Raw genomic sequence first — 144,179 nt, 5'->3', positions numbered from 1 at the left:
ATAAGTTTAATCAATTAGACCGATCTTATATTTCAAAGCATTGTGGCTTTACCCTGTTTATCTAATGTCATTAGTATTGTCAATAGTTGCGCACATGCGCACTACACCGCATAGTTTTGCCACTAATTACAGTTAAAATATGTGCTGAAGGTGATATATGGCTATCTGGTGTTAGATTTAAAAATTAGCATGTATTCTTAGAAGCTTATTAGTAACACAGAGCACTCAATGAAACTTCTTGGCTGTTGAGATCTCCACGCCCACATGAAAGATAAACAATAATGAACTGCCTTAATTAACCCAACCGTTTGTTTTTAAGCTTTGTGTTTTGTAAAAAACAAAAGGTCCCTGGAAGATGTTGTCTCTTTAGTGGAACTCTTGAAAGTGTATACTGGAACCTTGTTGCAAAGGATGTTGACCCTAAGAACGTACATTTCAGTAAGAATGCGTAAAGTTTTCTAGTGCAACCTTCATTTTTTTAGGGTGTGGGTTTGCCCTGTTTGTTTGGTGTCATGTGATGTGGGGGTTTTACGCAATTTATCCAATTTATTCCCTGATACTATGAATAATAATATCGCTGTTAAGCGTCCTGTGTCTTTTAGATAGGTTGGATATTTTTGTCCTGTTTGAAAGTGTGGCACGTGTTTATTCTGTTATTTCTCTACCGAAAGTCTAGAAACTTGTATAACGGATTTTTTGAAAATACTTGCTCAGCCTCTCCTACTCCTCCAACTTACGTCGCACGCACTCTTAGCCAATCACGGGCCTCCCCATAAAGTTTGCGCCTTCCAGGCTATAAGAGCGCTCCAAGCTTTCTCCTGAGTTTGAGCGACACCTCGGTGGCGCGCGAGGCCAGCGCGAGTGCGCGACACTTTTGAAGGCGAATTCCAGAAAGGAAGTACGAATAGAAGCGAACCGAAGGTGATGTTCGAGGAAGAGGCGATGCACGACGAGTCAAGTTCCCCGGAATCCCCGGTGGACAGCCTCGGTAACAGTGAAGAAGAGCTCGACAGGCAACAGAAGCGCGGCACAAAGAAAAGGAGAGCGAGCCGAAGAAGCGGAGAGGACTCGGACAGCCCGACGCCAGGCTCCGGGAAAAGAGGCAAAAAGTGCGCCGGAAGCCCGCAGTCGTTCGAGGACCTGCAGACGCAGCGCGTCATGGCGAACGTGCGGGAGCGACAACGCACGCAGTCCCTGAACGAGGCGTTCGCCTCCCTGCGCAAGATCATCCCCACCCTGCCCTCGGACAAACTGAGCAAAATACAGACTCTCAAGCTCGCCGCGCGCTACATCGACTTCCTCTGCCAGGTGCTGCAGAGCGACGAGCTGGACTCCAAAATGGCGAGTTGCAGTTATGTGGCGCACGAACGGCTGAGCTATGCGTTTTCCGTGTGGAGGATGGAGGGCGCATGGTCCATGTCAACATCTCACTAACGCGCACAGACCTGCGGCTTCTTTGGAGAGCGATGGTATGCACTCCAAACCGAATGCACAGAATTATGCATTATGCATAAACTTTAAGTGCATAACATGTCCAGATTCATATCATGATATGTATTTTAACCAGGCAAGCCTGCTGTAGAATCAATAGCCCTAATACACATCCTAAAAATATCATATCATATTATATCATGTACATCATAAACACTAACCTATTTAATATTTTCTAATTTTTTTTATTATTTTTTTTTACTTAGTGCATAGTAATAAATGTCATCTTTCTTGGTGCAGATTTCGAACTGTGAGCAGCAGAAGGACTGCAGGAGAAAACACAGCAAGAGGACCAAAGGAAACAGCCTGTAGAGTCAGCAGGCCCGGATTATAGCCAAACACGGAAGGTTTTGGAGACAATCTTACCGGGGTGAACCGGGGGCGTCGTCGCGAGCACTTAACGACAGTGTACAAGGAATTGCCTTGAAGATTCGTGCTTGTAAATGCGGTTTTGAGGATGAATTGTGGAACTTTGTACTTCTGTAGGCTATATGCATGCATTCCGACAAGCCTTGCCATCTCATACCAAGCTACACAGACTGCAGAAGCAGGAAGCAGGCGCTTCATTTCGGGCTGACAGCGTGGAGCCACGAATACGAATGTCGTCATTGCCTATTTATTTCGTCAAAGAACGAAACTTGGCTCATATCTGTATTTTTTTTTTTTCATCTGGTCCATGAATGAAAGGTTATTTATTTATTGATACTTGTCATGATGCAGAATGGACCCGATGTTTACATGCGTTTGTATGTTTCATGTTTTGTAAATATGCGTTTATTTTTCTGCAATAAAAGTGGTTTGAATATAAATCATTCCGGTCTGATTTTACCATTATGAACAAAACAGAGGTTTTGTTTTTCTGCTACAGTTTTTCAAAACCAAGTGCTCGTATCTGTATCAGTAGTGGGCAATAAGAAGAGGGCAAGAAAAAAGACTGAACTTTAATGTCGGCATGATGGCAAATCCATAATCGTGACAAGAAGATTGATCTCAATGTATTCAAATACAAATATTTATTTATTTTACAGATTTATTTAATTTTTTTTTTTAGAAATCACATGCTGTTTGAGGGCTACTGTATACATACTTTAGTTGTATGGCACGTGATCTGCTGTCAAGATCCACTCTTAATCCCAACAGTGCTAATGGTTTTATTTTTCACTCAGTATTTTACTCTGGTATTTTGTGCACGTTAATTCCCCTGCTGCGGAAATGCTATGGATTTATTCAACCTTGCAAATCTTAAACTTTGAACTTTGGGCTACAGCTAAACACTCATGCTGAGATTTTTTTCTCTTACAAAAAAGTTCTTTCGTCTGAAAAAAAAAAAAAAAAGTGCTTACAAAATATCACACTCTTAATGCACACTTAGTGCTCTCAAAATGATGAATTATTTTCATTGATTGATATTATATCCTTACTGATGAAGATCGTGTTTGTAAAAAAAAATAAATAAATAAATTAAAAAAAACCCAAAACAAAACAAAAAAACAAAGAAGAAGATAAACAGAGAGGCATACAGGGGCATAATATGATGAGAAAGTGTGAAAGTATCCATGAATAAACGTGTAATGCTGCTTTGTAATGTGATACAGTTTGGTAGTACCGAAACGCACAAGTGTCTGATGTGTCAGGTGAAAAACAGGTCTGGGAAAGTATTTGAGGATGGTGTGAAGAAATCGTTTGAAGACACAGTGTGTGTAATTGAGTTTGTGTGTAATTCCCAGATGCGAATGAAACGCATGTCGGGTCACGGGGTCACGCCGAGGTGCGGTGCGGAGGGACGTATATTTACACTGCCATCCACTGTCCTCTTATTGATATGAGAATGTCGCATAGTGTTGATGTAAAGTAAAGAAGATCATTATCAAGTATTTCATGCATTCAGATATTTTGATTGAAGAACGAGGAAGAGAACAGGTTATAACGCACATACTATAACCTTAGTTTAGTAGACACTGTGGCTGGGTGTTTTCTAAATTTAGTAGCCACACACACTCGCAGAAAAAAAAGCAAAACAAAAACAAAACAAAACAAAAAAAAACTATAGCCTACTTTTCCTTATCGCTGGTATGGTGCAGCTTTTGTACCTGTAGTATGTGTCTTTTTTTACCTGGCGAGGTGCATACAGTATGCTGTAACTTTACATTGAAGCTTTATGGTATATTAGTCGTCTTTAAGGTCCAGTTATGTACCTTAAATTAGTTTTAAATTCCTTCAGGCTATTTGTTAGAGTGCAATTTGCAGTTTCACTGTCCAAGAAAAATAATGCTACACTGAATTATATAATCATCATTTTATTTTATTTTATTTTGATGAACAGCACAAATCTGTAATCCCCAGTTCGCAGGTAGGCAGGTGTTAATCTCTTAAATGTTAATAATCCTGAATTTAAAAAAAAAAAAAAAAAAAAAAACAATAATAATTATTATTATTATTAGTAGTAGTAGTAGTAGTAGTATTAATATTTCGTTACAAGGCTATTGTCCCAGCTAGGCCCGCTTAGAAGGTTTTAGCCTCCTCCGTCACTCAGCTCTTCCTAGTTATATGAAACAAGTGAAAATCAGGGCTTCGTGCATTCCTTGGAGTTGTACAGAAAGAAAAAAGAAGAACCGAGGCACCTGAATCAAACTTATTTTTACCAGATGTGCTTCGGTATTTTTCTTTTAAAGTCACGTGAAGCAGCGAGCAGATGTTTTAGCTGCAGCTGGGGGTCCGCCTTCGCGAGAGCACAGCCGCAGAACAGCAGCTCTGACACAAAGCGCTTGGATTTTTTCCTTAATCAAGAAAGAGAAGAAGTTTAGACGCTGTTTTTTTTAAATGGAGAGTTTGGAGTTGTTTTGTTGGTGTTGTTATCGAAGCTAGGAAGAAGACGAGCGCTCTCCTCCCCTTCTCTTCCCCCTCCTGCTCTGCTCTTCTGCTCGGGGATTTCTCTTTCTGATAGACGACTGTGCAGGATTTGCTTTTCCTTTCTCGAGGAGAAGAGAGACAGAGACAATGGTAAATACTTGTGTAGCTCTTTCCCCCTCACAAACTAGCATTTAAAACATGATATTTACACACACACACACACACGCACACACACACACACACACACACACACACACACACACACATACTCTTTTTCTTTTTTTTTCTTTCATCTTTTTATTTTATTTTAATGAACACTTTAGTAGATATTAGTAATGCTGCTTTTTTCTCTCTCTCAAAAATACAGATGTTTTCCAGAAACAGATGTGGTTCTTGTAAGAGTAGGCCCGCGATTCAGTTCTGAAAAGCTAAAATTGTAACAAATTTTAATTACTAATCTGTGATAAATAATGACCTAAACTAACCACGCCTTTATTTGTCAGAAGTTGGAGCACCTTGACTGATGTTTTTGCAAAGATTTAATTTGAAAATGAAACACAATTCAATAAATAAATAAATAACTAAATAAATAAATAAATAAAACACAAGTAAGAAGATTTGACTGTGGCATGGCTGTGTTTTTCTTTCCTGCATGAAGAATGCAGGATATCAGATCAGCTGAAATTCCTCCGTCTTCAGTGGCTAGGCTACAGAAACCCACATGAGCAGTCCACTTGAACGATTTGACTTGTGTGTGTGTGTGTGTGTGTGTGTGTGTGTGTGTGTGTGTGTGTGTGCGTGCGTGTAAATGTAAATATTAAACCATCCGGTTTGACCCGAGGGGCAACAGTGATTCACCAAGAGAGAGGGAATCGATTCCCCGGCTTCAGATGACCGTGTCCGTGTTGTCTTAAACTTGAGGCAGTGTTCTGGGGGAAGAGGAAGGTACTAACTTTAACGACATTAACACTTCATACTGTTTGGGGTATTAGGGCCAAATTCCTGCGCCTCGACCTTTCGAAATTATAAAGCAGGCACTGCAGAAGAAGGAGATAAAACACACACACACACACACACACACACACACACACACACACACACACACACACACAGAGGTCAACACTTTTGAAGTTAACGGCGATGACTTGCTGGATCAGGTTGCTTGGGTTACAAAAGATGCTCTGCATTTATCTAATAAATAAATAAATGATAGAAAGTGGGAAGGAAGGAATGAAGGAAGGAACTGATACATACCCTAAAGGACTAAATTAATAAATAATAAATAAATGAAAAAAGGCAGGAGGGACGAAATTAATGACTTGATAAATACATGAATAAACGAATAAATAAGAAATAAATGAAGCACGGAAGAAATGAATTGATAAATAAACGAATAAATGAAAAAAAAAACGAATTCACTTAATCAATCAGTAGATAAATGAATAAATGAAGGAAGGAAGAAACCAATCAATAAACGACTAGGCTAAATGAATAAATATTAAATAAAGGAAGGACGGAAGGAACTGATAACTATATGAATGCATTAATAAATGAATAGATAAACATAAATAAATAAATACACTTCGAGTCTGTCATTAAGTCCAATTTATTTAGCCTATTTATCACATTTAAGAGCATGTTTTGCTCAGTTCTGGACTGAGGTCATTTAAAAGCCTATTAAATAAAATAAAACAATATAAACTCACAGTAAACACCGAGTCTGTCATCATGCATCACTATGCACAAAACAATGACGATTTGTCCTTAACTTTTTTTAATATTTCTTTCATCTGTGTGCTGTCTGTGATGCAGAGAGAGAGAGAGAGAGAGAGAGAGAGAGAGAGAGAGAGAGAGAGAGATGCATGATGACGCTGACAGACAGGTGTCTGTCCTACCAGCCTGCTCCTACCCTACACACTGAGTCACTCTGACATCATATTCTCATTCAATCTAACTTACGGCTACATATTAGCTACATTCATGCATTTTCATAATATGATGCATTTCATATGGAAAGTTTAACCTTGCACGTCATTTTTCCGTGACACTGATCTACCACGTGACCTGAAGTTCATCGGAAGGTGACAGTTCATTATTTCATGCTTTCAAATCAACTGCTGCTGTGAAATAACAAACGAGTAAAATAAGTTTTGTAAAATTAATTAGACTGATCACATTTCTCAGGGAAAGCTCGTAGCATGTCAATGTCAGTTGCGATTTATGTGTATTTTTTTTTTGAATAAATAAATAAATTAAAAATAAATAAATAAATAAATAAATAAATAAACAAGCCAAATTTATTCTGTTGAACGGATTAGCAATAGTATGTGATTTTTAAAATATGTTTATCTTAATACAAAATTTCTTCGTGAATTAAATGGGCTTTGTTCAACTATTTTAAAATTATAAAATCACTGTTTTATTTGACTTTATTTAAGGCTTTTGTCATTTTTCGGTAATTTAATATTAATCACTGACTGTTGCTGCTCCGTTCAACAGAATTGATTTGGCATTTTTACAAAAAATAAATCGCACCTGACATTGACATGCTACGAGCTTTCCCTGAGAAATGTGATCAGTCTAATCAATTTATAACAAAACTTGTTCCTCGTTATAATCAGACCTTCAGAAAACATCGGTTGTTTGATACTTTGCACATGCGCACTATGATATTTAATAAACCATATTTAAAGGTTTTCTTTCTTAGTGATCTGTATGTGAAATGCTTCAGATAAATGAATAATTAGAATTTACATTCCTTTCATACATTTGATTCATAAATTTGCGTTTGGTTGAGTATTTATGGACAGAAACAAAAACATCATACAACTGATGTGTAGGGTGTTTGGGGCCAAAATAAAAAAAAGAAAAAGAAAAAAGAAAAAAAAAAGAAATCACAGTAATAGGTTTAAATTGATACTTAATTTTTTTGCACAAGTAGTCTGCATTGTTTTGAATAAAGTCAATTCTGAGAGTCTGGAGTTTTCAGAGTTTTATCAGAGTAATATTTCATTATTTCTGCTTTTATATCTCTCCATGTCCAGTTAACAGGTGTTCAGGAAACTCCTGTATCCAGTCATTATTGCTTTCTGCTAATCCTCATAGCGACAGATTATTAGATGACGAACCCGAACTAAACCAACTAAGCACACACTAAGGACATTTTCTCACTCTAAAAAAAACTAATAATGGGAAAATAACTGATTTGTTATCCATGCACCTAATAAGTTATGTGTATCTGCTGCTGTAGAAGAGGCTGTAACCCAATTCACCTTTCTGAACATTTCCCTCCAGGTAAATTATTCAAGTGTCCATTTTATACATGTGTCTATTATGAATCTCAGTGATTTCTGCACTTTTATAAGAGAAAGTTCCACTGCTTCAAAGACACTGAGAAACATGTGCCGTTCTACCCCAAACCCTGGGTGAGCTGTAACAGCACTTAGGGTAAACTGTGACCTGTAAGGGAAATGAATGCTCATGAAATCAGGTGAATCCAAACTGTTTCGTTTCAACCACACTGATTTATTCGTTATAATTTTATGTTAGCTGTGAACTGATTCAGAGAGAGAGAGAGAGTGAGAGAGAGAGAGAGAGAGAGAGAGAGAGAGAGAGAGAGAGAGAGAGAGAGAGAGAGAGTGTTCATGTGTGTGTGGACATTCTTGTCCCATGAGCAACTTTTCGCCAGTGTACCACCAGGGTTTATTGTTAGAAAAGATGGTGTTAACTAAACATATATTTAACCAATAATATAGACTATATATATATATATATATATATATATATATATATATATATATATATATATATATATATATATATATATATATAGACAGTAAGAATGATTGTGCTATGTAAAAAAAAAAATTCATACTTATACTTACTGATACTTACTTCAAAAACAGAAGTATCATTATGGGGTTATTTTTTTCAACATGGTCCTCTAACGTAATATCTAATCACATGATTTCTGCCTTGTTCGTTATTGGAGGAGATGTTTTACACCTGGTGCTATACATACAGAGAGAGAGGGGTACAGAGAGAACCAGTGACTAAACGAGTTAAGTAAAATATCACAACACTATATCTTATCACTAACTAACTAACCACAGGATATGTCTCCTTCTAGTACTCATTAAATCTAGCTCTTATATTGTGTGTGTGTGTGTGTGTGTGTGTGTGTGTGTGTGTGTGTGTGTGTGTGTGTGTGAATGTGTGTGTGTGTGTGTGTGTTTCAAACATAGTGAACGGTCTATAGTTTAGAATATACCAACAACAATTAACAATTTTAAATGTTTTCTCCACATTATGGCTTTACGACTGTATATAATGTTTTATGTCATATTTATAAATGTTATTTCCATTAGAAATGCCATAGTTTAGGACCCCCTTGAAATCAAGATGGTTCGTTTCAAGGGGTTTATCCTAAAGAATATCCTAAAGAATATCCTAAAGTATCATCATCATCATGTTGCCATTATTTTTGCCATAAGAAGATTAACACCAACATTTTTTAGGATGTTAGCTTTTGTCCAGGAACACTGAGTTAGTGACGTCTATAAATTTTGTACAGCAAGCCATCATTAACCCATATTTTGTTTTCAAAATGAACTTAGATCCTGTACAATACAAATTGCATCCTTAATGAAAAATTAGAAAAGCGAAAGAGTTAGAAAGTTCAACAAGGTGGTGTCTGGTGGCTAATCTGTGGTTGGCTAATTGTGTTATATCATGCCTAGCAATGACATGAATGTTCTACTTTGCAATCGTGCCAATTAAGGATAACTGTCTTATGATCAAAGAGCTTTTAGTGCATGAAGATAAATTATGTAATATTTAGATGTAGAGGCTAAACACAGCTGTGTCTCAACAGCGTCTACTTATTGAATATACCATTCTTGATGCTTCCTGATGCTTCCGAATGTAACATAGTTAAGGACTAATCACAGTCTGACATTAATCTTTACCCCACATGCATTATTAATGCCATTTCACGTTAATACAAAATTCAAATTAAAAGCATGATCTATTTATTGATCTTATACACTAATACATCATGAATGCTTTCAAGTATTAGGTCATTGTATTTTGATATGAGACACATCTTATATTTTGCTCCTATGGGATTATTACCTTTCTGTTTTTTCTCCAACTTTTCAATATACTAAAATATTTGGCTGGCTTGGTTGCTATAGTGAGGTGGTCTGCAACATGTTAGGCTATCTGGATTCGGGTCCTTTGAAGTGTTTCTGTTAGGAAAAACATGTAGCACTGAGATGGTGTGATGCATCGGGCGTTTGTGCCTGAAACAGTACGGAAACCTGGATTCATGTGTGATTTCATTTGAGCGGAGGCCTTTTCATCTCTGATTTACTGGGTTCCGTCCTTTGGGCCGTAAATGGAACCACATGGGTCCTTCACATCAGCCATGACTTTCTGCTTGGAAAAAAGCGGAAAAATGGTTTTGTTCTTATGAAATGGATTCCACTCGTGTCTAAACTATCTGGATAGCCAAGAGTCTAGATCAGTCTTCACTGTTTTAATCTCGATGTGTGTGTGTGTGTGTGTGTGTGTGTGTGTGTGTGTGTGTGTGTGTGTGTGTGTGTGTGTGTGTGTGTGTGTGTGTGTGTGTGTGTGTGTGCGCACGTGTGTGTGTGTGTGTGTGTGTGTGTGTGTGTGTGTGTGTGTGTGTTTTCAGCTTCATGATGTATGGGTCTTTACAGTGCACAATAATATTCACTGAACAGAGTCTGTTTGTGGATTGGATGAACCAAAAAGACAGTCTGATTGATAGTTATGTTGTAAATAGTATTAAACGCTGACATAAAACCCATGAAGAGGTAATCTTCACTCAAAAAGAAGCAGCTGTTAATTTCACACTAGTTAACCTGTGTTTTAATGCCATTAGTTGTTCGACTGTCTTTTTATTTTAATAAAGTTTGTTTTAATTGGTGCGTCTGATTGTTTGTGAAACACTGGAGTTTGACTTTATCAAAGAAAGCCTGAGAAACTAATGCCTGGACCATGCAAGATTTATACAATCCTATTCCATGTTGAAAATGTGAGCGATGCTGGATATAATGGCCAATTTTATTTTGGCTTGGGTCATCCTTCATTCATCAAACCGCCCATGCTAGAAGACTTATCAGACTACAGATGAATTGTGATAGTTCAGTTCTGATGTCATTGGATAGCTACCGTATCTTTCTAGAAATATTAAAATGATTTGAAATCAATGCGACCTGATGGTGAGTAAATAGGTTAAGAGAGGGGTTGAGATTGGATTAAACACATGCCATACATATACCACAAGATAGTAAAATGGCAAGGTAACATTTAAGTCCAGATTACAGTCAGCCTTTAATACTGCCACCCCAATGAGCACCAACTGACCAGAAATACAGGAGAGCCATTACCATTTTTTAAATGTAGATTTATATCCCAAATAAGCAGTCCCTGAAGAAACTTTGAGTACAACCAGACTCAAAAAGGAACCCATCCTCCTCTGGGTGCCAGGTGTAATGGTGTATGTTGCTGAAGGTGTATTTCATATGCACTCCAAATTGTCTAGCAGGTCGTGTTGCTGTAGAAGGTCTCTGTGTGCCTGCATCGAATGTCACATATTCTTGCTATGTTCATGTGGGTTTCCTCCAGGTTCTCCAGTTTCCCCCTACTGTCCAGAAACCATCAAGTAGGTGGATTATCTACTCTAAATTTCCCACAGGTGTGAATGTGAGCACGCATGATGCCCTGTGATTTACTGGCATCCCATCCTACATTTATTCTGCCTCATGCACAGTGTTCCTGAGATCCACAGAGACCCTGACCAGGAAAAAAAACAATATGAAGATGAATGAATGAAGGAATAGGTTCTAAATAAACTCCATTAGTTAATAAGTAACTTCCTTTTGCTATTTCCAACTATAAAAGAGTATGCTGTAGTCAAAGGAATAGTCATTCTTTTTATGCAGAAAGAAATAACGAACTATCAACCACATCTTCAACATCTGTATCAAATGAATTGTTTCCATATGTCACAACAGTTACTATGCACTTGCCTCATACAAGTCTTTTTTTTTTAAAGACATTTTTGTCCAACATTTTGTCAGCCTTATTGTAGTTTTATAATAAACATGATCATGATTGCATTTCCCATTGGCCAATCAGGAACAGAGAATGCAAGTGACGCTTCTTCCAACATGTGTGTTTATCATGGTTGGTCAAAATATCTCTGACCTTCCTGGCACTCTTGTCCACCCAGTCAGATTGCCGTACACAAATGATTTCACCAGCAGGGAAAAAGTGCACCAGGCAGTCCCCCGAAGCCCCGGCTGTATGATTGGCTGGATCGCAGCTTTCTTGAAAATAAACAGGCAATCATAATGCTGTGCTTAGTGTACACAATGGCATTGCACGCATTTGTGCGTGATCAAAGGCACAAATTGTGTTCCTTTTTGTTCGTTTCTGTGCTGTGTTTATTTGCATTCGCCGGTTCTCCTCTAAATAACGACTGGATCCCTGGAGGCATAAACAGAAAGTCAAGTGGAAAAGTTGTCTGAGCCAGGAGTACAAACTCCAGCCAGCCATGCAAAAGCACGTCTGTGTGGCGGCGTAGTTAACTCACTATTGAGAGAGAAAGAGAGAGAGCAAGAATGAAAGAGTGAAAGAATGTGTGTCTGAGAGGGAAACAGACACTGAGCCACAGAGAGAGAATGAGAAAAAGAAAGAGACTGAGAGAGAGGATGAGAGAGAGTGAGAGAGAATGAGAGAGAAAGTGTGACAGAGACATAATGTGAATGAGAGGATGTGGGAAAAGGAAGACAGAGAGAGGGGAGAAAGAAAGAAAGAAAGAAAGAATGAAAGAAAGAAAGAAAGCTGATGAGAAAGAGAAAATTAAAGAGAACAATTAAGAGAGTGAATCAGAGAGAATGATAAAGAGAGTATGAGAGGACAAGAGAATGAGAGAGAATAAGAGACTAAAAGAAAAGGGAGAGAGAGAGAATGCAAGAATGAAAGAGTGAAAGAATGCGTGTGAGAGAGGGAAACAGACACCGAGGCACAGAGAGAGAATGAGAAAGAGAGAGAGACAGAGAGAGGATGAGAGAGAGTGAGAGAGAATGAAAGAGAAAGTGTGACAGACATCATGTGAATGAGAGGATGCTGGAAAAGGGAAACAAAGAAAGAGAGGGGAGAGAGAAGGAAAGAAAGAAAAGAAAGAAAGAAAGGAAGAGCTGATGAGAGAGAGAATTAAAGAGAATTAGAGAACAAACAAGAGAGTGAATCAAAGTGAAAGAGAATAGGAGAGGACAAGAGAATGAGAAAGAATAAGAGACTAAAAGAAAAGGGGGAGAGAGAGAGAGAGAGAGAGAGAGAGAGAGAGAGAGAGAGAGAGAGAGAGAGGTGGTTTTTTGTCTAACAGCTGTGAGACAGGGAGTTGCCACAGTAAGATGTATGATTGTGTTTCCTGTCTCTGCATCTCTTGGATGTGAGTGCAGGATGGAGCAGTGAGTTGTCTCTGTGCCCCTAATTCATTTCTCTGAGTGACTGGAATGCGGCGGAGGTCAGGAATAACCTTCGGAAAGTTGGAGAAATGTAATAATTTAATCAGCGATGGCCTTTAAATTATTCGGCAGTTATATGTGCGGGATCTCAAGGTCGCTTATGTTGCATTACTTGACAAAAACACATTACTTCCAGTGTTGTAAAATGCATACAGTTGTATGTTTTAAACAGACAACACAAGCTACATTTTTCACACTTTTAACCTCTGAGCATGAAGATGGTCCATGATCTACAACATACGTGCATCACTCTCACAAAGCTCTTCTCTGACCTTTAGAATAGAAACTTCTTCTGGCCAAAAGTTTGTCAGCATCTGACCATCATACCTGTATGTGTTTTTGGAAAATCCCATTCCAGATTTTATCCCGGTTTGCTGGTATAATAACCTCCACTCTTCTGGGAAGACTTTCCACTATATTTTGGAGCATGGCTGTGGGGGATTTGTGCTCATTCAGCCACAAGAGCATTAGTGAGATCAGGCACAGATGTCGGATGAGGAGGTCTGGGGTTCAGTCGGTGTTCCAGTTCATCCCAAAGGTGTTTAGTGGGGATGAGGTCAGGGCTCTGTGCAGGACACTTGAGTTCTTCTACTCCAAACTTGGCAAGCCATGTCTTCATGGAGCTTGTTTTGTGCACAGGGGCATTGTCATGCTGGAACAGTTTTGGGTCTGTTAGTTCAAGTAAAGGAGAAATCTTAATGTTAAAGCATACAAAGACATTCTAGACAATTCTGTGCTTCCAACTTTGTGCCAGTAGTTTGGCGAAGACTCACATGGGTGTGATGGTCAGGTGTCCACATACTTTAGTTCATATAGTGTGTTTAGTATCTAATAAATGATACTAATTTTATTCTTTATATTGTTATTTCAATTACATATATAACTACCTGCTTTAGTTAAAGATATGATCCACCATTTATAGAAAAATGAATGGGAAATTGTGTTTATTTGAAAGGCACTTATAATGGAAGCTTTCATGAAAAGTATTTGTAAATTTGTCAACTTCACCAAACAGTAATCAACCCGGAATACTAGTCTAGCTTCACTATTGAAAATCTGGATAAAACTCAACAAGAGCAGTTTTGGTAAGACTTTCTCATGTGTTTCATCTCTCATGTCCTCTATTGTTAGACTGAAATTGTTTTAGTTCTGGAAATGAGTTATACGGTCATGTATTTGAATGATGCTTATTCTAATTTCAAGAAAACAAGTTTTCTGGGGGGTTTTTCTCATTACAAACATGTTGAACTTCTTGTCCGGGGTAATTGCAGAAATGTGACAGATGCGGTGGATAGAGATCATGTTGTACAATGCTGGAATGCTATTAAAAAAATTTTGTTGTTGTTTCATCAACATGATCTTTTTTCACTTTGGCTAACAGTTTCCTACATTACCCATAATGCTGTTCAACGTGTCACTGATTGTGCAAACTCAACAGTGGGAATTCATCTGTACCTAAAGAGATGACACCTTGTCATCTGTAGATCGCTAACTAGCCGGGCCGATCCTCTGCCCTAACTCAGCGCGGCTGTGTTGTACAGATACGTTGCATTCTGGAGCTTTGAGTCCAGCATTTGCTCCAACGTCTCCATTACTTCTACGTTCTCATTACCATGATATCTCTGAACGGTGCTGAAAAATGGTGATTGACAAGAGAAGCTCTTGTTCTTTGGTTTTCGGAGCTAACAGTGGAGCTAACACGTGTCTTTTTTATTGTAGATTTACAGCTCATTGCTTCTGCACTTTTGTGTGAACCCTAGCGATGTCCAAGAAAGCAATGTCCAGTGCCGTCCAAACCCTTTATCCAGAAGTCCATCTCTACCACTGCTCCTCTGCGATGTGTCACATTACCCAACAGGCAACACCTCTGTTCAGCTCCACTTCAGGTTCTGTGAGGGGGGTTTGTTAATGCAGAGTGCTGCTTAATGCATCTTTGTCAGGACCTCCTGGAGGGGATCTGCGGGGGGTAAATCCAGGCCTCCATACCCCAGGGGGTAATTAGCCTTCAGTGACACCTCCAAACAATCTTTTAGGCCCTTACCTCCTGGGCAGACCTTGAGCCTTAATTAAGTTTCCTTAACTGGTGGCTCACTTGACAGTTATCCTGCACAGTACATACATACCCATGTGCAGGGCTTTTATAAATACACATGATGCTGAGACTCACCTCATGGCTCTGGGTCTCGTGAGTATGGTTGACTGGGTGTGTGTGTATGATGGAAAGCTTTGTACAATCCATATGGGAATGTGTGTGCATGAATGTTGGCAGCTGTGTATGCACACAAAGGAAGTGTACATGTGTGACTCAGGGGAGAAAGACAAAAAGGAAGAAATAGGTGGAAATGAACAACGTTTCTGGAATATTCTCTGATATGGCGGATGTGGAGCAGGATAAATAATGCTTTATTACCAACGTAAACTCCACATCCCACTCATATTCTATTGGGAATAGCACGGAAACAGCACTCAGCTCTAATACAATGAGAAATGCTAAATCAACTAAGTCATATTTTCCTAAAAAAAAAAAATAAAAAAAAAAGAGTTAAGTTTACAAGCACAGTATGCTGTCTTATTGATACAGTGTCCAAAAAAGCATGATGCACTTGAACATTTTCCCATAGATGATTGCATGTCTCAAAACAGAGCTTGACTTTTCGCGGGTGTACAAATTGTCTTTCAGATTAGTCATAAAATTTAATATTTCCTGCTCACTTATGCAACTTTTGTTCACTGCATCCCCTCCTCACTCGTTTCAGAATTAAAGTGTCGTCTGCACCAGTGATTTTTTGGCAAGCTTGATTTCTCATTTTTCATTCTGTAGGCCAGTGGAGGACTGGAAACCACCATGAGCTATGAGCCGATCTTCTTGTGGCTTTGACCGTCCCTATCTTCAGTCCCAAGGAAAAAAATTCTCAGGATGATGGTTAATGGAGCACATTTTGTCTTGGTGTTAAAGGAATACTCCAGCGGTTTTCAACCAAATCCTAATCTACTGCATCTGTAGCCTTTGAATGATGCCACAAGGAATAGTTTCTACAGGGGCAGTTGCTGAATTGTTGAATAAATATTAAAAAAATATTATTATATAGCCTAAATAAATTCAAGAAACATGTTGGATTCCAACAATAAAGGTTTTAAGATGAAAAAGACAGACGTCTTTCCAAAGATATTCTTACAGATTTCTTTCCCACTTTCCAATACAATAAAAAGACATTTCAGTTCCTTAGGGTTTTTTCCCCCAAAGGTTTTATTTATGTTGGTCATGTTGGATCCATATCATCATCAATGAATTCTCAATACAGAAGCCGTTGATTAATATTCAACAGACGTTGATTAATATTCAATATTAAAAACCATAAAAATGGCTTTGGGCCTCAATTTATATAAACAGTTTTGCTATGCTGGCTTAGGACTACAAATGCCACAAAGGGTTTTGCACTCAAGTCTCCATTAGTGGACAGTGAATGAGTTCAACAAAACAGGAATGATGTAAAAATTGTAATGAATTTCCTGGTTAGACAATTGCACAATTTAACCATGTAGTACACAGTTATAGAAGAGAATTATTTATAATCGCACTATCCGGTCTCACCCGGATGCGGATGGGTTCCCGTTTGAGTCCGGTTCCTCTCGAGGATTCTTCCGCATATCGTCTCAGGGAGTTTTTCCTTGCCACCGTCACCTCTGGATTGCTCATTAGGGATAAATTCATACATTTAAAATCTAAATCCTGAATTGATATATTTCTGTAAAGCTGCTTTGGGACAATGTCCACTGTTAATAGTGCTATACAAATAAAATAAAAAAACATAAGGAGTAAGGAGAAAAAAACACATAAGGAGTAAGGAGATGGCTATTCAGCACGTGTGGATGGAGTCTCCAGTGTCAGCACTTTGTAAGAATTCAGTAAGTTTTAAGTATTAAATGTAACCATAACCAGCTAAAAAGTGCAGTGTTCATTGATAAATTGGGGGGGGGGGGGGGGGGGGGGGGGGGTTCATATAACTCAAGTTGTATTCAACTTAATTATTTTTCCTAGAACAACATGCCTCATCATGTTTTATTCCTAATTAAAGATTAATTTTCAAATTCTGATGGCAGGATTCATTAAATTTGAATGTTCTACAGAAATACAGATAAACATTTCCAGACAGAATTCAACAACTGCCCTTGGACTTCCATTAAAAGTGAGATTTGAATAAACATGCTTTATGTTCTTCTTCTTCTTCTTCTACATATTATTATTATTATTATTATTATTATTATTATTATTATTATTATTATTGTCTCACACATATAATATAATAATACAGTAAATAGTGATTAATTAGAAAACCAGCAAAGTTCTTCTTTATTTAAAAATAAATAAATAAATAAATAAATAAATAAAAAATGCATTGAGCTTGGTTCCCGACAGGAGTTCATTTTCAGGAGATCAGGGCTTGTCTTTCAGTAATCCTGCTTCAGTTCTCTTAATGGATTTATTTTCTCTTTCACTCAGCTAAATAGGTCACATTCTTATCAACACAGAAACACAGATAAGGGAACTCATACATTTTTTTAAAGTCAGTATGGGTTGATGAATAGCATATTTGATGTTAGATTCAGTGATCTATAACTCATACTCTGTTTGGCCTTAGACATCTGAAGGAGTGCAGTGATGTAAGAATAATGTAGCCTATGAATTACGCATGGCCGTCACTGAAGGAGTCAGAAATCTTGGCTTGTGAACATTTTATAGCTTTAAAGCTTATGGTTCACTTGATCACAGGTAGATTTCGAGAAACTGAAACAAAATTGGGAAGACAGCAAACTTAGAAACAGATGGTCCAACACAACACCACTCCTAACATCCTACAGCTCACACACTCCCTACTCAGTCCCCATGAGGCCTACAGGAGCCCATAACCACCTGGCAGCCTCTCATCATCCCTCTCACCCTCTCACCGGGGTGCCTGACTACAGCACATGGAAGTGTGAAGCTCAAGTTTTAGGAGGTCGGTTTAGAGATAAGGAGCACTAAAGGCTGCCACTCTGTTTTATGTCTCTGTGGGGTATTGTAAATCCTCTCTCATTTACTTTTTCCCTTGCTCAGTTCCCAGGCATTTGTCTCTAGTCATTTAAGTTCATGTTTAATGCTAATGTTGTTTGGTTATGCTTCGCTGGCATTGTGATGTAAACCATCTTGGCTCAAAAAATATTTTTTCTGATTCCAAGCAGGCCTTCTGTTGCATGAGTCTTAACACAAACATCGGGAAAATTCTTCCACCACTCGGAGACAAATGTTGCTTTTACAAATGCATAAGATAGTCAAAGACGGGGTGATGTAGATTCGGTGATGGGAATTGTTAAATTGTTTACTTTATGTATTTCCCGCTTAAAAGCTTGCATCATTAGATATGTGATGTCCTCTTTAAAAGCTTGAATCTTCCATATATACCGTGTAAGCCAAATGCTAGGCTATATTTATCAAAAACTTTCCTAAATAATTATCCACTTTATTGCTGATGCATATAGCCAAAGAAGAGAAAAAGTATCTCCTAGATCCTTTAAAAGTTCTTTATTTGTCTCTCTGATGGAATATTTATAGTTTCCATACATGAACTCATACAGATGAGTGTTTGTTTATCAGGAAGGATTTCCAAGAAAGCTCTGAACTTTTGAAGAACCATTGATGGGTCCTTTTTTCTAAGAGTTCAGGGCTCGATTTGAGTGTAAAACAAACAAACAAACAAATAGTTCATCAACTTTAACCAGTGAAAAACATCAAAAACATTATATTTACATTCATATTATTGGTTAGTAATTCATTATGCTTAATTAATCATATATTAATTTTGTATTAATCAGGCTATTGCACACGACTAGACTCGTTACCTTGCTAACCAGTTGGCTCATTCACGTGTTTAGGATTAGATCTATTTTAGCTTTCTTCTCCTTGTGACGTGGGTTTCCATAGCAGTTCTCTAAAAAATGTGAAATGATTTTACCTTTTTTCAACAGTCTCGACATTTTTAAATACACCCCCAACCCCTCCATCATAGACCCCACAACCCCATTGATTTTGTTTTTGTTTTTCACCAGTGTATATAACCTCAATGTACCCTTTATGACCAAAAAATAACCCACCCCACATTCTACCCCTGCATCCTATATGGCAGCTGGCTGTGACCTCATGGTGATGTTGTCCCCAGAGTTCCTGCTTTGAATTTTTGAGTTTCTACTCGCATCCATTTCAAGCAGCGGGGACGGCAGTCTTGAGTGTCTCAAAGTCTTTTTTTTTGGCTCCACCCCGGGTGACCTTCCACCTAAAGCACCTTTTTTAAAAACCGAGGAACACGGACAGAACCCATAATGGCTCTCTTCCTGCACCGTAAAGCCACAGCACCGAAGGCAATTAGAGTTACCATGGCAACGGGCCCAGCAGGCCAGCGGCGCTGTGAGCGCGCTCAGTTTGCAACTTCAAACAGAAATACGGGAGCCTCAGCACCAAGGGCCTGGTTTGAATTAGAGACCTCACTTCTATCTGAGTGAAAGAGAGAGAGCGAGAGAGAAGGAGGTGGTTTTGGACCATATGGTCTGGGTTTCATTAGAGCCAATTATCTTATCTGTTTCATCTCAGGATAGACCCGGGAGGGCTGAGGTCCAAACTCACGCTAACACACTTCAATACACACACACACAGACACACGGAGAGGAGGAACACACACTCAGGCATGAACATACACATAGATATGTGCATATACAGTACACACACACACTCACAATGAACATAAAGATACACTTACACATACATATACAGGAGAGTGCCTGTATACTGTATATATGCATAGTGTGGATTTCTGTACATAACTAGGCTGTCACTGGTTACCATTCAAGCCCTCAGGGACAGCGTAGGTCACCATTCTGATCACAGCAAGACATGCAAGATGAGCTTTATCATATATACAGTATATTATATGCATTAGCCTGTTTGCTCAAACCCACAGGGTGCTTCATTGAGAGTATGTGAATGTAGTTTTGGGTCTGTTTGATATATTTGAAAGTTTCTTGACACTTACAAACATTATATTATGTTTGTAGGGATAGTGGTGGGGAAGCTTGTAGGGCCAGTGATGGCTTGGTGGTTAAGGCTCTGGATTATTGATTGGAAGGTCAGGGGTTCAAGCCCCAACAATGCCAAGCTGCCACTATTGGGCCCTTGAGCAAGGCCCTCAACCCTCTCTGCTCCAGGGGAGCTGTCTCATTGCTGACCCTGCACTCTAAACCCAGCTTCCTGACATGCTGGGGTATGTGAAGAAAATAATTTCGCTGTAATGTATATGTGATCAATAAAGACTCATTATATGTTTTTATTCCACAGCTCTGTTGAATGCTCGATTCTGATTGGTCAGGTTTTAACAGGTTTATATTAATGCAGTCACTCTTATACATTAGCGTTCTCATAGTAAGAACTCAGCAATTCAGTGGGACTCGTACGGTGGACGCGCCACATAATCTAAGCTTGACGATAAATGATTAAAAAGCGTGTCGTTATTGAACAAGCAAAAACGTGCATATGGAGAACATGCGTACATGGAGAAACGTTCAGTTAGGATATGTTTATTTTACATCCATTAGAAGGAGTCTCCAGTGTCAGTCAATATCTTCAGGATGGAAGACTTTTTGTGCTTTCTGGTTTCTTTGTGACATGACAAGCTACCAAGCTACCAAGGTTGGTGAGTTTATAGCTGCTTTAACCGAAGTGATAACAGTAGCCTAACTTTTTCAAGTTAGTTCAACAACATTAAATGTGACTATAAATGGATAAAAAGTACAAGTGTCATTCATTAATATATTTTTAAAAAATGTAATCATTGGCAAATGGCAATGGTATAACAGTAATTAAAGCATGAGTAAAGACTTGAGGGAGCGTTGTAATTGGAAAATAATCAACTCTGCTGCATGTTAAGCTGTATCACATCACCCTGTCGTTGATTAATTTACTATTACAACATCTAACACACACAAATGAGCCATTACACAAGAACCCCATTCTCTGCCACTTTCTCTTCCCCTCTTCCCCTCTTACACTCCATCTCTCCTGTTCTCTCATCACACCCTCTCACTCATTCATCTCATTCCCTCTGGTCTTCTCATTTTTCCCCAAACTTCCCTGCCCTTTAAGACCTCTCTCTCTCTCTCTCTCTCTCTCTCTCTCTCTCTCTCTCTCTCTCTCTCCCTTCTCCCTCTCTTCATCTCTCTGTCATTCCTCCTCCTGTCTTATTTCACTGGGGAGTTCTCTGCTTTATTGACTGCCAACAGTTCATAACCAGTGCAGCTAAATCAACTGTGCCCCATCACCCCCCCCCCCCCATCAATACCCCCCCCCCCTCCCCACACCCCCCACCCCACCCCCTATTCAGATCTGTATCCTGCCTTTGGACCGCGCCACCTAAACAGCCAAAGACGAATGAAGGAACGGAGGGGACAGAAGAAAACAAACAAAAGTCACGTTAGTTAAACTAAGCAGACATGCAGTCATGCAGTGGGCTAATTCTACATAATGAAGTGTGTCACAATCAGACTGCACTTAACGAGGGAAAAGTTACATTTAATTTACTCCAAAGTCATGCAGAAGCGAGGAAACTCCTAAGATAAACACCGTGTAAGCATAAGCGGCCTCCATGACACAGAGCCACACCAAAGTACAGCGAGGCGGCTAGTTTCTCTTTTATTAACCTCCGGAAGAATTCGGTTTCTTTTGTGAGAACACAGCGGCCACACATAGACCTGAAACCCACAGCTACAGAGCAGAGATTTCAGTGCAGAGATTTCAGGACAGGTTTTTGAAGTTGATTAATGCTCACTCCCCCCATACTCTCACACTCCATCTATATAACACACGGACACATTTTCAATGAATGATGAAGCAAAATTCTTTTTTGAACAATTCTTTGGTTTAAAACGCTCTGATTGATGTTAAATCCATAAAACTAGTTCTTCAGTGCTTGGATTTGTGTCTTTTCCTCAGTGTGAGGCCACAAACCCAAAGCATCAAACCCCCACTTCTCCACACTGTACCTCTCACATCTATCCCACAATGCATCTTTTTTATGGACTACTTCCTGCTTTAGTTTAGCAGATTTTGGGGGGTTGGGGCACACACCATGGTTTTAAACCTTCACTACCATCTGATGAACAGAGCTGATTGGCTCCAGGTGTGGAGGTTCCAGCTTGCTGTCTGACCTCATTTCCTGTCACTGCTTCTTCACACAATGCCGCTCCAGCACCTCGCTCTCTCCAAGGGGAGTCTGGGTAATGTGAAGAATAAACCCTGCACGTGCACATCTCTCTCTCCCTCTCTCTCTCTCTCTCTCTCTCTCTCTCTCTCTCTCACACACACACACACACACACACACACACACACACACACACACACACACTCTTGCTCTGGCTCTCCTTCTCTCTCACACACACACACACACACACTCTCTCACTCGCTCTCCTTCTCTCTCTCACACACACACACGCACTCTCTCTCTCTCTCTCTCCTTCTCTCTCTCTCTCTCACTCTCTCTCTCGCTCTCTTTCTCCTTGTCTCTCTCTCATACTCTTGCTCTCCTTCTCTCTCTCACACACAATCTCTCTCTCGCTCTCCTCTCTCTCTCACACACTCTCTCTCTCGCTCTCTTTCTCCTTGTCTCTCTCTCTCACACTCACTCTCTCTCTCCCACACTCTCACTCTCACTCTCTCTCTCCTTCTCTCTCTCTCTCCCACACTCTCACTCTCTCTCCTTCTCTCTCTCACACACACACTCTCGCTCTGGCTCTCTCTCTCTCTGTCCTTCTCTCTCTCACACACACTTGCTCTCACTCTCTCTCTCCTTCTCTCTCTCTCCTTCTCTCTTTCTCACTCTCTCTCTCTCTCTCTCTCTCTCTCTCTCTCTTTCTCTCTAACCACTCTAAACGGTGATTAGAGTGGTTCAAGTGAAACTAAATATTTTTAAAAGCTATGGCTGTAATAAAAAATGTAGCTAGGAATAAAACTTGAAATGACGAGGTTAAAATTAATTGCTGCCATTAGAGCTTACAAATAAAATCAATGGATTTGGTTTGTGTTACGTCTAAAAGCTACGGTGTTTCCAGATCTGAAGAAAGGTGCATTAAAACGTTATTAAATAGTATTTCCTGTGTTCTGGCCATGACTGAATATTAAAAAAATAATAAGAAGAATAATTTTTTAAAAAGAGTGAAGTAATAAATGTTGAAAATAAATGTCACTACAATAAAAATCACTAAAAAAATATATTAAATGTGGATTTGTAGGCATCTATTTTTCTCTTTACGGAGCCCAAATATGCATCTGACATTTACTTGCGCTCCAACAGAGTTCCTTTTGGGTACTGTAGTTAGTGTTTATTTATTCATTCATCTTCACACTCTATCACACCTGGGGGAAAACTAGAGTCACTAATTCAGCATATTTTTGGGAGGTGGGAGGAAACCAGAGAACCTGAAGGAAACCCATGTGGGCAGGGGAAGAACATGTGAACGTCTATAGAAACAGTAACCTGAGCTCAAGATCAGAGAAAGAAAAAAAGAAAGAAAGACAGACAGACAGACACACAGACCGTAAAGGCTGTACACTTTTTTTTTTTTAATGGTTTGTTAGAGCTTCTTTGGATGCTCAAGTTCTAGCTACCTAAGGAGGTTCTATGTGTAACCACAATCCAATATCACTCAATCGCTTGTTAAGTACAGTTGTTGTTGTTGTTGTTGTTGTTGTTGTTGTTCTTGTTTAATAACAGGTAAATTAGTCATTTTGTGATTCGGTACAACAGGCTTCACCCCACTACTTCCTGGACCACAGAAGCAGAAACTAAAGTGATTCCTGGAACTTTGGCCACAGATCTCAAATTAGATTTGGTTCATTAGATGTTCAATGGGTGGTGTTGAGTTCTAGCTTTAAAAAGAGGTTCTATGTGGAACCCCAATCCATACTGGGAGAAAAATGGTCCAGGCATACATAAAATTTACATTAAAAAACAGGAAGGTAAGACAAACAGCAATCCAAAAATGTAGAAAGAATGAAAGAAACTGCATGAAAATAAGTCATTTGACTGAATTAATAAAATGATATGCAGATAGAGACTTGGACAGACACAGCAAGAGAGAGAGAGAGAGAGAGAGAGAGAGAGAGAGAGAGAGAGAGAGAGAGAGAGAGAGAGAGAGAGAGAGATGGTTTAGGTTTGATACAGATAGAGCACTGACAGGTAGGGGGAGTGAAGCACCTGTTTTAGCACTGAGTGAAGGATATTGGGAGTTTGACACATCAACACCCCTCTACAATTATTCTCTCTCTCTCTCTCTCTCTCTCTCTCTCTCTCTCTCTCTCTCTCTCTCTCTCTCTGTTTCAAAATGTTTGCATTTGTCCTCACCCCCTCATTGTCAGGAACAGGCTCATGCTACCGCACACTGAATATAGACTGAATGCGAAGCCAGTGTGAGAGAACTCTAACCTTCATTACTGTTACTTCTTTATTTCACTTCCAACACTAACACAGTCATACTCCAGCCTGTAGTGATATTACATATCCCTGCTCTGATCGGAGAGATCAGATTCGGTTCCTGCGCCGTGTGTTCCAACGCACCAAGGGATTCAGTCATGTCTATTGTCTACTCCAGATGAATAAATCTCTGTTTTGTAAATGAACAGACATCAAGCAAACTGGGCAACAGCTCAGACCTTCAGGCATGGAGCTCGAGAGTCATGAGGTTCTTCATTGTTCTCGCTTTGTTACACAAATATGATGTTGATATTAATGCTGATTTTTAAAGCAGACACACACACACACACACACACACACACACACACACACACACACACACACACACACACACACACTGCGATTTCAGTCCTTTTTACTCTTTCCATGAGTGCTAGCACTAGCAGCATGTACAAAACACACTCTGCCAATGTTTCTGTCGTACTACTGAAAAACATTGTCATGGAGAAGTTTCACATTGCCATTTGTGCCATGGGACTATAAAATAAGCTTTCTTAATCATGTGTAAGCTAAATAGTTTTGTTTTTATATAAGGTAAGACGTTTGACATTCTGTGATTGTTCAGTACAACAGGCTTCATTTCATGGACCATAAAAGTAGAAAGTAAAATGGCTCATGAAACTGAACGTAGATTTGGTTCTTCTGAAAATGCACCTAAAGTTCATGAGTTCCTGAAAAGCTTTCTCCTGTGGACGCACACCTCAAGTTCTTGAGTTTCTGGGGGGAATGAGACTAAAGTCCCTAAGTTTCCCCAAAGGTTCTTGCCAAGGAAACACGCTGAAAGTCCCTAAATTTTTTTTTTTTTTTTTTTTTTTTCAAAGTCTCTGTGTTGGAAACCGATCTAAAGTTCCTGAAAATGTTCCTGCAGTGGAAACCTGCCTAGAGTACACGAGAGATTCTGGAAGGGGAAAATCACCTTAATGGAAATGTACCTATACTTCTTGAGTTCCTGAAAAAGTCCCCATGCTGGGTTCTTTTAAAGGTTCCTGCAATGGAAACATGTTAACTAGGTAAAAAGCTCCTTAGTTCCGCTACCTAATACAGGTCCATATTTGAACGAAATGAAATGAAATAAATTATATGAAAATGAACATCATCCAAATGGACAGCAAAAAGTAAGTTTTAACTGTTTAATTATTTCAAATATTTGGATGAAAGTACAGAACCTTATGCTTTAATGCTTTGCACTGCACTGGTTTTGGTGTCAGGTTAACACTCTGTCAACAATCAGTGTTTGAAAAATACCTTAGTTATGTAATATTTTGAGAAGTATCTATTTATTTCTTTTTCCATACTTACTAACGTAATTCTGTTAGGCTGAAGTACTAACAGCCTGCATGGTTTGGTCTTTCATTTCATGTCATTCAGTGGAGTGGTCCAGTTCATTCATGTTGACCATTCTTTGTAAAGAGTAAAAGGTAATGACCTTGTCGTTGCATTTCATATGATGTCACTCTTTATGATATTGAGTCAATGCTTCATTAAGTAGATACATATTCAACTTCACTAATACACTAGACTACATACACTACATCTTCAACAAGCAGCAGTGCAGCAGATCCCTGTCATGCTAATGTTCATAGCTATGTTAGCTAGCTAGTCACATTACAGGACAACTGGGACGTTTATCACGGTATCAAGCATTGCTAACATTAGCTGATGTCAATAATGACAGAGTTTTATTTTTCTCCTAATGAAACACCCTGGGATTGTTTGTTTGTTTGTTTTCTGCTAGTTTATGTGAAATTGACTTATTTATTTATTTGTTTGCTTATTCATTGATTCATTGATTCTCTTCCAATGTCTCACAAATCATTTTAGCCACCTTTCACCTCTATTTATGCTTGAATAGTGCAGCAAATTTGGTAATTTGGAAATTTGCTCGAATATGACAACCGCAACAGAAAAATCACATGACTAAAAAGCTAGGCTTCATCATCCAGAAGTATAACATTTAAAAAAAAAACACTGCTCACTAGTAACACAGAGAAACAGTGTTTATAGTAAAATTATAGAATGAGGATTCTTCACAATTGTTTCCATGTGTCTTTTCAGGATGTTTTCTAAGTGTATTTGGAATAAGTTACAGACTATTCTGTCCAGTGCCGGGCAATCTAAGATGCCTCCAATCCTGACACATAGCTTCCTGAAGAGATTGTGTATTTTTAAGAGCTCCCAGCTTTCAGAAATGAAGCACATTCCCAAGGGCCATGCACACACAAAAAATGGTTATATCCAGAATTGATATATTTCTATAAAGCTCCTTTATGACAATTTCCGTTGTTAAAAGCGTTTTTTTTTTTTTTTTTTTTTTTGAATATTTATGAGTCCTAGCTTCCTAAAGAACCTGTAAGGGTTCCCCATGAGAGACAAACTAAAGACTCATTTAGGGTGCTAGCCTTTACAGTGACTTCACATGAACTTCATATACGAACAATCACATGATTCCTATCTGAAATGTAGCCTATACGTTTAAGATATTTCCACATGTGATTTGATTGATTTTATTTTGCCACGTGATGTTATGCATTATTCGTTCATTTTCAGAAGCGTGCGTTTTTTCACATTTTTCAAATTCTCGCACGGCGAATTAAATTTCCGCGTGTCGGGTCATTTTCTCACGTGATTATGTGTTATTCAAATGATGGCTAATGATGTGTTGACTTGAGTTTGCATTTTCAGGCTTCACATGTTGTTTTTATTTCTTACATTATCACATAATATTCGTACAATCTCATTAAAAAAAAAAACGCCTGAAAACATTTGAAATGTATCCGATTTTTTTCCCCTTAGATCTGTAGATGGGGTGTAGATTTACTCGTTGAAGTGTAAAAGCTGGAGGTCAAGGACACAGACTCTGAAAATGAACGCAAAACATGTTGCGTAAAGTGAAAGAAGCAGGCGAGCAGACAAGCTGTTGGCAATTTCTGCCGATCCCGTTATAAGCAGAGCAAAACCAAGCAATTTGACTTGCCTCCCAGAACTGACGTACAACACACTCTGTGGGAGCTTTTTGAAGGTTGTGAGTTGATGACAGTGCTGTTAAGAGATGGTCTCTTCTTTCAAGGCTTTCCTGGGCCCAGTAGAGCGAGGCGTTGTAATGAGTCCAGCTCAAAGCTCCAAACTCATTCTTCAGCCTCTGATACGAATCAGATTCATGAGCTATATTTAGAACAAGGAATCACGCTGATACATGAGAAAAACAGAGATTAAAGCAAGGCCTTTTTCATTTCTTTTTTTTAAAAAAAGTCCCTTACGGAGTTAGTAATGAGTAATACGTGATCAAATGTGGAAAATATGTGAAATATATGCATTTCAACATGTCATGTACATTTCAACCCTGAAATTGCACGTCACAATATATGTGACCCTATAAGAATTAAAAAGTGTAAAAACTCAATGTGAAAATGAATGATTGAACATATAAATAAATACGTGAAAATAAATGTTAAAAAAAAAAAATCACGTCACATAAGGAATCATGTGAAAACAAATAAATCCAGAAAAATCATATGGAAAATAAAAACCATTGCTCTATATGTGAAAAGAAATATGTGAGCAACCACATGAATAAATATTACAGGTAAATCATGTGATTATTCACGTGATGTTCACGTGACTCTACTTTAAGCAGTATGTAAGCAAAAACAAGTACTATAGTTCATAGTTTTGTGATTTTATGTGTTTTATATCCTGTAATATGTTTTCTAAGTCGAAATTTATGCTGGTTTCCGATGTGAATCAGGTGGCTAGGCGGGGGTTTCCAGCAGCCGTGGTGAATAATCAGGAGCAGGCCCTCTGTAGCATATAAACACCACTCAGCGCTCAATTCCAGAAATACTGCTTTAGTAAACACTATGGGTTTATGTATGATGTTTTTTTTTCAGCAGGGAAGAGTTGATAATGTTGCTCTTTTCTTTCCCCTGTTGCTTTAGCATGGAGAGTTTTTCCATTTCTGCTCTGGTCCCCCGGTCTCTCGTATCCACATGAAACAAACCAAAATCCTGCAGGATTACACTGAAAATGCCAATAGAAATAACCAGGACAAAAAACACACACAGCGTCCCACAGTCCTGCCACCTCTTTGCTCAACCCCCACTCAACTAAAAAAAAAAAAAAAAAAAAAAAACCCTCTGCCCAAGTGTGACTCACCCACCGAGCAGCTTCTGGAAAACAATATTTATTCTTCATCTTTCTGTTCTGTCCTTTTGCTTTGTTCTTTTGGAAGATGTGTGAAGATCTAAAAATATCCTGTAAAGTCCCCGTAATTCTCCATTTCACTCATGAACGACGTGAACAATTGACTTGACATTCAGTTGTTTACGTATTGTACTTAGTAGGTATTCTGGTAGTAAATGTTCATAGCACAATGCTGTTGAAGTCTTATATCTGATTTTGAGACTTCACATGTTGATTAATTGTCTATAACAGAAGCTTTGACAATAATTACCTTCACATGTAATCACATGTTTATACACTTTATACACTTGTGTAATAGTTTCCATAGTAACAGATCGTTCACATGTAATGCTAATGCTCTACATAAATTAAGCTTAATAACAAACAGATTAAAAGAATATGTACTGTTACTTAAAGGAAAATGGGTATCACTTTACAGTAACCGTACATGAATATTCATGCACTAATACTTGAATTAATACTTACTTAAATATAAACTAATAATAAGTTAAGGCTTGCACACAGAGCACGTACTAGTACTACAGTGGGGTTTGAAGAGAAATGGTTGGAAAATGATACAAAATGGGTTGAGGTGTAATGATTAGTGTTTATTATTAGTACGTCTTTCTACATTCGACTATATATACATTAACTACATTATACATTAACTAACAATGAACTAATGATGAGTTAAGGCATGTACTAATCACAAACTTAAGGTGGTCGTTATTCACGCATGGATTTTATAAGACTCACGTCGTAGTTAAGGTTAGCTCTTAGTTAGATTGTGAGTTTGTTAGTACATGCGTTAAATCATCGCTAGTTCGTATTCATATTGAAGTCAGTATTAATTATTAATGATTGTTCCTGTAGGCTACTGTTATTGTAAAGTCTTACCGAAAAACATTTAAGCATTAATATCTTGAAGTTTTCTGTTAGGAGAGGTTTATTCATCATTTATGGATGGAGTCTCCAGCGTCAGCGCTTTGTTATACAGTATTTAAGAACTTTTCCACCATGGAAGAGTCTTCCGGTTTCTCTGTAACGTGGCAAGCTGTGGTTTTCTTTTTTTTTTTTGGTCTCATATATTACCTTTTTTGTCTTATTTTGTCCAAGCTTTAACATAAAATGTAACTATAAATGGTTAAAAAGCATGCTGTTCAATAATAAATTATACATTCTCATTGTTGGCAAATTGCTATGGTATTGAAGGACTAAAACACTTTAGATGTTGTTATAAATGGTGGAAAATAATAAACATTGAGGTAGCAACGCATCAGATCATGCCAGCGTTGATTATTTTCCTATAACAGCACATCCTTAAGTGAGTTTTTTTTCCCCATTACTTAACAATACTGTCTAGTAAGACAAACCTGACTCTATACATACAGCTTGCCATGATTTTCTGTGCTGATTAGCTCATAGCTGCACTTTCTCGCTCTCTTTTTCATACCAGAGCTAAAAAAAATAAAAATAAAAATAAAAAAAAAAACATTTTTTCTTCTTCCAGGCTCATACCTCTTGTAGGAATTTCAGCCCCTAATTTAATTCCTTGCTCAGCTGGAGTCGGCCAGGTTTAAATTTCTGTTTTGGCACACAAGCTTTAATTAACCAGTTCATCATGCAGGGTTAAGCTGTCCTGAAATCTTTCTCCTCTACCTCACTCCTTTTCCTTCCTGGTTTAGAACATCCATCTCTTTCTGTTGTTTCGGAACAAAACTAATTTCTGAGCTGCTTCGGTTACAGAGATAAGACCAGCAAATGATTTCAGTTTGTAGACGAGCGACTCATATGTCGAAACATAAAGGCATCCTGATAGATTTAAACAGGTTATTTGTGAAGTATGTGGTGGTAAAATGGGTTGAAACATGATGAGACCAACGTAGGCAATAACAATCGCAATATGATATATTCCTCAATTGATTCCAAGCTGAGAAGTCAGACACAAAAAACATTTCCCTGGTGACGATTTTAATCAGTCATGGATATTAGATACAGTACTAAATCCCGTTTACACAACCGTCCCAGAAACATTCTAGGATGGATTTTTTTTTTTTTTGGGGGGGGGGGGGGGGGGGGGATTTGGTGTCCTTGGATATGTTTTCCTCATGATGGCATCTCTAAAGAAATCTCACAAAGCTCCCATAATTCATTGCTAATTAGGCATTGATGAATATGGCATAAGGTTGGGCCTCTGTGTATGTACGCAGAGCCAGACTCTTCACTATAAGCATCAGTGATTTCTAGACACAGGCTTCACAAAACCACAAAATTGTCCTGTCTACCTCAGCCACGACTAAAGGACTGAAGCTTAATCTAGCACATGTTGGGGGGGGGGAGGAAAGAGCTTTCCGCTAATCAAACGCTAGACTGCAAAAGCAAGCGAAGCCGTCCTGTCCTGCTCAACGCCTTGATGAGAAGACTTTTGGAGTGCTCGAGGAAGAGCTGCATTTTAATACCTCCTTCTCCGCTCCAACACACAGAAGGGATTTGTTCTGCAGGGTTCGATTTGCGGCTGCGTGTGTAAGCAGATCTGGAGCGTTTGACCTGTGTTCGTAGGAGGGAAATCAATGCTCTGATTAGAAGAGCGTATTGGATTTCTGATTAAATCCGCAGAACGTACAAACACAGAAAACTTCAGGAGAATTCCAGAAATTCCATCAAGTAACACAGCAGTGATATCACTGAGATCACTAATATAAACACTATAAACAATGTCAACCATTTTAATGCAAACAAAGCTTCTGTTTAGTGGTTTGAAATGTATATCAGGATCTTCCCCTCATAGAAAACACAACACTCAGACAGATGTAGATCTTCACTGCTGTGAATGAATGAATACATACACACTGCTTTGCAGAACTGACATTTAAACACTCTAAACAACATAATCAAGATTTTTGACTCACACTGTGTAGAATAATTGGGTCTAAAAACAAGCCATGCCAATCCCAAGCTAGACCAAGCCTAAAACTTGTGCACACATTCAGCGGTACACCTAATTTTAGGTTTTTACGCTGTAAAGGTTTCATTTGCATTTGCATCGCATTTGCATTTACAAGCCAGATGTAACTCATATAACTCAAATGATTACACACACTTGATCACAGATGTATCACCTGAGCTGAGTTACTCCTGCAGGACCTGAATGTGTTGATATCCTTGCTAAGAAAAAACCCCAATAGGAACCATCACAGATATTCTAATGGTTTTATTTACATTTACAGTTATTCGTTTAGCAGACGCTTTTATCCAAAGCGACTTACAGATGAGGAAATACAAGCAAAGCGATATATCAAGTGGAGAACAATACAAGTAGTGCTACTATAGAAGATTTATAATGGAGTTCTAGAGAAGCACAACAGCACAAGAATATTTATTTATTTATTTATTTATTCCAAATTCTAAAACCAATTACAACTAAAAAAAATTATAACTAAAACGGATGATTTTTAAAAGAAAAAAAAAAGGGAAACAAAAGTTTATTATTCTTATACAACAGCTTTTTGCCAATGAATTATTTCCAAAAAAATAAAATTTGGGGATTTTCTTCGAAAAAGAAAATCCCAGATTTCCAATGTAGTCTCAGACATTTGGACTCTACTGTAGCTAATGGTGACATCATTGCTTTTTTCTAGCATCTATTTGCTTGACAAAAGTACATCAGCATCACATGACAGCTCAAACATAACCCTAATTAATTATACTTTTTGCTCAGCTGATCATTCTTATTAATCCAATTGCACATGCCATCATCTTCATTGCTACAGTGTGTTATTTCAGAGCCCTTAAATAACTCCTCTGACCCAAGAGGAAGTAAGGGTTAACCTCCTCCTGTCCAAAAACACCCCTCAACTCCCTGAAGCCATGTCCCCTATGTCCAACAGCTCAGGCCAACCTGACCCACAGTTCACAGCAGCTGCCCCCTCGCTGACCAACTGCACAACCTCTAGGTGTGTGTGTAGGGGTGGAAAAGAGGGGGGGGGGGGGCAGTTTGCATAATGCCTTACAGATGTGCAAGGCTGGAAGTCTATCCACACAGATAAAGCTGAAAAGAAAGACTTTCATGGCAAGAGGTAGTTCTGGACATTAGGCATCATTTCAGTGGGTCACCAGGGTGCATGAAGATTAGCAATATCAGCATATCAGAGAGGAAGAGAGAAAAATGGAGATAATTCTCTTTCAAAACTTGCTCAGGGATATTTATGTTAACTATTGGGTTAAGCATAACCTATTAAGTCTCACTGTTCTGCAAAATACTTTTTCTTTACTCTTGTTTTTAAGTCATCCCCTCAGTGAGGCAAAAACATGAAAGGATTGTAAAGGAAAAGCAGTGTAGATTCTCCAAGATATTCCCATAATTAGATTCACTTCAGTTTTTAGGACTTATTATTAAATTATAGAATGTTTACTTTTTTGCATTCAAGTCCTCTTCTCTAACAAAATGGGTATATATCTGATTAAAGAGAACTTTGTATCTTTCCACATAGACAACAAATACAAATGTTTCCCTTTTTTTCCCTTTTTTTCTTTTTTTTTTTTTAAACACAATACGGTTCTGTTTGCAGAAATCTCATCTCATCAGAAAACTCATCTAACTCAGCTCCCCTGGAAAACTGGCTCAAAATAGAGAGGATCTTGACCTAGATGATCTCACCGTTGCAGTAGTATTGAAAAAGACACACACCCTGAAGTCAGCTTCAATTAATAATGAGAAAGATTCTCCACCAAACATTGGCAATCATCACAAAGTGGTATATTCTACCAGAGCCAGAAGTTTCATCAGTTTAACTCTGAGAGACGTCTTTATTTTCGGTTGCACTCAGATTGCACGCCATCTTATTATATGTGCTTTACCTGAGGACATTATTAGGACTGCTAACTTTTAAAGCCCCAGACCGTGACTGAATTTTAAACCGTATGATAAAGATGAAGACCAGAACTCCTGGAGTTCAAGACATGTAGTAAGACATTTTTATGGTGTTGACCTTTTTTTAATATATATATATATATATATATATATATATATATATATATATATATATATATATATATATATATATATATACATGTATGTATGTATGTATATATATATATATATTGATCAATACTATGAGATTAAGACTCCCGCTCTAAAACTGTGTAACCCCCTGTCTATCGACTCAACATGATTTTTCCCTGTTCAAGTCTTAGACTAAACTTGGCTCAGGCATCATATTTGACGATTATTGCTAATGAGACATATTGCTAAAGTGGCATAAAAAGCGCAGAAGTTTGTGTTTCAGTTCACCAGAACCAGATGAAAAAAACTGGACCACCTGGAGTTCGGGGGTTTTTATGAGCTTGACACTTTTTATGATCTTGAACAGTCTCAGACTCAAAGCTAAAAAAAAAAAAATAATAATAAAAAAGGTTCCTCAAGGGTTCTTTGGGTAGTTCAGGATTTTTACCTCCATACTGGAGTTCTACTTGGAACCCTGGCTTGGACAACAGAGTGTTGTAGGGTTTCTATGTGGAATCTTTAAGGTTTCTTCTAGAGCAATAAGCCAAAGATTCTTCAAGACCTTAGGGTTCTATGAAATCTTTTTTTTTTTTCTAAAAATATATTAGATCATGACTATAGTTGGAATATTATATGGAATAATATGGAATATTCATAAACTTAAATACTTATTAGATCAGCACATTAACCCTGTGAAGTTTGCCATGTCAAGACCTGAAACTGCACAGCTGAAGATTGGATAAAGACCAGGTGACTGTCCTGTTTTGGTGAGCATCTAACCACTATAGCCTCAGATTCATGTTCTTGGCTGAAAGGAGTGAAACATGATGTAGTCTTCTGCTGCTGTAGCACATCTGCCTCAAGGTTCAAAGTGTTATGTGTTTTGAGATGTTTTTTGCGCGTGCCATGGTCATAAAGAGTAGAAATTTGAGTTACTATAGCCTTCCTGTCAGCTTGAACCAGTATGACCTTTCACCTCTGACCTCTATCATCAACAAAACATATATATATATGCTTGCTTTGGGCCTTTAGGGTCAAAATTGTATCAAGCATATATCTATATATCTAAAAATCACAGAGCTGTTAGAGCATGCCTTATAAATTAGAGGTCTTGATTGACATACTGAAATTCAGCGGCTGAATTTCCAGCACTGTAGTTGGTTCAAACAGTGGCTGAGGATTAGGGGTAGATTGCAATATTTTTATACGCAAAATCTTGCGCTCATAGATATCATTTTGTTTACATATGTTACCCACAGTTTTAAATGATTAATACTAAAATAAGGAGGTTTTAAACTATAGGTAGATTGGAAACCATCAATCTAATCTGGCAACCTAGCTGTTTATTTGACAGTACAGTAACTACCTAGCATTTAATAGGTAATGATATAGTAATTACAAAAACCTTTTGACTACTGAATATATAAAACACAGCTTAAATACTGTGCATGTACAACAGTATCTGGTGCAATTATTATTACTCAGATCTTAATGGGCAACAAGTAACAAGTTACATGTAACCTATAAACATATATACTATATGTTTAACTATATAAACATATATATATATATATATATATATATATATATATATATATATATATATATATATATATATATATATATATATATAATATAGTTATTAATAGTATGTCAAGCGTCAAGTATTGTATATTTTGTGTGTGTATATATATATATATATATATATATATATATATATATATATATATATATATATATATATATATATATATATATATATACAAACACATACAAAATATACAATACTTGACGCTTGACATACTATTAATAACAATTTACCTTCAAGTGAATTTTATTATTATAAAACACTTATATTTAATGAGTGGGGGTGTGATGAGGCCTGAAGCAAAGTAGAGTTACTGTTACCATGCTGACACTGATTATTTTCCTATAACATCACGTTTTTTTTTTATTCCTCTTATATCATAGCAATTTGTCTCTGTTCAGACATTTTTATTATTTAATGAATTACATGATGTACATTCGAGCAGTTTATAGTTACGTTCAGTGTTGTAGAATATCCACAAAACAAGTAGTTCAGCTATAAATAGTTCCCTGCCCGCCTCTCTTATTTCTCTTATTCCTCAAAAGACAGAAATATATACAGCTTGTCATGTTACTGAAAAACTGCAAAGCCCTCTGTCGTAGGAAAATTTAAAGTTACAGCTTTACCTCTGACTGTTTCAAAGCACTGACACTGGAGGCTTCTTCCAAGAATGCTAAATAAGTGTCTCCTCACAGAAAACTTCAGTACATCACACATGTAAAATAAGATGTTTGTAGAGCATCCCCCATACAAGTCCCTGTGTATGATGTTACAGTAGAAATGATGGTGTATTAGAATGAGTGCATTCATATAAACCTGTGATTTGAATTACAGCAGCCACTACTGCCGGAGCTGCTGGTATAGAAAATTAATCAACACCTGACCAATCAGAATCGAGCATTCAACAACGGTTTGTTATAACTCGTACAATCTGATTTCTAGTTTGTAACACATGAAGTATTTCTTCATATTATTTACGATCTTAAAAAAATTCAAGGTCCGACGTATGCATCAATTTGTATTTGTGAGTACATTATTATTTAGTAAAGTTTGCATTGTTGGAGTGCAGTTTCAAGTGTAGTTCAAGTGTACAAACCTGGCATTTTTTAGACATTGATTACTATGTATCCTACAAAAATCCAATATTCTAATAAAGTTATGTACCAGAAAATTACTAGTAATTTTGACACACTTACAAACTGCACCTATAATTCAAAGGGCAACCTAAACCCTTCTTCTGCAAGTGTGCGCATGCTTAACAACAATGCTAACACTTTTTTTTACCGGAGGCTTGTTGATTTGTTTTTCGGGAACATGGTGTGCAAATCTCAACTATGTATAGAATTTAAAGATCGATCACACTGTCTATCAATATTAATTATATTCATGTTTTTCTTTTTTTTTAAAATTTTGTTGGCCATGCTGGCTCAGTGCTTAGGGCTGAGTATGTTCACTTCATAGTGAACTTAATTTGGCTCCAGCATCTCTTTTGATGCTTATCGCTAAGCAGCTATACACCCACTTCGGCCCAGTGAGCTCAGACGGACCCAGTAAAGCTGTCACAGGAGAAGCAGTGGTAAATGTTTTCAAGTTTTGGATAAGGGGTTATGCGCAGATGGCTCAGTGCTCTGTCGCAATGGGACGCAGGTCTTTAAGGTTCTCACCTCCAGCCCTGCCAATACTCATCATGGTGGAGATAAAGCAGCTCTCTTTGAACTCCTACAGATATGAGAGTTGCACTCCCACTTCCCCGACTGCCCCTCCTTGAACCTCAGGCCTTATCTGCTTTCACTGGAGAGGGAGGCTTGAACCCCTTAAGAAGATATTGAGATAACAGTATGGACAATGTGAGCCATCATGCTGACAGGTTCATAAACCTGGCCTGGTCTGGGCCCATTCATCTCACTATAAATGAGTGTGTGTGTGTGTGTGTGTGTGTGTGTGTGTGTGTGTGTGTGTGTGTGTGTGTGTGTGTGTGTAGGATCTCTTTGTAAAATTCCTCTTGAGTAGGCTAAGCTGCTCACACATTTTGGACAATTTTTCCTTTTGTTCATGTTGAATAAAAATTTGGACCATGTTGGATATTTCTATCGCACATGGCGTGTCTGTGTCACGGCCTTTAAAATTTACTGCAAGTTTTATAATAAAGTTTCATAGGGACTTTTAAAATCAAATGTTCAACACCGTGCGTGTTCTATTCGGTAGAATGCGGTTCACGCGGACGTATTTCGATCACTTCATCTAGAGTTTGAAAGTCAGAAGCAGTCGCTCACAGGTTCTTACGTCATCCTCGGTCTAACTCAATTTTCCCCGTCGCCGTTGAAAGCAATATAACAGAACAAAGCCACGTTTTATAGTCTCTCGCCTGCCTTGAGCCATTTTGGCTGCATGAACAATCGGACGGCACCATGCGAGCGTGCCGTTTGGCCAGGTCTCAGGATAACATCAGCGCGTGGCCTCCGGGAACAGGGCAGGAGACGGCGCGCAGAAATAAATAGTTCGGTTGAAGTCATCAGCAGGCCAGCTCCTCTGTTTGCAAGTCAGAGGTGGTCCTTTTCTTACGTTCACGCTCCGAGTCTTTCCCCTGCCTGGCCTGCCAGCGCTGTCCCACACCGCCCGTGCGGTAACCATGCACGGAAAGAATAACAACCACGAGCCATTACCGCTTCATACTCGAACGCCTGCGCACACTAGAGGTTTTTTTTTTTTTTAATTCTCAGCAGTGGGACGTTGAAAAGAAGGATAATAAACCAGATTCCTCATACTGTCCCACGTGTAAGTCATATCATAGCGTGTTTAAACATCTGAAGGCTGCTAATAGCCGCTGGAGCATAACAGGCGTGATGACAGGTGGGTGTAAAGTGTACCAGTGTTTGACACAACTCTGAGTTTCCTTCATTCAGATATCTCAAAGACCTCAGACAGTCCTAATTGTGGTTTTATTCTAACAAAGACCCTTAATCGGGGTCAATAAAGGTCAATGAAGACCACTACATGAGAGAATCCCTAATCCTAAACTTCGACTTGAGTTACGTCAAGGCTTTTATTAACATCAATTGCTACAAAGACTTAATCTTTGATAGTCCTTGCACAAAATCACCCTCTGTGGACATATATTCTTTTATATCCTGCATGATGTCATCTGAACAACGTCTTCCAATGTGCCTCATTTCAAATGATGTTTTACACCTTTAGCTAGTTTTATGACTGTCATTCGTGTCGAGGCGGCTGAATATGGCCCTCACACACACACACACACACACACACGATGAGTCTGTTTTTCTCTGTTCAGCCGCACAGTCCAGATTTCACACGTTACTCAACACAAATATATTATCTTTTACACTGAGGTCTCACTGCAGCTGAGCTCACACTGAAAGAATGCATTTTGGGGGTTTTTTTTTGCTGCTGCTGCTGCTGCTGCGCTTTCCCCCTTTTCCTCATTTGTGTCAATAAAAAAAGGAGAATAATAAACTCAGCCTTAATTGGAGCAGACCTCGGTGTCACCTCAGTGTCGGAGCATTAATAGGGATAGATGTTTTATTTGTTTAACATCCTGGCATCACAGTATTTTAAGACTGATCAGGGGTTACTGCTATGTGCACATGAATTGGACACAGTCAGTCTGTCATGATTATATGCCCTATAGGGGAGACAATCTGGCCGCAAAGGCTGAATGTTTGTAGACCGTATCTCTCTGTACTTGCTAAGACCATAACTCTCCATCCACACCCTGACTCCCATTGACTACATGTGGAAGCGTATTATTAAAGGGAAACTCTGACAGGGTGAAGTAATGCAGGAATTCAGCAAAGTATGCGTCTAATTATCGAGCTTGCAGCAGGTGCTTTACCAGACCGTTTCTGTGGAGCGTCAACCATACAGCCCATGTGTACGCTTTGCTGGAAATGAGAACGTCTGAAACCTGTGACTCGTCCTGTAGCCAACACTATTGTCACAGAGCTGCTGTTAGAGAAAATAACCAGCAGCTTCTGACTGATCCGAATACGGAATGCTACGTCAGTGTGGTATAAATTTCGTTGGTCATCTTCGTTTTGTCCTAATGGTATGCAATCTTTGGCACTCGGCTGTATTTTCCAGTATATTTTCCCTAACTGTAGTGGCAAAACAGCCCACATGACACAGTAAGTTTTCAGTGTTACCACAATTCACATTTTCCAAAGCCAACAATGCTAAATTTCTAGAAAGTACATTTGAATACGATATGTATATTTCATCGTGCTCACTGTCAGAGCTGGTTCTGTAGAGCCCCTTTCACGGTTTGAGCTTTGAGCAGTGGTTTGTGCAGCAATGCTTTTGCTTTCACAGCTGCTAAAGTGTGGTCCAGGTGGACCCCCGCCTTGGCTATCATCTGAGCAAACGAGAAACCCCTCGGAGGCTGAAGGTGAATACCATAATCCAAAGGGAGAAGGGAAAAACTCGCTAATTGAGGTGGGGATCATTCCCGTTCCCACTGTCTAATTGAGGCGAGGATAATCCCTCGGTTCTGAAGTGCTTCCTAAGCTCTTTACCACCGGCGTTCACCTTCGTTTGCGGAGAGCCCATGGGTTTCTTGGCTAAAAGTGGAAGTGCACTGTTAAAGGGAGGGCTGACCACATTGTTTTTCAAGGCGTAAAAGAGCAATATGGCAGCAAATGGATCATATCAGACCACCAACTTTACAGAAAAGCAAAGAGTAGTCATGTGTAATCCAGGAGAAGTAGTTTAATGGGTTTAAACCAGAAACCTGTTTGAGAGAAATGTGATTTCTTGAAGTATTACATAGCATATGTAAGAGGATAAAAAAAAAAAAATCATGACCAAGGTTCTGTTTGGCATTTTGGTTGAAAATGGGTCAACCATATAAATTTCATTACACCTGGAATACTTTTCTTTTGTGGTGTTTTTATTTTGAAACAAACAAAAAACAAAAAAAAAGCACTCACAGATAAACTTGGTTTTACACGGTTCTATCTGCCAATCAATCATCATCATCCAGGAAGAACATAGGATGAATGAAACCTAGATGGCCTTGACCAATCAATCTACAAGTCGTATGTTCTATTTACACGCTCATACAAGGAAACGATGAACTTTTAGCTGGAGATGTTCTACACACGCTCCACAAGAGTAATAATAAAAAAGTAAATGTACAAAACAGGTAGAGTACAGGTCGACTGGTACACTAGTCTAGTGGTATAAACATTCTGGCACATTAGGAATTCTTCAGCGTAGCAGAAACGATAATATTGTCTCTAGAACAGCTAACATTAGCTTTTTATATATAACAGACATTAGGTAGCTGTGGGTAACTGTAACCAGGGACTGTTAGAATCTCCTAGCAGACTTGTAAGATGTGTTTATGTGGTTGCACAGAAGTGTGTATTGTCCGTTGTCATGTATTTTAATATTGTTAAATGTTTAACAGTGAAATTTAAAGGTAAATGTTTAAAAAGAACTTTAAAAAGCTTGATTAAACGTTTCAAATCTTTAAAAAAGTGAATTTGAATGTATTTTAGGTCTCAGAAAATATATTTTGAAAAATAAACCCTACTGAAAAGCATATATGACCATAATGTGGTCTTAAAGTATCTTTCTCTGCTGAGTTTATTGCACGGTATTTATTTATTTAATGGGTTTTTTTTTTTTTTAGATTTCAATGAAATATTTTATTTACTTGATGTGTGTTTGAACAATATCATTTCAATTAGAATTTCTATATTTTTACAGAATTTTGTAAATTTCATGTAAGTCTTGTTGATCTGTTAATGTTAAATTCCAGTAGTTTTTCTAGAGGTAATCTCAAAGCGTTGCTTGCCCTTATCTCAAGACGGCTCAGGTACCCAGAGAGAACCATATAATACTAAAAATAAATAAATAAATAAAATAAATAAAAAAAGATGACAATATCCATTTGAGGTTACAGAACAAAGCAGTGTTTTCGTTTTTAAACCTGGAATACACAAAGGGCTCACAATCACATATCAGATGGCTTCTGTGTTCTGTGATCTAGTAATCGTATATCTGCGTCAGGGACATTCTGCCGTTCACAGCCGGGGAGATGCCAGAGCTGAGCTAATCCTCACTTCAAAGAGTTAACCTGATCCCTGAGCCCTGGCAAAGCACAGGGGGTTAACGTAACGTTCGCCAACGAGACACAGGGATGTGAGGGGTTGTGGGAAATGTGTCAGAAACGGCACAGGGGAAAAGAAATGAGGTCAAGACTAAAGCCAGACCCAGGCCGGACCTGACAGGCTCGCTCCCGGCCATTTATTTTAACAAAATAACGCAAAAATGAGAGCTGAGCAAGGATCAGGGATCACGCATATCAACAAAACCGTTAACACTGCTCTGAGAATAAAATAAACTGATCTGGAATCAGCACTATACACTATACTAGGCCTTGTGTTTATGTGACCTGGTGTTTACAGGGATAAACCCCCCTCACCAGCAATAATGTCATAATCTGGGTTTGAGTAGATTAAGAGTCGAGCTGTAGAAACAGCTTTAATTTATAAACTTGATATTAGAATAAACATAGTTTAAGACCTGAGGCTCTGCTTCTTGTTATTGTTCAAATTCAAGATAAAATAATATGGTTAAGCAGGTAGCATATAGCTTATTCATGGACTGCAATGCGTGGATGTAATTACTTTTTATTGTTGGGAAATTATTATGATCATCATTATTCTTTTATTTGATGACAGAAATGGAGTAAAAGCCATTAGATCAACTTTCTTGGTAGTGGAACCAACTTTCTTGGAACTTGAAGTGAGCCAAACTAATTACGATAAAGCTCTGTAATCCATTTTACATTATATTTACATTTACAGCATTTGGCAGATGCTCTTATCCAGAGCGACTTACATTTATTTCATTTATGCATCTGAGCAGTTGAGGGTTAAGGGCCTTGCTCAAGAGCCCTAAAGTGGCAGTTTGGCGGTGCTGGGGTTTGAACTCACGAGCTTGTGAGCAGTAGACCAACACCTTAACCAATACCCGTAGTGGCGTAATCCATCATTTCTTTGCTTACCTGAAACTTTCAAAAATGTATTTCCAGCCTTCGGATATAAATCATTAAACTGGAAAAAGTGGACATATTTAGGACCGTTTCAACTTTGTTCTTTTTTGGATTTTCTCCCTAATTTGATCCTGGTGAGTTCCCACCCATCAGTCAGCTCTCCCCTGCCAAACTTTTGAACTCCTGCGTATGCGTACATGTCAAATGGAGTATACTTTGAAAGGCTATACGACTATATGACTGTGCTTGTCCACATACGCCAGCGTACGCGCAAAAAAACAAAGTATACTAGAGTCTTTGCAATACTGAGGCACCTTAGCAAACTTTAGCTAGCAACTGAACCCTGGGCCACAACACAAAACTCGGGATTATGCTAATAGTTCACACTGTACCACAGTCGTTTGCGGAAGTAATATCTGGACTTCGAACGACACGTTTTGGGCTGGTCTGGAGCAGTGTTCTCTGTCAGATAAAATAAAGCCCTTTGGGGGAGACTATGAGCTTTGAGACTTTGCAGATCTTTTACATGCACAAACAGATACATTACAATCCCCCAAACAAAAGGAAAACATTAAAAAGTCATGATATGGCTCCTTTAAGTCTGATGTGGACTTGTGAGGACGTTTGCAGTTGTCACATCTTGTTCGTTTCATTTCCAGTCACTGAACAAGAATAAAATAATATTTGAAATCAACATTTGGTTTAAAACCACCAAAGTCTTCTTTTTATTCCAAGATCTTGAGCCAGATTGTCATTCCTCATACGCTTCACACATGTACACACCAATCAACGGATGAATAAGATCAGTTTAATTAAACTACACAGAATATTAATAATAATAATAATAATAATAATAATAATAATAATAATAAATGTAAAATGTACAATTTTGAACAAATAGTCCCAGTGTTCAGATGAATAGACTGCACAATTTTTAAAATGTAAGAAAGAACACTCAAATGAACTTGCAGGTTTGGCGGCTCACTTTAAAGGCAAACGTGGCAGAATGCACTCGACGTGTTTAACAGCACAGGGGACTAAATTAAGATCAGCAAAATGGGAACAAAAAAACCTCATCCCAGTTGTTATATGTAAATATGTACATTTACAAACAGAAAAGCTCACTATCAGGGTTTGTTTTTTTTTTGTTGTTTTTTTTTTTTACACAGACGCTGGGAATCCTGGCTGGTAAAAAGGAAATGTTGGAGGTCATGGCTTTTCTATATTATGCACAACGATATACATATGAAAGAGAGAGCACAACAGCACAAATCAGTGGCAGACTGTCATGTGTGTGTGTATCAGTGTCATTTCTCAGAGAGAGAGAGAGAGAGAGAGAGAGAGAGAGAGAGAGAGAGAGAGAGAGAGATCACAGTAAAATGGCATAGCCAGCATCCCAGCAAAAATTGTCAGGTTGGCAGAACATTTTCTGTAGGTTCCGATTTTAGAAAAAAAAACTCCAAGATCCACCAGAGTCAAACATTTTTGATGGTTTGATCTCAGTTTTTTTTTCCACATGCGTCAGCAAATAGAAGAAATCTTTCATCGTTCACATGGATATTAGGGAGGATGGGGAAGAAATTAAGAAATTAAGGCTGCCAGCTCACATCCAAAAGTCTATAACAACATCCTGGCACACTCTTCCTATGCACAAACTTCATACAGTTCACCTAAACATCAATCTCCATCCTCTGTCTCTGGTATGCTGTGGGGGAATTTATTTCTTTTCAATGCCATGGTTTGGCTCCACTTAGAGAAAAGCGTCACTACAAATCAATAAAGTTTTTCTTTCTAGCTTTTTAAAAAAAAAAAAAAAAAAAAATCCTGAAAATTTTTTTATCCTGATGGGTGTGGGATCTTCCAGGATGACTCTGCTCCTTTCCACAAGGCATGAGGGCTCACTGAATAGTCTGATGAGGGTGTATATGATGTAAATCATATGTTATGACCTTCACACTCACCTTCAGGATATTTTGGAGAGACGTGTTAGAGAGCTCTTCACCATCATCATCATCACAACACTAACTGAGAGAAAATCTGTTAGAAGAAACACTTTTCCTTTCATTTCTTGCCCATTTGTGTATCAGTGTGTTTCTGACAGATACTGAAAAGTCCTTGCGATCGTAGCTGTATGAGTGATATTACATTCCTAATATTATTCCCAAATAACATGCTTATTACAGTTAAATAGATGATATGCATGACATATACAGTATGGACATACAGTTCCCTCCACTAATATTGGCACCCTTGGTAAATATGTGCAAAGAAGGCTGTAAATAATGGTCTTTATTGTTTAACCTTTTGATTTTTTGTTCAAAACATTCACAAAAATACTCTGCGCTCATGGATATCAAACAAAACATAGGTTTATCCAAAAAAAAAAAATGTTGTTAAATATAGGTGTGCAACAATTATTGGCTCCCTTTTAGTCAGTACTTTGTGCTACCTCCCTTTGCCAAGATAACAGCTCTGAGTCTTCTCCTATAATGCCTGATGAGCTTGGAGAATACATGGCAAGGGATCTGAGACCGTTCCTCTATACAGAGTTTCTCCAGATCCTTAAAATTTCAAAATCCACGCTGGTGGACTCTCCTCTTCAGTTCACCCCACAGGTTTTCTATGGGTTTCAGGTCAGGGGACTGGGATGGCCATGGCAGGACCTTGATTTTGTGGTAGTAAAGCATTTTTGTGTTGATGTCTGTTTTGGATCATTGTCCTGCTGGAAGATCCAACCATGGCCCATTTTAAGCTTTCTGGCAGAGGCAGTCAGGTTTTCATTTAATATCTGTTGATATTTGATAGAGTCCATGATGCCATGTATCCTAACAAAATGTCCAGGTCCTCTGGCAGAAAAACAGCCCCGAAATATTAAAGAGGCTCCACCATATTTAACCGTGGCCATGAGGTTCTTTTCCATAAGACTACCTCTCTGTGTGCGCCAAAACCACCTCTGGTGTTTATTACCAAAAAGCTCTATTCTGGTTTCATCTGACCATAGAACCCGATCCCATTTGAAGTTCCAGTAGTGTCTGGAAAACTGAAGACGCTTGAGTTTGTTTTTGGATAAGAGTAGAGGCTTTTTTCTTGAAATCCTTCCAAAAAACTTGTGGTGATGTAGATGACTTCGGATTGTAGTTTTGGAGACTTTCTGACCCCAAGATGCAACTAACTTCTGCAATTCTCCTGCTGTGATCCTTGGAGATTTTTTGGCCACTCAAACCTTCCTCTTCACAGTGCACTGAGACGATATAGACACACGTCCAATTCCAGGTTGATTCATAACATGTCCAGTTAACTGGAACTTCTTAATTATTGCCCTGATGGTGGAAATGGGCATTTTCAGTGCTTGTGCTATTTTCTTATAGCCACTTCCCATTTTGTGAAGCTCAACAACCTTTTGCCGCACATCACAGCTATATTCTTTGGTCTTACCCATTGTTATGAATGACTAAGGGAATTTAGCCTATGTGGTACCTCATATTTATACCCCTGTGAAACAAGAGAAGTCATGGTTGAACAATTTCCTGTTCCTAGTCACCAAGGTGTACTAATATAATGTAAAATATCAATGGGAATATACTTCAAATATATTTTTCCCATAGGGTGCAAATAATTGTTGCACACCTATATTTAACAAAAACATTTTTTTGGATAAACCTTTGTTTTGTTTGCATTGTTTGATATGCATGAGAGCAGAGTATTTTTGTGAATTTCTTTTTAACAAAAGATCAAAAGGTTAAACAATAAAGACAATTTTTCACAACCTTTTTTTGCTCATATTTACCAAGGGTGCCAATATTAATGGAGGGCACTGTATTTGTTTTAGGTTTTGTCCAGAAGTGATGTATTCCTAACTGCAAATCTCAGATTTGTATTTCTGGAACAGCAAGCTAGTTTTCATCTTAATACATTTCAGGGCTGAAATGTTTACGTCTATAATCAACATAGCAGAACATTTAGAAACTTCTAGACTGTGCGACTGTCTTTTCTAAGCTCGGTAATTAAATTAAGAACACTAATGTTGCCACTGCGCTTGGCTGAATGACCTTGAAGTACGTTTTAACGCAAAATATTTTCCCAACATGTTTTCCGTATATGTTATGGAAATGTTATTTTCGCAACGCGAGAGCCTATCCTTCTTCAAATCTGTCACATTGCCGATCATACCTTTAATATTACACTTAGAACCATTTGTATAGCCTGGGATAATGCTGTCAGTGGTAATGATCTTAATCTGATGAGAAATGTGAGGAAAAGAGTCAAGGGAGAGCTCTGTATTGAGACCAAAAGGTGCTTTTTTTTACTCTTCTCTTTTTCTTCATTCTTCCTTTCTCTGGAACTTTTTATTGCGTTCCTTCTCTCTTTCTATCATTCTCTCTGACTCTCTGTCATTCTTTTTTCTTTCCGTCATCTCTTTCTCAGACGTCTGTCTCGGTCATACTCTCTACATTCTGTTCAGACTTGACCTCCTTCATCGGCTCCTCTCCTCTTTCTTTTCTCTCATCCCTTCTTCCAGCTACACCTCTGTCCCTTCCTTCTTCCTCCATTCTGCTCTCGGTATCCAGCGGCTCTTCTTTCACCCTGATCACGCTGGCCGGGGCGCTGGGGGTCTCGCTCTGGCCACTGCTCTCTAACTGAATGCTGCTGCTGCTGCTGTGGCTCCGGATGACTCCAGCAGGGGGCAGCGTGAGCTCCGGGCTTCTTGCGTCCTCGTCCTCCTCCAGGTGAGCGGTGGGGTTCCTCAGCTGCTCGATGGACTGCGACAGCATCTACACACAGTACAGATTAAGATTAAGTATAGGTTTCTTATTTTACCACACAGTGTTAGTGTTCATTATCTGGTCCTGTATGAATAAGACTGGGATTCCAGCTAGAAAAGTAAAGACCTCTCTTAACGTCTATAAATACACAAATTTATCATTTATCCATCATTTCAACCATTACTTTATCATTTTCCATCTTGTCACTTTGTATTAAAAGATGTAAACTCATGACATAAAGTTTTATGGTGATTTAGAAACCAAATATTAATATTAATGAGCCTATAATTTTACACAACCAGAGAAATAAAAACTAACATTAGCAGTAGTGCTACAATATGTAAGGAATAAAACACTTGGGGTGTGCTGTTATAGGAAAATAATCAATGCTGCGGCCCAACACAATTTTCCTACAGTAGCATGTTCCAAAGTTTTATTTTATTTTATTTTTTATTTTTATTTTATTGTTTAGTTATTGAACAATAAAGACAATTTTTCACAGCCTTCCTTGCTCATATTTACCAAGGGTGCCAATAATAGTGGTGGGCACTGTCTGTCAAAAAAGCCAACAATTTTCATGGGGTGAACTTATTTTTTCACGACTATATGTCCAGGAAAGCAGCATCTGAAAAATCCACAGAAAATGTGTGACTCTGATAGTATCTACTGCAATTTGTCTATTTACGTGTAATATTTCTTAATTTTGTGCAAAAAACATCAGTTTGAAAATGTTTAAATCAAGTATCTCTGAAATGTCTTGCATTCATACCCATTTTTGTTCTGGACAAGGGTCTTTTAGACAAAAAATATACATAAACATTTATATTTTGAAAGATTTACAGTAAATGACTAAAGGAACTCTGGTATTGTACACATTTGTACGTGGTGTTTTTTTAACCTTTGCATATGTAAATATCACACAAATTCAAACAGAATAACAAAAATTCATAATTTATGAATAGGTTCATTAACTTTAACATACACTTCAACACCACGCTTCACCACAGTTCAACATAAATGTAATTCACTTGAACATTTTACAAACCACATTTCATTTCAGACAAATATATATATATATATATATATATATATATATATATATATATATATATATATATATATATATATATTAATGACTTTCAGTGGGTTTTTTGGTGGTTTTCATCATTTAGGACGGTCGTATGTCTAAAAGACTGAACGCTTTTAACATGATCCTGAGGCAATTGAGACGGGAGAATTCAGCTGCTTGTGCTTTTTTACAAGAAAAGATAAATTAAACATGTATAGTATAAGAGTGTTGCCAGCTTTTCTCTCAGGCCTTCAGGAAATGAAACTGAGGTACCAGGCTCAGGAGAGGGGGAGGGAGTGAGAATGAGAGTGAGGGAGGAAAATGAGAATAGAACCAATGAGCTGTGGTATAGATGGCGAGAAAAAGACCGAGAAATGTATGAGACAATCAACACATGACAAGAGGAGATGTCTAAAGTTGAGAAAGAAGCAGAGAGACAAGAGAAGAAATGAGAGCGAGGAGACAACAAGAGAGGAGGAGAATGGAAAAGCAAGAAAGTGAAAGGGGGGGGGGGTTAAAGACAAAAAGAAAGAGAAGAAAGAGAGGAGGAGGGGAAGAAAGGTGAGGCACTGTTAGTGTGGCCCCAGTGTAAACATCCTGCCAGGATTTATCCACTTCCTGTCTCGTTTGGCCAGCAGCAAGGGGCCTTTAATTCGCCGTCCCTTTAAGAGCCCTGAGCTCTTATAAAAAGGAGCCATCAACCTGAGGGCTCGTTAACTCACCTTCTGCGCGCGCACGCACACACACACACACACACACACACACACACACACACACACACACACACACACACACACACACAGAGCACTGCATTAACGCTTTGACCATTATATTAAATGCGCGCTTTACTGTTTACATGCAACTATATGTCAACATGTAGCTTTTTAAACCAGCTACATCCAAACAAAGCAGATTTGTCTTTTTTCACTTGCTGCGAGTGACATGCCACTAGAAGCATGTGTGGAAAAACTCTCCTCTGACTCACACAAAAACAAAATGCTTGCAAAAATGGTCCACTTTACCTTTCAGGACAAACCACCGCTATAAAAAGATCCATGTAAGCTGAAAAGCAGATAGTGCTCCTAATGCCATCCTTCCAAAAAGACCCGTAAAATCCCATACAAATTATGGTGTTGAGCTAAGCTAACTAGCAATTCAGAATAGGTTATCTACAACAGTAGCTTATTTAATAACGATATTAGCTAACTATCCAGCTAAATTAGATTGACTTAGTACCTTATTTTAGAGCGCTATTAGCTAGATTTATTTATTTATTTTTTGCTATGATACATCACAGACAAACCCTCACTGGAATGCTGGCTAGCTTATTAAATAGCAAGCGAAATCATCCAAGTTTAGCAAACAGGTTCTTTTTTTGATTACGGAAAGACTTTTTTGCTTCAATTTATTTGAAACTTTCACATAACTAAGAGATTTATTTATTTATTATCAGTACAACACGCCCGTGCATTTGACCAATCTTACCATATTAATAATGTTTATTAAAACATTGGACATTTTATCCATCTGTCCATTTTCTGTACTGCTTATCCTGCACAGGGTCGCAGGGGAGCCTGGACGGGGTGTCAACCCATCGCACAATCACACAGACAATTTAGAGACGCCAATCTGCCTACAACGCGTGTCTTTAGACTGGGGAAGGAAACCGGAGTACCCAGAGGAAATCCCTGAAGCACGGGGAGAACATGCAACTCCACGCACACGGGGCGGAGATGGATATCGAACCCCCAACCCTGAAGTAGCAAGGCAAACGTACTAACCACTAACCAGTCACTCCCTCACCAGCCTCTCTTTATTTTCTCGTTCTTTAGGTTAATAAGACAAAAGAAAAGCATCATGTCATGTTACCTGCAAACATGCTAGTAATATGCCGTAAACTGCCTTCTAAAACTAGATCTATTGGGGAAAATGCATGATTCTGATTGGTTAATCCTGTTTCTCACTATAGTGGTTTTAAACATTTAAAAGTAAGGGAGGAATCATCATTATAGTGCAATTATTGCTCAATTGTACATTATCAGCTGCATATGTGTGTTATGTTTAGTACCCACGAATGAGGATTTGGAACCGTCATAAAATAATTCACGGGGGGTCCAAACCTAAAATACCCCCATCCCACACCCCCACACCCACCAGCTATGCCTGAAGAAAAAAGGTCTGTGTTTTAAGAAATTCCTGCACTGGCAAAGCACCTACAGGCGAGCACTCGGGTCTGGCCTACCGCTTGAACATAAAATCTGCCTTTAAACCCTACAATCATGATGTATAATCTTTTCCTCACAATTCAGATCACGTATATATGTGTCTACCAGGCTCTCGCTTTGTTTTCCTTTCGAAATTCACTGTGGTAACCCACAGGCATGCAGCATTATAAAATGTCCCAGGCTGACTCATGGTGTCACTTCAGACTGTCACACTCCAGTCATGATGAGCTACAGTACCGCAGCGTTAGTGCTTTTCCAGACCTCACACACTCAAACGGCTCGATCCGAAGCCCTCTATGAAAAGACTGTGGCCTGAGTGAAATACCAGCGTTAGTGCTGACTGAGGTACCTGGTTGATGTGGACCTGCTGGTGGTATTGCTTCTGTTTCTCCACAAAGTTTTGGTGCTGCTGCTGGAGGACGAGTTGAGCCAGCGTGCTCTGGGGAAGCGGCGCCGACTGGGTCCGGTTCAGAGGCCGGTGCCGAGGCAGCCTGGGACGAGAGCCTCCTCCTGAACGCTCCTTCATCACAAGAGGAGACTGAGGGAGAACCGAGACACTGCCTAGGAGCAGACAAAGAGAGACGGAGGAAGAGGGAATGAGAATGAGTCTATTCTTCTCCAAAGCAGTAGTTTACTGTGGTTGCACTATGGTACCTTATGTGTAACCATGCTTATCAAACTTTAAATCATGAACCTACATTGCAAAAAAAAGAAAGTAATACTAAGAAAGTAAAAAAAAGCCTTGTTTCTGGGAAATGAGTCTTATTTTTTTGTGGAAAAAGAAAAAGAATCTTGTAAAGCACGATTCGTATTAGAAAAGTAATCTCATTTTAAGAAAACATATCTAACTTTGTCTTAATAAGATCTTCCAGCTAATATTGAGCAAGATTTAACCAGTAACATGCTACAACAATGGTTTGCATACTATCTCAGCAGAGGAACAAGATGGTTTTCCTTATTTTAAGAGTAAGACCACTTGCACAATTTCAATTTTTCAGTGAAGCAGCTATGTGTCATGGTTATGCTGAAATCCACACTGAACCACATTACCCATCAGCCCCAGCACATCACATGATCATGTCACATGTCCCACTGATCATTCACACCTGTGGTACCCCCAGTAAGTGCTCATGGGAAGTTCGGATCATTTTACTGTCTCGGATATTTGAATCTTGTTCAGCAAAATGAACGAATCTGTTTTCGAGTCATTTCGTTCATTCCAGCGGAATATAACTATAGGCGAATGCAACCAAGGCCAAATTATGAGGAGCAGAAATGATTAATTAGTTGCTTAGCTGGTCTCCAGGCTATGCAGTCTGTTAGGTCATCTCACCTCCTGATCCAAGTCATCACGTTTGTCACGTGTGTTCCCCGGAAACAGAAATGATTAGTTCACGTCTCGAGTCTTTGGGTTGGAGTCATCCGTCCATCGCGTGACTGCCCCATAGGCTGAATGCAGTGGGGTTGTGATGTAATGAACGAAGAACTCGAACCCGAAGACTAGAGACGTGAACTAATCATTTCTGTTTCCTGTACAGAACCTATGGGGATGTTACAGCGCATGCGCGGTCAACACAAAACGAACGAATCACTCTCCGAGACAACTCGTCATTCCCGAGTCGTATTAAAGATTTGTTCAAAATGAATGAATCATTCATGAACGACACATCACTTCTAGTAAACACCCATACTGTATATACAGCTAGTTCTAGTTTTCCAGCAACTAATTGTCAAGCTTTCATTGTCGTTGTGTTCATGTGTGCGACAGCCGCTCTCATAATCCGCATGTTTTTGCCTTGTGTCCACTGTTACGTTAATGGTTCCTGTTTTCAAAGTTTTGGTTGTTTCTTTTGCACTTTATTCAACAGAAATCTGAAATTGCATCCGTCGTCTTCCCCAATCCCTGACAATGTGTTGCAGAGTTTTTTCCCTGTTTTAATAAAAATGCTTAAAATAACTGGTGCCTTAATAAGTCACTTATTTATTATGCTGTTGGAAGAAATTGTGTCTTATTGTAAGCATTTTTTTGTTGTTGTTGTTGTTTTTTTGCTAATTATTAACCTTAAATTAAGGGATCAGTTTCTAAAGTCAGCTCAATCAAGAGACCAAAATGCTTATTTTAAATAAGTCTATCTAAATAACTGAGTTTCCATTGCTTGTAATAAGCACAACTTGCTTAAAGGTTGTGGCATTTTTGTCTAGTTTTAAGGCCCATTACGGTCTTTCAGTGGTTACACTTTTATGTTCGTTGTAAGAATTCTAGCCAAGGAAAACTGGCTTACTCCATTGGCAGATTTCTTTACTTGATACAAGACAATTTGATTATACTTAAGAATATTTGGCTTCTTTCTAGTAGGGCTGCTTTTGCAGTGTACCATGATTTTCACTGTGATACGACAATACTAAATGTTTTAACCGTAATACCACAATGATTTTACTATTGTGCTTTAGGGTAACTATGTTTCTACCACAGTGCTGTTATATTCTCAAATCTGATTGGTCAGAAGGTGCAAGGAAAGACAAATCCAATTTTCATATAAATGTACTTTATATTAATACATTATCATTTCTATAGTAACGACTCATTCGGAGGGACTTGATTGTACGCTGCTCACTTATGAAAGATTTAAAACTGTTCCTTTAAGGTTTCACAGGGAAAGTCTTCAAGAGAGAGGAGGTTGAGCATTGCAGTTTCTTAAGGAGTAGTGCTAGCGTTAGCTTAGTGAGTGTTAGGTTTACACTTTGTGATGAAGACTCACCAGATGAGAGAATCTTCTGTTGCCTGGTCTGCTCTTTCAGCAACAGGTGTTGCAGCAGAGCCTGATGGCTGGTGTTCACCTTCGGCTCCCGTGAGGTGGCTGACACCGAGCTCGCCTCACCTGCCCGCTCCTTTAAAGAGAGAGGGGGGGGTCAGACAGGGGAAATTGGACACATGCTTAACCTCTGGAATATCATGAAGGTAGTATAAATTCTGGTGCAGTATTAATCGGAATTTCATATATGTATAGGTCTAAGACGAAGCGGGGTTTCAAAAGGGCAAAAGTCAGAGCCCAAACATGCTCGATCGGATTGAGATCTGGGGAATTTGGAGGTCAAGTCGACACCTTGAACTCTTTATCATGTTCCTCAAACCGTTCCTGAACAATATTTGCAGTGTGTCAGGGAGCATTATCCTGCTGAAAGAGGCCACTGCCGTTAGGGAATACCGCTGCCATGAAGGGGTGTAGTTGGTCTGCAGAAATGTTTAGGTAGGTGGTACGTGTCAAAGTAACATCAACATGAATACCAGGACCAAAAGTTTCCCCGCAGAACATGGTCGAGCATCACACTTCCTCCGCCAACTCGCCTTCTTCGATAGTGCATCCTGGTGCTATCTCGTCCCCAGGTAAGCGACACACACGCACCCGGCCGTCCACATGATGTAAAAGAAAACGTGATTCGTCAGACCAGGCGACATGCTTCCATTGCTCCATGGTCCAGTTCTGATGCTTTTGGTGGTGTAACGGAGTCAGCATGGGCACTCTGACCGGTCTGCAGCTACACAGCTCCATACGCAGCAAGCTGTGATTCACTGTGTGTTCTGACTTCTTTCTGTCAGAGCCAGCAATAACTTTTTCAGCAGTTTGTGCTCTTCTGTGGGATCGGACCAGACGGGCCAGCCTTCACTCCCCACGCACACTGAGCCACAGTGAGCCTTGGGCGCTCATGACCCTGTCATCGATTCACCGGTCAACCATCCTTGGCACATCCTTTTGGTAGGTACTAACCACTGCACACGGGAACACTCCACAAGACCTGCTGTTTTGGAGATGCACTAACCCCATCGTCTAGCCATCACAATTTGTCAAAGGCGCTCAAATCCTTACGCTTGCCCATTTTTCCTGCTTTCAACACATCAACGTCGAGAACTGACTGTTCACTTGCTGCCTAATACATCCCTCCCCTTGACATGTACCACAGTAACGAGATAAACAATGTTATTCATGTCACCTGCCAGTGGTTTTAATGTTATGGCTGATTGGTGTGTATATCATTGCTGTCAGTTTGTCGTGAGATGTGCTCTGAGTGGAGTATGCAACTTATCGGCTCATGTTCAGTCATTGCACAATACAAATATTCTGCTGCTAAAGTGCATTACGTTTCATAGCAAAAAAAAATGGAGCTAAAACAAGTTCAAAGCATTCATGCATGCACACGAGTTGCATAACAAGTAGCTAACCTGAAATCTAAAACCTGGCAGTGCATATTTATGAGGGGCAGTTACAGGGCCCGGTTTCCGTACAGTTTTATCAGGCTGTGATGAATGAGGCGATAAAGAGCGCACCCTGAAACCCAAAACTAACTCTCCTTATTTACGCACAAAGCTCGAAAGCCTCCAGGTCAGAGGGCAACCCCCCCCCCGCTTTAGCTGTGCTAGCATGAAGGCTAAAGCAAAGGCAGGGGAAAAAAGATGAACACTAACATGTCTCTTTTTCTCTGTAATTCTCTCTTTCATTCTGTATCTCTATTTGTGTATCTCACTGGGTCATTCCTTAACTCTCTCTCTCTCTCTAAAATAAAACTTACTGTATCTTTATCCCAACAGTCCTGTTCACCTTGCATGTTCCAAAAACAGGCACATGACTGCATGTTTCTCTCTGAGGAGAATAATTCTGGTCATATTCATATCTGTCCCAGAAGGAGAATTCCTCATAGGGCATTTCTTGCTTTCTCCAGAAATAGAAGGGGCCCGATGGCTCACTTACTCCTAAAAATACTGCTTCAGATACCTTGTACTTTTTCTAAGAGGACCTATTCATATCTGTTCCTGTGCAGAATGAGTCCAGGGTCCTGTTTCTGGACACGTTCTGAATTGTACTGCATTAAGACAGTTATGGACATAGAAGGAAAAAGACACAGAATGGCGTCTGTTTCATTCTAGAGAAAACTGACCCTGATCGTCATACATCGTCAGCCTGGTTAATGATCTAGTTTATTATACAGTCCATACATTTTGTGGAAAATTACTTGAATTGGTGAAATTGCAGTTGCAAGAAACTGTTTTGCGTGATGGCATCATCACGTCACGTCTTGGCCCAAATCTGCTGTCATTTCGAAAAACTACCAGCTCCTGCGATTTCGTGTTCATTTCTGCAATCGCAAAATCGTGAAATACTGTAAAGACTGAATATATATTTTTATTTATATAAAGCCTTTAACAGTGGGCATTGACACAAAGCAGCTACAGCGAAATTCAGACGTAGATCTAGATCCCTAATTAGCAAGCCAGAGGCGACAGTGGCAAAAGAAAAACATCCTGCTTCCTCTCAAGAAACCTTGATTCAAAACGGTCCTCTTTTGGGTGACACTAATTAGTGGGATTATAAACCACCGTTTTCAACTTTTCATCAAATCAGCTTCTCAAACACATAGTTGTATAGGAGTTCTAGGATGAGCAAGGAACCGTCTTTATGATTACAGCAGCAGGTCTTAAGTACAAATGTACAGAAATATTCAAGGTCGGCACTCGAGGTTGAAAAAGCTAGTGTACCTGCCCCACTAAATCTGCAGCCAACAGGCAACAATCCCCCAGTACACACAAGTTTACGAATGCACTTCTCGTGCTTTCATCATTTGCTAGTAAGTATAGTAAGTAAGCTATAAAACTAGTAAGTAAGCTATAAAACATGCAGCACATTCGAGCCCTCATAATAACCTTCCTGGGTCCAAGCACTTTTACCAACCCCTAACTGTACAGATGTGTTAACCAAATATTTTAACTCCACAGGCCAAATTACATTCTCTATCCTTTTCAAATCGACACAACAAAACTATTGTGCATAACCATATGGTCAGCACCATAAGCACCTTTAAGCTTGTTTTCAGAGTTGCCATCAATATTTATACAGAGTAAGTTCCTTGTATTCAGAGTCAGGTTACACACATACATAAGATGATTTTATGGGCACTCGATTTAGATGACTAAAATTACGTGTGTAGTTCACGCCTCCGAGGTTGTAAGATTTTCTTGAGTAGAATTTGAGATGGGGTTAGCTGTCTAGACCACCGCCTTTAAACACATGCCTTTAAATGGGCTTGTTTTTGGCAAACACCACCCCACAACCCCCAGGCTACTTAGATCCTGTTCATAGTTACATCTTGTGCATTTTGGCAACGTGAGGTTTTCAATTTTGGTATTAACTACATGTGCATAACTTAACTCTTATAGTATTAACTTCTCACTACAATGTGCAAAAAACAGATGCAGAGCATAAAGGGCTGTGTCCCAATATCGCTACTACCCTACTATACAGTAGGTGAAAAGCAGTACGCCAAAGGAGTAGTACAGTATGTCCGAATTCTCAGTATTTATAAAAGAGTAGGCGAGACACGTGGAGACACGTCAGAATAAAAAATGGCAGAAGGCAGCACGTCGGCTCTTTTTTGTGAGACACATGACAAGATGGGAGTCACATAACAATGCCGTGTCGTTTTTGTGAGTCACATAAGTTGTGAGTCACATAACAATGCCGTGTCATTTTTGTGAGTCACATGACAAGTCGGCTCTTTTTTGTGAGTCACATAAGTCGTGAGTCACATAACAATGCCGTGTCATTTTTTTGAGTCACGTGACAAGTCGGCTCTTTTTTGTGAGCCACATGACAAGTTGTGAGTCACATGACAATGCCACCTCTTTTTTGTGAGTCACATGACAATGCCGCGTCGTTTTTGAGTCACATGACAAGACGGCTCTTTTTTGTGAGTCACATGACAAGTTGTGAGTCACATGACAATGCTGCTTCCTTTTTGTGAGTCACGACAAGGCGGCTCTTTTTTGTGAGTCACATAAGTTGAGAGTCAAATGACAATGCCGCGTCGTTTTTGTGAGTCACAGGACAACGCCGCATCGTTTTTGTGAGTCACATGACAATCGGCTCTTTTGTGTGAGTCACATGACAATGCTGCCTCTTTTTTGTGAGTCACGACAAGTCGGCCCTTTTTTGTGAGTCACATATGTTGTGAGTCAAATGACAATGCCGCCTCTTTTCTGTGAGTCACGACAATTCGACTCTTTTTTGTGAGTCACATGACAAGTTGGGAGTCACATGACAATGCCACCTCTTTTTTGTGAGTCACATGACAAGTTGTGAGTCACAACAAGTCTGCTCTTTTTTTGTGAGTCACATGAGAGGTCAGCTCTTTTTTTGTGAGTCACATGACAAGTTGGCTCTTTTTTGTGAGTCACATGTCAAGTCTGCTCTTTTTTGTGGGTCACATGATAAGTTGCGAGTCACATGACAAGGCCAAGATGGTGGATGTAATGTGTCCGGATTGTATTCATGCTATACACTAATACCAAACAGTACATACTGTATCAACAGCCGAGCAGTAGGTACTGAATCGAATGCAGTAAGTACTGTTACAGTACGCGATTCAAATGTAGCCAATGTAAAAATCCTCTTGGCCAGCATCTGAAGGATTGGGGAATGATCAAGGTGGCTTGAGCACCCACTGACACATTCGTCACATTTGGTGAGCTTACAACATGCACTGACATAGAGCATGGTACAATTACATATTCTGAGATAAAACTATAAATAGATGGCAAAGTAGTGCTCCAGTAGTGTCCCGGCCACTGCTAAGTTTATCTACATAGACACACAATCTCTGTTCATACTAACAGGTAATGCTTAGCATATTGCATATTCTATGCTAACATGACTCTTACATTATCTGAATGTGGTGAATGCTGACAATATTTTTAAGAGCTCCACAGTAATTGGAACCGTACTGTATGTGGTCATTTTTTTCCCTCCGGTTGATAACTATCATCGACAAGACAATGCCTCAAGATGATACGTCCTATTGAACTATGGTCAAAATCTCTGAGCGCCGCTCTATGATGCGTTTCTTATTATCTAATATCATCTCATTCTCTTTACTGAAGAGGTCTGAAGATAACTCACACTGATTGGCGAAGGCCCGGAGTGGAGGCCTAAGGTGAGGTTAGGAAGGGAAGGTGACGTGTAGAGGTTCAACAGAGCGAGAGAGCCGTCTGCCTTCAGAATTCCCCCCTGTGGCAAATACTTCTGCAACAGAGAAAGAGAAAGATATGGTTAAACAAGCAAGCAGTAATATTCAGGACTGGCTGCTATAAACAAGCAGCTTTCTGAGAAAGCCTTCTCTTACGCTCGATTTTTGGCATTTTACACAACTATTGTTTCACAGCCATGTGTAAAAATACACAGAATGATATGAAGTCGAGTACTGGGGCTGGTTTCTTTCTAGCACAGGCTGCAGATTATCATTCACAGTCATGCTCTGGTTTATAATAGCATCACATTTATGAATGCAGTTTTCCTACAGTAGACCATTTAAACAGCTTTATCAGTATATAATTGTCTGTGGAACTTTCATATATATTATTCACGCACTAGTGTGTATGTTCAGGATGGTGCTAGTGTTTCACATCTTTCCATAAAGGAACTTTTCCTATCATGGCCTCGGATAATGAAACGCTATATGTGTGATAGATTTAGACAGTGTAGTCAGACGGCCTGCTCAAAATTAGCCGGTTCATCCAGACTGTGTCTCCTTCTCTTGAAGGAGTGTGTGTGTGTGTGTGTATGGGTAGCTATTTTAAAACTTTATATATATTATGAAGAGGGTCACTGGGATCCACTTTACGAGTCCAGTATAGGTACACCCTGGGGTTGATGAAATACTGGTCGAATTTCCAAAACATTTTGAATAAATTATCCTTCTGTCACTTATTTGCATGTTATTTATGGCCTTTTTTTCAATAGATGGCATACAGAGCCCTCCATTAATATTGGCACTCTTGGTAAATATGCTGTGAAAAATTGTTTATCCTTTTGATCTTTTGTTCAAAAAAATGCACAAAAATACGCTGCGCTCATGGATATCAAACAATTGCACAGGTTTATAAAAAAAAAAAAAAAAACATATCGTTGTTAAATATAGGTGTGCAACAATTATTGGCACCCTTTTTCATCAGTACTCTGTGCTACCTCACTTTGCCAAGATAACAGCTCTGAGTCTTCTCCTATAATGCCTGATGAGGTTGGAGAATACAGGGCAAGGGATCTGAAACCATTCCTTCATACAGAATCTCTCCAGATCCTTCAAAATTTCAAGGTCCACGCTGGTGGACTTTCTACAATGTGTGCACTCCAACTAGTTCAATGATGTACTGGAATTAATAAAGTATTTGAATGGAACATGAACTGATTAAGTCTGAGTCTTAATATGTAGTGATTACCGATATGCAAATATGTACACGGAAACAAAAAAACTAAAAATAATGCGTTTTTTCCCCCCCAGTTATGATGAATAAATATCACGTTCAACTGAACACTGAAGTCATTGTCAGCTTTTGTAAGGTTTTGGTGAGTAATTCCTTCTGAAGGATTTGGTAACACTATTGGTCATTATTAGGGAGTTATCATGATCTTCACTTTAGACTACGGTTCCAAATAATTAGTCATTTCTTTGGAAGGCTGTAGTAACACTTCAGTCATTATTAGTGGGCTACCATGATAATAGTTATAAATCAAAACCTAATCCTAAAGTAGAGACCACGAGGTAGAAGACTTACATAGAACCATATATTTCTGTGAGGTACGTTAAATAAATAAATCACTGTATAGGTCTGGCGTTTGGGGTACGGCTGATGACTTGAAGTGTTCCAGTAGGCTCTCTAGTTCCATGACTCTCTAGTGATTCAGTGAGAAGTGTGGACTTAAGCGGTCTTCCCTTTATTTAAGTATTAATAATAATGTGGAAAAAATTAGTACAAAATAAGAGTGAAGTTCAAAGTTATGACCACGGGAAAATTGGCCATGGGAGTAAGGTCCCGAGATGTGCTTTTAAAAAGCCATTTCTTTATAATGATCCATAGTTAGTAAATAGTTCTCTAGGAGGAATGATTAAATGTACTAATTATTAACAGCTTACCCAAATCATAAGTCTGCTATTACCAATTGATTATGTAAACAATCTTGTCTATTCGTTAACAGTAGTGGTTTCTTCCTAATTAGGAAACTGTACATAGTTTCTTAGTACTTCTCTGGTAGGCATGAAAGAAATAATAGTTATTAATATCGTTTCTGAGTACATTTACATTTATGGGATTTGGCAGACGCCCTTATTCGGAGTGACTTACAGAAGTGCTTATTGATAGAGATATCAATAAATATATCCAGATACTGGCTCACTAGGTCACGGACTAAAAATACCATCACTCTTAAAACTCTGTTGGGGGGTGATGTAGTACGACAACACACAGACAATTTTTTTTTAATGAAAAGTGATAATTTAAGTACTTTTGGAAGAGGTAGGTCTTTAGAAATCGTTTGAAGACCACCAGTAACTCAGATGTTCAGACATCTAGAGAAAGTTCATTCCACCACCTAGGTGCCAGAACAGTGGAGAGTCTTGATGCATGCCTTCCTTGTTCCCTGAGAGATGCTAAAGGTTCGGAGGGAGCGTGGTGCAGTGCGGGATGTGATAAGTGATTTGAGGTAAGTAGGTGCTGGTCCATTTTTGGCGTTGTAGGCAAGCATCAGAGTTTTAAATCTGATGTGGGCAGCTACAGGAAGCCAGTGGAGGGAGCTTAGCAATGGAGTGGTGTGGGAGATGTTCGGAAGGTTGAAAACAAATCATGCAGCTGTATTCTGGATCAGTTGCAGAGGTCGAATGGCGCTCAGAGGAAGACCTGTCAGGAGTGAGTTGCAGTAATCCAGTCTCGAAATGACAAGAGACTGAACCAGCACCCGAGTGGCCTGTATGGATAAACATGGAAACATCCTTCTGATGTTGTAACGGAGAAATCGACATGAGCGTGTCAGATTAGCAGTGTGAGAGGAAAAGGACAGTCGATTGTCCATGGTTACCACAAGGTTGCGTGTAGTAACCGGGAGGCATGAAAGACAGAAGATAGTAGTTATCGATTAGCTAATAGTGAACTAACGCATTCATCTGTGTGCTATTACTTACTATTCATTTCTTATTCATTTCTTCCTATGTAGTTAATCGTTAATGATGGATCTGTATTCTAAAGTGTTACCAATTAAATGAATCATTTTAGATTTTCTTATCATTATACGAAATAATATTAGTAATAGTAGATGATTTACACTACATTTATGATCTTTTTACTTTATTTCACGTGTACATATAATGTGCATATATGTAGGTTCTGTGACGGCATTATGTTTTACTGTATCTAGTGAGCATGTATAGTGAATTGGATTTTGGGATTTGGCCAAACTATGTGTTGGAGGGGTTTAAATCATAATATTTCTTTATGGAGATGATACAAGTTGAAAATGGCAGATTTTTGCATACATTCCAGGCTGCGTAAGAAATTGTGCTGAATATCAGTGACAAGGGAATGTTGCTGAAAATACTCCACTATAAAGTTAAAACTATGATCTTACCTCCTTTACTTAAGAAAGCATCAGAAATTTCCCCCTCTGTGGGTTATGTGATATGAACACACGGTGTAAAGCTACTGCTAATGTTTGCTATTCTACTGCACTTTTAAAATGAAAACTATACATCAAGTTTGAAATGAATTGGACAACCACACATACACACCCTCTCTCCTGGGTTTCACCTTCTTATTAAACCCCCAGGGACTGAAAAGGAAAGTTTAATGTAACAAAACTCATGCCAGGGCTCCATTAGACAAACAGGAAGCTCTGCGAAACGACTGTGTGGTTGTGTCAATATCATACCAAAAGTCTGTTTATAAGTGCGTATGTGTGTGTGTTTATGTGCACAAGTGTGTGAGCAGCAGCCTGGGAGGTCTACAGATCCCAGCGCCTGGGATAGCAATTAAGCCCTAAACACATACACACACCCACTTTCACACACCCTGTCACAGGGCCGCCCCTGCTTGCGTTTCACTGCAGAATTATGGCAGACAAACACAAACAGGCCGTCTCTGGGGGGCCGCGTGTGAAGATGAGCCGCAGAAAGAACTCCATTGTGTCCGGGGGTCCTTCTCTGCCCCGTATGCTGGCCCGCAGCCCAATGAGGAAATGCTTGGGCAGAACTTCACAGAACTGCCGCCCCCCAGAAGGCCCCCGTTCATTCCCCTCAGCCCCCAACCAGCTATTAGACCAGAAACCGCAGCACAGAGCGGAAAGGACCTGTCACTCACAACATTCTGAGCTGAACATAATCACGCCCACATTCCCTCATACATACACACACGCAAACACACACACGGTACTCAGGCATTAGCATGTGCATGGATCCAGTCTCACAAATACACACACACACACACACACACACACACACAAAGTGTTCTACACACATCAAACAGAGAGAGCGAGCGAGAGAGAGAGAGGGAGGGAGGGAGGGAGGGAGGGAGCTTAGAAGGAAAAAGGAAGACTGGAGGTAGAGGGAGAGATGAGAAAAAGAGACAGAGTGAGAAAGAGGAAAAAGAGAGGGAGAGATGGTGTGAGAGAAAAGAAAAAACAGGGAGAGATAGAGTAAGAAGGACAATGGAACAGAGAGAGGTAGAGTGAGAAAGAGAATGAGGGAGAGATCGGGTGAGAAAAAGAAAACAAAAAGAGAGGCAGCGGTGGCAGTGTAACAGAGTGAGAAAGCAACAGAAAGAGTGAGAGACGGAGTGAGAATAAGAAAGAGAGAGATGGCATGGCGTGAGAAAAAGGCAGACGGTGTGAGAGAGAGAGAAGAAAGAGAGGGAGAGGTGGAGTGAGAAACAGAAAGAGTAGGGGTTATGGAGAGCGAATGAGAAACAGAAAGAGGGATGGATAGATAAGTAGAGAGACAGACGGAGAGGGAAAGAGAGAGGGAGAGGGAAAGAGAGATGGGTGAAAGAGAGAAACGGAAAAGAGAGAGGTGTTGAGAGAAAGGAAAAGGGAAGAGAGAAAGGGCGAGAAAAGGAGAGAGAATGACAGAGAGAGAGGGAAAGGGAAAGACAGAGAGAGAGAGATGGGGAAAGAGAAAAGGACAAGAATAGAGAGTGAGTGTGTGTGTGTGTGTGTGTGTGTGTGTGTTAGAGGAAAAGCAGATGTCTGAGCACTGGGCTCTGATGTAATCACACTGAGAAGCACAATGCGTGTTTAATAGTGTTGTTTATGATGCTGTGTGTTTAACAGTACACAGGACACACACTCACTCTTTCACCACACTTACACAGTCCCTCCAAAACAATGGATCATTAGCTGAGCGCTCAGCCTCCAGCCAACACGCATAAACAACACATTGCGTGCTAAAGCATCATGGAGCTGAACCTATGGTGTTGAGCTCAGAGTTTACGGTAGCAAAGCACGCAAGCTGGTGTTGCAAGAAAACACAAACAGTATAGCTCTGACATCTTTTACTCTACGGTCAGTACCTCGATTTGGGCTGGGCTGGCCTGGTAGTTTGTGCCGTTCTCACTGTTGCATAAGCCAATGGGAGAGCTGGGCCCAGAGCTGGGTGAGCTGTCATTGGCTGAGGAGTCTATGTGAAGAGAAACAGGACAGGATTACGTTAACGTTTTAGTTCTACAATACTGTAATCCTAGCTCTGAGAGGAAACTTCATTTTACGAGTTAATCATTTTATTTTGAAGTCGGAGTTGTATATAAAACATCTCAGACTGCACACATACCTTGTGTTAATCTAAACAACATCGCACGCAGTTCATTTGCTAATGGGAAAGATGCTAACTAGCTCCTTGCATCCAATATCACACTAATTTCCTCTGGGAATTAATGCCGATATTTTTTAGGGCATCATTTAGCCGGTAACACACGAATCCTCACAGAATCCTCACAAACTAGATAAATACGCCAAAGGTTCCAGAAATAAACTGTTTAAAAAACAAGCCTTTTAGCAATTAGCAGCAAAGCTGTAGGATATTTTTGAGGTGAAATTTACCTAATTAGCTAGTTGTCTGTGTGCTATCTGGGACCTGATCCTTCATTAAAAGATCCCACTTGAAAACAGACTAGACGTGATCTCTTTGCAAGTCAGACTTAAGAAGGAATTCTGTAAGACTAGATGCTAAGGTGATGCTACATCAACGCTAGCTTTCTCTGATATGTAAAGCTAATTAAAGGAAAGGTTAAGGAAATTTGGTTTATACACGACTCAGGGTTTCTTGAGTCCTTTCATATCAGCTCTTTCTTAAAATATAATACCACTTCATTTTGTAATAACTATCGTAAGCATGATATCAAACGTGATTTCCAATTTAGCCTTCTCAGAGTCACATTTCCTGTGACACTGCTTAAGGAGACTGGGAGATATGTGTGAGTTACGCACGCATCATGAGGATTTAATACTGAAACAGTAGTGAATTGGTTTTCATGCTAGCCCTAATGTCATGCGTTTGTACGCTCTCCCCGTGTGGTGTATCAGAGGGATGTTATCTGATGCTCCTCACCACTGAGATCCAGCGGGCGTTTCTTAGGTGGCGTGACGAGCACGCTGCCGTCTCTGCGGCGCTGGATAGGGCCACTCCGCCTCTCAGAAACCTTCTGCTTCAGCCGAGAGCGCACCTTCAGGTTAGGCTCAGATGCTGAGACGAAAAGAGAGAGGGATGAGACAGAATGAGACAGACGTGCTATGCTGAATGTGCCCTTTTTGTAGAACACAGTTTTGAGATTTCACCAGCAGAAAAATGTTGGTGTTTACATTTTAAAATATGAGGTTCATGATTACGATGAAAAATGTTAACATCAGAACTCCTATTTACTCCAACAGTATTGATGTTTTCAACACATTTAGTACTGGTTGGCTTTTCTTTACATGACTGTATACTGTGATGATTTATAAAGCCACTATCAGTTGCCAGGACGGGTTCCCTTTTGAGTCTGGTTCCTCTTAAGGTTTATTCTCATGTTGTCTAAAGCAATAGTTCTCAAAGTTGGGTCTGTGATGTACAGCCAGAGGGGCGGCAGAACTTGTGGTGTCCCAAAAGACTGCATATGTAGAGGACTATGTCCAACCATGTCGGTTGTGCCTTCGTCAGTGGATGTTCGTGGGCGTCCACTTCTCTGTTGGTCCTCAACACTTCCAGTCTTTTTGAATCTGTTAATAAGTTTGGCCGCAGTGTGGTGTGTGATGTGCCACGTTTCCTGATAAAGTCCATCCAGACATGAGAAATATTTCAATACGCTCTTCTATTGCCAAAGGCATTCTTAAATGCTATCTGGAATTGTATATATATATATATATATATATATATATATATATATATATAAACTAAGTATGAAAGTGTTCATTTCTCCTATGCATGGAGACTTTTGGGACACCCTGTACTATTGTTATTGTTGTTATAGTTATGAATTATGAATTATTATTAGCCCAACTGACTGGAATTAATTGAATTAAATGTGTGTACAATTACACACTATGGACAGCGATGGCTCAGCAGCTGTTGGACGCTTAAGCAATACCCTTAATGCTTGTCTCCTCGACTCAATAGTAAGTCGCTTCAGGTGAAAAAAGAGTCAAATGTGTTTTTATAAGGAGTTGTTTATTTTCATATCTAATATAATTATTTAAAACAAGCACAAATTTCAACCTGAATCTAGATGTAATTTTACTAAAACTAGGACATATAATGTTTCTATTAACACCATGTAGTTGGATTGGTGTCTGTGGCTGACGTTCAGGAATAAAAAAAAACTCTCTACATATGATGATGTGTATTTGCCTAATATTACCTAATATTTGATCTAGAATGCAGCTGCATGGCTTGTTTCCAACCTCCCACACCACCCCACTGCTATGCTCTCTCCACTGGCTTCCTGTAGCTGCCCACATCAGATTTAAAACACTGATGCTTGCCTACAAAGCTAAAAACCAGCACTTATAACACCCTGCTCTGCACCTCGCTTCCTCCGAGCCTTTAGCACAACTCGACTGGACCCAACATTTCACCAAGGTACAAGGAAGACATGCATCAAGACTATTCTCTCTCCTGGCACCCTGGTGGTGGAATGTACTCCCCCTGGCTGTCCGAACAGCCGAGTCACTCGGCTGTCTACAAAAAAATACAAATACAAACCCTCCCAACTGATGGTACTCTTAGGCCCGTTTGAGAAGCCCAGGTTTTTCCATGATACTGTTGTCTCTGGCTCCTTTGTGACCATTTATATTGTTAAAAGACCTAAACTGAAAAATGTAAACAACTGGGCTAAGTGTACATCTTATTTTTTCACGTAATTGCCAGTTGCACGTGTCCCTGATATTCATTCCACTCACGGACTGCAAATTCAGTCCGAATTTTCTATCTTTCTTTATTTCCGCATCTAAGCAAAATAGTCATCCATATAAATGCCCCATGCAACAAATCAAATACAGGTACATAACCTCAGCTGAGTGTGAGAGTTACACGAGAGCTCACAGGCCTCACTGGGACACGTCCCAGCTGTAATGAAGTCGAAATAGAAGGGATCGTTTCGCTGCCTCATCTGGAGTCGATTAGTCCAGAGCAACAGAGCTCTAAGTGAAAAAGTCCGCTACCTGCCGGCCAGGCAACCACAGTCCCTCTACAGTAGCAGCGGTTAAACTAACACACAGATGCCGTGTGTGCGTCCAGTGTGTGTTTGTATGTGTTGGCTGCCTAGAAGAAGGGAATCCCCCACCTTCACTTTTCGTCACACAGCACCGTGCCCCCGGTTCCACTCCATGACCTCCTACTAAGTTAAGTTTACTCTACTGAATCAGCACGAGGCACGCAAAATGGGAGTCTCTGAGACGCCACCTTCATACACGCCAACCAGCGGGTGGGCATCAAAGAAGCAGGAAGTAAACACACATCAGGAAACGCCATGATTATAATGTGTTCGACTCGCCCACTGTGGGATGTGAGCATTCATTAGATATGTCAATGATAGAGGATACGAAATATACTGTATACACACTGACTCACAGTTATACACACAAACACACACACACACTCACCCTTTCACAGCATTCTGCATCACTCCTACAGTATGATTTTCATTTCATGAAAAACCGCTACATTTTCATCTACATCGACGTCTCTGCTTCATTCACAAAAACTCAAAAACAAAGCGAAAAAATGGGCGAGACCTTAAGGCATGTCCATGTGAATGAGCGCTGGAGTGTCTGTAACGTTCATTCACATACATTTCACGCCGACATCATCAAACCCGAATCAAAGCCATGCCAGCCGGCAGATTTACTGCCACTGTAAAATCCGGTCTCTGTGGAGCTGACGCTCATTAAGAGAAACGACCATTAGCCGGCCTTATTACCTCAGAGAAAATGTTTCAATTGATTAAAAACACTTGATTTAAAAAGTTGGATGCAGTTAGCTCGAGGACGAGCCTTTGCTATGGCAAAATATTGTTATACGGCTTTTCAATGACACATGATGAATAAGGGCTATTAGAAAAATACTACAAAAAATATTTGCGCAACAATTAGCGGGAAGGATTTACATGTTTTTAATTCGGTGGAAAAATACGACGTACTGGCCGAGGTATTTACATTAGCATGCGTCATTACAGGGCATTTCGAATGTAACCCGACTCAAACTTCCTTAAACAAACACAAGAGAACTGGGGGCTCCCGGGCATGCACGGACCAAACGGGAAGCCGTATTATAAACCCACATGCACCTGTGTAGCTTTTTTTAGCTTCTCCTGAGCAGTTGCACATAAAAATTAAAGCCAAGAATACAAAGTGCTTGAGTGCAAAGACCTTGAGTGTGGTTAATCCATCATGTGTTATAATGTGTGCTTCAAACTGTTTCAAACGTTCGTTCTCTTTCACTATCTCTCTCTATTTTTTCCAGTGGTCTTTTCTTCCTATCTTCAAATACATATTCTGTCAGGTTAGCTTAGAGTTAGCAGTAGCAGTAAAAACGATCATTATGAATATCCTCTTTATTAAAATCCTCTTCTGTCACCTCAGCTCATGTTAGCCATCGAGCTAGCATTAGCTGTGAAGACTTTAAACACTTATGAATACGTCTTAGGAAATCTCTCAGACATTCTGTCCGAGTAGCCCGTGTTAACTAGCTAGCTAGTGTTAGTAGTAAACAATATGAAAATTAATATGATGACTTACAGTCCTCTCAGAAAGATTGAAAGAATGTTTTGCTCATGTCAGCCATCAAGATTAAACACATTCATCATTATGTCTTAGGAATCCTCTCAGAAATCCTGTCAGACTAGCCCAAGTTAGCTAGCTAGCTAATGTTAGTAGTAAAAATGAAACTTTACTAGATATTATTTATGGGGGCACGGTGGCTTAGTGGTTAACAGAGTTGCCTCACACCTCCAGGGCTGGGGATTCGATTCCCGCTGCGGCCCTGTGTTTACTGAGTTTGTGTGTTCTCCTCTGGGTTTCTTCCGGGTACTCCGGTTTCCTCCCCCAGTCCAAAGACATGCACTGTAAGCTGATTGACATGTCCAAAAGTGTCCATAGTGTATGAATTCGTATGTGATTGAGCCCTGCGATGGATTGGCACCCCGTCCAGGGTGTCCCCCCACCTTGTGCCCTGTAGGCTCCAGGTTCCCTGTGACCCAGTAAGGATAAGCGGTACAGAAAATGGATGGATGGATGGAAATATTATTTATAGAGCTGTCAATTCAACATGTTAATTTAGTGATTAATTATGCAAAAAAAGAAGATTATAGCACCCCACCCCATCCCAGCCCCGCCCCAGATCTGTATAGCATGATGCAAGGCGACAACCAAACTCTGCTTGGTCCTCTGGAGGGAAATTTTTAATTCAAAATGCATCCAGATGGAAGCACTGAGAAGACCAAAGGCGGGTGCGAATTTGGGGCCTAAATAAGGCTTGATCGCCCCTGAAGGAATTCAAAACAAGAGGTGTGTGGGGGAGCTTGAAGTTTTCATATACTACCAAGTTGTATGTAGTTCGCATTGCTCAGTCTATCTGAAAAGAAAATGTCGATATAAATTTGACCACCCCTAAAACGTCATACGTCAACGTCAATGTATAAGCGCGCCCAGTAGATCAAATGCAACTAATACCACGCAATCATGCACTCGATCAGCCGAATGCAATGGAGATAGCACGGGAGATACCGTATGTGTCTGAAAGACACTTGTTCTTGGTTATATATTCGTAATATAGTTGCATCTCAAGCATAAATTCATTCAGTTCATCAAAATGATGACCCTGGGAACAAGGAGGGAATACACCCTCGTGTATACACACTCGTGCACACACTCGTGCACACACTCGTGCACACTTTGGGGCAATTAAGTTGAGCTAATCCACCTACTAGCATATATTGGAAGATGGGAGGAAACCCACACGGACATGGAGAGAAACATCACCAACCTAAACTCATGAACGAACCAGGTACCTTGGAGCTACCTGCTACACCACTGTGAATCCATCCATTCATTTTCTGTACCACTTATCCCACAGAGGGTCGCGGGGAGCCTGTAGTCTGTCCCAGGGAACTTGGGGCACAAGGTGGGGGACACCCTGGACGGTGTACCCATTCATACATTACGGACAATTTAGAGATGCCGATCAGCCTACAATGTATGTCTTTGGACTGCGGAGGAAACCGGAGAACCCGGAGGAAACCTCTGAAGCGTGGGGAGAACATGCAAACTCCGCACACACAGGGTGGTGGCGGGAATCGAACCCTCAACCCTGGAAGTGTGAGGCAAACATGCTAACCTCTAAGCTTTTTACTGGAGAAAAGAACATCCTTTTAGAATAATTTTTAACTAGTAATGCAGCCTTCATTTAAGAGTGTATACATACAGGGCTCGGGCAGAGCAGTTTACCTTCTCCTCCTGCTGTCTACTTAAACAAACATACCCGTCCCACTAACCCCGCATCTCCCAGCGTTCCGCCTACCCCTCCGACCTGTCAATCACTCATCCATGCAGGGTCCCGAGCAGGGCAGAGAACAAACGCTACCTTTATGATCCTCCCTCCACCCTCGGTTTCCCCCTCTTCAGCCACCTCACCCCCTGCCAGCCAGAATCAGAGCAGGACAGACAGGAAGTGGGGGAGGAGTTCCTCATGAAAACACGCACACATTCCAAGTCATAGATACGGACCCGCTTCCACACATTCGACATCTTTTCGGCTTTGCATACATCACACAGAGCGTGTTTTGATTGCGTTACACACGGCAAGCTCACGATCGAGCCTCCTACGGGAATTTGATTGCCGTCGTAAAAACCGGGCACTTAGCGCCCCAAGGAAGTGTTTCGTGTTTTAATTGGCCGTGCTGTCTCTATCTTTTCTATTTCTGATCTATTGCCTGAAACCGGAGCTGCAGGAAGTGGTCCTGCAGACCGTCTTGTCAGCGCAGACAAATTATTCCACAAGCCTAAAAAAAAAAAAAAAAAAGGACTGTTTTTCTTTTCTTCTCTTTTTTTCCTCTCTGTTTCGTTCCTGTTGTTTTTGTATCTCCTAATGTGAGCAGCCGGCCCCTTTAAAAAGCTGTTACCTGAGTTATTGAGGGAGGATGAAAGGCGAGGGGGCCAGAGCTGCACGCAGGTCTCAGATGCAGTGCAGGAAACGCCCCCCTGGAGGGTTGCACTGTTCCTGCCTGTGAGCCACACGACCCTCTGCATATTTTTTATTATTTTTTTTGTGGAACCTGAAATTCAGTGTGTGCATGAAAACCAGGCCTATTTTTGAAGCTGTACTGTAAAAGATCTTGGTATGATCACACCCAAGGCCTGAGTGTCACCTTTCTTTGCAAACAAGGCTTTGAAATGTGATTGGACCAAAGCTCAGGGTTGACATTATGTCCGTCAGCTCCAAAGTATTCGGCCAGAGCGAGTCATTCTTCCGATAAATTAGCTTAGTCAGATAAGAGTTCCCAGCAACTCTTGAATCAGACTCCGCCTTTCTGCTATTAATAGGGCTGTGTGATATAACATGATTAGCGATATTGAAAAATGTTATTGAATTGATGCTACAATAAACTTTTCGAGGATATCATAAAGCTTTTATACTCCAATGTTTCTGACTGGAACATATATTTGAGTGCAAAAGTTTGCACCCCCCATGGTTGGGAAATAAGGAAACTAGACCACTGTTTACAATATATTGTTAGGACGTTTAAATTGAATGTTGCTATAACAACATTTACTTTATACAGTACTATATTTTATGTTATAATACACTAGAACAAAAAAAATTATTATAATAGTTATTAGAGAATTTTTACACCACATGCAGAATGGGAGATAAGGGTACAGGTTTAACGTTCAGGTTCAGGATTAATGTTTAAACCTAACAAACTAAAAGTGGTTTTTATTCACTCAATTTTTTTTATTTGTCTTCTTTATTTTGTCCTAAGCATATGCAGACTTTTTCATTTGACTGTAACTTATTGGATGTTACATTCTAGTATTCCTTTTTTTTTCTTCTTTTTTTTTTTACTAATGCAGTATCATATATTAAATCAAAATACATAATATAACTTCACTGTTTTGTTTTCCTTGCTAAGCAAAATGTCACTGAAACTGTATATAACAAGATATAATGTGCTTTATAAAGATTAATACATTGTTAATAATATAAAATATGAAAAATAATAATAATAACAAAAATCTTCTTTTATTCGAGACAGCCCGCTCTTAATTCAAAATTAATCGGAGATAAAAAAAAATAATAATGTCATGGCATGATGCCGTAGTAGGGACACTTCAGCACAAGAGGAAGACATTAGGAAAAAGGTGAAAGGTTAAATACCTATATTAAACATCCTCGGCATAAATAACTAAGACTAGGTGGTATAGCAGTCGTTATCAGAGAGAGACCTGGTACAAGCGCACGGCCTAAAGCTAGCTCCCCTCTGCCCTCTGCCTAGGAGGTTTAGCCCCTATCTAGTGCACTTACCCCCTTTTCGCCCTGATTAGGGGCCAAACTAGCGGCCTGGCTCGAACCCGGTGCCTTTAACCTCTCCTGTGGGTAATTGTTTGCAAAAGTTTGCGCTGGGTGCCCTGGAGCAGTGTTCGGGGACACAGTATCACCAGGCTGACCCTGAAGGTAAACAGGGCCACTAGCAAGCTTCATTAGCTCCGGCCGCAGGGCTACGGGCTCCGTGACACGCGCTGCTGCCCTCTGACCTCTGTGATTAAATATCGCTCAGGCTCATCTGCTAACATTTAGGCAGCGTCGCCAGTACCGAGCCCCAGTGACACGCGTTCATAATGAGGCTGAGTGGCTCTCGACTCTGCTCTCACACTCATCCCCTAACACCTGTTTGACATGCAGGAAAAATCACATCACTAGACGATAAAGATTCCAGAAAATGAAATCTCCTCAGTGCTTTCAGTAGGCAAAAGATTAGAGATAGATGTTGTACCCAGAATCTTTTAGCCACAGAACCTGTGTGCTAATTTAGTTATTTGTTATTTTATATATATATATAATGTTAATGTTACCAACATGCTCATATTCTTTTATGGTATATTTCACCAGAGCTTGGGATCGTGCTGTTGGAAAATAAGTGAAGAGGCCCAACACAAAGTGCTTTGTTCCTCCTATACCACAGCAATACAATTACAAACATGAATTTATTCATGAACGATGTCATCATTTTTATCTACTTATAGTTACATTTAAAATTGTGAAACATCCCAAACACGTCAGTTCCTCTTATTACTTAATTTTTAACAGCTATAAACAGTTCCTTCCCCTGCCGCCAATCTTTTTCCTCTCTCGAGCTTAATGACAAAATCCTCTGTCCTGAAGACTGCAACAAAAAAAAAACGTCAACACTGGAGGCTCCTTCCAAAAACGTTAAATAAGCATCTCCTGACCAAAATCATCCCCATACCAGAAGTTTCTTCTTCTTTTTTTTTTCTTCTTCAAAATAACAATTTGTTAATCTGTTTATTATTAGGCTTAGATTACGTGGAGCATCCACTATACAAGTCCAAGTGAATTAGCTGTTAATACAGAAAGACAGCATATCAGAATGAACGCATTAATATAAACGTGTCATCTGTGTTAGAGCAAGCATTACTGTCAGAGCTGCTGCTATAGACAATGGATGTTAAATGAATAACTGAGAATATAAGGATGCAAATCCAGTTACTGAAATCTCACTTGGGAGCAACGTTCAATCAAGGTTATGTGTTGACAAGTTCAACACAATCTTAAGAATATTTTATTCTTAACTAGCCAGCTAGCTATGTGAGGCGATAGGAGGACGTGTTGGTGTTGGATAAACACGCAGAGATAAACACATATCTAGGTCTTCTTCGTATTCTTAGACATTATATCAGGCAACATCTCCCATCTTTGATGCAAAATAGTCAATTGTATGCAAACACCACACATCACACATCTCCCAGCCTGGAGAAATCTCTCTCGCAGGTTTTCGTTGTTAACCGGTTATTCACTGCAGCATTATTTCTGCTGACGACCTCTGCACTGTGACCTACCCGTCTTCCTGAGGGGGAAGTCCTCCTCCCTGGTGTCCAGGCCAGAGGGCAGAGGGGATTTGAACATAGGAGGCGTCTCTCCTAAAGGAGGAGAATTCTGCTCCATGGACATGTGCTGGCTGGTGCTAAATTTAAAAAAAAAGATAGTTGACTGGATTAATACTTCATCTCCAGTCATAAACACAGGTCTTAGATATATCATCGGAAAATAACTATCACAAAGTCAAAAAAACAAAATAGCTTTGAGATGAGTAAAATGACTAATCGCTGAATAATTGCGTCTTCCTACACCGCATCATCGCTGTGGTAAAGGAGTTCAATGTAGTCACGTAGACGTTTGCTTCTTCACTTCTTTAGCCATGGGAAGCTGGAATGGACGTTTTTCTCACCCAAAAGCTCTTTCATAAATACCTGCCAGAATTTTCATTTCCTTACTTCGGGTAAATTTATATTCAAAGTGGAATTACATCATCATCATCATCATCATCATCATCATCATCATCACTTCCTTTTTTCCAGTAAAAGTGTTCAGCTACAGAGTGAGGTTTTCTCCCCCTCATTTTTATAGATTACAGTAAATCACACCAACTCAGCGTGACATCACTGAAGAACTGGTTCTGGTTTGAGGTGGATATTTACAGTGTGAGCACATTTACAGAAAAAAAGATTTTGGGGTCAAATATACCTCAATTGCATGATAGTTACAGTGTAAACCTAAACAAATAATAATAATAAAAAACATCAGACACCAACTGATCAACTTTTGATAGAAGTGAAAAATTGAACACACATTAGACACGTAGATCTTAGTTCTGCATTAGACACGTAGATCTTAGTTCTGCATTAGACACGTAGATCTTAGTTCTGCATTAGACACATAGATCTTAGTTCTGCATTAGACACATAGATCTTAGTTCTGCATTAGACACATAGATCTTAGTTCTGCATTAGACATGTAGATCTTAGTTCTGCTTGATTTTCCTTACATCCATTTCAGATTAAAATTATAATCCAAACATGACACCAAAAATCCAGAAACTATGGCCTTATGATGATATTAAGAACAACGCTTGTCTCAAGATATAACTTGGGGCAAGCTATAACTCAATAACTTGAACGAAGCATCACTTACATGTACCAGAGTTTGGCGCGCTGGTTGAGCGGGTGACCAGGCGGAGGCGTGTCTTTGGCCGATTTATTCAGCAGGAAGTTGTGCAGTTTTTGTCGCACCTCTGTGCTGGCCATAGCACCTGAAGGAAAAAGATCCAGGCCTGCATTAAAAAACATGCAATGCATTAATAAGAGCAAAAACTCCACTCCACTACTCCAGGGAGACAACATGAATGACTAAATAAGACCAATGTACAAACAGTGCCACCTTCTGGTTGTAAAAGTATTCTACAGGACAGATCACAGAGTGAAGAAGGTGCTAGAGGTTAAACTATGAAGTGCGCTGATATGATCCTGATGTTTTTGCAATCTATCAGATGACCTTTCATCGTCAGGATGTGCTCGTCTGATACTTGACCATGCTTTAATGTCCATAGTTAAATCAGCTCAAGATCTATAGTCTTCTGCCATTTTAGACTCATGCTTCTTAAAACCATGGTCTTGGGGTCCATGAGATTTAGCCAGTAGGGCCACAGTTGAAGACATGATGATAGCGAAGATTCATTTGAACTAATTGTCTTATAGTTGTTTTAGATATGAATTATGAGTTATTATACAGGGTTTCCCAAAAGTCTCCATAAGTGGAGGAAATTAACACTGTTTAGCAAAATGTCTTTCAATATTATTCATTCTTAGTTGATATTTTATATTTTATATATATATATATATATATATATATATATATATATATATATATATATATATATATATATATATATTTCCAGATATTCTTTAAGAACGCCTTTGAGAAAGGAAGAACGTATTGAAATCATTCTCGTGCCTGGATCTGGAAGCTATCAGAAGGTTGCGATGGGCTTTAAGAGGAAACGTGGCAAGCACGTCACACACACACAACTCTGCTGCCAACTTTATTAACAAATTCAAAAAGACTGGAAGTGTTGAGGACCGACCGAGAAGTGGACGTCCATGAACATCCACTGATGAAAGCACAACCGACGTGGTCCAAGCACAACCAAACATAGTCCTCTACGTATAGAAACTTTTGGGACACCATGTAATTATTAGCCTAAACTTGAATACCTTTTTTTTTTTTAATTTAAAGAATGACAAATTGTGCTTTTTATCCATTTTCGGTCACATCTAATGGTGTGTAACTGAGAAACCGCACAGCACAAAACCCTCCATCCTGAAGACACTCTCATGTTGGCGGACTTACGGGTAAAGCTTCACCGCTGAGTGTTACAAAGCACTGACACTGGAGACTCCTTCCTTTAATCAAATTGTTGAATAAACATCTGCACACACTCAACTTCACCAACAATTTTTTTTTTACACTTTTAAAAATCTGTTCATTGATATTTTTAGGTTATGTAGTGCATCCGCCATATAAATCCATGTTTAAGTCGTTGCTATAGAAATGATAACATATTAAAAGAGCGATACAGTATATAAACTTGTGATTTGCTTTGCAGCCAGCACAACTGTCAGAGCTGCTGTTACACAAACAATCAACACCTTGACCAGTTCCTGATAGGAACTGGGAATTCTTCATTTCTGTTATATTCAGTGTTGACTGATTGTTTGTTTCAGGGTTTTTTTTTACTCTATATAGACATTTTGGCTCTTTGTAATGCATCAGTCTTTGTCATGTCTTTTCCCACCATGGCAAAATGTGAAACAGGAAGCAATGTGACAAGTTCAACCAATCAGGTTATCCGACACCCAGCCTCACATTCGGGTCACTTTCACATATGGTGAGGTCACAGTTGAACCTGAGATTGATTCCTGAACTACACCTGGTTTGGGAAAGCGCTTTCACGCCATCCTCTCAGTACAAACAGGCTCAAATCTGAAAAATGTGCCTTCGTAGACATTAAAATGACTCGGATGACTGAACATGTACAGTACATACTCTCTTTGCTGCGCTCCTTCTTCCTGTGGTTGAGGTGCTGGTGTTGAGGTTGCTCCCTCCTGTGGCGCTCCAGCTCCTCCCCCTGCACCTCGTCTCTCTCCTCATCTATCTCTATCTCAGGCGTGCGCTCCTCAGCGAGAGCCTCCTGCTGCTGCCGGAGGCTCAACAGAGCCTGCTGGAGCTGGAGGAACGAGCATGCGAGTGTGCTAGTGTTAGTATTTTGCATGACTTAAACAGTTTATAGCAGGTTATACTGTAACAGTCAGCAGTTTGGTACTTGCACTACACATGCATTGATTCAAACACCGAGATCCATTCTGACAGCATGTAAATCTGTAAATGTCTGATTTTAACAGCTACTCAAGCAAATCGTACGTGGAAAAAAGAACGAATGGAAAAAAAACAGCACATTATTTAAGGGTACCAATACTCCATAAATATACATAAGCATTAAAACATTTCCAGAGGAGATGTAATAATGATATAATTTCAAAGATCCTTTTTTTCCCCCTTTCTCTTAGGCTTCAGGTTACACTTTCCAGGCCATGAGATTAGCTCCGCCCCCAGCTTTGCTCAGTTTAAAACGAATGGAGCCGTTTTGGAACAGAAGAAGGCTTGTCAGTGACTACGTTTACATGCTCATCAATATTCCGATATTAACTGGGAATTCGTCAATACTCTGATTCATACCGAGTCACGTAAATGCCCCAATCTGATTTCCTGATTCAGATTAAAACAATATTCTGATTGCGCAAAATCTGATTCCCACCCCTGGATTATACCTGTTTTAATCAGAAAATTGTTGCATGTAAACACCCTAATCAGAAAATCCACTGAAAGGAGATATATGCGCAAGGAATTGTGGGTGCTAACAGATGCTTAGCGGTAGGCTAGGTACTTAGGAATGGCAACTCAGGCATACTTACAACAAGCACGTATACAGGAATATTCCCATGCCTGTACACATATAAACATGGTATTCGGAATACGGCTCCAACCCGAATATAGACCTTAAATGGAATTTGATGTGCATGTAAACGTAGTCAATGTTTTAATTGCAATTATGAGTCCACTTGCATGCATCAGAGGGCAAAATGAACAATATTTAAGTTTTTTTTTTTATTGTTAGCAGCATGCAAATGAACGCCTGAAAAAAATCCCAAAACGTGCTCATTTTCTTAGCACTGCAACCTGACTGTTGTACAAACTAATCATCAGTGATGCACATACATGATGACGATGAGCGATTGTTAAAGCTGATAAACTTCAGATTCAGATTAATGTAATGGTATTTTAATTATTTGGTCTCAAAATGCATACTTAGTGTATGTACTATGTGATTTTTGATTATATTGTTTACACCACATGCATTTTTAAAAATGAATTCCACCTAAAACTACATTCTACTAGAAAGATGTAATAAATAAATAAATAAATAAATACATACATACATACATACATACATACATAAATAATCCAGTAAGTAAGTGCTTTTAGATAGTTAAAACTGGTTTATTGGTATCTTGATTTGAGACACAAAATCCATGAAGTGTGTAAGAGAATTTTTGAAGAGTCCACATTTGTATGACATCTGCATACTGCTCTACGGTGACAAATTTACGTTTGTGCAAAAAAAAAAAAAAAAAAAAAGCAGGCATAAAACCTTGAACATTTTTAAGATTGAACATGGGGATGTTTTGCCGCAGTCCTGCCCTCTAGTGGTAAGATGCACTAAGGTTACTCGGGCGAGTATGTGAACAATTTGGTTTAACTTTACAGCCATGTAAGCATATGTACAAGTAGTTCTCTGAAGAGTAATTCTCAGGAAACGGATCAGACCTTGATGTGCTCCTGTAGCTGGGCCTGGTGCTGTCGCAGTAAGGCCTGATGCTGTTTCTGAAACTCGGTTATGAGCAGCTGTTTCTGGATCTGCTGCTGCCTCTGGATCAGCAGGAGTTCCCTCTGTAACTGCCTTTCCCATTCATCTGAGTCACGCTCCCACTCTGGCATACTGACCTCAGACCTGCCCACGGGGGACAACAACTCTGATCCTGTCACAGACAGAGAGAGAGAGAGAGAGAGAGAGAGAGAGAGAGAGAGAGAGAGAGAGAGAGATGCAAAATAATTTTATAGCTGAAAGTAATTTAGTCATGTGAGACTCAGCTGCACATTTCAAGTCATAAATTAACAAGACGTTTGGTATTTTTTTGGTAATTCATCTTAAAAACACCATTTTGGAAGGAAAAGTCCATGTTACAGAGACACACCTGGACAAAGTCTCGCACTCAGGACAAGCTTGGAGTTAATCTTAAAGGAATAGTTTCGAAAAAACCTCTATAGAATTGCACCGCAGCCATGAGACTAATATAGCTACAGCGTAATGGAAATCTTATTTTATCTTATCAAAAATCATTTCCATGAACATAAACATATATATACACACACACACACATACATATATATATATATCCAGATCATCAAATACATACTTCAAATAATGTTGATAAGCTACTGTATGCACAGATTCCTCCACACCCCAGCACCCCGTCTCACCCCATATCTAGTATTAAACTTCAGGAGACAGAAGCACAATAATGCTCAATTTTGCTACGGAAAAAGGTGATTACAGTTATCCAAGATGGCCGCCCCCATACTGTTACAGTGTTAGTGGTGAAGTTTTGTTCATTTTCATACATATTGTGTCCTAAACAACATCTGCCATTCTAAATGATATCACTGAAGAACTGAATGCATGCATGAGGCAAATATTTATGGAAAAGACTTAAGGTAAGGCAGACCTCCATTACATTTTAGCTTCGTTAGCTTTGTAGCTCCGGTATACCCGAAGAAGCAAATATCAGGCACTATGCACAGCTGTAGAGTACCCGAGCCTCACAACAACCGTTTCAATGTACAACTGTCATTGTCTTGTACAATGTCCCTGACATTTTGTGCATGTGACAAATAAACTTTAAATAATAATAATAAATCGAGGATATAATGCGGAAATATACTGAGCGTTCGCTTTTCTCAGCCCTAGAATGCAACCCAGGTAGCAAACTGATGTCGGGCCAACATGAAAATTGCTCCTTTGCCAGCGTTGGCCTAACAATAGGTCAAGTTTGGCAGGGTTGTTATTATGTGTCTTCTTTTGCCAGCACTGGCTCAAAGTTGCCCCACCGTTGAATACAGAGGGCAAACATAGCCATTCGAAGTAGACAGTGAGCCAACATCGCTCTGCTAACTTGGAATGTACAGTATTTCTCACCCAAAGCACTTCACATGGCACTTCAAACTATTTGGAAGCTTTCCTGTGTGCTCCGTTCTTTTGGGTTTTTTTTTTTGTATGACCCCGAAGTCCTACCAAGTCAACAGCACGGCCGTAGTGCAGATACGTTTCTTGGCGCTGTTTCTGTCAGGTGCTTCACGGCTTTGACCTGCACTCCAGCCAAGAGGTCTCGTCCGCACAGACTCTAACGTCTGAGAGACAACAGCAACCTGGTGGTTTTCATTAGCAAACAGACTGTTGACCCAGAGCAGAGACAAAGGTCTCCAAAACCCGGCACCCCCCACCCAACCAACCCCCCGCCCCCGCCTTTTCCCCACTGCCCTGTGCTTCCTGGTTCCATGATATCATGAAAAAAGCACTTATACAGTCCCATCTGAAACTATTGGAACGGCAAGGCCAGTTAATTTGTTTGTGCTACTCACCAACAGATGGATATGAGACAAGAGTTTAGGATTTCAGCTTTTGTTTCCTGGTATTTACATCTAGATGTGTTAAACAACATAAAACCTACAACCTTTTGTATCAGACCACGAAATTTTTACCTGAGCAAAGTACAGGAACAGATAAGTCTTGAAGTAAATTAAAGTAAATAACACTTAATATTTGGTTGCATATGCCTTGATTGCAATAACTGCATCAAGCCTGCGACTCACCAAATTGTCGATTTCTCCTTTTGTGTTGTTTTCCCAGGCTTTTACCGCAGAAATCTTTTAGTTATTGCCTCTGATTGATTTTCCCTCTTTTCTGAGCTTCAAAATGGCTTGCTTTTCTCCCATGGACAGCTCTCTGATCTTCATGTTGGTTTAACCGTTTTTAACAACAAATGCAGTCTTCACAGGTGAAACTGTAGGCTAAAACCAAGTGTAGACATTCAGAGCTCTTTACTGTTTAAATAATCAATCTAACAGGACACACCTGAGTAACAAGAAACACCTGTCAGTCACATGTTCCAATATTTTTGCACGCCTACCAGTTGGGTGGTCTGATACAAAATGCGCTATGTTCTCGTTATGTCGTTTAACACTCCTACATATAAATACCAGGAAGAGCACTGACATCTGAACATCCTGTCAATAACATAATGACAATATTAAGTGTTACGTTATTATATCACAATATCTATATCACATCATCATAATCCTTAGTATAAGTCCTAGTAGAACACTGCTAAACCATCTCGAACACTTCTCTCCTTTAAGCAGGCAGACTAACTGACAATTTTATGAATATTTATTAGAATTTAAATCAGTTTTCTTATGATGCCTCATAGTAGCTATGGTTTTTAACCTCTAACCCAAGATATAACCCCATTTTTACCATTGTTCGTTATCTTTAACTATGATACGGCCGCATCTTACCAATGATTGCAGTTTTTTACTTTATTAAAGAATGTGTAAATTTGAGCCTTTTACAGTTACACGTAATGTTGTGGAATTCCCATGAAACAAGTTATCCCGTATGTTATAGCAACTTAGAGCAACAGTTGTTCCCTCACCAACCCCTCTTTTTTCTCTCACTTAAAAAGTTAAATAGATTTTTTTTTTAAATGCAGCTTGTCATGTTACAGAAAAACCGAAAAGTGCAAAGATGTCCAAAGACCCTCCCGAAATTATCAGAAATTATAGCCGACACTTCCATAAGTGTTAAATAAATGTCACATAAAAAAAAATAAAAAATCACCCTATCAATAATCACACATTTTTCAAATCTCTTTATGTGAATTTCTGCCATACTAGTCCCTGTGTAGGCCGGAATTATAGAAAATGAATCAACACCTTCTGACCAATCAGAGCCAAGAATTCCAAAAAAAGAGCTGTACACATTCCCATAGTTGTGGTCTGAGAGAGATTGCAATTAGTGGCACCGAAAAACAGACTGAGGATTTATCTGCTTAATATTATGCTGTATAAAGACAAATCTACTGCCCATATAATACCATATACATTTAATGTCCCCTTGAAGTGCCTTGAAACGTGCAGTGTTATGAGATGTGTTGACGTTATTTCCACTGAAACAGGAAGTCAGGGTGGAGCATACCCTTTAAAAAAAAAAACATTTAGCTTACCTCATAGCCCAGGCTAAGCCGTACTTGGCAGTCAGTACCATGGATTTTTCTAATGTCGGGGCCGGGACACTTCAAATTCTAGAGAACATTTGATTGGCCAGAAATCAAAGCTAAAGTGCAGAATGATGTCATCAAACATTTTTATCCGTATTGGTGATAGAGAGACTGTACATTTTGAATGCATATATCTTCTAAATGCAAATTTTGCCATTGTTTTGGAGGACACGAGCTTATGGATAACCTTAAGTTTAACATATTCATATTAAAAGCTACAAAACTTTCATAGGGACTTTAAGACAATGCGAAGAACCCGCACACACCCGGCTAATGAGATACAGCAGCAAGAAGCAGTAAAAAAAAAAATCTGTAACACTCATCCATCTGCTGTCTCATCCATTAGAGAGAGAGAGACTCACAGAGAGGAAAATATCAAGACATATTGTGAGATAAACATTGAGATTTAAGGATAGTTATTATTTTTGTGCGTGTTTTACAAACGCACTCTGTTTGAGTACCCTGTGCTCATGTTTAATCTTGAGCAAAAAGATCATCTGTAGCTGGCGGAGCTGCAGAAGAGCAGCCTTGAGCAAACCCAAACTATTTTGCACGTGTCTGCAAAATAATCGGAAAACTAAAAAGTCCCACTGCGTCAGTTGTTCCATCATCAACCTGGAATTTCAGACGTGAAACCACAAAAATGCTAATAAATCATACTGTTCCTCTATTTAAATTGTACTCTTCCGGTATCTTTTCCTTTATAATGTTCGTGTAAAACTTTAAAAGCTCCAATTGTGTACCTTCTATTTAAAGATACACTATATCCACTTTTCCATACACATTAAAGATACAAAACATAAGTGAACCACCTCAGTGACAAGGAAAGGCGCAGTTTTTTGTTTTCAGTGACAAAGAAAGGCAACCCTTTTTCCCCCAGGAGAGCGTGTGATAACTCTACAGGTTCGAGATTATGTCGTTCTGAAAGACGCTGCTTTCGAAGTATCACATGCTCCAGGGGTGTAAATACTTTTAAGGCCATCGGGACTAATCTGCAAAAAATATCCCGCTCTTACCGGTGCTATGTGAACCTCTCAGGGGCGAAAAACACATAAAGACATTCTGACCAGCGACAGAAATCTTTTTTAAGCTCAATCTAAAGACAGACGGCATGTGACTGTCATGTTCGAGACGCGGTTCGACTATTTTTACACGCGTGAACAAAACGGTAGAAAAAGGAAAGGCTGGTTGGCATGTGTGGGAATGTAGGCCTCGGTGTCTGTGTGTGAGAGTGATCTGGACTTGGGCCCTAATATATAAAGACATGTTGTACACATGGCCTTAATCTGTCGTGTGAGACAGCTTTTAGCACTCAACGCCTCCGTACACACTACGCTACAGCGAATAGATTTCTTTCTTCACACTTGTTTTTTTTGTTTTTTTTTAAAGAAATTAACACACAAGCCTACATAAACACATGTGCATGCACTGAAATATACAGACTTGCTATCATGCAGGAGGGGAAAAAAAATCTAGCGCAAAGCTATACATACACACACACACCTTTGTGAATTCACTATGTAGTTCTGGACACGTTGTCGGTAACTGACTCACAGCCAAGTGTATTTGACTCCGAACACAACCATGGCCGAAGTACAAGTGTGTGTGAAGTGGACGCCAGTCACACTGACTCCTGGGGCCCCTCACTCTGAAAATACACACTCCACAAAAAGCAGCAGGCATCAAAAACAGAAGCACGGCACTGACCTCCGTGTTAATTACTACTAATAGACCCCAGCATCTGCTCCAACCACAATAACAGCTATAGACACAGCTATATTGAATGCCTGCAATGAGGAGACATAATCCATTCCTTCTATATTATGATAAGGAAATTCTACAACCATGAACACTACAACTGTCAGATGTTCCCACACAGGTGGATGAAGGTTGAGGGAAAAGAAAGCAAAAAAAAAAGTGCTGTGTGCAACAGCAGAAAGAGTGAGGTTTATAAATAAAGCCTTTCCGGTGGGCGGTTTTATTAGGAGTTAACTCAGACAGAATGATAACCGAGGCTAATCTTAGTGCCCTAATGCCTTAAGCCCAAAATAACGAGGCCAGGAATAGCTGTGCCCGAGAGCCAAGGAGCCAGAACATTGAGCTGGCCTCGTGCTCCGCCGGTCCTGTGAGGCTGAGGGAGGTAAACAGCATGCCCATCACGCTAGTCTTTAACTCGCGCCAGGGGCCAAAGTCAGGCCTTCAATGCTTCAAAAGCTCTGTGAGAGAAGGATAATCAGATACAAACTGGCACAGGACTACAGAAATGAAGTAGTAGTTTCATCTTGGCACATTCTGAACTCATCTTGGCAGCTTGTAAATAGATCCCTGAGGATTTCATGGGGTTTTTTTTCTTCTTCTTCTTCTTCTTTTCTTCTGATTTAAAATTTTTAACATTCACATTTTAATACCGTTTAAAATTTAAACTGAAAAAAAAGGAAATATCATAATTTCATCATCATTGTAGTAAGTTTAAATGAGGGTGTCCTTAAAAATACGGTTAACTAGAGCATTACTTAACAGTATCCAAGTAGTTAGTGCTTGTGTTCGTTTAACTGTAAGAATGCACCATATAAGTCGAATAATGAACATATGCATTAATGTTTATTGAATCAATGAGGAGAAATGTTTACTCGTAGTTATTCATAGTGTGCAAGGGCGGACCTAGGACAAGGCAAAGGCAGGGAACCATGTTGGGTCCTCAGAAGCCAAGAGCCCCCTAAAAAAAGGCTAATTCTAGATATTTTTAATTATTAAGGCGAAATAACGTATGCTGATTTAAATGAATTTAAATAATCGATGTTGAAATGAGGGCCCCGTTCCTAGATTTTGCCAAAATCCACCCCTGATATTGTGTGTGTGTGTGTGTGTGTGTGTGTGTGTGTGTGTGTGTGTGTGTGTGTGTGTATTTTTAAACATTAAATCCAATTTACTTGTCACCAGTATTTACTGTTGGTTTGGATTTTAGATTTAATTAGTCATTAATTAGATTAATCCATCATAATTTTTTTAAATGTGATGAATTTATGAGGCCTCCTGCCTGACATTTTGCAGATTACTATGTTGGCAGACTTTTGCATCATATGAGTAAAATTAGAATATTGGATCTTAAACGTTCAAACATGAATTTTTGCCTTCAAGTCAAATGACAAGAATTCAACTAAAATAAAGAATCGTACTTTAAACGGTGAAATTCGTTCTGACAGGCTTACTGACAGTACATCGCTGAGGAATGTACATGTTTCAGCCAGAAAAAAACGACTGAATCTTTTCTGAAGACTTTTCAAATCCCTGGCTCGGATCCTTGGATCCCCTTAGCCTTGATCTGCGTCAGTTGTAAGTCACTTCAGATAAAAATATAATAAACGTAGCCGTCATACGAATAAATGCAGAAACACAGACATGTAGGTGGCTGTTTTGCTGAGCGAGGCTGACGTGTGTCAGAAAAACACTCGACCTCTATCTTTTATTCATCAGCACCAAGCGGCATTATTTCCACTACAGCCCGCTTTCCTCACGCCATCTGTAGCGAGCGGCGTGCAGCTCAGCACCTATAGACTTCTGCACGGCTATAAGCACTGACTCATGCTGCTCAACTCTGAAATGTCCCTTAGTGGCCAGAATGAGTCAGAGCGGACGAGAAACAGAGATAGAGCTCAAATAAACACAATCCCAGAGTTATAAAACAGACGAGGCTAAAAATGGAAGCGCTGGCTGACATTTTTGAGTTGACATGCTCATACTGGAAGTCACATGAGAGCTCTTAAACAAAACTCCATGTTGGAGTGTTTATAATGTCATACACCTGAGACTTGCAGAACTGGTGTGTGTGTGTGTGTGTGTGTGTGTGTGTGTGTGTGTGTGTGTATATATATATATATATATATATATATATATAAATGCCCATGGAAACTCGGGGTAGGACTGCATTTCAGGATACAGAAATATATCCTTGCCTGCACCTTTTGAGATCTTCAAGATAGAAACTGATCCTAATGGGAAAGCAGCAGGAGTTTAGTATTGAGCATGATCAGGATTCTGGCCCCATACCAGTGTTTCCTAAGACCAGTTCTCCAAGGATTATTTCTAAATTGGTCCTGAGCAGCTTAATGAAGTGTGCACTCTGCATCCAGCTGCAAGGGACTATCGTTATTTTTAAGAAAAGGAGAAGGTCTTTTTTATTAAATGTGAGGATTCTGTGAAGTGTGCAGTGAAATATATACATCTAGGAGATATGGTAAAAAATATTTCCCTATAAGAAAGGGCTTGCTAAGTAAACAGTAATGAAAAATCCTGGGTTCTATTATCTTTTTTTTTTTTTTTTTACTTCAGTATCTACAAAAAATAAATATTCATATTCATATGTAGAACCATTGAGGTCCAAAATCTAGGTTAAATGTAGAACTATTAAGAACCTAAACCTAGGTTAAATCTAGAAGTTAATATTTTAACTGATGTTTACAAAATAAATGAACAAAAATCTAGGTTAAATCTAGAACCATTAAGAACCAAAATCTAGGTTCAATCTAGAGCTATTAAGAACCTAAACCTAGATTAAATCTAGAAACATTAAGAACCAAAATCTAGATTAAATCTAGAAACATTAAGAACCAAAATCTAGATTAAATCTAGAAACATTAAGAACCAAAATCTAGGTTCAATCTAGAACCATTGAGATCCAAAATCTAGATTAAATCTAGAACCATTGAGATCCAAAATCTAGAGTAAATCTAGAACCATTGGGATCCAAAATCTATGTTCAATCTAGAACCATTAAGGCTTTGTTGGCCTCTGAGGAAAGCTTTCAAGGTTCTATGTAGAACCCTGAACTGAGCGGTTCCCTATTAGAAAGGGCCCCATTCAGAACATTTCAGAAGAACCCTGAAAACCCGTGAAGAAGTGTATCTAAGAGTGTATACCTGTTATCCAATCAACTAGCTGTTTTTAGATCCAGATTAAAAGCATATTTAACCTGACCTATTTATAGTTATTTGCTCGTTTATTTTAAATGTAGCTACTTTTCATTATTTGGAGTAATTCTCCTAAATGTACGGTTAATAAAGTAATGACTTTTATTATGAATACTTACTCTTTATACTGTTTAACCTTTTATAGGTCTATGTAAAGCGTTGTGAGATTTGGGAGTATAAATAAAGGTTATTATTATTATTATGACGTTGAGTAACAGTGGACTCGTGTTAAATGTAGACGTAATAGAAGCACAGTGTCACTATGTACTAGTGCTACCCACAATGCACTCGGAAAAGTGTTCTGACATAATTCATCACAATGTCAATATTGTACGCATTGTCGTTTCAGGCACTTCTGCTACACCACACACACACACACACACTCTACACTACACTGCATGAAAGGGTCAGTAACAATGCTCAGAGATGAGCATACTAAAAACAGCTCTAAAACTTACACAAACATGCACTTAAATACAAATGCACGGAGACAATTCTGCACAAACAAATACACACCTCCACTTACAGCATCCCTCTTTAGATGAGCACAAACACTATAACCTGTGCACACTAAAAGCCATGGTGTTATAGAGATCTGATCCCGAGAACTGAGAAACAAACAGATGCAAAGAGAATGAACTGGACATGTTTGTAAATATGGGGTGGCAAAGAGGGTCGCAAGAGCGCACTAAGGGGTGGCATGACTGAATTATGTATAGGAGCAGACTGCATCTGCAGAATATCTGAATATATGTTCTTTACATTGTGCAGTTTTAATCTGCATGAAGTTACAGAAGTTATAAACCGCTCGGAAATTGGATTAGACTTAAGCTGGGGTGGCTGTTGGGGTGGCAGAGCACCCCGTCCCACCTATGCAGACACACCCATGAGTGAGGAAAAAAATAAGAGCACATGAAGGGAGAGATGGAGGAGCTGAGAGGAAGTGAGAGACAGAAACAGTCATATAGAGAGAAAAAGATAAATATAGAGCAGCGAAGATATAGACCTACAGTGAGTGTGTGTGTGTGTGTGTGTGTGTGTGTGTGTGTGTAAGAGAGAAAGAGAGAGAGAGTGAGAGAGAGAGAGAGGTACCTGAGCCAATCACACTGCTGGAGATGCTGTGTGTATCCAGGAGGTTCCTGAGCCACTCGGCAGGGATGCGGGACTCGCTCTCATAAATAGTCTGCAGCATACTGAATGCCGAGATGAGCCCTGTACCCCAGCAACCAATCCTCACCAAATCCCACCAGTCTCACAGCGGGGACACTCGTATCCCTTTTCCTCCTCCTGTCCTTTTTCAGTCTTTTTAGTCGCTGCAAAAAAAGGCCAGCCTGTTCTGAGTCTTTCAGCTGACCGACTGACTGGCGAGGAAGAAAACGACTGCACTGTTTGCGCTCTTTTTTCCCCTCGGCTTCAGAGATTCACCCCGAAGCGCCGCCTGTCACACTCTGACTATCTCTCGATCTCTACAAAACTATCTTTCTTCCACCTCCTCTGTCTCTCGCTCTTCCTATTATCACCATGTGAATGCACAGCAGTTCCCCCCCCTTCTCTCTCTCTCTCTCTCTCTCTCTCTCTCTCTCTCTCGCTCCCAGGTGGCAGGAATAGCAGCAGGGCCGGCCCAGGACAGAAATAGGCTGGGCCAAACCAGGGGAGTGGAGCAGCGGCTAGACGCTTAAAATAGCAACACAAAAACACAGCTGTCTGCCTTCATCCTTCTCCCCCAGCTCCCTGGTTTCTCTTTATCTCCTCCTCTCAGTCTTCCCTTATCGTTCTCCTTTATTTGCACTTAAACCCCCCCCCCCCCCCCCGCTTTCATGTCTTCAAACACCGGGAGATCTGTTATTTTGTCAGCCTTTCTCTACATTATTTATTATGAGGACTAATAAACATGCTGCTCTTGTCTTTATTACCAGTCAGTCCTCTTTCTGTTTCGATTATCCATCCTGCTGAAGACGCAGTGTGTGATCTTTAGGTGCTTCTTTGACGCCTGTAATAATGTGATCGTTACAAAGCCTGCACAGAATAACTGCAAATTACAATATTGCAATGCAATGGAGCTGGCTTGTTACTAAGTGTACTACATACATTTTTTTTATATTCATTGGAAATAAGCTCCACCCCATCCATCCATCCGAGCTGCTCAGCTCCACCCATTTTCTCAAAAAGGGAGCAAATTCATGCAGGGTATCTAGGTTTAACAAAGGAAGTGGGTAATGGAAGTCGTAATGGAAGTCGTTGTCAGTGTTTTTAGTGGAGTTGCATTTCACCTCACAGCCAGCAGAGGGCTCTATATATTACATACCACTCCTTTAGTGGCACAAACAAAACCTGAAGCACTACTTCCAGGAACAAGACATCGCATCTTTCAAACTGAAGCCCAGAATGCATACAGTTTAGTGCAGCAGTGTCTGGAGTATCTGATTTTTTTAAACCTAGTTTGTTTCCAATCACAAAAACATGCATACATTACAATGCAAGTCATTGCAAACACTACCGCCTCTTTTAACTGGATCAGTAGCTGTCACATCCATCTGCAAGACTTATAAAATCACAATGACTTGAGGAATGAAATGAAGGTACAATAAAGATTTAGACCAGGGTTAATGCATGAAAGCTATTTTTTACAACCTTGACATGTTGCTTAAAGGAGCAGTCTATAATTTTAGCCCCCTCTGCTACGTGCAAAATTAGCTGCAATAGCAATTAAAAAAAAAAACCTGACAAGCCTTCCCCTTCCCCCAGTCATTCTGCTGAAACTTCACATGACCCTGTGACTTGTCTTATAAGAAAATGGGGGCAAAGATGAATTGCTCTGTTCCAGCCAGTGGCTGAGCTCATTTCCAGGCCATAAAAATGTAAACAGAGGCCTAAAATAAACCAACAAGAACCACTTCAGGGCAGTAATGTGTATCGCAGTATGTCCGGAGCTATGCACTGTATAGGATTATTGCATGTCTAGAAACACTGCATCTTTAAAGGCGTACTGTAACATGGAACGTCTATGTTTAAAAAGGTTTCACCACGAGACACGAGCTTGCTTCTAAACCTGCCGTTCCATTTTCAAATGACTCGACCTGGTCCATCTCCTGTAATGAATAAAACGGGACAAAAATAGCCTGCTAAAAATGAACAGGCGGTTTGTGGTTGGAGCAAAACCTTTGCCGCACCTTGGGAACGCGTGTGTTTCCTCCACGTTCGGCAAATAGCACGTTTCCGTCGAGTTATGCCCAGACTTTATTTACGACAGACCCGGCTAAACAGACAGACTAAACAAAACGCACACACCACCATGGCACACGACACTCAAACACACATGGATCACTGTCCCTTGGTCATTTTGCAAAGCTCCAGCAGTAACAGGATGTCCTTTTGCGTGTGATCAGGTGATAGACGTGTTCGCCACGTCACGACAGCAGGGCGATTCTCCTAAAAACTATGATTGCTAGACAGAGCTGTAAGACGGGTAGAAAGATTTCCAGAAGACCGTTTTGGAAAACGCTCAAATTACGCAGACGTCAGAAGTCCCCTGGATGAATTAAAGAAAGGAAAAGCTGTGTGTGTGCAGCAGAAACGGACCATATCCCCAGGAGAAACTCCTGCAAGCAACAGGTTTACACTGCTGCTATTGTTGGCCAAAGTGGCATCACGACTTAGTTTTTTTTTTGTGAGGAGTTCCCCAGATACAGCCTCATCCAGTTGACAATACCACCAGTGAAACCTAGGTTTCTTTCTCTCGCTCTCTCTCTCTCTCTCTCTCTCTCTCACACACACACACACACACAAACCTCCTGCTACCAAGGTTTTCCTCTCCAGACAAAACAGGCACTGCTGCAAAAATAGGTCATGTGCATGGCCCTGTTCCTGACAAAAACTTTTCCCCAAGGTGAAAGAAGACTAGTTTAAAAATGGACACAACAATAAGGCTGAAAAAAAAGCACACATCAGACTCTTGACAAAGTTCAGTACAGACAGGGATTAACCACGTAAAGATACCGGTGTAATTCAGGCCATGTCAGAAGGCATGAAAAGATGATATATATATATGTGACATAAAACTGCCACATATATATATATATATATATATATATATATATATATATATATATATATATATATATATATATATATATATATAAATGCACATTTGTATTAAGTCCGTTAAATTCTCAAAGCTTAGACGAAGGATGTGTTTCGGTTGTCAGTTGTGGCTTGGCGAGACGGCTGTACAATTACTTTGTTACTATATTCAAACCTGCTTTTGAAGTGTGTGTACTTTAGCTGAGTTTTTCTTTCTCCCAATGCTTTTCAAAAGAAAAATCTCTACTTTCTTCTAACTACATGCCTACACTTCTCATTCATTCGTTCATTCATTCATTTTCCAGCTCATGGTGGCAGAAAGGTGAGAAGGTCATTTCACATTTCTCTATGCCCAGCCAAACATTCCAGCTTCTTTTGGGAGATCCCAAGACATCCCTAAGCCAAGTGTGAGATATAATCTCTCCAACCCAATCGCTGGGTCTGCCTGTCATTTTCTCCATCCTGTAGGCTTGATCCAGCTTTACTGGAAGACGACCAGGATGCATCAATTTAAGGTGCCCAAACCACCTCCCTTAGCTGTTCTCGGTTTGGAGGATCGGTGGCTCTACTCCGAGCCTCTCCCAGATTGTCCAGGTTTTCACCCTGCAGAGGAACCTCATTTCCAGCACCTGGACACACGACTTTATTCTTCAGTCACTACCCACATCTCATAAGTAAGAACAGCAACGTAGATGCTTTATCTGCAAAGTGCGCTCCTGCTTCACCACTACAGATTGATACAGTGACTGTAACACTGTCGTCGTTGATCCGATCCATTTGTCAGTCTTGCATTCTCTTTTTCCATCCTTCCATCTGAAGGGAGCATCCCAGTCTTTTTTCACAGAGAAAAGCATGACCTTGGGTTTGGAGGTGCTGATTTTCATCGCAGCCACTTCAGACTCAAGAGCAGAACATTCAAGTGCATGTCTGAATGCACACCAAAAGAACATCTCTTGCGAATAACAAGGATGTTACCTCTGGACCAGCTATACTTAACATCTCTCCAACCTTAGCTGCTTCTTAATATCCTGTACAGGAAAACCCTGTGTGTCAAGAAGACCCACTTTTGCCTTTTGAGTCCGACTCCCACCTTACAACGATTTGGACTTAAGCGAACGCAGTCACAACTCTCACAGAGAACGGCTCACACGCAGAAGCGATGCAGATACCCATCCTCTAGCAGTTCCTCCCACAACAAACGTCACGGAACGTGATCATATACCTTCTCCAAATCCGCGACGCATATGTAGACAGGATTAGCATACTCTTCGCAAAGCTGTGCAAGATAAGACTTGGGTCACTGTTCCACAACCTGGACAGAACCCAGATAGTTCATATCTTCAAAGAGTTGATCTGAAGTCTTAACAAATCTCAAGTTTCTCAATTAAATAAAGTCACACACATTTCACTGATACTTATTTCTTACTTGGATTGTCAAGTTCTAGAGTGTTTAGCTTGAACCCATTTAAAAACTTATGACTAAGCTATCTTATAATCTTGATCACAATCCAGATACGAGCTTGGAGAAACAACCATGTGTAACCAATGCCTCACCCACTGGTATGAATACGCACACGTGCACATACACTTGTGTTCAAAAACAGCCGACATTTCAGAAGAGCGTTAGCCATCTGCACAATCTTCAACATAGCGAGTCGGTCATGGCTTAATGCTCAAAGAACAGCAGGCCAACCAGTGCAACCTTCAGCAATCAATCACGGCTGATGAGCACAACACTGACACACAGTCTCTCTCTCTCTCTCTCAAATCAACAGCGCCCCCTTTGGACCAATGGACAATAGTGCATGAGGAATATCTTACTCTATTGTGCAAATTTGCTTTAAGCCAGTCTTAGTCTGTCTTTTACTATTATTACGTGTCATACTGTAAAAGATGGTCTTAATACATTCCTGACAAAATCATACAAACTATACAATGATGAATCTCTAATGACAGACAGACAGAGTGAGTTCTTCAAGGTAAGTCTGAGGTAATAAGTATTTCTTCTTTCCATTAGCAGGTTTTGTTTACGTTTTCGCCATCCGTTTTCGCCACTACCATATTTGTAGTTTCCTGTGAGTTTAGTATAATTCTATGCCGTCCTCCTATTTGTGGCTTTTAGACAAGCGCCGTGGCAGCGGTCACAGTCTGAGATTTTAATAAAACAATATCTGACACTACCAGAACTTTGTCAGAGGCTGTGCTTGATTGCAGCGGCACTGAATCGGCCGCAGGTAAACACATCGTATGTGTTCTAAGACTGCTGAACTCGACTCACGACCAATGAATTCTTTTACCGTGTGTCATTTTTTTTTCGTCTGTAAGAGCAAAATCAGGCTGAAACTCCTACAGTGCAAAACAAGGCAAAGGAGCGCAAGCAATGTGCTATTACTATATGTCAAAACCCAAGTATCTTGTAAGCAGGAAGCTTTTGGGTGGAGGTCTGTTGGGATTTGTTCCTTCCCAGTTTTACAGATTAGTGTGTGCGTGTCTGTATCTGTATGTGCTGTCTATGAAGTCAGGAATGTAACAAGCTTCCACCCTTCTAGCCCCTTAGACGAGAACTCTTCCATCTTAAATGGTAAAAAGTTTTTAATGCTGACATCATTCAAACACGCAGAATGATGTTCCGCCTTAAAACGGTCAACTCACTGATTTTTCCGTTTGGCACGTCTAGTATGAAATTCAAATATCTCATAAACCAAGCGAGAACACTGGAACATCTGGGTTTTGTGTTTCATGTGGGGTTAACATAGTTCAAGGCCCACATCATGTCGACACCACAATATGATGATGAGACCTGGAGTGCTTTTTAAGTAATTCTCAGTATTATAGCTATAATGTTAAGTATTGGGTATTACACTGACACAACCAGTAATTTGATGCTCTTTGCTGCATCTGCTCTCATCCTTTCATCTTTTTCTTTTTTTAACACGTAATCCTACAGGAAGCTTTTAACACGTGATTATGCCTACAGTGTTTTCTCAGTGGAGCATTTCAATAATTAAAAAAAAACAACAACTTTCAACTCCTCTTGTAATAGGTAAAAACTGGTAACAGGTGTTATACCTATATTCATGTCATTCGTCTACGGTGGCCCGTAAGCGCAAAACACATTAACGATCCCAAGACACATCAACGGTTTCAACGTGACAACAAAACCAAAATAGCAACAATAAATTTAGAAACACATCGGCATTAACACAAAACCGATAAGTAGGGTTGCCAGGGTCATGGTTTCTATGCCAAATTGGGCTCGATTTGGATCAAGGTTGTGGGTGGAAAAAGCCAGTCTGCAGGTGGCGGTTTTTTAGGACTAGTTTAAAAATAGTCTGCAGATGCGGAGATCTTGTTTCAAAACAAACAGTCAGAATTAAATGTGATCGGTTTCCACACGCACTTTGGCTATGGCAAACAAAGGGGAAAATGTGAGTGCAGACAATGTGCCTATAATGTACAGAACAGAACCATTTCTGTTTAAAGATATATTGTAAAGGGGGCGCACGGTGGCTTAGTGGTTAGCACGTTCGCCTTACACACCTCCAGGGTTGAAGGCTCGATTCCCAGCGTGGCCCTGTGTGTGTGGAGTTTGCATGTTCTCCCCGTGCTGCGGGGGTTTCCTCCGGGTACTCCGGTTTCCTCCCCCAGTCCAAAGACATGCATGGTAGGCTGACTGGCGTGTCCAAAGTGTCCGTCGGGTGTGTGAGTGTGTATGTGATTGTGCCCTGCGATGGATTGGCACCCCATCCAGGGTGTACCCCGCCTTGTGCCCGATGCTCCCTGGGTTTCCCCGTGACCCTGAAGAAGGATAAGCGGTATAGAAGATGGATGGATGGATATATTGTAAAGATTCGGAGAGGGAAAAGGGGATTATGGCGTGGATAATGTCCTTACCAGGTGATGATAAAAAAAGGTTAATTGCGTTTACTGCAAATCAGAAATGCACGCACACCACAGTGACCTTGTTTTCCATGCAACGACAATGTGTCTCCCTTTTCCAATGCCACAACTTTTTGAGCTAGATTCAGGCCTTTTTGTGCAGTTTTCGCATTCGCTTCCTCATATTAACGCCATGTATCTAAAGTAACATCATGTGACTGCCCTTAAAAAAAAACACAAATAAACAATAATGTTCAGTAAAGACCTACTCTTCATGTTTTCTGATTTGCTGTCGAGATTTTGCTACTTTTGCAATTTACCTACAGGTAAATATGTAACACTCTTAAAAAGAAAGGTTCTTCAGTGGTTCTTTAGAGCATCATCGGTTCTACAAAGAACCATCTTCTTGTCAAGAACTACTTTTCATTGTATAGGGTTCTTGAGTAGAGCTGTATGGCTCTTTGGATGTTCTTTATGTTTCATTATAAGTTCTTCAGAGCAGTGTATTGGTATTGACATTGATACCAAGAACTTGAGAGTAAAAGGTTCTTTGTGTAACTTAAAATGGTTCTCCTATGGCATGTTTGTACGGTGGTGCAGTTGCTTGTATGACAAATCATTTTCAAAACTGCTTGGCCTGCTTACTATGTGATGGTGTTATATATGACATGGAGCATGCTAGAGCCTCAGGGAGAGGTTATTTATGATCAGTTTCCTCCCTTTGTGTAATGGTTAGTGTCTACACGGCTACAAAACTAACCTCAGCTCTGAACACCAAATCCTGGAGAATTTTTTTTTTTTAAATAAAATTGCAGAAAAACATGGTACAGAGAAAAAAAAAAACAATCAACAAAAAGAAACCTGTTGTACATCCCGATGCCAGGTATTCATGAGAATGAGAGCGAGAGTGAAAATGAGAGTGAGAGAGCGTCTGCGCTGGTCTGATGAAAGTAGCCACCTGCCAGTAGGGTCTCCATCTGCTCGCCTTCCTCTGCCAAGAAGCGCAGGAGGGCCTCGGGCATGTGGAGAGCAGCGGATAAATATATCCCTCCACTCTCCGCCTGCCCACGGGAGGTCTCCGGCAGCCTGCTACGCTGACTTACGCTGGCCCTAAAGATGCAGCGCACCTGAAACGAGTGCTCGTGATAACAGGGGCTAAACAGCATACAGAATGTATAACGCAGGTATTACCTGGGTGCTCAGGGGAGCCCATGTCAACAGCATGTATACGAGGGGACGATTCCTGGAGCGCCAGACTGGCAAACGAACACCTGGGAAATGAACACATACACATATGCACACCCCATTCAAAATCTATACAAACCCTGCATGTGCTCAGGTGTTGGTTAAATCTCTAAAGTTTTGATGTCAAAGATTATTAGCAAAGTCGTAACTATTACTGGATGACTATTACACAGCAATTGTGTTGCTAGACATCCATATTGATCTTCTTTTCCAATGTCATGTTCAACATCAAGCACTTCCGGTTCATTCCACGCATTGACTTTTAACCCCAGTCGGCGACAGACTTCTGGATGCAGTTTACATTTACGTTTACAGTTATTCGTTTAGCGGACGCTTTTATCCAAAGCGACTTCCAAATGAGGAAATACAAGCAAAGCGATACATCAAGCGGAGAACAATACAAGTAGCGCTACTGTACAAGATCTTTTAATTGAGTTCTAGAAAAGCAAAGTGCACAGAGTAGAGGTGTAAGAGCCAGAGTAGGTGGGGTTTTTTTTGTTTTGGGGGGGTTTTTTAGGATAATGTAGGCGTTTTAGGGGTTAGTTACGTGCTCACGGAAGAGCTGGGTCTTTGGCTGTTTTTTGAAGATAGTGACAGATTCTGTGGTCCGGATTGAGGCTGGAAGTTCATTCCTCCACTGAGGGACAAGTTATATCCAGTGCAAAAGTAGGAAAACAAATGAATAATTACATAACATGCACACGTATTGATACAACTCTTCTCAGAGTGCGCTCATTCATACCCACTTCACATTTGAATTGGCTAATGGAAGCAAATATTTTGTTAAGAATGTAATAACAATGTTATGCAGTAGTGATCAATTTAAATCTTTACAGATCATAATCAAAGGCATATCTATACTACGATTAGATGATACAAAGCCATCTTCTGACTAGGCATCCATATTTATTTTCATTTTCAGTTTCATTTTCAAATCATGCCTAGTCTTTTTTTTTTTTAAATCTCCTATTTTATGCCCCTTAGGATCTGCACCTGGATGCAGTTACACCTAATGCATAAGTATGAAAAGGAATCATCACATAGCACGCGCACACCTGTTGATGCATCTCTTCAGCATGCTTTTATTCACGCCTACTTTGCATTTGCTATTCACCTGACAGAAGCGTAAACACTATACTGAAGTTTAGAAATAATGCAAAAGCATGTGATATATAAGATCATCATAGTACTAGATGAGGTGTTGCTTTTGCACGGTTTTTTTTTTTCTACTGCACTGACCAATCTTTAGAAATACGGCTCGCTCTACACTGATGTGCTTCGTGTAACCCAGAATATATTCAAACCACCAAAGCATGCAAGGTTTAAATAGATTACAGGTTGGGTTTAAACAGGTTCGTGCGCAAAACCAAAGCGAGAAACTGGTAATCATGGGGATTTCTCAAACTGCCGCATGCTATATCGGTGCGTCCGCTCGAGCGCTCGGGCTATTTTTAGCGCGCGCCGTTTCCCCTGCAGAAACTAAACGGAAGAGATGCTCGGTAAACAGCGAACGTAGAGGGATTTTTTTTAATGTTGCTATGTATTTTTAAATGAAAGCAGCAACATATTTGAACTTGCATGTGAGAATACGGAAATAAAGCACCGTGTATTACGGTTTAAATATATCCCATTCGACTAGAAGACTGGTGGAGGAAAAAGGCGGATTTGTTCCATGGTTAAACCCTAAAAAAAAAACATCGCTGTTGTTCTTGTTCTTGTTCTTGTTGTTTGTAATAATTAACCGAATTTTATTGACGCGCGTGCACACGGGAAAGGGTTCAACTCCGGTTAAAGTCTGTCTGAGATGACATGATGCTCCTGTCCTGCCTGTCATTCCTCAATGTTCTTAGCAAAAAATAAACGTGTTTTCACACTTACCGGAGTGTTGATGTTGTTATGCTGCTCCCCGGATCGCGCGACAAGCGAACAGATTCGTTCAGCTCGTGCGCGCGCGACTGATTAAATAAGCGGACCCGCGGCTGCGCCCTGCACGCGCATGATGCCGATGGCCACGTCCCAAACTACACACTACCCTACTAAACAGTGCGCCCTAGTATCCCGTGTGTGTGTGTGTGTGTGTGTGTGTGTGTGTGTGTGTGTGTGTGTCAGTGTGTGTGCGTGTGTGTCTGTGTATGTGTGTGTGCGTGTGTGTGTGTGTGTGTGTGTGTGTGTGTGTGTATGTGTGTGTGTGTGTGTGTTTGTGTGTGTGTATGTGTGTGTGTGTGTGTGTGTGTGGTAACTATGGTAACCAAAAGGGGGCGTATATTTTTGGCACACTGTTTAGTAGGTTAGTATGAGGGTGTTTGGGAGGAAGCCTGTGTTACGTGTTGCTGCTAACGGTGACCATACACCGCACACACACACACACACACACACACACACACAAAGGCGCGTGATAAAAATAGCACAATGACACAATAGAGACAGCAGCAGGTCCACTTCACATCCTCATGTCCTCATGAACAGCAGAATTTGAACAAAAACACCAGATATGAATATTTATATAAATTGTTTATATTATATATCATTTAATTCTATATAAAATACAGACACACTTCAATCATATTATTTTGAATGTAAGAGACTTATATTTCTCATATATTGGTACGGAAACATTGAGTGCAAAAGTTTGCACACCCTCACTGTGAAATGAGGAAACCAAAAGTAATTATAATGGTGGAATTTGTATGATGGACACGGTGGGTAGCACGTTTGCCTCACGCTTGGGGGTTCAAATCCCACCTCCGGCCTGTGTGTGCAGAGTTTGCCTGTTCTGCTTTGGGGGTTTCCTTCAGGTTCTCCAGTTTCCTCCCCCAGTCCAAAGATATGCATTGTAGGCTGATTAGCATCTCTAAATTGTCCGCAGTGTATGAGTGTGTGCGATTGTGTCCTGCGATGAGCTAGCACGCTGTCCAGGGTGTCCCCTACTTTGTGCCCCGAGTCACCTGGGATAGATGGGTGGATGGATGAATTCATTAGCAAACTAGCTTATGAGTAGCAAACCTACAGAGACTGAATGATGATTTCAGGCAAAAGAGATTTATATAAGTAATACAAGTTTTCACATGAAAACATGACAGTAACTTAATTTCATGAGTTAAAAAATGACTTTTTACTTTTTAGTACTTTCAACTTTTTTCTTTTTCTTTTTTTTTTTTTAAACTTTCATTTGATCCCATTTTTGGATAAATACCTCCACCTTTAATTAAGATTTTGAGACATTTTTTATACTTTCACTTATGGATCATTTCTCAGTGCCTTTTCTACCCCTGGCATTCAGTTATGTATGCAGATGTTAAACCGCTGGCTGCTTTAAAAATCAGCAAATGAACCTTAATGTTTCCGAAGTTGGTATTTGTATGAGAAAGTGAATGTTGAAAGTGAATGCAGATTTACACACTGTAGTTTACGGCCATAAAGTGTCCAAGGGTTCAAAGTTTGCTTTACCTTGTGATTGATAATATCATGTGAAAGGTTGTGACTCAGCCAGACCTGAATCTCGTGTATGTGTGCGTGTGCGTGTGTGTGTGCGTATGTGTGTGTGTGTGTGTGTATGTGTGTGTGTGTGTTTTATCAGTGTTTGGGTGTCAACATGATGCTTAGTCCATTGAAATCTTACATTTGCATTATGCTAATAAGGCACTATATACTGAAACAAGGAGATATAAGAAGCAAGTTAATGACACCTCAGACTCATGTACGATGGGGAACCTGGTTACTGTGACCTCCTACAGAGCCTCAGACGGAACCTGGGATTATGTATATCTGCACCCGTGTCTACAGTGTGATCCACTTGGGACTTTATTCAATCTGAGACAGGTATCTCTATAATCATGCTCTCATTCTCACTCTCTCTCTCTATGCATACATACATACATACATACATGCACACACACACACACACACATGTATATATATATGTATGTATGTATAGACACACACACACACACACACACACACACAAATATATATATATATATATATATATATATATATATATGTGTGTGTGTGTGTGTGTGTGTGTGTGTGTGTATGTATATATATATATATATATATATATATATATATATATATATATAGAGAGAGAGAGAGAGAGAGAGAGATTTACACAGAACTCAAAAAACTCAGAAAAGAGTTTCTGTTAAATCCCAAAATGGTTAGGAATGCAGTATGGTTATTTTGTATCAAAAATATAAACCTAGTCTGTTTTGTTTTTTTAACTGTTTATTTATTTATTTGTATTCGATTTTTTTAATTTAAATTTTATTCTGATATTTGCCTCATGCGTCCTGATTTTTGGTAAACATGACCAATAGGACATTAGAAATCGAACATTAATGCAGTGGCATGGTGTTTGTAGATACAGCAAGAATTCTGTGCTGTGAGGGTAAAAAAGAGGGGTAAAAGCAACACTGTACATGTCATTAGAGGATGAGTTTGTAATATTTACAGCCCTCTGCTGCCTGTGAAATTAATGACACTTGGAAACATTGGCATTGAAAAGGAGGAAAAGGAGGTGGAGCTAAGAAGCTCTGTTTCAGCTGAGAGAGAGGAGCGGGTTTCTGGGCCAGAAAAACATCTATTCTATTCTATTCTAATAAAAAATTATACTATACAAGTCTAATAAATCTGTCCTCTTTAAATGTCTGTTCTGATTAAACTCCATTCCACTGTAATCTATTCTATTTTATTCTATTCTACAGTGCTGTGAAAAGGTATCGTGATTTCTTCTGTTTTTTGCATATATCTCATACTAAATTGTTTCAGAATTTAAAACAAAATCTATGATTAAAAAAAGCAACCTGAGTAAACACAAAATACAGTTTTTAAATGATGTTATAATGATGTTATTTATTGAAGCAAAAAAGTTATCCAATACCAACTGGGCCCGTGTGAAAATGTATTTGCCCCCGTAGTTACTAATTCCCCAAATCTATGAAACTGCATTCATAATGGGGTTCGTCTGGACTAGACGCAACCAGGACTAGACACAACACTTAAATAGAACTTTTTCAACAGCATGAAGTTGGTTAAAAGGTCTTACCCAGTAACACACTACGCCAAAGTTGAAAGAAATTCCAGAACTATGAAGAAGAATGTGACTGAAATACATTAGTCTGTGAAGAGTTACAAAGCTATTTCAAGGCTCTGGGACTCCAAAGGACTGCACTGAGAGCCATTATCTCCAAATGGAAAAACTCGGCTCAGTAGTGAACCTTCCCAAAAGTGGCCGACCTTCCAAAATCACTACAAGAGCACAGCGACTACTCTTCCAGGAAGTCACAAAAGAGCCAAGGACAACATCAAAGGACTACAGGCCTCTCATGCATCAATAAAGGTCACTGTTCATGACTCCACTATCAGAAAGACACTGGGCAAAAATGACTTGCATGGAATAGTGGTGAGTCGAAAGTGGAATTGTTTGGAAGACACGAGTCCTGTTACACCTGTTAAACCAAACAACAAATTCCATCATACCTACTGTCAAGCATGGTGAAGGAAGTGTGATGGTGTGGGGATGCTTTGCTGCTTCAGGGCCTGGGAAACTTGCAGTAATTGAGAGGAAACATGAATTCTGCTCTCTACCAGAAAATCCTAAATAAGAATGTCCGGTCTTCAGTCCATAAGTTGAAACTCAAGAGCAACTGGATTCTGTTATGATAAAAATGATTCTATTCAATTCTAATAAATCTTTTCTCTTCTATTCCATTCCATTTTTATTAATCTCCATTCTACCCTGTTCTATTCTATTATGATAAACCTCTATTCTACTGTAATACGTTCTAATAAAACTATTCTATTCTGTTCTAAACTGTTGAAATAAAAATGATTCTATTCCATTCGAATAAACCTATTCTCTTTCCATTTCCATTCTGATAAAACTCCACTCTATTCTATTCCATTTTCTTAAAAACCCCTTTATCATAAAACTCTACTCTGTTTCATTTGATTGTAGTAAGACTGTATTCTATTCTACTGTGATTTATTCTATTCCATTCTAGTCTATTCTAACCTCTTCTACTCTACTTTACCCTAATTTTTTCTTCCTAAATGTAACATGTTGAGGTGTACGGTGGCTTAGTGATTAGCCTCACCCCTTCAGTGTTGGGGGTTCGATTCCTGCCGCTCCGCTGTGTGTGCGGAGTTTGCATGTTCTCCCCGTGCTGCGGGGGTTTCCTCCGGGTACTCCGGTGTCCTCCCTCAATCCAAACACGTGCATGGTAGATAGGTTGATTGGCATGTCCAAAGTGTCTGTAGTGTATGAATGGGTGTGTGAATGTGTATGTGATTGTGCCCTGTGATGGATTGGCACCCTGTCCAGAGTGTACCCTGCCTGATGCTCCCTTGGATAGGCTCCAGGTTCCCTACGACCCTGTATGATAAGTGGTAAAGGAAATGGATGGATGGATGTAACATGTTTTGATGTCCAAGTGATGGTGATGATATAAGCGTATATGCAAATGAGTCTATGGCGTTCTCTGGTGACTTTTTGAGAACACAGTGCCTTAGCTACTTTCCCCTGAAAACACTTGGTTGTTTTGTGTTGGTCCTGTACTGGCAAAGGAATGCTGATCACCTTCCATAGCAACAAACGCGTTGCAGTTATTTTGACTTAATAAAGTCTTAACAAATTTAAAGTGTAAAACAACATATATATATATATATATATATATATATATATATATATATATATATATATATAAATTTTATTTATCAGAAAACGTGTAAACCCGCTGTATCTTTATTGTTTTTTTTTTATTCACGTCAGTATGAGCTGAATGCCTTTGCACTAATCACGGGTGAGTGTGTTGCGTCACGTCACTCCGACCAATCAGGGCGCGTCCTAGGCGTGTGGGCGGGGCATCCTGCACGTAAACCTTGCAATATGGAGCCTCCTCGGAGAGTGCAGTGGGTCTGGCAGCCTGTTTGTTTTTAAAAAAATAAATTAAAACAGAAAACCCCCGTAAGAGCGCTGTAACACAGCTGGTAAAATGTGCTGGGGTTAACCTGCGCGGCTTCTGCCTCGACGTCTCACACCATGTTTGCAGAGGTGAGTGCGCGGTAACGCTGTCGGCCAGACAAGTTTAGTTTTCCGCGGTGTTTGTGTGACAGCACTTGGCTAGTTGGATTTAGCCTCCATGATAGCTTTCCCAGCTAGCTAGCTTAGCTAACAGGTAAACACTGGGCAGTGCACGGAAATACAACGCGCCTGTGTCCAACACGGATTACAGCGTTAATGCTCGGAGATTTAGTTAAGATTATTTCTCTTTGCTAATCGCTAGCTAGCCCGAGAAATAAACAAACCGTTCTTTGGTGACATTTTGGAGTAAAGTGGAGCTTAGACTTCCAGGTGAAAACGCTGCGGTTGTGTTTTTTAAAGGTGTGTGGAGTGTTAAACACTAAACACCAGGCATTATATATATATATAAATATATATATATATATATATATATATATATATATATATATATATATATATATATATATATATTTTAATGCGTTTTTATGCTTGGTTGCATATTTAGCATCTGTATTTAGCTTGCTATCTCTCTACAACATCATGCATCATGTTAGAAAAGCCTGGCAGGAGATTAATGATTAATTAAACAAACACACCCAGTGTTTCCAGTGTACATTTCTCAGCACTTGCTTACTACAGTACAGCATCCGTCCCAAAACACACACACACACACACACACACACACACACAGAGCATTTTTCTTTCACATCTTGACCACAAATACAAACATTCCTCAGTTTCAGAGAGATTGCATTGTCCTCTCATGAACACTGACTACGTTTACATGGACAGCAGTAATCTAATTATTGACCTTATTCTGAATAAGACAATATTCTGATTAAGGTGTTTACATGAGTTGCTTTTAGAAGACTCCTTTCATGTTCCTGTTTTACACGTTATAGAATATAGAGCGATTAACGGTACACGTGATTACCTGCCATACACGTCATTACTACGAGTATGACTTTAGGCAGATTAAGGTAATCAGAAATCGCTGTTTACGTGCTAGTGCGTTAATCAGAGTATCGTCTTTATCGGGTTAATATCGAATTATTGTTGTCCGTGTAAACGTAGTGTATGAGAGTTAAATAAAGATCATGTTTGATGGATGAAACCTCCTCAGCTCTCTTGCTGTAGTGCGAAGGCACAAGGAACTGGATTTAACTTTCCATCAACTTCATCCATCTTTCCATCTCTCCGTTAAACGTCAACACTCAGAACGATTACACGGACAACAATATTCCGATATTGAGACGATACTCTGATTAAGAAACTAGCATGTAAACGGCGGGTTCTGATTATGTTAATCCGACTAAAGTCATACTCGACGTAAACACAGATGGAATTAAGACGTGGAGTATTCCTATTTTAGTCGCATTCTCGACGTGTATTACAGACATGTACTCACCTTAATCACACTATTAACGTCGTGTGGGAGTTTTCACCGCGTTTTGCGACAGGACACGTACACACACGGCAGCGCTCAACCGTTTGACGGCAAACGAGAGAGAGCGAAGCCGCGTCCGAAACCGCGTATTCGCATACTGTATAGAAGGAGAAATACATGTATTTATTTACCTACTATATAGTAGGTAAGTACGCAGTTTGGGACGCAGCTCATGGCTTCAAGCAGTCATCTATTAGCACGGAAAGCATGACAAATAATTAACTGCACTTGAAACTTTCATAAAGTTAAAAAGGAAACACCCAGAACTGGATACGGTACTATAACGAAGACCAACTGTATGTCAATATGTGAAATTATGCCGCATTCATTTTCTTTAATAACTGCACACAGCATATATACACATACCTCCGAGAATGCCCTGTCGTGTGGTCTCTCCCAGACCCGTGGGTTTAGTCACATAAGGGCAGTTACGTGTAGGCCTATCAGATGAGCAGCTGCTCCATTCTGACGTCGTCTGCTGATATTTCGCACAATTGTTTGTGAAATTAAAATGAGAGTAAGGTGGCCAATTTTAATGAATTGTCTCAGTACTCTCTCTATTTACAAAGATTTGAGGACGTGGGACGCAAAAGGTAGATAATTTGCGATATAAACAAAGTTATGGATGGAACCGGCTCAAGGGCAGATTTCTTTCTCGATAACAGAACAGCGGAAAATGTGGATGGCAACTTGGCTAATGAGAGTATAAAACTTTAATCTTTATGCATTTTGATCCATAACTCTTTCTTTTTGTGTGTGTGTGTGTGTGTGTGTATGTGTGTGTGTGTATATATATATATATATATATATATATATATATATATATATATATATATATATATATATATATATATATATATATAAAATATTATATATATAAAAATATTATATATATAATATTTTATTATATATATATAATATATATATATATAAAATATTATATATATAAAAAATATTATATATATATAATATTTTATTATATATATATAATATTTTTATATATATATAAAATATATATATATAATAAAATATTATATATATATATATATATATATAATAAAATATATATATAACATAAATAAAATATATCCGTTTCCTGCTATGTTATAACTCACAAGAAGTCATTGCTGATTTGATTTTGTAAATGATCCTTTTTTATTTTCCTCTGATCACTTGTTATTTCCTTTTTTTAAAAAATAAATTTGAATAAAAACAAATATTTGCAAAGATCAAATGTGAAAACGTGAACTAAAGAAAATGAATATGCTTCAAATAGGCAAGATTTTATGAAGAAAAGGTCAAAGCATTTCAAACTAGAGTAGGGTTTTAAAATGTCAGCGTATTTATAGCTTAAATGTGTTTCGGGGGTTTCTATCACAGTATGTTTTGTGGGTTGGGGTGTTGTGTGGGGTTTTTTTTTTTTTTTTTTTTGTAGGGTTGAGCAATTTAGGTTTGCTAACAGACTGCCAGTGGAAAAAATATGTTGCATTCAATAAATGAATGATGGTTTGATTTTAATGTCCATGAAAATAAATGAGCGCTGAAAAATAGGAAAAAGGAAATCACCGATGAAATCTGAACATTTTAAATCAAAACGTAAAGGTTCAGTGTAAAATGTCAACGTCAAATCTTTTTGATATTGTGACACTATGTCAGAAAATCTCCAGAGCGTATTGTGAAAAATGTACCGTAGAGCTGGGAAATGACAATATAACGTGATCGATATCGTGATGTCACAATACAGTTTTTTATGATATCCTGCATTTAACAATATTTATCTATCTATCTATCTATCTATCTATCTATCTATTTATTTAAACAACTGTGATGATGTCTGGAAGCAGCTCAATCAATGTTACATTTTCAAACAAATTTGAATATTTACATATATTTCAATTAATTTTTTTCAGTGCTAATTTATTTTTGTAGACATGAAATATAACTATTACAAAAATAAACAGGCAGTTTGTTAGCAAACCTGTAGGCAATATCATGATGCATAACTCTATTATATATCATTAGAAATGTCTTGAGATATCGTGATATTTTTGTCCTATTGCTCGCCCTTAATAGATCATATCAATATTATATCATAATATTTACTATCCCTAGTTATATAGTCACTTTCTATAAGTTTGCAGTATAAATAAATAAATTGTGGTTTAATATAATACAGATCATATAGATAATTAACCGAATATATTTTTTTAAGAAAAGCCCAGCTCTCATTTTTCCCTGTGTTTTTTTACTGATTGTATATTTTGCTCTCGCCTCACGCTGTCGTAGTGCTGCTGTATTACTCGTCACTACAGGATTTCCCGACTGCAAAAATCAAGAAAACTCCGCAACAGTCGGAGGAGCTTGTAATTTTTGTAACTGATGGGAGATTCGGGCCAAGACGCATCTTGTGACATCATGGAGACACTCATTCAGCCAAAGCCACATTCAATTCCCGTGCGTCGAACATAATTACAGCTGAAAGCTCTCATTTACCAACAGACATCACTGTGAAAGACTGTGCCTTTGCAATTTCACCAATTCAAGTAGAAAAAAAACTTTCTGCAAAAAAAAAAACAAACAAACAAAAAAAAAAAATCTCCAAAATGCATGGTCAATTTTGAAAAAGTAGCGGCAGAATCAAGCGTTTTTGGCCACAACAATCACAAAAATAAAACTCCACGAAATCCTGAGCGGACTAATTTCATCTATATTACACGTCATTCCAGTGTATACGATTTATATGCAGAAATAAAACTCAAACCCACTTGACTAGGGGGAAAAAGGTATCCCATTGTGGCAGGAAAGCTACAGATCTGGCAACCGTACTTCAAAACACTTTACGTTGCCTGTTTGAGCCAAACTCCTACACACTGTAGGGTTTTCCTTTTTTTTTCCCTTTTTCTCACAGGATTGCCCTTTGTACTCGCTCAGCTTCTCGCCGTGTGAACACTCGCAGTAACACAGTGGATAAAAGCGAGAGGGCCTCATCTGCAGCCCGGGCTGTGATCAGAAAACTGATGAGTCACCTGTCCTATCAGAGCGCCATGCTAAGTGCTTTCCATTAGTGCTAAGGAGGTAAACTCCGGCCCACCTGTTTTACACAAAGCCCTGGAAACACTCGAAGTATTTATAGAGCACTTATTAATGATGCTGAAAGAGCTCATCTCATCTTAATCTTCTTATCAGTCAGGGCTTAGTCTCGGCAGGTAGTGTAGAGGAGACGGGGAGACATTTTCCGAAAAAGATCGTCGTTGTATATTTACATATGAACGCTTGTTGAAGATTTACTTCGAATCAAGCAGCCTTTGTTTTTAAAGAACGAAAGAGTACGAGGATAAAGAATAAAAGGGCACAGATTTCCCTGATAACGATCTTTACTCAAGCACCTTAAACAACCGATCATTCGTTAAAGGAAAAACCCACCGGAATGACCTGTGTATTAATCTTTATCATATTAACATGTGAGCTTCAACAGTGTCGAAGATTTATTTTATTTGTATTTTTTTTGAGTGAAAGTAGACCGCTAATGTTAAATGGTCTGCTGATTCACATTAAAGTTTGAGAAAGTAAAGTCTGCGTTTTTGTAAACGTCAGCACGTTTTAGCGAACGATAGACGAACGATTTCAAAATGGACCTCGCTGAAACGGCGAGTGACGCGCGCTATTTTTAACCTCTGACTTCGGGTTTTAGTATCGTAATATTACTCGCTGTACCGAGCTGTCTTCTGTCGTGATGCATCCACTCTCTGTATTTATCCGATTTCTAAATAAACGAAATAAGCGCTGCCAATCCAACAAAGTTTTGTTAACAACTGATTATTTATATTTATTTTTATTTAAATCGTCAACATTATTGTACTAATAAATTTCGATTGCTTGTTGCAGATCTGCCTCAGCAGTTAGCACATTTGCCTCACACCTCCAGGGACGGGGTTCGAATGCCTCCTCCGCCCTGTGTGTGATTTTGGAGGTTTCCTCCGGGCTATCCTATACGGTCACAAGGTGCCTGGATCCTATCCCAGGGAGCATGGGGCTGGCTTTATTTGTTTATTTAGTTTTAAAATACATGCTATATAAACATGTTAGTGACTCTTTCTTATTTTTATGCAGGTAGCTTAGTGAAGGTCATTATTTGCCATCTGAACCACATCATGATCCAAAATACTGGCAAAAACACACTTTATGCACCTTTTTTGATAATTAAAGTATCAGATTATATATGGCTCTGATATTTGTATCATAACGAAAAGGTGAAAATGTGACCGGTGCTTGAGAGGGACTTGGTGACACACAGGTTAGGACTTGATTGTCCACAGAGGAAGTAATCAGCTTATGAGGCGTCTCTGTAAGCGTGACCTGTGTGTACTGTCTAATCAGTGCACATTACATAGTTAATCAGCTATGCACTATAAACCGCTGAGTGGACGGGCTGATGGGTTTTCTCTCATGCCATAATGGGCCCTTTATCACTCGGGGGGGATTGTTGAGGAAATATAGATTGGCTCATAAATCAGACTCATAAGCATCATTTCCATGATACTACTGCTTATAGGTACTAACAGTAGTAATGCAAGTGTCAGTCTTCCCATGGAGGCGGGGGGGGCAGACGCTATTATTACCCATGTCTAATAATGGCTGTTGTTTGGATTCTGCCGATTAAAAGGAGGAAAAAAGAACCAGTGATGTGATCTGTGTTAAACAGATGTCAGAAAAACATATAAGGGTGCGAGGGGAAAAAAACCGTCGTGGCGAGAGGTGTGTCCTTTAAAGCGCACCTATTATGGTTTTGAAATTTTGTTTTAAAGGTCTCGTACAATAGATTTACATGCATGCGAGGTCAAAAATCACTTTAACGTGCTCATAATTTAAACTGCAGCGTTACCTCTTTTATAGGATGTTGCAGAGGTTTTTGTTTGGTGATTGTTGCGGCCAGAGATGTTTGATTTTGTGGAAAATATTTGTGACGCAGTTTGTAGAGTGTTTTTTATGTTTGTTATTTTTTTGTGCGTTTTTGCAGAAAAGTACTCTAACTGGCGAAATCGCAATTGCATGAAATTGTTTTGCGCGCGCCGTTTGTCGGTAAACGAGACTTTTTAGCCGTACTCGTGTTCGACGCACGTGAACCGAAGAGGGCTTCGAATGAATGCGCGTCGTGATGCCGCGGCTTGGCCCAAATCTGCAGAAAATCTGGGATGCTTTTGAAAAGTTTCGTTTTTCAAAAAAGTTTGTTTGATTTTGCCTTCATTTCTGCATTGATTGTAAAGGATAGTAAAAGGATTGTCAGTTACTTAGCTCTCGGTAGCCCCATGTGTGTGTTCGAATATGAACTTCCCAATCGCTGCGGCGATTTCTTCAGCCTGGATTGAATCGGCAAGGAAAGTTTTCTGTGTTTTAGGATTCACGTCGTATGACGGGATCCTAATCAAATTCTGGTTAAATTCTATAACAGTCTGTGAGACAGCGTGTGTTCTACATGTCCGCTTATGCGATGAAGGTCCTCTAATGATAGACCTGTGACACCCTTATCAAATGAATTCCCCATATCACTTGTACATGTTGTCCCATATCAGACTCTCTACTCTCATTAGTTTTGTTCTTATGTTTATTTGGCTTCTGTGAACCCCACGTTCGAGCGCGCAAATGACAGGAAATAGAAAAGGTTATAAGCACAGTTTGACCCAGTTTATAAGCACAGACAAAGCATCAGAGGAGAAACGAGTCTGTCCAGCTGCACAGCTACATGGTTGATTCAATAAAAGTGTAAATCTGTGTTGTCAGAAATAAAGGCACAGTACATGTACAAGTACGTTGTATTCCCTAAGGTGTTTTTTTTTTTTTTTTTTTTTTTTTTTTTTTTTTTTTTTTAATTATTATTATTTTTTATAAATAGCACTCCTTCACTGAACAGTGCAGCTCAGCACCCCCGAGCTCTTCGTATTTCACCAGTGTGAATGTGTCGCTTTCCCACAACAGGAGGAGTTTATCAGCTGGTGAGGTCATGGGTACGGGTAGTAACAACTCGAAATTGAAATACACTGGTTTGAAATGTAGCCAGACACGTCATGGTACATGCTGAAATGCATGCGGTACCACATTTATTCTCTCACAGATCAAAAACCATCATAAGACAGAGTTTTTAATGACCGTGTGTGATGATTTTAATACATGAACGTTTGGTGAAAATAAAAAGGCAGATTTTTCCCTTGACAGCAGCTCGCGCTCGGAAACGCAGCCGACTGTGCCAATACACTAAACTTGTGAAAATACGGAGGAGTTTGAGCGCAGACCTTACCCGAAAACATACATGCACGAGCAGTTAGGGGTGTAATGATGCATTACGATGCACACGCTGGTCACATGATCGAGCTCTTTTGTTCAGAGCATACGCCACTACTGGGTGCATTTCATGGAAAGTGACTGACAGCTCTGGATCACAACGACCAACATGCATTATAGGTTATATTGTTACACAGTCAGGTTATAGCCATTAAAGGACTGCATCAAGAACATCAACACCCCCCCCCCCCCCCCCCCCCACCCCAAATGAACAGGGGGAGCTTTTTCCCCGCAGGCCATCAGACTCCTCAATACAGATATGTCCACCATTCAGATCCCTTAGGACTCCATAAAGACTCTCCGATCACTCTGCACTCCATTGAAACTTCCACACACTGCACTATGCATTTGTTACTACACGTTACATACTTACATATTTTATATATACATTTTTTTTTGCACATTCCTGTACAAATACTTGTTTTCTTATTTATTTCTGCTTTTTAATTTAGTAATTTAAATGCACAATGTGGAGTAGGCCAGGTTTTCATTTCACTGCAAATTATGTACTATATATACATGTAGATGACAAATAAAAAAATCTTTTAAAAGAGCTTTTCACCAGTGCCCAAGTTAGAGGTCAAGGAGTCTGGGCATTTTAGCCGACTTTGGAGCTCTATCTCCGAGTAAAATGATGCCTCGGGCGCTGCTTCCGAGCTCATTTTGTTTCAGTTGATCCCGGGTCAGAGACTTTGTTTCTTCGATAAAATTGTTGGGAGAAATTATACATTTGTTTATTTATTTTTAAGATACGGTGAACATTTTGTTTATGATATTAAACCTCTCCTCATAGCCATTTTTGATTTATTTAGTTTATACAGACAAAAATGCGTCTTTTCAGTCATAATTTTAAGAATTTTTGAGAATCAAACTGATTGAAATTCTGAAGCCAGTGCCGAATTGTGTGCAGAGTCTATCATTAGACCCCTAAGATCAGTTTAGAATTTTCCACTATACAAATCCCTGTGTACGATGTTACTACAGACACGATAATGTATTACAGCTTTAATATAAGCCTGCCTTTTGAATTACAGCGGCTGCTACAGAAAAAGTAATTGAATTTACACCTTTCGAGGACACAGTTGAGAATTCAGGAGCACTGCGCTATAAAGCCTCTTGCTCGGCAGTTTGTGGAGTGTTTTCTGTATGGAGCCCGGGAAGACGAGATGAATAGAGCAGTGTGTGCAGCGGCTTGGGAATTTAGCTGATAAATAGCTTTATATGTGAATAGCTGTACGTTCAGGGCCATTCAAACTGTGCTTGGAGAGAGATAATGAAAACATGCAGCGTCTATTGCTAGTCGGGCCTGACATGAAATGGTTCAATCTGTAACTCAGAAATATCTAATCGGGACAGCTGAAATCGGGGAATCCGCCAGGGTTGGTCCTGCATCGCGTTCGTCTCACGGTCTCTAGATAAAAGATAATAGCATAATGTTTGAGTTATGAGCGATGTTCACAAGTTTCTCTTTAAAACCCACCCCTTAAAAAATATATATATAATAATACATTTTATACTCTGTGCACTGTTTTTGCCGAGAGGCGACTTTTAAGCCATCCTGACATACATCCTTGATATCGTATCCTTGTTGATGTTCAGACAATACTGACTTATTGACTTTTTTTTTTTTTTAAATTACTGCCCATATTTCATGCTTTGAAGCACCTTGGAAATTTAAAACTGTTTGTTCCCTAATACGTTCCCACCCACTCTTAAAACAACCCCCCACCAGCTCCTCTCCAATTTGTTCACCTGCCAGTTCCTCTCTCATCATCCCACAGCCATCCGCTAGCGAGGGTGAACACGAACACGTGATTTCTTTAAGGGACATGAAGCCAGCGAGCCACTTTGTGTGGAACTGCTGCTCATGCTGCATCTCAGGGCAGCGTAACACCAAACACTATCAGCCCTATTCCACATACATGAGCTTCTAGATGCTTGTACTTGGCTAGTGTCGCTGTGATTGACACGGGAGAGAGAATACAAACTCTCGCCAGTTCTCTTGGATCCCAGGTAACGGATGTCTGGTGCGTCATCGGGATCCGAACTCCCGATCTCCCAGCGATAAGGTGACCTCTTTTCTGTTTGTGTCCTCAAATGATCTGTATTGCAAGAGATCTCACTCAGAAATCTTTAAAAGAGAACTGGAGGCTTCCGCAACTCTGCTTGAACTCAACCTCACATGGTGTAGTGGAGAACTGTATGTCCGCACCAGTAGATTGAGCTGCTGTTTGTGCTTGAGTGAAACTAGGAAGGACACTGATTTTGTTTGTAAACATTACTAGTTGTAATCTTGACGTACAGAGAGCGGGCCGACTGGTTTAACGTGTTTCAGAAGGGATGTGAAATATGCTGCTTCCACACACAGCATTTCCGTTTAGAATAATCAGCTTCAGTGTTCAAACTCGAGCCATGGGTTTTTTTCCACCTCGGGCGTTTTAGTTTTTTCCCCTACTCTACAGGCGGTATGCTTTTATACAAAACCTCCCACGAGAACCCTGCGCTAACGTGCCTGGCGTGAACATCCGTATCGATTATTTTTGGGTGCGGATTTGAAGCTTTGATTTGAGGATTTGTTTGAAACCGGGGTTAAAGTCATCATTGAGCAGCAGTTTTGTAACAGACGGTTTAAAAGCTAACGCGAGACGTTTGTAGATGACGGAGCCGATTAAAATGAGAATTCCTTTTGGTTTTTATTAGCAACATCATGAAATTTTGTGATTTAGAAATCTGGAATTTAAAGGTTTGGGGCTTACAGAAAATTTCAAAAATCCATTTGGGGTTGTTTGTCCAAAATATACAAAAACCTAAATGTGTGTTTTTATATTTATTTATATATATATTTATTTATATAATGTGTATATATATATATTTGCGAAATTGCCAACAAAACTAAAAATAAACTGTTTTTCACTGTAAAGGCACTTACACACGAGAGACTTTTGCTGAAATATAATTTCTTTGCTTTTTTAAATCAGCTGAATCACTGTTTTATTAATACATAACACTTGCTGTCCACTTTAATAGGAATGCCTGCTCGTTTATTCAGTAAATCATGCAGATACAGGTTGAGCGCTTCAGTCAATGTTCACATCAACCATCACAATGGGGGGAGAATTATGATCTCTGTGACTTTACTCGTGGCATGGGCTGGTTTGAGTATTTCAGAAACTGCTGATCTCCCGGGACTTTGACACACAACAGTCTCTAGAGTTTACACAGAATGGTGCGGAAAACAAAAAACGGCGAGCGAGCAGCAGTTCCGTGGGTGGAAACACCTTGCTGACGAGCGAGATCGGAGGAAGATGGCCAGATTGGTTTGAGCTGCCAGGAAGGATATAGTCACTCGAATGCTCACTCTTTATGAACGCAGGTCTTCTGGAAACAGATTTTTGGTTCTCAATATGAAAAGAAATCACGTTAAACATGCTTTAAATGTGTTTACACTCTAGTAAGTGTAATTTACAAGGTCTAGAAAAGAATTCGACGGATAGATCGTAATGAGACTTAAGGAAACAAGCTTTTCATGATGTGATTGAGGAAGGATTAAGCTCCGCCCACTCAACGCAAAGTTTCTATGTTTCGACTAATCAGGTATTCATGTGTGTCAAACAGTAGACGTGACCAAACGTGTCGTTTCTCCTTGTTGTGGCACTTAGTGGTTTTCTACATCGTTTTTAACACGTCTGGTTTTCGCTCGCGTCTGAATAGTGTTTGAATCTGGAGCACTCGCATACTCATTCACACCTAGAGTCACTAACCCACCTACAGCTATATTTTGGGAGGAATCTGAGGAACCCAGAAGGAATCTGCAAAGACAAAGGGAGCAGATCCTAACCCTGGAGCTGTGAGACTGCACACCAGACTCGTATATGGCCATTTCACTCGCCTCTGGTGTTTGTCCGAGACCAAATATTGAAAAAGGTTTATTTATTCATTCATTTATTTATTTTATTTTGGGTCCCTCATTTGCTCTTGGTATGCTGCACCCATGTGACCTGTTGAGTCACGCTTGTTGTGGCACTAAGCCTGCGTCTTATCTGACCTTTGATTAGCTTACTTAGTGTTCTTTATGGCGTGCTGTTGAGCTCGAGGCAGGTCTTATGAGCGCCTCACTAGCCTAGCTCTCTGAATGCCTTTAGTTTTCTCACTAACAATAGCTTTACAACGTAGCTGTTGTGAAAGAGGAGCGTCTCTAAAGGATTTCAAATTCTCGTAAACGCCTGATTCATCCATGGGCACATCCAGTTTTGGTGGAGAGAACTAGTGAAAGGTCGAGTGTGAGGAGTGTCGACATCTCTGCGTTTGTAAAATTTAACATCGATCTGCTCTCTGAGGGATCGGTTTATTAAAAAAATTTCAGATCACACCACTGTCACTGAGCCGTGAGTTTGTCAGAGTCTGCCGCTGAGGGGACAATAATAATAATAATAATAATAATAATAATAATAATGATGCCCTTGAATATTGTGTGTCTCCTAAACCTTCTGGTTTTATTAAAGAGTGTAACTCCTCATTTACTGACCGTGACTTGTTCCCGGATTGTCATGGGGAAACTCAAGGGGTAGGACGTAAGCTGTAATTGTAAGCGAGTTGCTTCATGTTGGCTTTTTTTAAAAGAAAAAAAAGCAGTATGCCTAGTTTGTGTAATCTTCACCTTGAAGGTGTGTGTGTGTGTGTGTGTGTGTGTGTGTGAGAAAGAAAGAAAGTCAGGAGTGTGTCGTGACGCTATAGGCCGGCTTTCCTGCACTGACAAAAACAGGAAGTCTGGTGACTGGGCACATGCTCCCTCTCAGGGCTTTGGGCTTTTTATGAATTTTTTATTGAGCCATTCAGAACAAGCAGTCCAGATCTGATCATTCAGAACAACTCAACCTCATACACAACCTGTTTTCATATCTAAAGCAACTTGTAGCTTGGGGTGTTTTTTTGTTTTTTGTTTTGTTTTGTTTTGTTTTGGTAGAAATTCTATGTATACTGCGCAGTTGTATCATGATGCAGAGAAAGTAATGAACTAACGAGTTGTGTGTGTGTGTGTGTGTGTGTGTGTGTGTGTGTGTGTGTGTGGTGTAGTGAACACAACTCATTAAGTTATTAAGGAAATGCATTCTGTCCGTATCTACTGAGGAAAGCCACAGGTTTGCAGAGGTGCCTGAAGGACACGCGATGTGAAAGGAGCATTTGCGTATTGTTTACTTTCGCTTTGCGCCGACTTAATTTGGGTGAACTTTGACTTTTTCTTACTATTCCTTGGTGCACATTGGTGGCTGTGGCTCAGATGGTAGAGCAGGTTGTCCACTAATCGTAGTGCTGACGGTTCGATTCCTGGCCCACGTGACTCCACATGCCGAAGTGTCCTTGGGCAAGACACTGAACCCCAAGTTGCTCCCGATGGCAAGTTAGCGCCTTGCACGGCAGCTCTGCTACCACTGGTGTGTGTGTGTGAGAATGGCTGAATGAGACCATGTAATGCGCTTTGGAATTATTTGCAGTAGAATCTTTTTTGTTTTGTCCCCCCCCGTAACTATAACTGTTACGTAATCGGGATACAAAAAACTGGTACCTGTAATCCGTTACGGCAAAAAACAAAGGCACATTTTGTTAAAAATAACGGTAACACGATCAGGATTACAATTCTTTTCTTTAAAGAAAATCCGAAGAAATTAATCTTTTGACATAACACGATATAGACAGCTGCTTGATTATAGGTCTGGTTCTCTCTTGTCAGTCGTGGCTCACGTGAAAAACCTCCTGGTGCATGCGTGTGGCTTAGTGATTCGTACATTTGTCTCGCAACCTCCGGGGTTGGGGGTTTGAATCCCGCCTCCACCCTGTGTGTGTAGTTTGCATGTTCTCCCCGTGTTTCAGGGGTTTGCTCCGGATACTCCACTTTCCTCCCTCAGTCCAAAGACATGTGTTGTAGGCTGTTTGGCATTTCCAAATTGTCTATAGTGCGCGCGTGCGCGTGTGTGCACGCACGTGTGACTGCACCCTGTTCAGGGTGTCCCCTGTCTTGAACCCTGAGTTCCCTGGGATAGGCTCCAGGCTCCACGTGACCCTGTGAAGGATAAGCAGTTGAGAAAATGGATGGATGGATGTACAGGTGGGAGATAAGGAAATAAATATACATCAGTGTAATTGAAGACATTTTTTCGATACATCATGATGATGATGATGATGATGATCAGGATATTTGTTTGCTCTGGACAGCAGTGCGACAGGATTTCCACCATAATTTACACCTAATACTGTCTATTAAAATATAATTTAATGTGCTGCTCTTATTATTTTTATGATTAGTAGTAACAGTAGTAGTAATATTCATTCAATGTTTATTTATTTACTTATTTACTTCATGTGTGGTTTGCAGCCTCTCTAAAGCCCTAGGATAAGGGAAAGGGTTCTGCTTTTTTCTTTTGTTTTTTCCCCTCTCCTTCTCTCTCTCTCTCTCTCTCGCGCTCTCTCTCTCTAAATCAGCCTTGTGCAGTGGTTAAAAATAAAACTAAAAGTGCTCGGTCAGCTGTACATCTGCGATCAGAGAAACTGATGGATGTCTGGATTGGATTTTCTCTGCTTACAGCTTCTGTAGTCCACGTTCAAATTCAGCGCCCGCTCTCTTCCCCACTCCTGACCTCAGGCAGTTCGCTGTAGGAATCTTGCGAGGCAAAGAAAATGGCCCTTAAATAATAATTGTATGCAGCCGTAGCTGCTTTTGGCTGTGACCTATATCTTGCTTCGGATGGTTACGGTGCCCAAAATTTTGCCGAAATTCAGCACACGGAATTACACGGAGCCGATCAACCTGCACCCTTTAACCTTTCTGAAGCTTTTTGCCAGAAAAGTGCAGAAAAGTTATCAGATGCTTGGTATGTTTTGGCACTGAGCTGAACCGCTAGTAGACCGAGCCTATAATCCTTCAGCTGTGTGAAAGGTTCACAGGTGAGTAGTGTGAGACTGTTTATTAAATCCCAGTCCCACCTGCCTCTGAAGGAATTCCAATCCAAGGAGTGACCAATCGACTGCTTCTGCAGTTATCATTGTTTGCAATGGATGAAGATGGAATGTCATTAACCTTATCCAATATGTATGTTTGTTTTCCAGGCCAATCTGTCAGTCTGGGGATGGGGGGGCCTGGGAATCCTGCTTTTCCTCATCACGTTCGGACCCTTTGCCATATTTTATTTGGCGTTTTATATCTTCTGTTTTCTTGGCGGGTAAGTGGCTCTGTCTTCAAGCACAGCTGCGCTCCCTGACTGTAAAACAGCTTATCTTTCTCCTGCAGGCCTGCGCCTGGGTCCGTTTACCGTAATAATGCGTCTTTTTAAAAAAAAATATATTTTCTCCTTTCTCCTCTTCAGGGGCTTCGCTGTCACGCTTTTATTTGGAAAGACAAATTCCGAAAAACACCTAGAGAAATGTGAGCACTCCTACCTGCCCCCCACCCCAACAGGCATAGCCAAGGTAAACAGTGCATCACTTCTCAACAAAATCACAAGTGTCCATACTTCTCTAGAAAGAAATTGATCAGGTTCTAATTTGTGTCACACCAGTTTTTCACAGATCAGCGCTTGTTTTATTCGTGTAAAGGTTTTCCCGTGCGCTTATTTTTGTCCGTCAGTTACACGTTCCCCTATAGATCCTAAAGCACTCCCTTGTTTTCACACCTGAAGCAAGTTCCCAGCTCAAGTGACGAGTGTTGTGTTCGAGCAGGGAAAGCAATCCAGGACACCAACATTCTCTCTCGGTTTCCACAGACTTTAGAGGAGCTGAAGCAGGAGACGAAGCCCATCAAAATCGACCGGCGTCTGACGGGATCCAACTTCATCGATGAGCCTCTGCAACAGGTAAACGTCTGCGCATGCTCCGTGCAGGGTCGTGATTTTGTGGAAGCCGGTCTTTCACAACCTCCTGCCATAATTCAGAGTGATGACACAGCAGAAAAAGAAGAAAAAAAAAAAAGTCACATGCTGTTTTGCTGAATTGATGGTTCAGACGCTTCATTTTCTGCCCGTAAAAGCAGTTTTGACCATGAATGTAGCTTCTCCCACATTTTTTTTGATGACGTTTAGTTTCAGAACCTGTTTCTGATTATGAGACAGCGCATCGTGCGTGATTAGCGTAACGTCTGAATAACTGGGTTATGCCGAGAGCAGATTACGTGGAGTGAATTTGATGCCGTGTGTCAGCAGGTTTATTGTTCTCCAATAAGACTCATGCCCTTTAGATTCGTCCCAAATCAGGTCGCTTGTGTGGATTGAAACATACAAGACGTCTGTCGATGCAGGACTGCACATACACCACCGGTCAAAAGTTTGTGGACACTCGACTGAACTGTTTCTCATGATCTTAAAATGCTTTTGATCTGAAGGTGCATGATTAAATGTTTGAAATCAGTGTTGTAGACAGAAATATAATCCTGCCGATGTATTCATTTCTTTCATTAGACAACTAACATTTTATGTAAGAAAATATATGTTTTTAAACGGACGACTCCGTTTAAATATTCCGAATAAGAGTCCGGCTTAGGTGCGAACTCCTTTATTGCGGTTTAAAAAGCATCTCAGGGAAATTCCTCAAGGAATCTGTCCAGAAAATGCCAGGAGTACATTTCTGGAAAGTCTATGCAAAAAATTGTCTACTTTGAACATGCTAAAATATTAAATTATTTTGATTCATTTTGGATTTTTTTTATCAAAGCATAATTCCCATATCTCCATTTGTGTTACTCCAGCGTTTTGATGACTTTATTATTATTATTATTATTATTATTATTATTATTATTATTATTATTATTATTATTATAATAAAATGTGGAGGTAAAAATAAAGAATGTGTGTGTAAACTTTGGACCGGTTGTGTACATTCAGGAGATGTAACATTTCGTTAGAATGGAGAACAACGTCGACTCGGCATAATGCCACACTATTCCTCCTTATTCACTGTGACCTATGTGCGTCGAAGGTGTACCACATGACCACACACACACACACACACGCACACACCACCTGAAGCATGGCGAGTTTACAGAAGGCAAAAGGGAGAAACAACGTGTCAAAGCTGCGAGTGACTTTTAAAAATTCAGGATTAATGTTTTCCACACCGATTATTCTACTGTTATCCACCTTGTTCTATCATACAGAAATGTGGTTCTGCCTCAGCAGTTTACTTCTGAAGATCTATGTGTGTTCTTCTCAGATTTCAAATCCACGTGTAAACACAGCTCGCTTTTGTCAGTGCACCTTACCGTTTCTTTGCATCCTGCTCTGTCGTCCTGCAGGTGATTCAGTTTGCTCTGAGGGACTACATCCAGTACTGGTATTACACGCTGAGCGAGGACGAGTCCTTCCTGCTGGAGATCAGACAGACGGTGCAGAACGCTCTGGTGCAGTTCTCCACGCGGTACTCCTCCGCTTCTCGGCCCTTATCTTCTCTCTCCGGTTACAGGAATTTTTGAGCCGGATCATGTTTTCAGCGAGTTTAAATCTCCGTGTCCTTCGCCGCTTGAGAGAAGTTGGAGATGTTGGCTCTCGTTTAATAAAACCGTGCACGGCCAAGTCTGAAAACAAGCGTGTGCGAATGTCACTGATTCGTTTCCTGAATTTGATCGTTGGCACATCAGTATCAATAAGTATATATCGAGTATACTAAACAATGATGATAAGAAGAAAATTTTTCAAATAATGTTAATAATCGCGCTACACGCTCAGGAACCTTGAACTAAATACAGGTTATTGGGTTTAATTACAAGATTTATTCCCAAATTTGTAAAGGTTAATCAGAATGCACAGGAGTGGGCGTGTCGTACACATTCGACATGTGAATAATTGGTTAGTGGGTGGAGCTTGCGTCAAAAGATATTTTTCATATATATATAATATTTTTTTAATGAAAGTTTTTTGATATTCTGTGAATTCTGCTGCTTCCGTTGTGGTAAAACACTACCCAGAATGACCATGATGCTTTGTTCTGTTCTTGTTGTTTTTTTTTTTTTTTTCTTTTTCCAGGTCCAAAGAGGTGGACTGGCAGCCTTATTTCACCACCAGACTGGTGGACGACTTCGCCACTCATCTCCGTGTTTTCAGAAAGGCCCAGGAGAGGCTGAACGAGAGGGAGGACCCCAAACAACGTGAGTCGCAGTTACCAGCAGGTCTATTTCCAGTTAAATTAAAACGTGTCTTCACAGGAATGAGTAACACTGCAGTGATTAGTGTGAATGTTGTGCGTTTTGGGGTCAGTTTCGCTGCAAGCAAATAGTTCTAGCTAATAAAATGAACTGCAAGAATGAACTTGTTTACTGCTGCTGCCTGGAGCTGCTTTTAGAGAACTGAGAACTGGAGCCATTTTCTGAGCTTTCTGTTTTCTGAGATTACTCTAGCACAGAGGTGTGTGTTAGTGAAGGACATTAGTGAAGGACTGACTGAGATAGAGCAAGAGAGACAGACAGTGAAAGAGAGAGAGAGATGGACAAAGAGAGAGGGACTGACGGAAGAAAAGAGAGATGGACAAAATGAAAGCGAGACAGAGACAGACATAGAACTCTAACAGGAAAGACAGAGAGAGAGAAAACACATGACAGACAGACAGAGCGAGACCGAGAGTGGACGAGCGACAGAGACAGACAGAGCAAGAGCAGAAGAAACAAAGAGAACACAAGACAGAAAGAGAACGACTGCGAGCGAGAGATCGAACGTGACCGAGAGAGAGAGAGAGATGGTTAGAAAGATTGAGGGAGACGGAGAGAGACCGGGGGAGACATTATGGCCCATTATTTTGTGTGTGTGTGTGTGTGTGTGTGTGTGTGTGGTGCAGGTGAAGCTCCAGAGGAGCTGCTGGATGCGTTTTTTGAGACGGAGGTGGAGATGGAGAGGAAGATCTGCAGAGATGTAGTGTGCACCTCCCATGGAGATGAAGAAGGTGAGACTTGCTGTACAGGACAGGAGGAGATGGAGCTGTTACACACACACACACACACACACACACACACACACACACACACACACACGGAGTGTTCAGTCACACCTGCTTTGTAGTTACAGATAATGATGCAGGATGCTCTGTGACTGTGTGAGTTTAATAACAGTGTTTTGTTGCACCAGGGTTCCTGCGGGATCTGTGTGAGGTGCTGCTGTATCTCTTACTACCTCCTGGAGATTTCCACAACAAGAACATGAGATACTTCCTCAGGGTGAGGCATGGGAATGAGAGAGGTGGACACTACTGTTCTGCAATACTACTGCGAGAGGGATGCTGACTACTTCTTCTTTTTTTATTTATTTATTTTTTAAAATTTTAACAAAGTAGCTTCTGTGATGTCCAACTTTTAAAGGAAACGGGACGTCGGCTCTAATCTCTTTTTATTTCATCTGTAGTGTCCGTGTGATTTCTCTGTGCTGAGAAAACTAGAAACCTGAGGCTCTTGTAATGAAAGTGTTTAACCTTTTGATCTTTTGTTCAAAAAAATCACAAAAGTACTCTGCTCTCGTGGATATCAAACAATTGCAAACACAACACAGGTTTCAAAAAATCTCTCTTTGTTAAATATAGGTGTGCAACAATTATTGGCACCCTTTTAGTCAGTACTTTGTGCTACCTCCCTTTGCCATGATAACAGCTCAGAGTCTTCTCCTATAATGCCTGATGAAGTTGGAGAATGCATGGCGAGGGATCGGAGACCGTTCCTCCATACAGAATCTCTCCAGATCTTTTAAATGGTGGGCTTTCCTCTTCAGTCCACCCCCCCAGGTTTTTTATGGGTTTCAGGTCAGGGGACTGGGATGGCCATGGCAGGACCTTGATTTTGTGGTCAGTAAAAGAAGTGGCGCACGATGGCTTAGTGGTTAGCACATTCACCTCACATCTCCAGGGTCGGGGGTTCGATTCCCAGCGTGGCCCTGTGTGTGCAGAGTTTGCATGTTCTCCCCGTGCTGCGGGGGTTTCCTCCGGGTACTCCGGTTTCCTCCCACAGTCCAAAGGCTGATTGGCGTGTCTAAAGTGTCCGTAGTGTATGAATGGGTGTGTGAGTGTGTGTGTGATTGTGCCCTGCGATGGATTGGCACCCTGTCCAGGGTGTACCCCGCCTTGTACCCGATGCTCCCTGGGATAGACTCCAGGTTCCCCGTGACCCTGAAGGAAGGATAATCAGTATAGAAGATGGTTGGAGAACTCAATTCACAAATAAATGTGACCAAAGTATTAAACATTAAACATTCTTCGAAACTAAGTTTCATATGTATATTTATTGGCACCCCAAAAACTGCCTCACTTCCACCGTAAGTGAATTTTAATCAGGTTTTCTTTTCTCAACACAGAGAAACTCTGTCTGTCCATGTTGATCTTTCATACGCTACAGGTGTGGTACATGGAGATTAGATAGAACAATCTCCCTCCATTTGTCTCATTCATGAAAGTCATATCCGAACCTATATGTGCAGTTCTGTTATTAATAGATAAGCAAAGGTGTTTAAAAAAAAAAAAACCCCCGGTATTATCTGTCCAGGAAATCTTGGCGAGAGGAGTTCTGCTGCCGTTGATTAACCAACTAAGTGATCCCGATTATATCAATCAGTTCATCATCTGGATGGTAAGTCTGTCTCTTGTCGTGTACGTGGTGTTATACCACAACAGACGCTGTTGATTCATTTTCTAGAACAGCAGCTCTGACAGTAGTGTAGCTGCCCATCTCATTCTTGAGATCACAGGTTCATGTTAAAGCGCTCCGTCTAATACGTTCTAGGTTTTATAGTAACTGCTAACGGACTCCTTGCGTTCAGCGTTACGGCGCATTTCCACATTTAAACGGCGCAGCTCTTTCGTTTCCAGCAGAATTGATTACGTTTGAGTCGCTTTCACTAATGCCACATAACACTGCGTGTCCACTGTGAGGTGTTTAAGACAGAAACATGCTTGTAACATGGATTAGCCGTATTTACTTTTATAGAGTATGGCTTATCGTGAGGAGAGGCATGGACAGACTGCCGTGAGACATTGTCGAAGAGAATCACACACAATAATTTAACTTGCTGTATGTGTCTAGTATTGTGGATGAGATCTACACAGCTACCTTGCAGTAAATTGTGTATGCTGTCATTAGCGACAGTTTTCACCTGGTGTGTTTATTTCTGTTCGTATATATCTTTGAGGCATATTTTAATGGACTGTGATGGTTTCCACTCCTCTAGGACTTTTTTTTTTTCTTTTCTTTTTTTTTTTTATTTGTTTAATTCATATGAAAAGATTTTTAATGAAGTGAGGCCAGATTTAGTTTTAGGTTAGGGGTTTTTTTTTTTGTTGTTTGTTTTTTTTGTTTTTTTTAAATCGAAGATAAAGTGGTTAGCGGATAGCACGTTTGCCTCACACCTCCGGGGTTGGGGGTTCGATTCCAGTCTTAGTCCTGTGTGAGTTGTCTCCCTGTGCTTCAGGGGTTTCCTCCGGGTACTCAGGTTTCCTCATCCAGTGCACAGACATGCATTGTGGGCAGATTGGCTTTTCTAAACTGTCTGTAGTATGTGAATCGGTGTGTGTGCACGCGATAGTACCCTGCGATGGGATGGGTTGGCACCCTGTTCAGCATGTCTCCCACCTCATGCCCCGAGTACCCTAGGATAGGCTCCCTGCGACCCTGTATAGGATAAACGCTATGGAACATGGATGGTATTTTCTTGCATTCGTAACATAGCCTTTCTCCAGCTTCTTACATATTTGAACATCCTTGACATTTTCTGGAGCTCCGAATGCACAATACCACCATTTTGCGAGCGCAGTGAAAGAGCCGCAAACGCAGGCGTGCTTGTTGTTTCGTGCTGGGTTTCTGGGTTGTGGGACTCCGGTTCTAAGGGATTCAAAACGTGTCCTGTCGTACGCGTTGGCATGTATCTGTGCATGCGTGTGTGCCGTGCACTCATGTTCACGTATGTGTTTTGTATGTAAGTTCCTTGTGTGCTTGTGTGTAGATCCGAGACTCCAGCTGCAACTACGAAGCCTTCATGAACATCCTGAAGCTGACTGACAAGACGGCCGAACTGGAGGCTGTCAAAGACAAAGTACTGGAGGAGCTCCAGTACCTGCGCTCGCTGGATACCGCGGGAGATGGTACACACACACACACACACACACACACACACACACACGGAAGTGTACACATGGAAACCACTGACTTACTCTACCCCTAGATCAGTGGTTTTTAAAATGTCACTCTATTTACATTATTCTTAAGATTCCAGACATTCTGATGGGTTTTTTTTGGCGGGGAAGGTTATGCCTCTGCTACTTTCACGTTTTCACACTTCTCATCTTTTCCTTGACACCTAACCATGCCACGAACACACTCCGACATACTCTCTAGACAGTCCTAAACGTGTATCTAACGACACCCTGTCCGTCGTCTCATTTCTCCGCAGATATCAACACTATAAAGAATCAAATTAACAGTTTACTGTTTGTGAAGAAAGTCTGCGAAACGAGAATACAGAGGCTGCAGTCGGGAAAGGTACGAACCCGAATGTAACGCAGATACGCTTTCAATGAGTGCAACAGTTTTTCATTTTACCTGACCATCTTGGTTCTGCAGGACGTCGATGCTATGAAACTTGCAGCGAATTTTGGGAAGTTGTGCATCATCCCGCTGGATCATATCCTCGTGCACAACATAGCGCTCCAGTTTTTTATGGGTTAGTTTTGCAAAGAAAAGAACATTCATGATTCTAGACTTAAACCCTAACCCTCATCCTCGTGTTACAAATCATTTAATGTCACGCTTCATAAATCCAGACTACATGCAGCAGATGGGGGGTCAGGCGGATCTGTTCTTCTGGCTGACGGTGGAGGGATACCGGGTCACAGCTCAGCAGCAGCTCGAGGTTTTGCAGAGCTGGAAGAAGGACGGCAGGAAGCAGACCGGCCAGACTAAGGACCTATTAAAGGCCGCTGCGCTCGGTGTCTACGAGCAGTACCTCTCGGAGAAGGTCAGTCCACAACACCCAGGGGTTCTACAGTGGTAGTTCACTGAGGCACGCTTAGGAATGGGGTTCTGTTTATAATCACCGTGAACCAGATTATAGCTTCAAAACCATACAGCTTGCCTATGTTTTTCGTGTGTGTGTGTGTGTGTGTGTGTGTGTGTGTTGGGTGGGTGGGTGTAGGCGTCTCCCAGAGTGCAGGTGGATCGGGCCTGTGTGGACAGACTGGCTGAGAAACTCAACAAAGAGGATCCGACTCCGGAGATTTTTGATGACATCCAGAGAAAGGTAGTGAGATGTTAACTCTTTCCTCTGGAACAGGTATATGTGTGCTACGTCACGTTTATCTCATTCCATCCCCTGACCCCCCCACTCTCTTTTTCCCTCTCTCCCTCCCTCTCTCTCGTTCCCGTTCTCTCTTCCCTCTCTATTTCCCTCTCTCTTTCCATCGCTCTCTCTCACAGGTGTATGATATGATGTTGAAGGACGAACGGTTCTACCCTTCGTTTAAGCAGCACCCTCTGTACGTGCGCATGCTGGCCGAGTTGGACATGCTGAAGGAGCCGAGCTACCGGGGATCAGACGACGGAGACGCAGGTGAGGAGAACCACACGACGACGCTTCACACTCCACACGCCACAAGCTTCACGTACAACACTCGGCTCAATGCTGTATTTTTATTTTTTTTATATACATCTCTCTCTCTCTCTCTCTCTCTTTCCGCAGAGTCTTTTAATGGATCTCCAACCGGAAGCATTAATTTGGTACTTCCTCCATTGACGTGGTTTTCTTACTCTCCCACATGTCTGTCTTTGTTTTTGTGTAAATTGTGTTTCCCGTGTTTCTTTTAGTCTTTGGATGACCTCACGAACGCCACCACAGACGAGTCGGTGCAGCTACATGCTTTTATTTCTGATACGGGTACGTGAGCGGCACGAATATGTTCGAAAACTCCATCGTATGAAGGTTTCCTTAAATAAACATTCTTTTCTGAAATAAACATTTCAGCATTAATAAATATGTAATGTAAGGAAAACAACTAACCTGACACGGTTCACGCAGTTACGTTTCATTTTATTCGTGGCAGAAGTCCACATAAATTAACACATGAAATTAGAGCTTGTTAGTTATTAGCGATTACTTGAACTGTGGTTTCCTGGTGTAAATATTGGCACCCACCACTTAATTAATGAATTCCACAATTAACCACCGGGAAGATGTTGATTTAAGGTGTAATGTCGATGGAGTAACGATAAATCACTTTTTGGCATGCAGTTTTAGGAAAATAATCCTAGTCCCTTTGTAAGTTGATTATTTGACGTATTTGTTTTATTATACTTAGTTAAGTGAACATTAATGTAAAGTATTACCTGATGTCAAATTATTGTTGAATTAATTTGTGTACACTGCTGCTCAGTTTTTTATTTTATTTTTTTTCCTCCACATTTTTAGAATAATAATAGTCATCAAAACTCTGGAGTAACACAAATGGAGCTATGGGAATTATATTGTGATAAAAATCCTAAATAAATCTAAATAATTTAATAGTTTAGCATCTTCAGAGTAGACACCTTTTTAGCCTAGAATTTCCATAAATTTGCTCCTGGCGTTTTCTCGACCGATTCCTTGAGGAATTTCCCTGAGATGCTTTTTAAACCGTATTAAAGGAGTTCCCACAGACGCTGGACTCGGCTGCTTTTCTGAATATTTCGTTCCGAGTCATCCGTTTAAAAACAATATTTTTTTTGCAAATAAAATGTTAGATTTCCAATGAAAGAAATGAATACGTCGGCACGATTATATATTTGTCTACAACACCGTTTTCAAACATTTAATCATACACCTTCAGATCAAAAGCTTTTTAAGATCACGAGAAACATTTCAGTCGAGTGTCCACAAACTTATGACTGGTAGAGTATCTCTAAATGAAGAATGTTTCTTTAGAATAAACCTGCATGTCGTAATTTTGTGTTTTCTTTGAGCAGAAAGCTCTTTCCTCCCTTCACGATGCAGTCTTTTCCTCCAGACCACGCATCTCTCTCTTTATTTATTGTTTATATAAAGAATATTATTATTTATTCTTTATATCAAATCACTGGCTGTTAGCTTTTCTTTCTTTCTTTGTGTCTTTTGTGTGCTCTTTTTTCTTTTTCATGGCTCGATCATTCCATCACCTTTACCGTTTCTTCTGTTCTTCCTTTTTGATTTTTCCCTGTCCTGCCACTCTCTGCTGCGCTTGTGTCGCCGTCTCCTGTGCCTTGGCTCGGGTCATGTGATGTCTGTCGCCTCCTCCACTCTCTTCCCATCTGCCACTCTCCCTGTACGCTGGTGTCTGGCCCTTATCCTTTGGCCGCTGGTTCGCGTTTAGTATCCGATGCTTTTCTAACCCACGTTCCCGTGCTAGGCGTGTGTAATGACCACGGGAAGACCTACGCACTCTACGCCATCACTGTCTTCCGTAAGAATCCAGACGGCAGTGAGGACACCTGGAAGACCTACCGCCGCTACAGCGACTTCCACGACTTCCACATGCGCATCACGGAGCAGGTAAAATATGAACCTGACTCTGCTGCTCCATCAGGAGGACACTCTGATGAGCTATCGTCTCCTCCGGTCTCATGTCGCGTGAACTCTTGAGTCCTTTTTCAGATAAGAAGTGGAAGTTACTGTTACTCCTGCAGAGTAGGTCTCTTGTCCTGAAGTGTCTTGTTCCTCTTATACCGCAGCAGTTTGCACCCTCTAGCGATCCTTCTATTAATGAAAGAACGACACGTCGTACGGTTTTTGCCTTGAAGTCAATAAAACACAAAAAACATGCAGCTGAATGTTTGTTATATAGAGAAACGGCAAATTCTTTTATTTATTCCGAATAAAAGACTTTTTCCTGTATTGGAAACCTTAAAGTTACTGCTTTACTTCTGACTGTTACAAAGTGCTGACACTGGAGACTCCTTCCAAAACCCGCTAAATAAGCGTTCTCCTCACCGTGTAAACGATAACTTAATCAAACGTGTGCATTCGATTTAGAACTACTGTCAGAGCTGCCGTTAAAGAAAACGTATCAGAAACCTTCTGATCGATCTGAGTAGCGAATTCAGCAGCGCTCTGGTTTAAAGTGAATTAAGAGCAGCCCCTTTTCCTACCTCTAGCATCGAACGTTATTCAGGCGCGTTTTAGACTAATAAATAGACTAGATAAATAGATTTGTGCTTGGCAAGTAAACGTAGAGCGTGAAAAGTCGAACACTCGTGCCTTTTTAAATATGTGAATATTCTGTTATAAAACTTTTATATTGTGATTGTTAAACACAATCGCGCTAATGGCTCTGTTGCGTCTTCTTCTGCACGTTGGGAATCGACTCCAGTTTGAGAATCTCAGCTCGATATTAAAACTTCCTGGGAAGAAAACGTTCAACAACATGGACAGGGACTTTCTTGAGAGAAGGAAAAAGGACCTGAACGCTTATCTGCAGGTAGGGTTTTGCTCCGCGTGTTAAACCCCCCTTAACTCTCTTTTCCTTATAGGATGTGTGGGAATGCATTGTGTTTGTGTTTCAGCTGCTTCTGAATCCAGAGCTAGTGAAGGCCTGCCCCATGCTGATAGGTCACGTCCATGACTTCTTGGAAAACAAGGCATACAGCAAAGGCAAGGGCGACTTTGCACGAAAGGTGAGCGTGTGTTACTGATTTGCTAGTTTCAATCCAGCACATGTCCGCTATTTACTCTAATTATTTTGTGTGTGTGTCTGTGTGTAGATGGACACCTTTGTGAACCCTCTGCGTAGCTCCATGAGAAACGTATCCAATGCTGTGAAGTCACTTCCTGACAGCCTCGCTGAAGGAATGACCAAAGTGACGGACAACGTGGGGCGCATGGGCGAGAGACTGGGCCAGGACCTCAGACAGTCCATATTCAAGGCAGGTTCATCATTCTGTGAGCTGGTCGCTAAATAGCATTTACTGGACGTATCCTCACTATTAAGACTCTCCCGCTGACTCCACAGACATCAAATAAACATGCGTGAAACTTTTGAACTTGTGGATTTTGACAGAATTTGGATTAGGACTTGTGAACAGGGGTTTGTTTAAGTTGTGTGTGTGTGTGGTCGTCTGGGAAACCCATTCACACATAGATCTGAAAACTGAGATCAAATTGACTGAACTGACATGTTTCTCCTCTGCCCGTGTCTCACCCAAGTGAAATTCTAGCATTTTAAAACACCCAAAAGTGAAAAGTAGAAATACGATAGAGTACAAAAGCAGCGTAGCTACATTGCACACAGCGGAGTTACAGTAATGATTTATGCCGATTGTTTAATTATGTTTTCTGGTCATTACAAATAGTCTTCATAACCAACATTTTTTTAAACAACCCACAATTAGTAAAAATTTAAAGATTTCATTCTGGCGGCTGAACAGAAGTGTAGCAGACATTTTGACAGCTGGAATCTGATTACAGACTGAACTGATTCATAATAATGTCTTTCACTACACAGCATAATCACACTGATCTAGCAAGGGTTTAGACATCTGTACAGGAAGACTGCTTGTGCAAGATATAAAAACATTTCTACTCTCTGTTGAGAAATTTTTTTATTTTTTTTGGTTTCTTAAAATTGAGGTGTCAAAAAGCAAAGTTTTATTTTAAATCCTAATTTTCCTCTTTTTAAAATAAATAAATAAATAAATAAATTTTGGCCACCGAAATCTGACTGGTTTTCCCAGACCACCGTGCGTATACACTTTCGGTCAAAAGTTTAGACACACTCACTCTTTCCCTTTTTTTTTCTTCCTCCATGTCAAAAAACCCCCAAATAAATAAAAAGGAGACACTTCAAAGTAGACGCCCTTTTTGTCTCGAATTTCCAGGAATGTATTCTTGGCGTTTTCTCGACAGATTCCTTGAGGAATTTCCCTGAGATGCTTTTTAAACCGTATTAAAGGAGTTCACACCGACGCTGGACTCTTATCGGCTGCTTTTCGGAATATTTCACTTCGAGTCGTCCGTTTGAAAACAATATATTTTTTTTGTAAATAAAATGTTGTCTAATGAAAGTAATGAATACGTCGGCACGATTATATTTCTGTCTACGACACCGATTTCAAACATTTAATCATACACCTTCAGATCAAAAGCTTTTTAAGATCATGAGAAACAGATCAGTCGAGTGTCCACAAACTTTTGACCGGCGGTGTGTATTAGTCGTATGTATGCAGTTTGTATATGTTAATTGTGAACTATGTTCTCTAAATTCTAATTTCAATCGATTGTTTCATGGTTTGTTTTTTTGTTTTGTTTTCCAGCCGGCATTCAAGGTGTTAATCTGTTGAGTTTTCTCTCTTAGGTGCCGCCCTTAATTCCGAAGTCGGACATCGACCCTGAGCACTGCCGAGTGTCTGCACAGCTGGATGACAATGTGAGTGCCCAGTAAGAATAAACGCTTTTATACTGGAATCGTATTCTGGTGTGATGATCTATTCTAAAGAGGAAATATGAAATATACTGTAAACGCTTTATCATTCAGTTAGCCAAACGTACACACATGGGAAATGTGTTTATGCCTGCTGGGCATTGTCATGCACAGGGGCATTGTCATGATGGAACATGATTTAGGCCTCTTGGTTCCAGTAAAAAGAAATTGCATTGATATGGCATACAGAGACATGCTATAGTATTGTGTTTGGGGAAGAATTATATATGGGTGTGATGGTCAGTTGTACACAAACGTATAGCCATAATGCATACACATTTCCTGCTCTCGATTAATGTACAGTATGATTTGTCCTTGGCTGTGTGAAGGTCGACGATAATATCCCACTGCGCGTGATGCTGCTGCTGATGGACGAGGTGTTTGACCTGAAGGAGAGGAATCAGTGGCTCCGCAGGAACATCAAGAACCTTCTACAGCAGCTCATTAGAGCCACATACGGAGACACCATCAACAGGTTTGTGATGTACTGTGCGCTCCACTAATATTGGCACCCTTGGTAAATATGAGCAAAGATGGCTGTGAAAACGTGTCTTTATTGTTTAACCTTTTGCACTTTTGTTAAAAAAAAGATCACAAAAATTCAGGGTCTTAAATTGGGACAATGCAGTTTTTATTATTGTCCCCTAGCGTCCGGTCTCATTCATCTATCTTTTCCTGTCATTTCAGGAAAATCGTGGATCATGTAGACTTCATGACGTCTCCAGAACAAGTAGCCGACTACGTCAAGAGGTTTAGGTAAAGTCCTGCATTTAAGATGCACGCCTGTGTGTGTTTAAAGTGCGCTCTCCTAGTTCTGACCTAGTTCGTGTGTCCTTACAGAGATTCCTACTGGCCGAACGGAATCCTAGCAGAGACGCCACCGTGCCGAGACAAGAGCATCCGCATGAGAACCAGAGTAGCAGCTAAGACTAACCTCCTGGGCATCATGCCAGGTCTGTAGACACACCCAGATAATACACAGCCCCTCCAGCTAGACCCTAGACTTCTCCCAAAAACATGATCAAATGGATTGGCTATGCTATAGTGCCATTAGAGGTAAATGATTGTATGAGTGTGTGTGTGCGCATTGTACTCTGAGACGGACCGGCAGCCCATCCAGTGTGTATTCCCACCTCAGGCCCAGCGTTCCCGGGATTTGCTCGATTCACATCATCCCTGACTAGAATAAATTAATTTTTTTGTACAAGATGATGTTATTCAGCCTTACGGAAAGAAAATGCTGAACTTACTGGACCGTTAAAATGCAACATAACCACGGAAATCATCTTGCTGTCATCGTCACATTCGTCTTTGCAAAATGCATCATGTTAGAAAAATACGAGCTCTCGAGTCTTATTTATGACTCTGACCCTCATAATTACTGTATCTCTGATAGGACTTGAAGGCAGCATCGAACATCTGTTACATTGCTGTTGTGTACACTGTCGTGTTCCTTACCACCACTGTTTTATTTTGTTTCTGTCCCTTCCCCCTCATCCCCCAGACGAACTCAAGCACATCATCGGGGCGGAAACCACGCGCAAGGGCATCCTCCGGGTCTTTGAAATGTTCCAGCACCAGCAGCTGAACCGCCGCCTGGTCTATGTCTTCCTGGAGGGGTTTCTCGAAACCATGTTCCCTCAGTACAAGTTCCCCGAGCTGTTCGTCAAGCTGCACTCACGCTCGCCACGCATCCGCACTTATTCGCAGAAAGTCCGCACCTTACAGAAGAGGTGACGCAGCGGCTCAGCAGCAGGAAGCGCACCGCTCACAGAGGAGGAAGGACCGGCCCACGGTGAGGCTGGAGAAAGACACAGGGCTGGGGGTGGGTGTGTGTGTGTGTGTGTGTGTGTGTGTGTGTGTGTGTGTGTGTGTGTGTGTGTGTGAGAGAGTATGAGGGTGTGTGTATATGTTTGTGTGTGTGTGTGCGTTGTGGATCACACACCCCAGCCCTCTCAGTCCTTCCTGTTCTTAAGAGAAGCACTGTATCCACACGGCTGTAGCATAGAGGATTCATTTTAGCATTGTGGAGCGTCACCACTAAGATGCTGCAGTGCCTGACCTGTAACGTCAGCATTTCAGTATTTGTATCTCATTTTGTCTTTTTTTTATTATTATTATTGTTGTTGTTATTAATATTATTATTATTATTATTATTATTATTATTATTATTATTTTGGGAGGAAGTTGCAATGTGGGATAATTCCCTGTGGATAAACTTGTTTGAGTTTGCAAAGGTGCGTCGAAGTAAAGACTAAAACGATTTTAAACGATGTAATGGACAACGCGAGGAGGGAAAACTGACACAAACGTGGCTCGTACTGAGCTGCTTTTTTTTTTTTAATCACGAGCATATCTGAGGTAAAGATTGTTTTTAGGGCTGGAAGGCGGGTTTTAATCGCACCATACGTCACGTTTTAGCGAGTGAAATCATGTCCGAACCACGCGAGTGATTTCATAACCAAGTATACATGCAGCACTGACGCTCAGGCCGTCTGATGGAAGAGCGTTAAAATAACTGTCACAAGACCTGCTCATTTCACATTTCTGACAAACGAAACGAAAAAGGAGAAGTTTTGGCGCCCTGCAGGACTCCACCTCTACAGCACTATATGTTAAAGAATGTATCTGTCTCTTGGCAAACCTGTCTATACTCGTCCTTCATGGATTTTTTTTTTTTTTTTTTTCTTTCCCCACACGGCACATACAGGATGTGTACATGTTTTGAACACTAGTAGACTCGTAAAGACCCGTGTGTAGCATTTAAAGTCGGAGTCAGAAGCGTGTGCCGGTACCAGTTAGGAAAATCAGCCTTAATTCTCTACAACCAAGAGAGACGTGTGCTTAGACGTAGCTTTCATTAAGCACATCCACACATTTTCAGAGACACGGTAAAGATACCTACTCGGACCTAATCACACTTTTATTTAGAGATTGTCATTAATCTTTTGTGAGATATATATATATATATATATATATATATATATATATATATATATATATATATATATATATATATATATATATATATATATATATATATATATATATATTTCTTTTCTTTGCATGTGTTCAAATAATGGTATAAAAATGTTCAGGTTTGAGATAATGAAATAATCCAAAAATATCCCAGAAAAAAAAAAACCCCCATCAGAATACATTCCGTCGTTGTAAATGACTCTGCTTACGTTAAAGACTTGTTTTATAAGTCTGCGTTTGTTTTCTTTCGTGTTCCGGCAACCGTCGTGCTACCCAGACGATGGTCCGTGCATGGCTTATTCGCTCCCGGAGACGAAACGTTCTATTATACCAGCGCAGGTCTGTACTGATTAGTACAGGGGGTTATTGGGTCAAATCCGATGAATATTTGACTGTATACCGGATCTCGATCATCGGTGTAACAAGTCGTGCTTCTCCTCTGGGCTTTACAGCATGCAGGATGGGGTGGCTTTGTAACCCACGATCACATGATCATCGTGTATGGATCAGCACAGTGAACCTGACTAGAGGTTCGTTCAAAATTTTTTTAACTAAATAGCACTTAAATCGTACAGATGAGGGTTCCTGGGTGCTTTTCTTATTTTTTTTTTTTTTTCTTTTTTTTTTTCTTTTTCCCCCAACCACCAAGTCGTGTTTTTTTTTTTTTTTTTTCTTTCTATTTTATTTAATTTTTTTATATCATTTCCTGATTACTGTAAAAACTCACCATTTAATGATCCGCAGCCTTCTGCGATCGGTTCAACTGATGCTACACGGCACCGTTTTAATGAGTTAACACACTCCGCTTTCACCTAGAACCCATGTAAAAGGTTCTCCGTGATGCAGGACAGCTCGTTTCTGTCGTTTCTTTTGTGTTCGTCAAATCCCCATATATATGAATCTATAATTATTACCTTGTACATATCGGTGTACAGTATGTGTCAACAGTGTGCCTAAATGTACTGTCGATTATATTTTCTTATTTTTCTTTAACAAACAAACAAACAAAAACAAAAAAAGAAGTGAAGCTGAATGTCATGGTCACTTGACTGAAACAACAAAAAAAAGACTCTAAAATGGTTTCGAGTGTTTGCATCCTGCTTCTAAGATACTCCTTTCGAGCAGCAGAACTCCGTATAACACTAATAAAACTTTGACTAACTCACTGTGCAGTAAATGGTGTCATTTCTCATTTATCTCAGCACTGGTACAGTATTTCTAATGCTCAGGTAGTGTAGTGGAGTTTTGTTCATGAGGTGAGACAATACAGTCGAGTACAAAAGTTTACACCCCCCCTCGGTTTTTAGATGAGAATTTAAAAAAAATTAATTCTGAAAAAAGTGGATTTGTAAAAATTTATAAACAGCAGACCGTGACCTGAGCTCAGGATACAGGACCCTGGAGCCAAACCTAGGAATCGCTGTAAATTGTTCTTATATTGTCTCCTGGAGAAAAATTTAAATATAGGGCAGTACTAAATGAGGGGGGAAAAAACAAGATATTTAAATAAAATAACACTTTTTACCCCGATCATCCTGTTCAGAAGTTTACACCCCCCTGGCTCTTAATGTATCGTGTTGCCTTCTTGAGCATCAGTGATGTTTGCACCTTTTGTAATAGTCGTGTACGAGAGTCTCAGCCTTCCTCGGTGTAAAAAGATGGATCTCAACATCATTTAGCCGCTGATGGAAAGGGGTCAAATATGCTGAAGATGCTGGAAAAGTAAAGAGTGTGCAGGACCTGGAGGATTTTTCTGAAGAACAGTGGGCAGTTTAACTACTCAGGACAAACAAGGGACTCGTGAAGAACTCTCACAAAACATAAACACAGTCGTGGATCATCCAGGTAACGACACACGGTATTAAGAAGCAAGGGTGTGTAAATTTTTTGAACTGGTTCATTTGTGTAAATGTAGTTATTATTGTGTTTTGTAGGCGATATGTAAACATCTATAAATAGCTTATTCATGGCAGAATGATTTTTTTTTTTAAGCCATTTTTATTATCTATATTATTTTAATTATGAACATTTAGCAGATTCTGCAAGATGTATGTAAAGTTATGACCTCAACTGTATATTACCAGAAACCAGGATGTGCATCTTTATGGACAGGAGGAACATCTGGAAATAGAAGTGATCAGTTTATGTACTGGAACACGCGTAACCCTTGGAACCCTTGTTTTGTGGTATAAAAAGAGGCCACAAGGTGGAGCACAACACTTGATTCCCAGAGCTTTTACTACAAAGCAGCACTAAACATAAACACACGTGTTCATCATAGTTATTTACACACAAATATTGAGGAAATATTGATTTGTTTGGTTTATTTCAGAGATAACAATATGGGTGTAAAGTGTAAAATAATTACTTAGGTTGGGAAAGTTTCATATTCATTAAGATGAAATGGACTGGACCCAAGCCTAATTCATACGCTTTTTTTTTTTTTTTTTTTTTTTTTTTTTTTTTTTTTTTTAAAAAGGATTCATACAACATATAACTCTAATACAGCTACAGCAAGGTTGTCAAGGATTTTTTCACTTAATGCAATCATTTGTGTGTGTGTGTGTGTGTGTGTGTGTGTGTGTGTGTGTGTGTGTGTGTATATATTGTATGTATAAGTAAGATTCTATTGTACTTTATTATTATTATTATTATTATTTTTTTTTTTTTTTTTTTATTATTTATTTTTTTTTTTTCTTCTGTGCCCCTGGAACTGCACAATGAGTTCAGGACTATGGGATGTACGTTGTATTTTTTATGTATTATAAAAATAAATAAATAAAACATAAATACATGCATAAATAGAATAAAGCATTTTTCAGTAATCTTATGGATTCTTTTATTTTGGGCTTAAAGTTATGGATAACTTAACTTGTTCCCCCAGCCACGGCCAGTCACATCAAAATTATGAGTCCTAAGGATTAAATGGTGGAAAGAACGGATTTATTTTGGCTATAAGTATTTGCTTGAACTGTACAGTACATGGCACTACTTTATATTACATCATCAAAAGCAAACCTATTCATAGTGTTCTAGGAAAATAATCAACAACCGGGTGGTGTAATTTATGGAAGAACAGCACATCTTACCTTTTATCCATTTATAGTTACATTTGTGGAACGTTGTACAATGTTCACTCTGCTGGGGGGGAAAATAACACTCTAGAAACCATTGTAGAAATTCTAATGGTTGCCACTACAAATACCATTACAAACCATCAGCTAACCATTAAAACCGTTACCGGCCCTTAATGGTATCCACTAGACATAACATGCGTCCAATAGAAGACGACAAATTACCAGTACAGGCCCAAATGGACCATTACAGTTTCCATTAAAACCAATACAATTCCCATTAAAACCATTACAAATTATATGAGGGTTTCTACTGTTTGTTTGTTTGTCAGCAGGGCAGCAAACAAGATAATTTCAGTTATAACTTGATATAGCAGAAATTAACAGTTCAATCTCTCACCATCATCTTTTTTTTTTATCTTTCTCTTGTAGTCAATAAGACCAAAAAAAAAGAAGCACAGATTATCATGTTGCCAAGAAACTAGACAGCGCAAAGTCCTCCATCCTGAAAACTTCCTGTTACAAAGCACTGACACTGGAGACTCCTTCAATGAACCTCTCCTTATGTATATATATATATACACACACACACACACACACACACATATATATATATATATATATATATATATATATATATATATATATATATAATGTTTGTGTGTATATATATATATATATATATATATATATATATATATATATATATATATAATGTTTGTGTATATATATATATATATATATATATATATATATATAATGTTTGTGTATATATATATATATATATATATATATATATATATATATATATATATATACATATATATACAATAGACACGTGTCTGTGTTCGAGTACAGCCCCTTTTATTAAAACTATTATTTATTATTAGTCTTAGGTTATGTAGAGTGGTTGCCATACAAGTCTATGTGAATGTGCTGTTGCTATAGAAACAATAACCTGCACATTGCCTTGCTGGCAAATATCTGATCAGTGTTGGTCCTGTCAATATTGTACTAATAAACAGGGTCTAGTTATAAACTACAGTAAGTAATTTAATACCTAAAAAGTATACAAAAGTGCCATAATGTGTATAGAACGTATACAAAAGTGGAAAAATAAATGTATTTGTTTCTCTACGCCTCAGGAGCGTTAACCTCAGCCATACATGCATCTAAACCAATCAGCGACGACGTTACTGCTACGTCGCACACATAGCCAGCCAATCGCGTACGTCCTGAGTGCTCAGTTACGGTGGCGGTAATGTTGTGGAACCCACAGCTCGTGTGTGGGAAGCGTAAAGGGAAGCAGGGAGAACTGAAATAAACCAGAATAATTAATGCACTAACTACCAGGTGGAGGACTGGGTTCCTACAGGAATTAACAGAACCACTAAAGCGGAAATCCGTATGAAATCTAACGAAAAGCCAGAAACATGGTGGTTCTCAGAATCCGAGACCAGGTTTGTTGCAATTTCTCGTTAACTAACGTTACTTAAACCAGCTGCAGTTACTCATATTTTTTCCTCCACCCGTACTACGTGACAAATCGCATTCTTCGCTGTGATTGATTAATCCCTTCTACTTCCAACCAGTAGAACGACTCGAGGAAGAGTATTAGCTTATCGGAGTTTAGGGGCGGGATTTGTCGTAATATGGTTGGGAAAACAACTCTAGCTAGCGAGGTAAAGTAGCTAGTTAGCAACGCACGCAAGGACCACCGCATATATATGGCACTTTTAATTAAATTTTATTGTAGACACGGGTAATTTAAGACTCATTCTTATCTCATACAAGTGTCTGTCTATATTTAGCGGAGATGAGACTTTATACGCTGCTGTATAAGTTTAAATAAAATTTCTCCTAACCAGCGTTAGCGTGATATTATTCCGTTAGGAGACTTGCAGTAGTGAGCTTTAATGAACATCACTTAATCGTCATATAAATACAGCGTGCTTTCATGTGTGTGAAGTTCTTCCTGAAAAATGACTGTTGCTCCTTTTAAAAGTGCCATTGTGAGTGATGCTGGAATTTTATAAAGCAAAGGCGATCATTACACATCAGGATAAGGATAAATAAATAAGTAAATAACTTTGTAAACCACAGACACTGACAGTATTGTCTGATTGTTGTTGTTGTTTTTTCTTTATTCAGAAATGTTGAGTAATAAGAGTGAAGGTGATTTTATGCAATTGCATTATTCAGGGATGTAAAATTAACACCAATAACTGACTCTGATAGTGGAGTAGAACAATTCAACTGTGACTGGGTGGATAGAATGATGGAGATGGATGGATAGATGCAAGTGACTGGATGGATGGATACACATGGATAGATGAACTGACAGATGGGTGTAAGTGTCTGGATGGATGTACATGGATAGATGAACTGATAGATGGGTGTAAATGTCTGGATGGATGGATGATGTAATAAGCGGACATGTTGTGCAAGTAAAGCATTGTCCTGGTGTTTATGGGTTTATTTAGGAATCAGACTTGTGTGTTTTCTCGGAACGTGTGTTTTCTCGGAACGTGTCAGCACGTGTACACATGTAGATAAATCAGTAGGTTTTAAGCAGCACAGTGTCTGTGCCGTGTGGTTTTGGACTGCGCGTGCGGGAGCAGCTGGCCTTCCTGATGGCGTGTTGGCGTTCTCTGGACGAGACTGACAGCCAGGACGCTCATCTGCTTCTTGGCTCTTCTTATCGTCTCGTCTTGCACGTTGTTTGTCTTTAAGGTTGTGGTTTTATTTAACTGTTAAACTGGTTGTACAGATCTAACTGGGTTCAGAAATACGACATGACTTCAGAAGCCTTTTGTCTGAGAGACACAAAGTCTATTTCTGTCCCAGCGTCGCTTCTGAAACGATCGGCAGTTCAAGTGAGAGAAACTTGAGCGACTTGGCAAGCATGCTTCAGAGTGAAAGCTGCATTTAGACGCGGGGTCGTCCTCCTCTCCGCCCTCCTCCCCGCCCTCCACTCCACCCTCCTCTTCGTCCTCCTCTCCTTCCTCCTCTTCGTCCTCCTCTCCTTCCTCCTTTCCGTCATCCTCCCGTCCTTCTCTCCGTCCGCCTCTCCGCCCTCCTCTTAATCCTCCTCTCCGTGACATACAGGCAATGTGATATTTCTCCTTGTCATGTTTTAAATAATAAAAGTATAGAAGGATGTCCGCACTGTATGTGAGGCTCGGACAGCCTGCAGCGTGAGGTGTCACCTCTCTGCGAGGCCAGGACAGCTGGATACTGCGTCATCACCCCCCGACCCCCCCCCCCCCCCCCCCCCCCCCCCACACACACACACATAAATAGCTGACGATTACTCGGACTTATGTGATCAGCATTGAAATGTGAACAAAGAGAGCGGCGCCTAAAATAGCAGCTCAGTTTAGCGATGCAGTATTATATTAGGGGCTCGTGATATGTTAGAAATATCATATCACAGTGATTGACATTTGTACGATACAAGATATGTCCCTGATGATAATGATACTTTTGACAATTAACATCTGATCAGCTGCTTACAGTTTGTAATTGTTATAACAAATGCACACAATGCCTGCAATATCTGTGTATAATAATAATAATAATATAAAATGTTTGTGTGTGTGTGTTTTTAGAACCCGTTCTAGAAAACGAATCGGTCAGAATCGAGCACTGCAGTATAAGGTGTAGAGGGCAAATGTAGTGTCAGTTCCTCAAAGGTAAGCTCTTCATCTCTCGGCGCGTGCCTGTAAAGCGGATGCGTGTGGACGCGTGTGAGAGGAGAAAACTCCTTCCAGTGAAGCAGTGTGCTGGTTCTCCTCTAGAGGGAGCCTGAAGACATGGAAAGGAATGAGAACAGGATCTTTAAAACAGACAGGGTCTTTACAAACCTTTGCATTAATAGTGTGTGTTTTAACACTCATCGTCAGCAGGCCTTCCGTATCAAACCTTTTTCACTTTTACTCGTGAGCCCTCGTTCTCATTTACCATGGATGTGATACTTGACTTGATATGACACAGGTGTATCTTCCTGTTCTTGATTCCCTGTCACCGGTTGTCCTTCCTTGGACCACGTTTGGTATGTACTAACCGCTGTATACCGGGAACACCCCACAAGACTTGGGGCAGTTCTGGCTTGGTGGTTAAGGCTCTGGGTTACTGATCAGAAGGTCAGGGGTTCAAGCCCCAGCACTGCCACTGTTGGGCCCTTGAGCAAGGCCCTTAACCCTCTCTGCTCCAGGGGAGCTGTATAATGCGTTCTGACCCCAGCTTCCCCCCAGGGGTATGTAACGAAAAGAATTTGATGGTGCTGTATTGCATACGTGATCAATAAAGACTCATTAAAAAGACCTGCTGTTTGGAGATGCTCTGACCCAGTCGTCTAACCATGTCACTTTGTCCTTGTCACTCAAGTCACTCAGAGTCACTCTTTCCAACACATCAACTTTGAGAACTATGCTGCCTTTATGCTGCCTAATATATCCCACCCCCTGACAGGTGCCACTGTAATGAGATAAGCAATGTTACTCACTTCACCTGTCGTTGATTTTAATGTCCTGGCTGATCGGTGTATAAATCTATAGCGTCACGCCAGTCTTTCCTGGATTTCAACTTGCTTTTATGCTTAACCGATTCCCGGTTAATTCCCATTCAATTCCAGCGTAAAGATCCTTGTGTAGAAAAGGCCGAGATGCGAGCTGTGGATTTGTAGTCGGTTGAGGATGCGGTAGGAAAACTCTACTTTTCGGTGTGTGATCTTTTACGACAGGTCCAACAAAAGCTGGACGCAGATGAGCAGATCGATGGTAATAACCAGAGACGGATTGTAAACAGTTCAGTGATCCCTCGTGTATTGTAGATGTGGGTGGAGTCATCTGGGAAGAGACCACGCCCATCGGGATAGAAACGTTTCCGTTTGTGTGTGAAACTTCATTCTGAGAAGATTTGTATTCTGGTACGGGAAGAAACTTGTGTGCTGTTAATAAAAGAGAGAGCCCTGAGAGATTCGGTGCACTCACGTGTGATTAGTCATGCGCTATAGTTACACAGCAGGTTATATTTGAATCTACTGAGCGTCGCAGTAGCCAAAGGTTTTGTCCGGCAGATCAGTGGAAACTCGGGACTCCTGACTCGCCTCAGATCCAGAGTGCCGTTTCATTCGAGGTCATGAGGAGCTGCATTGGCATGCCAATGCTGGAATGAGCTTGAGTTAATAGGGGACTGTGGTGAGTCTAGAACGTTCCTCCAGGCGTTCTCGGTCGCTCATATGTAAACAGTTAGCTTCATACGCATGGGACTAATATCCAGTGGAGCAGAGTCTGTAAATCTCTCGCAGTTTTCCCTTTTTCTTTCTCACACACATACATGTGCAAACCCCTGCCAGATTTTCTCATCCTGGTGGTTATAATAAATTTTTTTTAAAAAGTGAAATATGACCAATGCGTAACTTTTTTTTTTTTTTGCAGTTCTGAGTCATGCAGTTTTAAATTCTGGGTTACACGCATGGCCGAGATGTGGTGAGAACAGGAGGTGTGTGCTCGGTGAACTTACCAGAGATGAGTTCAAAGCAGCGAAATATTGTTCATCTCAAATCTCGATCTGTAGAATAAAAATAACTTCACATGGCCGCTTCATTAAAAAAAAAAAAAAAAGAAAACAACCCGAAATTGCTGCACTTTTACCCACATTATGAAATCCAGCTGCTGTGAAAACGCAAATTGGAAACTCCTTATTTTCTTTGTTTTGGTAAAGCAGAACTCATGGCATGTGACTTCAGAGAGAGCGTAATGTTAACGTTAGCTAGGTACCTCATTTGTAACTTCTTCCTGCAGACAATAGTGCTGTTCAATCAATAGCACTTCCTGCATTTGCTTTTGGAGGGAGACCATTAGGACTGGGCAGTATGTCAAAAATATCATATCACGAGGACATTGAGGACATTCCTATGATACACTATGTTTATCGTGATATATAATTTAGCTACCAAACTGTCCAGAAAACAGTAGTAAAATAAATGTAAAATATTTTTTTTAAATGCTAAACTGAGTTTGATGTTTGACGATTTTGTTTAAAAAAAAAAAAAAAAAAAAAAGACATCAAATCAACGGCATGCGTTCAGTACCATTTCATTTGTAATGATTAAAAACGTAAAAAAAACCCATCACCATACCAACGATATCTCAGAAAAGTGTATCGCGTAATCATTTACCGCAATATCGGTATTTTATTGCTGTATCGCCCAACCCTAGAGACCACAGTGATTCGATTTATTTACAGCCTCACGAGTCTGACGTTAAAGGTTAAAGTTCACCCAGATCAACAAGAAGTGTTTATTAAACACTACCTGAAGCAAATTCTACAAGTTCATCATTCACCGCTGATATTAAATAAGTATAGAATCTCGAGAATTTGCCAAAACAGATGCTGCGTCCCAATTCATCTACTTACACTATACTTCAATTCAGTTCAGTTCAATTCAATTTCATTTGTTTAGCGCTATTAACAATGGACAACAATGTCTCAGAGCAGCTTTACAGAAACATAAACACGGGATACTACCTTCCCTTTGGCCGGCATTAGGGGTGGGTATGTGGA

General features: G+C 39.9%; 4 protein-coding genes across 9 annotated transcripts in view; 3 read left to right on the top strand and 1 right to left on the bottom strand.

Moving 5' to 3' along the window:
• Positions 1-813: 813 nt before the first annotated feature.
• Positions 814-2,300, top strand: twist1a (twist family bHLH transcription factor 1a). Its single transcript, XM_017454605.3, has 2 exons — positions 814-1,469; positions 1,732-2,300. The coding sequence occupies exon 1, from the start codon at positions 925-927 to the stop codon at positions 1,432-1,434; it is 510 nt and encodes a 169-aa protein (XP_017310094.1). The 5' UTR covers positions 814-924; the 3' UTR covers positions 1,435-1,469; positions 1,732-2,300.
• Positions 2,301-42,937: 40,637 nt separating this feature from the next.
• LOC108257131 (histone deacetylase 9-B) lies at positions 42,938-98,440 on the bottom strand. Of its 5 annotated transcripts, XM_017454602.3 has the most exons (12): positions 98,207-98,440; positions 96,275-96,354; positions 78,589-78,800; positions 76,750-76,930; positions 74,839-74,977; positions 73,707-73,831; positions 64,708-64,842; positions 63,674-63,780; positions 58,245-58,367; positions 53,058-53,187; positions 50,648-50,859; positions 42,938-47,013 (listed from the first exon to the last, which is right to left on the bottom strand). In XM_017454602.3, the coding sequence occupies exons 2-12, from the start codon at positions 96,294-96,296 to the stop codon at positions 46,663-46,665; spliced, it is 1,737 nt and encodes a 578-aa protein (XP_017310091.1). In that variant the 5' UTR covers positions 96,297-96,354; positions 98,207-98,440; the 3' UTR covers positions 42,938-46,662. The 5 variants fall into 5 exon arrangements, with proteins under 5 accessions (XP_017310091.1, XP_017310092.1, XP_017310089.1 ...); XM_017454603.3 differs by lacking the exon at positions 96,275-96,354 and having other exon boundaries at positions 98,207-98,439; XM_017454600.3 differs by lacking the exons at positions 96,275-96,354; positions 98,207-98,440 and adding an exon at positions 88,217-88,704.
• Positions 98,441-103,194: 4,754 nt separating this feature from the next.
• On the top strand, positions 103,195-135,700 carry snx13 (sorting nexin 13). 2 transcript variants are annotated; one of them, XM_053675516.1, is made up of 26 exons: positions 103,195-103,379; positions 118,234-118,346; positions 118,491-118,593; positions 118,887-118,976; positions 120,410-120,531; positions 121,137-121,258; positions 121,942-122,046; positions 122,229-122,317; positions 123,629-123,712; positions 125,082-125,220; positions 125,529-125,617; positions 125,699-125,798; positions 125,899-126,092; positions 126,270-126,374; positions 126,551-126,683; positions 126,813-126,850; positions 126,938-127,007; positions 128,491-128,633; positions 129,451-129,558; positions 129,644-129,754; positions 129,842-130,003; positions 131,431-131,502; positions 131,886-132,031; positions 132,244-132,312; positions 132,397-132,509; positions 133,061-135,700. In XM_053675516.1, exons 1-26 carry the CDS (start codon positions 103,368-103,370, stop codon positions 133,291-133,293), a joined length of 2,865 nt encoding a protein of 954 aa, XP_053531491.1. In that variant the 5' UTR covers positions 103,195-103,367; the 3' UTR covers positions 133,294-135,700. The 2 variants fall into 2 exon arrangements, with proteins under 2 accessions (XP_053531491.1, XP_017310087.2); XM_017454598.3 differs by lacking the exon at positions 103,195-103,379 and having other exon boundaries at positions 118,219-118,346.
• Positions 135,701-138,850: 3,150 nt separating this feature from the next.
• The window catches only part of LOC108256911 (serine/threonine-protein phosphatase 6 regulatory ankyrin repeat subunit A), a 38,862-nt gene continuing 33,533 nt past the window's right edge, over positions 138,851-144,179 (top strand). Inside the window, exon 1 of the mRNA XM_047150502.2 lies at positions 138,851-139,069. Coding sequence (XP_047006458.1) covers positions 139,043-139,069 — 27 coding nt within the window. The 5' untranslated portion in view covers positions 138,851-139,042. The remainder of the gene's footprint in view (positions 139,070-144,179) is intronic.

Source organism: Ictalurus punctatus, chromosome 24 (genome assembly GCF_001660625.3).
Source record: "Ictalurus punctatus breed USDA103 chromosome 24, Coco_2.0, whole genome shotgun sequence".
Taxonomy (NCBI): Eukaryota; Metazoa; Chordata; class Actinopteri; order Siluriformes; family Ictaluridae; genus Ictalurus; species Ictalurus punctatus.
The sequence above is the reverse complement of the archived record's forward strand: the minus strand, read 5'-3'. Positions and strand labels throughout refer to the sequence as shown.

Excerpts from the sequence above, each read along its gene's own strand:
- twist1a (XM_017454605.3), top strand. The coding sequence starts at position 925 with ATGTTCGAGGAAGAGGCGATGCACGACGAGTCAAGTTCCCCGGAATCC.
- LOC108257131 (XM_017454600.3), bottom strand. The coding sequence starts at position 88,316 with ATGCTGCAGACTATTTATGAGAGCGAGTCCCGCATCCCTGCCGAGTGG. Across the intron at positions 78,801-88,216 it reads CAGCAGTGTGATTGGCTCAG|GATCAGAGTTGTTGTCCCCC; the intron begins GTACCTCTCTCT and ends TGTCTGTGACAG. Across the intron at positions 74,978-76,749 it reads GAAGGAGCGCAGCAAAGAGA|GCCTGGATCTTTTTCCTTCA; the intron begins GTATGTACTGTA and ends TTTTTAATGCAG.
- snx13 (XM_017454598.3), top strand. The coding sequence starts at position 118,219 with ATGTTTGTTTTCCAGGCCAATCTGTCAGTCTGGGGATGGGGGGGCCTG. Across the intron at positions 125,799-125,898 it reads AGCGCTCCAGTTTTTTATGG|ACTACATGCAGCAGATGGGG; the intron begins GTTAGTTTTGCA and ends TCATAAATCCAG. Across the intron at positions 128,634-129,450 it reads ACATGCGCATCACGGAGCAG|TTTGAGAATCTCAGCTCGAT; the intron begins GTAAAATATGAA and ends AATCGACTCCAG.